The sequence below is a fragment of the Chelonia mydas genome, chromosome 26, assembly GCF_015237465.2.
Source record: "Chelonia mydas isolate rCheMyd1 chromosome 26, rCheMyd1.pri.v2, whole genome shotgun sequence".
NCBI lineage: Eukaryota > Metazoa > Chordata > Testudines > Cheloniidae > Chelonia > Chelonia mydas.
The window spans coordinates 11,593,110-11,736,309 of record NC_057859.1 but is presented as its reverse complement, the minus strand read 5'-3'; the positions used below and the strand labels follow the sequence as shown (position 1 = coordinate 11,736,309).

General features: G+C 47.7%; 2 protein-coding genes across 10 annotated transcripts; both read left to right on the top strand.

Moving 5' to 3' along the window:
- Positions 1–30,177: 30,177 nt before the first annotated feature.
- On the top strand, positions 30,178–80,430 carry FIGLA (folliculogenesis specific bHLH transcription factor). Of its 7 annotated transcripts, none has more exons than XM_037886122.2 (6): positions 30,178–30,320; positions 31,045–31,278; positions 34,113–34,265; positions 37,068–37,304; positions 38,787–38,835; positions 39,475–39,704. In XM_037886122.2, the coding sequence occupies exons 2-5, from the start codon at positions 31,045–31,047 to the stop codon at positions 38,805–38,807; spliced, it is 645 nt and encodes a 214-aa protein (XP_037742050.1). In that variant the 5' UTR covers positions 30,178–30,320; the 3' UTR covers positions 38,808–38,835; positions 39,475–39,704. The 7 variants fall into 7 exon arrangements, with proteins under 7 accessions (XP_037742050.1, XP_043392374.1, XP_043392375.1 ...); XM_043536444.1 differs by having other exon boundaries at positions 30,230–30,320; positions 30,988–31,278; positions 39,534–39,704; XM_043536439.1 differs by lacking the exons at positions 38,787–38,835; positions 39,475–39,704 and adding an exon at positions 59,818–59,919.
- ADD2 (adducin 2) lies at positions 45,805–142,874 on the top strand. 3 transcript variants are annotated; one of them, XM_037886490.2, is made up of 16 exons: positions 45,805–46,145; positions 49,970–50,087; positions 109,128–109,358; positions 110,109–110,244; positions 111,530–111,681; positions 113,651–113,731; positions 114,529–114,678; positions 116,734–116,877; positions 119,343–119,441; positions 123,113–123,289; positions 124,398–124,655; positions 125,935–126,054; positions 126,803–126,892; positions 128,214–128,379; positions 128,770–128,898; positions 135,959–142,874. In XM_037886490.2, exons 3-16 carry the CDS (start codon positions 109,161–109,163, stop codon positions 136,273–136,275), a joined length of 2,217 nt encoding a protein of 738 aa, XP_037742418.1. In that variant the 5' UTR covers positions 45,805–46,145; positions 49,970–50,087; positions 109,128–109,160; the 3' UTR covers positions 136,276–142,874. The 3 variants fall into 3 exon arrangements, with proteins under 3 accessions (XP_037742418.1, XP_037742419.1, XP_043392373.1); XM_043536438.1 differs by lacking the exon at positions 45,805–46,145 and adding an exon at positions 47,597–47,643; XM_037886491.2 differs by lacking the exon at positions 49,970–50,087.
- Positions 142,875–143,200: the final 326 nt, after the last annotated feature.

Sequence of the window (143,200 nt, the reverse complement as noted above, 5' to 3'; positions counted from 1 at the left end):
TAATTGGCTGGACTTGAAAGATGGTGATCCTGAAAGAAGCAAATCTTCCTGGGTCATGCTGGAGCAAGGGAGTCGGAAGTCAGGAATTGTTCAGAGCAACGCTTGCACAATTGTGACACACAATGAAAATGTGTCCTCACCTCTGCTCTGCTCTCAGCCTCAGGTGATGGTCTCCCAAGGTACCTTCCAAGACAGTCCTCCATGTGTCTTTCTGGATGAGCCAGGAGGGCTGCTTTCAGTCCCTCTCTGTAATTTATCAACCACATGGTACCACAAACAAGCCCATTCTCTGTTTTATCCCTCAGCGAGCCAGGCTGTGATCACCATTACATCACTGTAAGTCAGGAGAAACTGGAATGCCGTTTGAGGTTAGACTCTTGAAGACTCCAGCGAGGAAGAATCTCTAGAGGGGATACATGTTTAGGGGTGTGTGTGAAAGGAATGGGATGCAGAAGATCTGGGTTCAGTTCCTAGCTTTGCCGCAGGCTTCTTGTGACCTTGGGCAAGTCATTTATGGCTAGGTTTTAAAGAGTGCTCAGAAAGTGGAGTGCTCAGTGCTTAAAATCTGGCCCCTTTCTCTGCTGCATGGAAAATGAGGGTAACACATGCTTTCTCCCACCCTGTATGTCTCTTGTCTATTTAGATTGTAAGTTCTCTAGGGGAAAAACCAAGAGATCTGTGTGTAGAAAAACACACTGAAAATTTCATCCAATATGAACATTTTCTGCAAAAGCGTTGGAAATATTTGATCAACTCTGCTCTTTAGGAATGGGCCTAGCAGTCGAGGAAGAGGGGACTCGTTACACAGTGGCCTCCTCTTGGTTGTGCTGCTGGGACTTCAAGGAATGCTGGACTTCAAGGAAGGTCGGACTGCCATATAGCCACAGAGGACCATAGTGGTAGCATTGCTGAAAAGGGTCTGGGGGGTGAGAATGGATCACAAATTGAATTTGAGTCAACAATGGGATGCCGTTGTGAAAAAGGCTAATATTCCAGGGTGTATTAGCAGGAGTGGTGTCTGTCAGACACATAAGTAACTGTCCCACTCTACTTGGTACTGGTGAGGCCTCAGCAGGAGTATTGTGTCCAGTTCTGGGCGTCACACTTTAGGAAAGATGTAGACAAACTGGAGGGAGTCCAGAGAAGAGCAACAAAAATGATCAAACCTGACCTTGGAGGAAAGGTTAAAAAAACTGGACGTGTTTAGTCTTGAGAAAAGAAGACTGAAGATGGGAACCTGAGACAGTCTTCAAATATGTTAAGGGCTGTTATAAAGAGGACAGTGATCAATTGTTCTCCATGGGGTAGGACAAGAAGCAATGGGCTTGATCTGCCGCAAGGGCGATTTAGGTTAGATATCAGGAAAAACTTTCTCACTCTGAGGGGAGTTAGGCTCTGGAATAGGCTTCCAGGGAGGTTGTAGAATCCCCTGGTCATTGGAGGTTTTTAAGAACTGGTTGGACAAACCCCTGTCAGGCATGGTCTAGGTTGACCGGGTCCTGCCTCAATGCCGGAGTTGGACTTGATGATCTCGAGGTCGCTTGTAGCCCGACATTTCTATGATTCTATATTTATCCCTGTTATAACCCCACTGTACTCCACTGAATTTGACCTCATGTATTAGCTCACTAGACAACTAGTGAGCCTCCCTAGCTGCCGTCTATCCTTGAAGGTCTGTGTGTAACTCGGAAAACAGGCATATGCTTTGGTGAGCAATTCTCTGTGGCCTTAGATCATCCTGGAAGGGGATGTTATAGAAATGTGAATAACAGTGGTTGTCAAGTGGGCCACTTGGGTGAGAAGGCAGCTCAGAAGAAGCACCACGCTCCCTTTCCACCTCCCTGTTATCCTGCAGTCAGCCGGGGACAGTCTGGCTCCCAGCACAAGCTGTCCCGGTCACGAGGGACATTCTCTTGGCAGGCACCCCTTTGGACTGTTCCGCTGGCTGGCTCTTGCCAGTGTCTCCTCAAAACCCCTGGCCTCCTGCCTCAGTCCCCACCCCTCACTCCACCTGTATGCTACCAACAATTCTCTACGCCTGAGGAATTTCATCTTGCCTTTCAAGGGCAGCATGAAATCTTTGTGCTACTGGAAAGGTGCAAAAAAAAAAAAAGGAAGACCTGTCCCTCAGAATCGGAACCCAGCCTGAAATGTGCAAATTCCCCATACACCTATGTTGAACCAAACCCAAACCTCAGCTCTAGCCATCCCTGGGGCTTTGGGTGTATTCAGTCTGACCCTTCTTCTGCAGCTCTGCCCTCAGTTGGCTCCAAGAAACCACCTAATGCCTTTGCATAGGACCGATCGAAGGACTAGCCTGCCCTCCTCAGCTGTAAAAAGCAGAACTCAGCTTTTTACAGAGCTCCCTCAGAGGATGTAACAGCTGCCCTTCCAGAGTTGAGCTCCCTTCCCTTCCCCCCTCAGTGCTGCCTGCAGCCACACTTCCAATGGGAGAGACCAGTGTCCTCGCATCCCACTCATAGCATAAGTCTAGCCCCGTTGAGTTCAGTGGGACCGCTCGCGTGATTAAGGGCTGCAATGGGGGAAAGCTAGAGTGATTTTGTCTGGGTCTGAGCAAGGGGCCGGGCTTGGCAACCTATCATCAGGACTATCCCTGCTGGGCATGCACAACATGCCAAGCTCCCCGTGGGAGACACAGAACACCCCAAATACCCTGGAAGGCAGAGGGAGACTATGGCCCTCAGCCTCATGCAGGATCAGGCCCCACGTGCACGTCTACTCAAGGCGTTGCCCAAAGCTTCTCCTCTCTAGTCCACGGATACCGTGTCTGGCTTCAGTCCAAGGAAAGACAATTGCAATAGTAATCACGGAGCTACAGGGTATGAATGATCCTGCAGCCCGGGCGCTAGGCACCTCAGCTGACCTTCCCAGAAAAGTCACTGCAATAAAAAATGATGATCCACCCTATCATTTTCCAATCGCAGGCCAAGTGCAAGTGTCACTCAAGCCACAAAACCTTCCAGGGCATCAGCTGGTGCCATTCACAGGCCTACAAGACTAGACACAAGGGAGGACTGAATGTTGGACTGTGCTGAGAGATAGCCCAGCCAGTCCATTGGCACAAGCCAGGTGAACGCTTTGGGATTGCATTAATTACTCGCTACAAAGCCCAGCCTTCAACTGCAAGCGCTACTGAGGCAAACAGCTCAGGGTGGTTCGGACAAAGGGATTAAGCATAGGTATGAATGACAGTAAGGAGGTTAAAATTATAAAGCCTCCATGGACATCCATGCTTCAGGGAATAAGCTGATCCTTTCTGGGGTCAGGAAGAAAACTCTCCAGCATTGTTGTGGAGTGGATTCTGTCTTCCCCTGGTTTCAGAGTAACAGCCGTGTTAGTCTGTATTCGCAAAAAGAAAAGGAGTACTTGTGGCACCTTAGAGACTAACCAATTTATTTGAGCATAAGCTTTCGTGAGCTACACCTCACTTCATCGGATGCATACATCTTCCTCTGGAGGAACTGAGCCAGTGAAGAGAAGCGTCGTGCCCCTGTCCACTTCGTAATTCTAAGCAGAAGCTGACAGATAGATAAGGACCAAAGTCTGTATTTTCACTGGTGTAAATCCAGGACACTGATGATTTCAGGTGGATTTGCTTCAGATTTGCACCAGGACAACAGGACAATCGGTCCCATTTCTCTAGCATGACTGCATTAGTAATCACCACAACGTCCTTCTCATCAGATCTCCCAAGCTCCTGTTTGTCTATGATATGCCTCGCTGGTCACTTGGGCTTCCCACATGACTCACTCCCATGATGATCATCACAAGACACTATCTGTTCTTGCCAGTTGCGCCTCAGTTGACAATAATAATTAGTGACCTTATTGACAAGGAGCTTCACGCTCACCAGCCTTGATTCTGGGCAGACGCCATGTAACACACAGGGCCCTATCTCTGCACCTGATCCTGACCTGGCAGTAGGTTTACACTGATTTGCATCCGATGATGTGAGCTGTAGCTCACGAAAGCTTATGCGCAGATAAATTGGTTAGTCTCTGAGGTGCCACAAGTCCTCCTGTTCTTTTTGCGAATACAGACTAACACGGCTGTTACTCTGAAACTGATTTGAGTGTAATTCCTTCTGTTTTATAGCAGGATGAGCAAGAGCAAGGAAACTGAATTGAGATAAAGTAAATTAAGGCCATTTTAATTCTGAATGAGAGTATCCATCCGTGTGTGTGTGTGTGTGTGTGTGTGTGTGTGTGTGAAGTGGGAGGGGGATTTATGTGGTTTAACTAATCTTCTTTAAATTCAGATTAATTTTTCTGACTGTCTCCATGTAGACAAGCCCTGGGCCTTTATTTAAGTGTTCCATATGATACAAAATAGCACACCACTAAGGGGGCAGAGTTCCATTTCCACTTGAAAGACAGATCAGATAATATCTGCCGTAAATTTGCTGTCCAAACACAGAGCTAGATTCTTAGCCAGTTTACATCAGCTGAGGATGTGGTTCAGAGTGCGAAGAGACAGAATAGTATCTCCCCGCTCCACATATACTTCGAAGCAAAGCCGCCTCTATTTGAAACGTTTCCCTCTGGAAGATAGAGTTGTTTTGTTTCTTAAAACTAGCTGCAATGATGTGATGTGACCACATCAATTCAGTGGCCTTGTACTTTGGCTAGTGGGGAGAGAGTGCATTAACATTTAAGTTGCAGTAGTACATAAACGCCACAACAAGGTTGTGCCCCATTGTGCTAGGTGCTGTACAAACCATGAGTAAATAATATCCATAATATCTCTTTGTGTGTGAATAGACATAAATACTCTCACACAGCATTTTTCATCAGTAGGTCTTGAAGTGCTTTGCAATCAGTATCGTTATCCCCATTTGACAATGGGGAAACTGAGGCAGATCAGTACAGTGACTTGACCAGAGAATGACTGTGCTGCTGTCCCTATTTCTTAACACCAGCTCAGCAGGGACATCTCAGTCTGACTTTTGAATAGGGAGAAGGCACCCAGGTATTGGAGGAAAGGGGTGCTTTGTTGTGTGTCACTGGATAGATACGGTGTTAGGAAAACAGTATGCTGCCCTGACTTGCCAAAGGTCATCCAGCAGGCCAGTGGCAGAGCTAGGAATAGACCCCAGCTTTCAGTCCCAGGCCAGTTCCTTAGTTACTAGGCCAGTCCCTCCCCCAGCCAAGAGGCATGATGCAGCTGGATGAGGCAAATAAGCAGGCTGGGGTGTAATGCAGGGAGATCAGGGAACTGAGATCATTAGGGCCCAGCTGGGAAGAGTGGTTTTACAGTCTTACTCCAACACAGCCAAACCGAAGCTAGCAGAGTGTCCAGTACAGGCATAAATTTAACTTTGCTTAAGTTACTCCGGATTAACATCGACACAACAGAGCAGGATCTGATCCTCCGCCTAAAACTGCTAGACAATGAGGGCCAGACCCTCGGCTGGTGCGAGCAAAGATCCATTGCCAGCTGAGGGTCTGGCCCCAGTTCTATTAACAACAGTGTAACTCTATTCACTTCAGTGGCATGAACCTGTCTTTAAACCAGTGTGACATCATCAGCAGGTCCAATGGCATCAGTCCCTCATACCTAAACATTCCCAGTTATCAAAATAAGGGATCTGTTCTTCTCAGACTAGTTTGACACTGGTGAAACTCTGTTGGCTTTAGGGGTGTTACTCCTCTTTAGCCTGGTATAAGCAAGAGCAGAATCAGGCCCAAGAGTTCCAAGGCTGCATCAGGGCCTGGCCTCCCCCGTCAGTCCATTGCACGCTTATCAAATAACCAGTGCCAGGCTGTGATATATTTAGTAAGGAGTGCAACATTTGTAGTGAGCAAATTTTGCCCTAAATTTTCCATCTGGACAAAGAGTTCATGCCGCTAGCTCTGTTCTATCACAGACGAATCCATTCTACGCTTGCATGCCTTAGGTCCTCCAACCTTTCTAGTGACGTTCCATGAAATGGCGTTCTCCAGGTGGGGCAGCCTTGCATGCAGGGTGCGTGCAAGGTTGCGCCGTGCAGAGGATGCCATTTTGTTCTATAATCTGCGTTTGGGGTCCGGAAGCAGTCCATGGGCCACCGGCTGGACTATGGCTTTTGTGAATTCTGGGGCTTGGGATGCACGCATTGCATATGTAGGTGGCACCTCCCTGCAAATAACCTGCAGGTTTCCGTTCTGAAAGCTGGCTCAAGCGAGCACACAGCTAAGGGGGATAAAAAGGAATCCAATCAACAAGCAAATGACCTACACAAAATGCAGCACGGCAAACTCTCTTACATAAAGGCAATCCTCAGAGTCAATCTGCTTATGTGCAGCCCTGGAAACCTGACAAACCTCATCTGATCATGAACCAGCACTTCAGCAGCTACCGCCGTTAACCCCTCCCTTGCACTGAATTCTGACCAGAATTCCCTAAGTAATGCCAAGGCAAATTAGGAACAGTAAATTCCAAGGCATCCCATTTCCTGCCTCTGGCACTGGCCAAGACCTGTTGCTTCAAGGGAGGGCGATAAGTTGCCGTAAGGCACCTGTCTTCACCAGTGCTGCAGACAGGCCCATTACAGTCAGTGGGATTCCTTCCAGGGCTTTCGGGTCAGGCCCATAAAGTGGAAAATAATTTTGTCCTGGCCCTGCGCGATTCTACACCCTGAAGCTTTAGATTCGGTTACTGCTCAGTGTACCCAGCTGTAGGTCTGGCCTATTTAAAGTTATCCATCTAAGATAGCACAGAGCCAGTGCACCCTTAAACCCACAAATTAGGGCTCAAGTGGTGCAGTGGTCTTGTGCTCGGCCCCTGCATGGGGAACTGTCACCTTGAGCCATGGGTTGTACCTCTGTGGGGTAGGGGCTGTCTTCCTATGGGGTTTGTGTATGCAGCGCTTGCCCTTTGTGGGTCCACCAGGAATACAGTGACGCCATAATAAAAGGCAGGCAGGCCAGGGCTTTAGGGGTTTTTTGTGCAGTGGCAGGAGTGGGATTTTGTGACCCCATTTGGAAGCAAACTTAGAAGGGCTCATGCAACCCTGTTTAGAGAATGATCCGCTGTGGATGAGCTGCCCAAAGCTCTCACTTCCTCTCTGCACAACACCCCCTCCTAGTAGAAGTGATAGTTGCTGAACTCACCCTGCACTGGGAGGGACCCAAGACTGAAATCCATCCAGTAGCCTGGTGTCCCTTGCACTCTTTGCAAAGTGCTGCTGGTATTTCTTTCCTACACAACGCTGCCAGTGCAAGACAGCCCGATGAGCAAGAGTCTCAGATGTATCCTCCTGCGTCATATAATCAAGCACTTTTATCCACCAGGTTGGCCCCATGCCTGTATCTGGTGTTGATAAGCAGCTGTGTACTTACTCAAAGACCCACAGGTGGCATGTGATAAGATATTGTATGCAATGCCACGTGGGGAACCTATCTAAAATGTGAGTTGAATTCAGATTTATTAAGATGCCTTTGTGTGCCAGCAGTAAACTGTACAGAAGGAACGACTGAATTCTATTACATTATACCTGTGGGCAAGAACTAGGACCTTCCGTGGTGATCCCTTTTCAGATCTCTCAGCTCAGTCACAGATGCCCTGTGTGGTCTTAGGCCTGTCACCTACACCCAGATCTAGGTATTTAGGTTCCTAACTCCCATTATTTCAATAGGAATTAAGCACTTAAATACCTTTGCTGATCTGGGCCCTTGTGCCTAATTTTCAGAAGTGCTCCAGTTTCCATTGTAAATTGTGGGTGCTCAGCATCACTAAAGGGTCAGACTCTGAAGCCTCCAGTTTTCCCATCTCTAAAGTGGATTATTTCAACACTCAATTCTTTAGCTTATAAAGCAACCCAAGATCCTTGGATTGAGGGCACTAGAGAAACACCAACATCCCTCTCTGTAGTCCAAAGAGTGCTTTAACATGAAGCGTGCACAAGTGTTGTTTCCCATATACCAATAAGTTCCTCACCCTAAAGACAGAGGTGTCAAATGGGGCCCTCCCCTTTTGGTTATGGCGTGACTCGCTGGTCAACCTCATGCCTCTTTGCCTCAGTTTCCCACTTTGTGAATGAGGGAATAATGAGACCGACCCACGTTCCAAGTGCTAAACAGGGTCACTGTCAAACCTGTATCTCCTGCATGCAGTCCAATGGGACTGAAATGAGCGCTCTTTGAACCTATGCTTTAAAGAGGGAGCCCTTAACCACGCACAGATTTAGCACTGCTCTTTGCCAACGGAGCACAGACTCTCCCCTTGTGACTGAAGACTGGGAAAGAGAACTGTGCAGCCAGTCACATCAGCTGCCTCACGAAATAGGCCATGTCAGATCCCAAGTCACGTGTTTTGGCAGACGACCTTGGGGAAGCTCTGAGCTGGCATGAGAAGCTACAGTAGTAAAACAAAATATTCAGATGCGCCGGTGCCTGTTCTCAGATCTTGAAGGTGGCCCCTTTCCTTTAGCCATCTCAAGTGCCTTTCCGGCCAGCAAACTCCAAGGGAAGGAAATCAGACCTGCGGAAGTTGCAGCAGTATTTAAGGGTGATGGAAATTATGGATTTTTAAAAGAGAGATGAAGAGAGGCCATCCACAGAGACAATAGGTCCTTTAAACAGAACCACTCATTTGCCATTTTTCAATAATTCTGTGCGGGAAGCTTCCTAAATTCCTGTCCTCGAGAGAAATTGTACTGAATACTATGTGCCAAGTTCATGCCTCGTTTAACGAATGACGTCCACACTTGGGATCAGCTGGGGCCCATAGGTCAGCTATGCCAACCCTCCTGGCTTTGGGGAAAGCAAAAAGCTACCACACCATACACACACACACAGCATCAGAATGCAGAGGGCACATTCATAGTCCTTGTCTACGCTGGGAGCCCCATTCCCCACCCACTTTCTCCTTTACACCCATGCAGAATGGGTGTTAAATGCTGTCAGATCACACTGCGAGTGTCATTGTGCCGCCTTCCACAGGCGAAGGCTGCAGGGAGTCAGACCCTTACACTGTGTTTTGCACACACGGACCATCTACTGCCCGGCCTTACATGGGCGCCGGCAGTTGTAATCGGGGCTTTGGAGCGGAGCCCAGAGCTGGAGCGTGGAGCAGCTCCGGAGCAGTGGAGCTGCAGGTTTTTGCCTGGAGCTGGAGCGGAGCCGGAGCACAGCTCCAAAGCCCTGGTTGTCATGTAGCTGGAAGTCGGTCTCAGGTCCTATCAACTCAGAAATCAAAATGCCAGGTTTGCCTTGGGAGCGGTTACAACCCTGGCAGTGTGTTAACGGATTGAAATCCAGAAGCCCCAGGATTCCTGTATTCCTGGGGCTGCTCTTTGCACGGATTTAGCTACACCTATTCTAAACCAATTTTGTTACATTGGTAGAAGGAGTGGGGAGAGACAGACTGTTTAGACAAACCCTTAGAGTCACCTTAGGGTCAGGGTAGCGTAGATGTTTCTGAATTAACTCTTGGGGGCAAGGCTTGGTCTTCACCACCACAGCAAGGGAAGTTTCCTTGGGGAGAAACTGGTGCGATTCTGCTGCTCAAGGGAATTCAAGACTCGGGGTGCCCTCAGATGGGGGATGAAGCATGAAAGGAGTAAGGGTGGGACAAGGGCAAGCCAGAAAAAGCAGGAAGCTGTTCCACCAAATGGGAATGTCGGGGTGTGCCTGCCTGGGCCAGCTGCTCCGGCTGGGTGCTGCAACCAGGATGCATCCCAGAGGGCCAATTTACAGCTGCTGCCAAGAACAGGGGATGGGTACACTTTACACCTCTGCCATGCTTTGGCTGGTTGTGGCTGGGAAGTACAAAGGGGTCCGTGGCAGCGCTGTGGACCTGTGACACGACAGTGGGCTGCGGTGGGGAGACGAGTTACAGAAATAGCAATGTGCCACCATTGAGCATCCCCTGCCCCCCGAGCCACAGGGGGGCTGATCCCGGCTTCTAGCCTCTGCAGGCATAATGCTGCTGGCAATGGAGTACCACCTTCTGTCTCACTGCCTCCTTCCCATTCCTAATGCAGCGGTATCTTAGTGATAAATGATCCCTTACTGCATATCCCTACAAGGTGCCCTATCCAGCCCACACCTGCTGTAGAACCAGGGTATTTTCATACAGGTCAAGAAAAGCAAAACCCCCCTCAGCTTAGAACTGGAGCTGCTTGCTGCCTCTTGCATCTTTAAACACCTTTCACTTCCCCTCTCATCTCTCCCCCTTGGGCTGTAACAGGCGATTGCTATTTATAGTGATTTATTTTGTTGCAAACCAAGATGACTGCATCTTGTGTCAGGCTGGAATAACCAAAGAGCTTTCCCAGGCTTTAGACCATTCAGCTTTTAGCTAGCTCCCAGGGACCGTTCCTTTGTAACCTCCAATAGGCTTCGGCACTTATATTAGCCTTCGTGCTGCACCAAACGGGGAAAAAACTAGAGGTAGTGGACTCCCGCTGCGTCCAAAGGCAGAGAGTTTATCCTTGCATAGAACGTGACAAACTGCACATGGATAACAGACAGCAGTGACCAGAGATATTATCACGGTCTAGTACCCAAAGAGAGCTCACCCCAGCCAGCTTAAACAAACCTACTGGGGAAGCAGGCACAAAGGACCCCCTCGGATATCAAAGTTGTTTAAACATGTAGGACTGTCATTGTCGTGACTTGGGACCATGCGATGGCACGTTACATGCGTGTTCTGTCCATCCCAATGCTAGGTGCTTGTGTTTTTAGTTACGTTCCCTAAATGATTTCTCCAGGCTAGCTAGTGACTGATTCATGCATGTGTGGTTTTGCTGATTGCCTGTCAGCTGATCTCATTCACTTGTCACTGCAAGCACGTTGTGATCTCCTCAGATCAAAGATATGAGGGAGGGAAGCATGACCTACTAACCAGTGGAAATTGGGAGTCAGGTCTAATTCTTGGCCCTGCTTTTAGCTTGCTCTGCGATTCAGGATAAATCCCTTAGGGCTGAGCGGGGTATTTCGATTCCTAACTCCCACGCTAAAGACAGGGGTACCAAATGGGGCCCTCCCCTTTTGTTTATGGCATGACTTAATGTGACCTTTCTCCTCTTTGCCTCAGTTTCCCACCTAAAACTTAGGCTGACTTAGCTACAATGCTCAGGGCTGTGAAAAATGTCATGCCTATAGCTCCAGTTAAGTCAACATAACCCTAGGGCTAGGTGGATGGAAGGATTCTTCCCTTGACCTAGCTACCATCTCTCGGAGAGGTGGATTAAGTACATCAGTGGAAAAAAACCTTCCATTGATGTAGGAAGCGTCTAAGGTACAGAGCACAGACATACGCTTAGGGTCTCTCCCCAGTTTGCAGCAAGCCAGTGACAGATGTGGGAACAGAACTCATCCCACCAACGCCTGCTCTAACTACAGACCATTCTTCTGGTGATTCTTTAGGGATTGTTTCCATCTCAAAGGAACACAGGTGCAAATCATAAGATGAGAGTGGCTCAGTGCTGGGGATAGGCAAGTAACTGAACTTTCCTCTCCCTCTGCCAAGTCAGAGATTAGGAGCATCCAGGAAGCACTACCGGATAGCACGCAGAACCGTTCTGCGCTTTGCCTGTTCTCTGCTGCTCTCGATGACATCCGTCTCCAGAGACACCTCTGAAATTTGCCCCGAGTCTCAGCTTTGTTTGCTGTGCTGCCAGCCATGTGGAAGGCATAGGGGGTGCTGCGCCTGGCGTAGGCACTCTCCATCTTGGAGAAATAAGATCTGGTGCTTGTAATAGAGATGTGATGTGCCACTCAGCCCGTCTGCAACCCCTTCCTTAATTAAGGTAATTGAGCAACCGGTTGCTAGAGCTGGTCCCTCAGCTAGAGAGGAAAGCTGCTAGCTAATTAAGTCTGCAAGATGAGATGTGGCCCCAGTACATCCCTGCCTGCAGGTCTAGTCATTTCTCGTAAGTTACAGCATTTTGCATTAGCATCACTATGCAGTAAAGGGTCTGTCATTGATTCCACTGCTTTGAGGGGTTGAAGAGTTAAGTATGAATGAGCTATGGGTAGGGATGCCAGCTTTGGTTGGATGAATTCCTGGAGGTTTCATCACATGACATAATCTTTAATTAACCTTCCTGGAGACTCCAGGACAGTCCTGGAGGGTGGGCAACCCTAGCTATCGGCCAAGCCGCAGATCTTCAAAGGTATTTAGGCTCCTAACTTCATAAATCCCTTCGTGGATCAGGGCCCAAGACCCTGTATTCAGAGTTTCAGCCCAAGAGCAATGTTTTGGAAAAGTCTATTTCACAGTATGTGATAGAAGCACAAAACCCAGGGCAGTAGTATGCAGTGGTTAGTTCAGGGAGACCCAGTTCTGTGTTAGAGATACTGGCAGGAGAGCAGTGGGGATGAGCACCCTTCAGTGGAAATCCTTTGGGGGGCTAACCTATGTTTCTGCCCCGGCTGGGAACCAACGTTCCCTGTAAACTCATGCATGATTCCGGAACTGGCCCCGAGAGCCAGATAGGAACCACCGGGACTCCTCCTTCTCAGCCTGGAGCTGGCTGCTTCCCCTGCTGAGTCTCATCTCCCATCGCTCCCCATTCCCCCCCATTCCTCCGCCTACCAGTCCCCATTCGCTGCAAGCTTCCGCCACCTCTGGATGCTGGGAGGGACTCACACCCCCGTTCGTCACAGGCATCTGACAAAGCCAAGAAAGAAGCCAGCTGTGATGACTTTGTGTTATGTGGATATTTATCCACTGGGAGGACCCATATTTTCCATGATCGCCGATCCTGCTGGCCTTTGCATGGTGCACGATGGTACCAACGTAAGCAGAGTCAAATACAGCAAAATGGCAAGCATAGGCCTCTTCGCTGAGCAATAGTGAATCACAGGCCACTCACTTGCAAGTGCCCAGGCTGGAGAAGGGGCAGGGCATGGGCATGTCTGAAGAGACGTGAGTTTAAGCAAAACCCTCATGCTGCTACAAGAATTTTGCTGTGCACGCTTGTGCATCTCTTACATCTTGGAAGGAATGACTTGGTAGCCTCACAGCAGTGATCAGCCTCCCTCGTGCGTATGATTGTGAGCTGGGCAACTCCCTATCTGCACTGAAGAAGAATCAGACTTTAAACTGTAACAACTTTTGGTGGCTCCTGACTAGAGCTGGGTGAAAAATGCCAAACCTGAAACAGAAAAATGGCAAATTTCCTGTTTTATGCAGTGGTGTTGTAGCCATGTCGGTCGCAGGATATCAGAAAAATGAGGTGCAGGAGGTAATATCTTTAATGGACCAACTTCTGTTAGTGAGAGGAAAATTAGCAAATGTTTTCAGTGAACTAGAGCAATCTGCCAACCTATATTCCAACCAGTGACCAAGGAGCAAAGGGGTTCATAGGGCATTAATTCCCCAAGGGATCCAGTCCCCCTGGAAAATCTGAGCGCTTCACTTTCCAGTAAGGATGCCTTCCATCGGAGATGGAATTAAAGCCACTTGTCCTCAGTTTAATTTGTAAGATCAATTCTCCAGAATGCCGCCCTGATTAGGTTAGCAATAATGTGATTACACAGATCTGCCTGCTGGATACAGTAGCTCATTACAGTGGATTAAAAAAGGAAATTTAGATTTTCAGGGTCCTGTGGCAAGGTGGTCATAAAAGCCTTGGTGGATAATTTCCCCTCCTCTTCTGCTCTCTTTGCAGCTCATTTGCCATAGTGCTCCTGATACAGACCCTCAGCTGGGCTCTGCCTGTGAGACACATTTCCCCCCAGGGTAGGGGGCCAGAACAAGGCCTGGCAGACTTTAGCCCCATGTTCAGCATTCACACAGGCCTTGCAATAGCCCTCTGCACAGGGGTGAGTTGCCCTCAGAATGAGTGAAAGCAATAAAAGCAGTGCAGCTCCTTCTCCAAGGACAAGAATGGACCAGAGCTGGGAAGCGCGTGGACCTGTGCTGAAGAACCGAAGCGTGGTGAGTGACTGCAGCTCCCAGGGACTTCAGATGAAGTGGGGATTCCTCAGCAAAAAACCAAAGGGCTCAACTTGAAGGGCTCAATCCACAGGAGAATCTAAGCTGGGATAAATCAATGCCTTTTAGCCCCGTAAGTGTGCGGTTATAGCCTGAGTCTCATACCTACTTTGAGTTACATGCACATCATCTGTGAGTCTAACCCAGGGTGAGGACGTTTGAGTCTAAGTTGGTGTTACACATACCCCAAGGGGCTGGAAGGAAAAAGCGACTAGCAGGTGAGTTTAAAAATGTGTAAATTAAGGTGGTCTGCCCTTTCTTCTGAATCCACAGACATGACCCAGCTCTTAGTGAATGCTTTTTATCCATAGAGCTCAAGCCACTTTACAAAGAAAGGTATCGTGCCCATTTTACAGATGTGGAAACTGAGGCATAGAGAAGCAACGTGACCCAGCAACTCAGAGCTGGGAGTAAAACCCAGGCCTCCTGAGTCGCAGCACTGTCCAGCAGGTTGCACTTTCTCACTCAAGTAGAAGAACCTGAACAGAACCCTCAATGGGCCAGGGTTTGAGACCTGCAGGTTTCTGGCCACGAAGATAATGCTTACACTTCGCCATCACTGTGGTAGCCTAGTGGATCGAAAGTAAGATAATGCCTTGCCTGGGGGTTTACACTTTGCATCTCAAGATCTCAAATCACTTTATGAATGTAATTATCCTTACCCTCCTTTACATATAGGGAAACCGAGGCACACAGCATGGATGTGACTTGTCTAAGGGCACCCAGCAGGCCAGTGGCAGAGTTAGGAACAGAGCCAAGATCCAGTCCCTGCTGCAAACACAAGACCATTCTGTCTCCTCTGCATAGTTTTAATCCTCTGACTGACTGTGGTGGTGGTTATAAAAAGTAGACTCAGGGATTCATTTTCCCTCCAAGTAACACTGAGGGGGAACTACTGAGGCATATACAGATATGCACACATGCGAGCTCAGAATAGAGTTTGTACCAAGAAGGATACTGACCATGCTGTACCTACTAACAAATGCCATCAGCTACTGCTCCGTAGAACCGCACCTAGTTCTCATCAAGACAGCCATGCTGAATTTTATTAACATTACTCTGCACCCTGATGTCAGAATTATCCAGACCAGTTTAAATGTTAGATCTGTGCGATGAACAGTCAAGCTCCGTTTTGCAGCTGCATGGCTTTGTAATGTCAAACGTTAACATTTCCCTGAGCAGAGAGAGAGAGAGAACCACTCCATATAAAAGGCAGTCTTTCTATAGTGCACCTTTCTCCAAGCAGCCAGCTCGGTTCTTATTCAATGACCAAGTGTTTCCCAGAAAGTCCACCCAGTGAGCAGAAGGCAGGAACATGTGCACGACTCAGTGACTCTGAGAAAAGCATGTGGAAAGCAGAAGAGAAACTATTCATAAGAAAAGTAACACACACACACCCACTCCAGAGAAAGAAGTAGTATGCTCTATAGGACGTGCAAAGCTGCATGCCTCACAAATTCAGTGAATTGAGAGAATTAAGGAGACAAATCTGGCCCTATTTAGAAACCCCTAATGCCAGCTGAAACAAAAGCAGTTACATAAGATCTTATAAAATTTGAAAGATGCGCTTAAATATTCAAGCAGATCACAGCAGCTTAGCCCGACCATCTGAGCTGCAGCAAGCTAAACCTACAGGATCCGGGTTCAGTTAGGATTCACGCCTCATGGGCTCTTTGTCCAGACTCCTTGCACAGGCACAGAAGTTGCCTGATAAATACAGGTCTCACATGGGCTAAGGATAGAACTGGTAGAAAGCAGTCAAAAACGTAGGGCTGCAGAGATCACGTTTCATGAAGGGGCACAGGATTTATGCCCCCAGGACAGGCAGTGGTTTGGAAGAAATCCATGGGCCTCACTCGTCTTATGTACACAACATAAATCAAGAGTAACTGTTGGAAGTCAGGTTTCAGAGTAGCAGCCGTGTTAGTCTGTATCCGCAAAAAGAACAGGAGGACTTGTGGCATCTTAGAGACTAACCAATTTATTTGAGCATAAGCTTTCGTGAGCTACAGCTCACTTCATCGGATGCATTCAGTGGAAAATACAGTGGGGAGATTTATATACATAGAGAACATGAAACAATGGGTGTTACCATACACACTGTAACCAGAGTGATCACTTAAGGTGAGCTATTACCAGCAGGAGAGCGGGGGGGTGGGGGTGCGGGGGGGAACCTTTTGTAGTGATAATCAAGGTGGGCCATTTCCAGCAATTGACAAGAACATCTGAGGAACAGTGGGGCGGGGGGGGGGGGGAGATAAACATGGGGCAATAGTTTTACTTTGTGTAATGACCCATCCACTCCCAGTCTCTATTCAAGCCTAAGTTAATTGTATCCAGTTTGCAAATTAATTCCAATTCAGCAGTCTCTCCTTGGAGTCTGTTTTTGAAATTTTTTTTTGAAGTATTGCCACTTTTAGGTCTGTAATCGAGTGACCAGAGAGATTGAAGTGTTCTCCAACTGGTTTTTGAATGTTATAATTCTTGACGTCTGATTTGTATCCATTTATTCTTTTACGTAGAGACTGTCCAGTTTGGCCAATGTACATGGCAGAGGGGCATTGCTGGCACATGATGGCATATATCACATTGGTAGATGTGCATGTGAACGAGCCTCTGATAGTGTGGCTGATGTGATTAGCCCTATGATGGTGTCCCCTGAATAGATACGTGGACACAGTTGGCAACGGGCTTTGTTGCAAGGATAGGTTCCTGGGTTAGCGGTTCTGTTGTGTGGTGTGTGGTTGCTGGTGAGTATTTGCTTCAGGCTGGGGGGCTGTCTGTAGGCAAGGACTGACCTGTCTCCCAAGATTTGTGAGTGTTGGGTCATCCTTCAGGATAGGTTGTAGATCCTTAATAATGCGTTGGAGGGGTTTTAGTTGGGGGCTGAAGGTGACGGCTAGTGGTGTTCTGTTATTTTCTTTGTTGGGCCTGTCCTGTAGTAGGTGACTTCTGGGTACTCTTCTGGCTCTGTCAATCTGTTTCTTCACTTCAGCAGGTGGGTATTGTAGTTGTAAGAATGCTTGATAGAGATCTTGTAGGTGTTTGTCTCTGTCTGAGGGGTTGGAGCAAATGCGGTTGTATCGTAGAGCTTGGCTGTAGACAATGGATCGTGTGGTGTGGTCTGGATGAAAGCTGGAGGCATGGAGGTAGGAATAGCGGTCAGTAGGTTTCCGGTATAGGGTGGTGTTTATGTGACCATCGCTTATTAGCACCGTAGTGTCCAGGAAGTGGATCTCTTGTGTGGATTGGTCCAGGCTGAGGCTGATGGTGGGATGGAAATTGTTGAAATCATGGTGGAATTCCTCAAGGGCTTCTTTTCCATGGGTCCAGACGATGAAGATGTCATCAATATAGCGCAAGTAGAGTAGGGGCATTAGGGGACGAGAGCTGAGGAAGCGTTGTTCTAAGTCAGCCATAAAAATGTTGTCATACTGTGGGGCCTTGCGGGTACCCATATCAGTGCCACTGATTTGAAGGTATACATTGTCCCCAAATGTGAAATAGTTATGGGTGAGGACAAAGTCACAAAGTTCAGCCACCATGTTTGCCGTGACATTATCGGGGATAGTGTTCCTGACGGCTTGTAGTCCTTCTTTGTGGGGAATGTTGGTGTAGAGGGCTTCTACATCCATAGTGGCCAGGATGGTGTTTTCAGGAAGATCACCGATGGATTGTAGTTTCCTCAGGAAGTCAGTGGTGTCTCGAAGATAGCTGGGAGTGCTGGTAGCGTAGGGCCTGAGGAGGGAGTCTACATAGCCAGACAATCCTGCTGTCAGGATGCCAATGCCTGAGATGATGGGGCACCCAGGATTTCCAGGTTTATGGATCTTGGGTAGTAGATAGAATACCCCAGGTCGGGGTTTCAAGGGTGTGTCTGTGCGGATTTGTTCTTGTGCTTTTTCAGGCAGTTTCTTGAGCAAATGCTGTAGTTTCTTTTGGTAACCCTCAGTGGGATCAGAGGGTAATGGCTTGTAGAAAGTGGTGTTGGAGAGCTGCCTAACAGCCTCTTGTTCGTATTCCGATCTATTCATGATGACGACAGCACCTCCTTTGTCAGCCTTTTTGATTATGATGTCAGAGTTGTTTCTGAAGCTGTGGATGGCATTGTGTTCTGCACGGCTGAGGTTATGGAGCAAATGATGCCTCTTTTCCACAATTTCAGCCCTTGCACGTTGGCGGAAGCACTCTATGTAGAAGTCCAGTCTGTTGTTTCGACCTTCAGGAGGAGTCCACCCAGAATCCTTCTTTTTGTAGTGTTGGTAGGAAGGTCTCTGTGGGTTAGTATGTTGTTCAGAGGTGTGTTGGAAATATTCCTTGAGTCGGAGGCGTCAAAAATAGGATTCTAGGTCACCACAGAATGTATCATGTTCGTGGGTGTGGAGTGGCAGAAGGAGAGGCCCCGATATAGGACAGATTCTTCTGCCGGGCTAAGAGTATAGTTGGATAGATTAACAATATTGCTGGGTGGGTTAAGGGAACCACTGTTGTGACTCCTTGTGGCATGTAGTAGTTTAGATAGTTTAGTGTCCTTTTTCTTTTGTAGAGAAGCAAAGTGTGTGTTGTAAATGGCTTCTCTAGTTTTTGTAAAGTCCAGCCACGAGGAAGTTTGTGTGGAAGGTTGGCTTTTTATGAGAGTATCCAGTTTTGAGAGCTCATTCTTAATCTTTCCCTGTTTGCTGTAGAGGATGTTGATCAGGTGGTTCCGCAGTTTCTTTGAGAGCGTGTGGCACAAGCTGTCATAGAATCATAGAATATCAGGGTTGGAAGGGACCTCAGGAGGTCATCTAGTCCAACCCCCTGCTCAAAGCAGGATCGATCCCCAATTAAATCATCCCAGCCAGGGCTTTGTCAAGCCTGACCTTAAAAACTTCTAAGGAAGGAGATTCCACCACCTCCCTAGGTAACGCATTCCAGTGTTTCACCACCCTCCTAGTGAAAAAGTTTTTCCTAATATCCAACCTAAATCTCCCCCACTGCAACTTGAGACCATTACTCTTTGTTCTGTCATCTGCTACCACTGAGAACAGTCTAGAGCCATCCTCTTTGGAACCCCCTTTCAGGTAGTTGAAAGCAGCTATCAAATCCCCCCTCATTCTTCTCTTCCGTAGAATAAACATCCCCAGTTCCCTCAGCCTCTCCTCATAACTCATATGTTCCAGACCCCTAATCATTTTTGTTGCCCTCTGCTGGACGCTTTCCAATTTTTCCACATCCTTCTTGTAGTGTGGGGCCCAAAACTGGACGCAGTACTCCAGATGAGGCCTCACCAGTGTCAATAGAGGGGAACGATCACGTCCCTCGATCTGCTGGCAATGCCCCTACTTATACATCCCAAAATGCCATTGGCCTTCTTGGCAACAAGGGCATACTGTTGACTCATATCCAGCTTCTCGTTCACTGTAATCCCTAGGTCCTTTTCTGCAGAACTGCTGCCGAGCCATTCGGTCCCTAGTCTGTAGCGGTGCATTGGATTCTTCTGTCCTAAGTGCAGGATTCTGCACTTGTCCTTGTTGAACCTCATCAGATTTCTTTTGGCCCAATCCTCCAATTTGTCTAGGTCCCTCTGTATCCTATCCCTACCCTCCAGCGTACCTACCTCTGCTCCCAGTTTAGTGTCCTCTGCAAACTTGCTGAGGGTGCAATCCACACCATCCTCCAGATCATTTATGAAGATATTGAACAAAACCGGCCCCAGGACTGACCCTTGGAGCACTCCACAGCATAGTCTGTGTGGTATGTAGATTGTAATGGATTTTTTACCTTCAGTCCTTTTGGTATGATGTCCATCTGTTTGTATTTGGAAAATCATCATGTGCCAGCAATGCCTCTCTGCCATGTACATTGGTCAAACTGGACAGTCTCTACGTAAAAGAATAAATGGACACAAATCAGATGTCAAGAATTATAACATTCAAAAACCAGTTGGAGAACACTTCAATCTCTTTGGTCACTCGATTACAGACCTAAAAGTGGCAATTCTTCAACAAAAAAACATCAAAAACAGACTCCAAGGAGAGACTGCTGAATTGGAATTAATTTGCAAACTGGATACAATTAACTTAGGCTTGAATAGAGACTGGGAGTGGATGGGTCATTACACAAAGTAAAACTATTTCTCCATGTTTATCCTCCCCGCCCCCACTGTTCCTCAGATGTTCTTGTCAACTGCTGGAAATGGCCCACCTTGATTATCACTACAAAAGGTTTCTCCCTCTCCCCCTCCCCCCCGCTCTCCTGCTGGTAATAGCTCACCTTAAGTGATCACTCTGGTTACAGTGTGTATAGTAACACCCATTGTTTCATGTTCTCTATGTATATAAATCTCCCCACTGTATTTTCCACTGAATGCATCCAATGAAGTGAGCTGTAGCTCACAAAAGCTTATGCTCAAATAAATTGGTTAGTCTCTAAGGTGCCACAAGTCCTCCTTTTCTTGTTGGAAGTCAGGGGAGTTAATCTGGTATGAAACTACCAAGGGCAATCAGAATCTGGCCAAGTGTGTGAGGCAGCCGCTGTTCGGAAAGAGTGTTTCAGGAGGCAACGTTCTGTATTGAGTGGTACATTCAGTCATGCTTAACTTGGTCCCTGGTGTCCAGATATGAGTCTCAGAGCTACTCAAATAATAGTTTTTGCTCTTTAATGATCTCAGTACATGGAACCTGGGTAAAGGGCATACAGGGGCCTTGACTAGCACTGGCAGTTCGAACAATGGAAAAGGTTTTGGTTCATGAACATCCACCACCTGGTGAATCACTAGCATAGGGCAGACCTAACCATTTAAGACGGGAAGTAAGACCATCGCAGAATCCATCTGAAACAAACTGGTGGGACATAGGCAGTGTTCAGCTTTGGTGATTACACTGGGTTCATACCCCTCTTCACACGAATAGAGGTTTGGGGTTGCTAGTTAACAGATAGCCTTGGCCCTAGTTTTGTATCTCAGCCAAAATAAACCACCAGCATTTGCACTCTCTTGTGCGAGGGTGGGACACTGGCTCTAACTTGACTCATGGAAGACTGCCACCTGCTGAGTCACGAGCATCATTTCCAGCAACGCAGAGATGTTCCTTGGGGAATGTCTGCACTGCAAAAACATCCCCACAGCAGTGACTCTCAGAGCCCGGGTGAGCTGATGCAGGCTTATGCTAAGGGGCTAAAAATAGCAGTGGAGACATTCGGGCTCAGACTAGGGCCTGGGCTCTGAAATCTTGCAGGGGGGGCAGGATCTCAGAGCCCAGGCTCCTGACGGAGCAGGAACATCTGTGCCGCTATATTTAGCCCCACAGCCTGAACCCTGTGAGCTGGCGTCAGTTCGCCTGGGTTCTGAGACTCGGTTCCGCAGGTCTTTTTTTTGCAGTGCGGACGTATCCTTAGAGGCTCCCTTAAAAGTGCTCATCCCTTTTGATTTGGTAGGATCTGATAGGCTCACAGCATAAATCTATTATAAGTTATTTGATTGTGATTGTATCTCCACAGAGCTAAATGCAAACACTTCTTCCTAGGGAGAACAGTTCACCCTTCTTTAGTTGGAGGTGGCACGGCTAACATTGAGGTATCTCAATATTAATACTCTTCCTGAATAGAGCTGGGATAAAGTTTTGCTGGGATAAAGTTTTGCATCAGAACAGTTTTCTGTCCAAAAACTGTTGATCTGACCTAGTCAAAGTGTTCCCAGAAACATGTTGCCATTGATTAAAATTTGTTTTCAAAAATATCTAAATGAAGTGTTTCCAGTATGCTCAAAGTGTTCTAATTTGACGCTGTTGAATTGTTAGATTTTATTTCCAAACCGTGCTTTCACTTCAAAATCTATAAGAAGTTGCAATCAAAACAAACTGTTTTTTATCTTCTTGTCCACCCAAAATGAAGTTTGGGTGAAATTTTGAAGTGACCTTTTGGAACAAAAACCTGTTTCACAATCACGGAATTTCCCATCAGATGGAAATTCCAGTTCCAGCACCGCTCTAGCCCTAAATAGCACTCAAGGGGATTCTCCTTCATGCTTTCATTAGGAGCAGACATCAAGTCGATTGAAGCCAATGGAGACACACCCATTGACTTCAGTGGGTGTGGAAGCCAGATCTTAGCAGTCTGAGACTTGTTTTCACTTATAGTGCTGCAGCTGTGCCTCTGTGGTTCTTTGTGAAGACACTACCTACGCCAATGGAGAACTTCACCTCTCAGCGTAGTTAATTCACCTCCCCCGGTACCTATGTCAATGGGAAATGTCTATACCAGGAGTTCAGTCGTGTCACTCAGGGGTTTGTAGTGTAGACCAGGGCTTTGCATGTGGGAAGCTTCGCCAACCATGAGGGGAAGTTACAGAGGGATGCGTGGGGTGGAACGCTGATAATTGAGCAACTCCTTTGAAATAAAACTATTTCCCCATGCTAATTTTCCCCCTGCTGTTACTCACACCTTCTTGTCAACTGTTTGAAATAGGCCACCCTGATTATCACTACAAAAGTTTTTTTTCTCCTGCTGATAATAGCCCATCTTAATTGATTAGTCTTGTTAGAGTTGGTATGGCAACCCCCATTGTTTCATGTTCTCTGGGTATATATATCTTCCTACTGTATTTTCCACTGCATGCATCTGATGAAGTGGGCTTTAGCCCACGAAAGCTTATGCTCAAATAAATGTGTTAGTCTCTAAGGTGCCACAAGGACTCCTCGTTCTTTTTGCTGATACAGTCTAACACTCTGAATCCTTTGAAATACACTCCCACCTGTCATCAGTGGGGTGAGGAAAGATGGCTTTCATTAGCCTTTTGGAAGCCTTCCCATTATAATCCTCGCTAAATAGAGTAGAAAGGGCCTTGCGTTCTTTGATCTAACTTTGAGAGAAAATGCAAATCCAGTTTGTATTCTATATGCAATCATATCTGAGCACATGAGTTGGCTAAATACACCTATGACCCATTCCTTCCAGTAATCCCTTAATTTGAAACAAAATCTGGCTCCATTAAGTTTCTTTAGTGTTTTTTATCTTCAGTGATTCCTGTGCTAGTGAAGCCCTTGGTTTAACTTCCCTGGAGTGTGAAGCCTCTTATTAAATCACAGAACATGCCCAGCAGGGCAAGAGTTCCACAATGCCCTGGGAATGCTCCTTAACCATCACCTGCAGGGACATTCTGTAGGAGCTAGAGGAGAGTTCAGTCTTTGGCTTCTCTGTGGTAGCTGCTAGTTTGGGATAAGCAGTGGTTATGATTTTTGTTGTTATGATATGGACACGTATCCACTGAGAGTTGGTCTCTGAGTCACTCTCCATTCAGAGGACACTTGACAACAATCAGATGGGTCATATGACCTTATGCTGCTCCTCTGCACACAGGGATGAATTTCACCCTCAACAAATTCTCTATGAAGCCTTCATTGCTCTAACAAGAAGAAGCCTGTTTCCTATGACATCTACGGTACTATTTGTATTTCCATCACATCAGTGAGATCATGTACTATGGGAATCAATATCCATCTTCTATCCCACCCTGAGCACAGGTTTCAGTGAACATAAGAACATAAGAATGGCCATAGTGGATCAGTCTAATGGCCCATCTAGCCCAGTATCCTGTCTTCCAATAATGGCCAGAGGGAATGACCAGTATAGGGCAATTTTCAAGAGATCCATCTCCTGTAGCCAAGTTTCAGCTTCTGGCAGTCAGGAGTTTAGGGACACCCGGAGCATGGGGTTGTGTCCCTGACCACCTTGGCTATTAGCCATCAATGGACCTGTCCTCCAAGAACTTAGCTAATTCTTTTATGAACCCAGTTATACTTTTGGCCTTCACAACATTCCCTCAGCAATGAGTTCCACAGGTTGACTGTGCGCGATGTGAAGAAATATTTCCTTCTGTTTGTTTTAAACCTGCTGCCTATTAATGTCATCATGTGACCCCTGGTTCTCCTGTTATGTGGAGGGATAAATAATACTTCCCTATTCACTTTCCCCACACCAGTCATGGTGTTATAGACCTCTGTCATATCCCCTGCTGATGTCTCTTTCCTAAAATGAACAGTCCCAACCCTTTTAATCTCTCCTCGTACAGAAGCTCTTCCGCTCCCCTAATAATTTTTGTTGCCCTTCTCAGTACCTTTTCCAATTCTAATAGATCCTTTTTGCGATGAGGCGACCAGAACTGCAGGCAGTATTCAAGGTGTGGGTGTACCATGGATTTATATAGAGGCACTATGATACTTTCTGTTTTCAAATCGCTCTCTTTCCCAATGGTTCCTGCCCTAATAACTGTGCCAGCACCATGAAAGGCTTTTGCATCTCCAAGGGCAAACAGAACAGCTAAAGCTTCCACATGATGCCCACTGCCAGCTAACACTCCCTCAGGGGACTCTATCTTAATCTTTTATTAGCAGGCTATAAGGCGGATGGTGTGGATCTCTGCCAAGCCAGGATCATTGAGGGCAGGCCGCCAAGTCCTCTCAGTAACCCATATCGGACTGAACTGCTAACAACATACGGCCTGCCCGTGCATGCAGGGTTACCAAACAAGTTTCCAAAAGTGCTTAGCAATCTACAGCACTTACTGAAGTGTGTGTCCTCGGTAGGGGCTGCGGGATGCTGAGCCCGTTGGAAAATCGAGCCACCGCATGTAGGTGCCTAAATGGGAGCTGTTGGGTGCTGTGCTGCCATCATTTGAAAATCGGTCCCCACGCTGGGTAGCTAAAGATGATTTCCACTGAAGAGTGAAAATGAGTCAACATTAGTCTCTGCCACTCATCGGGTCACTCCTTTCACTGCAGCACACTATTAATATAACATAGAAGATGATTCATATCAAGAGCTACATTCAGGACAGAATTAACAGCCCATTTACACAGGAGCCTTCTGTGTTTGTCAGAAGTACAGCTCATGTGATTCAGTGATTAAAAGACACACAACTGGGGCAGATCCTAATTTTTCAGTCCTCACGCAGGCAAAATTCACTTTCAAGAGTAAAGAGTAGAGGGCCTGGCTCTTGACTTTCAAATAAATGAACCCCCTCGCTGTCATGTAGAAGTCACCCAACTTCCAGTTATGAACAGACTATATTAATAGGATATTCTAGTATCTTGTAAAATACTTTACATCCTTTTACTATCAGCTATAGAAGGGGCGATATTATTAATCTCTAGACCATAGGACCTGGAGTAGACTCCTGGATTCTATTCTCAAATCTGCCACTGACCCATGTGACCTTATGTGAGGGCTAGTAAGTGCCTCAGTTTTGGTACATGAGGATTTCAGCCTAGTGTTACAACAGAGCAGCTTCCAAAAATTAGTTCAGCCGGTAGAGCATGTTTGTTACCTTTTATGTTATCCTTAATGTCAAACACCGGCATCTGTGAATGACCAGGGTAGTAGCAAAGGAGTAAGTGTGGCACGACTCAAACAGAGAGCAACTGAAGAAGCTTCATGCAAATATTTGCAGACCCTGAGTTTTCATTGCTTCCCTTCTCCACAAGTTGGCTGTTATTTGCAAATAATTTAAGGACCAGTATACGATCATGTATTTTCTCCAAGCTACAGCACTTTTGAATTGTAACAGCATGATTGCAACACAGTGATGGGAAATATCTTTTAAATCCTGACTGATGGTGGTGATATTTTTGTCATTTTGTGGGAAGAAGAGAGGGAATTATATGGTAAGAGTAGAAAATAGGTAAAATAGTGACATCTAGTGTTACATTGCAGCTGTTGGCAAAAAATCCCTCTCATCACTAATAATCAGATTCGCAAAATAGCAAAATCTGTCCCTAAGTTCGGTATTTAGGAGATGAACACCTTTTCATGCAGGTTATGATCCACACCAATCTTACACTCAAGTCAACCGGCCGATCACAGCGAACTCTGAGTAACAAAATTGAGGATGAACCTGCTGAAAAGCCTATAACAAATTGCCATGTTGCCAAAGTGTGTGTGTGTGTGTGTGTGTGTGTGTGTGTGAGTGAGTGAGTGAGTGAGTGAGTGAGTGAGTGAGTGAGATGAATGTCAACTAGAGACTAGATCAAAACAGCCAAAATCCTTTTAACTGAAACTTTAGATACATCTGAACCCAGGTTTCCTGCAATGAATATTTTCTTACTCAATGAAGGAATTGAAATCAATTTCTGATCTGTTAGACTGTTATAAATGTGTAGTAACTCTGTTGAACTGCAGATTTACACCAGTGTTAATGAGATCAGGATCTGGCCTTAATCAATACTGGACAGCGTAAAACCTTGGCCAGGTAATACATTGTTAGAGCAACCCTAAAGAGTGTGGGGAAGAAAGGAAGTATTGTATTAACATGGGTCAGGACCCCACTGTGCTAGGGACACAACAAAGAGACAGTCCCTACCCCAGATATGAAAGGTATTTGGAAAGGTTTCTAGAGCAACAGAGGCAGCGTGCTGTTCTGTCCACAAAGACAAGGATGTAAGTACACAAAGGATGGGAGCAAACCCATGTAAGAATTAGCAAGAAAGTGTGCATGGTGCTGATTGTAAGGGGGCTGAGAAAATCAGCCCCGCACTAGCGTCAATGCATTGAGCAGGAGGTTGTTGGATATGATGGGGGTCTTGTTTAGATACTTGTTATGCCATTAAGGAGAAGGAGAAAGTTTGCTACCTAAGTGGAGATGGGATCATGCCACAAAGTTTGGACTTAGATCTCAACCTCCGTAAAACCTGAGGAGTGTTGTTTGGATCCCGAGTTTAGGTCCAGGTGCAAGGTTTGAACAGATGTTTGTTCGGGTGTAAAAACAGGGGATCTCTGGTGTACTGGCCTAGGAAGCATGGAGTGGAATAATGCCTTATTAGGACATATCATCTGTGAACAATAAAAAAGAACAGCACGAGAGAATCTGCCACACACATGCTGTAGCTATTCTGGGGTGAACCAGAGGACTTTGGTCTTCTGGGCTATCAATATGGGAGCTCACAAGAGCATTACATTTAGTGGAGATGTAAATATTAATATTTTGTTCTTTCATGGCACTTTTCATCTGAAAATCCACAAGTCTTACCATAATCCTGTAGTGGTATTTTACATATGGGGAAACTGAGGCACAGAGAAGTTAAATGACTTGCCAAAAGTCAGAGGTGGAACCAGGAACACCACCCAGATCTGTATCGCTTGGTGCTGTGCTTTAATTACTAGATAATTCTGCCTCCCATAATTAAATAGAACACAGCAGATTTGATAAATGAGTGACAAAGAGAGACTCTGCCTTTAATTTCTTGGCTCCAGGTCTAGCCACTGTAGTGAAAGTGAATGTTCCCAGCTCACGTGTGCCTTGGTATATGCTCTAGTTCAACCACAAAAGATATGGGTTTAATGCAAGAATTATGGGGTGAGATTCTATGGCCTGTCGCACTAGGTGATCATAACAGTCTCATAGGCTCATAGACTTTAAAGCCAGAAGGGACCATTCTGATCATCCAGTCTGACTTCCTGCATATTCCAGGCCACAGAACCTCACCCACCTGCTTCTGCAAAGGCCCATAACCTCTGGCTGAGTTACTGGAGTCCTCAAATTTTGGTCAAAAGACTTCAAGTGACAGAGAATCCACCATGTACTCTAGTTCAAACCAACAAGTTACCCATGCCCCATGCTGTAGAGGAAGGCGAAAACCCTCCGGGTTGTCTGCCAATCTGATCTGGGGGGAAATTCTTCTGCAGCACCAAATGTGGTGATCAGTTAGATGCTGAGCATGTGGGGGAGACCCACCAGCCAGACCCAGTCCCTTCCAGCCAATGAATATATGGTACAATAGGTGGTTAATGAACATATTAAGTTTAGAATCACACTTGCAAAGTGTGCACATTTATTATAAAAAGAACAGGAGGACTTGTGGCACCTTAGAGACTAACCAATTTATTTAAGCATAAGCTTTCGTGAGCTACAGCTCACTTCATCGGAAGCCTATGCTCAAATAAATTGGTTAGTCTCTAAGGTGCCACAAATACTCCTGTTCTTTTTGCAAATACAGACTAACACAGCTGCTACTCTGAAACCTGACATTTATTATAGAATCATAGAATATCAGGGTTGGAAGGGCCCTCAGGAGGTCATCTAGTCCAACCCCCTGCTCAAAGCAGGACCAACCCCAGCTAAATCATCCCAGCCAGGGCTTTGTCAAGCCTGACCTTAAAAACCTCAAAGGAAGGAGATTCCACCACCTCCCTAGGTAACCCATTCCAGTGCTTCACCACCCTCCTGGTGAAAAAGTTTTTCCTAATATCCAACCTAAACCTCCTCCACTGCCATTTCAGACCATTACTCCTTGTTCTGTCATCTGCCACTACTGAGAACAGTCTAGAGCCATCCTCTTTGGAACCCCCTTTCAGGTAGTTGAAGGCTGCTGTCAAATCCCCCCTCACTCTTCTCTTCCACAGTCTAAATAATCCCAGTCCCCTCAGCCTCTCCTCATAAATCATGTGCTCCAGTCCCCTAATCATTTGCATTGCTCTCCGCTGGATGCTTTCCAATTTTTCCACATCCTTCTTGTAGTGTGGGGCCCAAAACTGGACACGGTACTCCAGATGAGGCCTCACCAATGCCGAATAGAGGGAAACGATCACATCCCTCTATCTGCTGGCAATGCCCCTATTTATACAGCCCAAAAAGCTGTTAGCCTTCTTGGCAACAAGGGCACACTGTTGACTCATATCCAGCTTCTCATCCACTGGAACCCCTAGGTCCTTTTCTGCAGAACTGCTGCCTAGCCACTTGGTCCCTAGTCTGTATTTCTACAGACCCTTTAAGGCCGCAGAGCTGCAGCAGATGGATGGTTATTTCCTGAGCTGTTTCAGCCACATTATAGTGCACTGACAGTTTCATACATCCTTTATTTCCTGTTGCTCTAATCCCAGTAATCCAAAACAGACTGTGCTTTCCTGTTTGACCTGATGCAACTCCTTGGAGCGCTCGGCATCTCATAATTTGAGAGCATTTGCCTTTCTCTGTAACTGAATTATTCCAATTTACCCAGGGCTTTGGAGCTGTGCTCCGGCTCCACTCCAGCTCCAGGCAAAAACCTGCAACCCCACTGCTCCGAAGCTGCTCCACGCTCCAGCTCCGGGCTCCGCTCCAAAGCCCTGAATTTACCTCTAGCTTAATGAGCTCTCTGGGAAAGCCAACCTGCAATGCTATTTTTGCTGATATATTAGGTCCAGCTCCTCAAAAGTATTTAGGCACCTAATTTCCATTGATGTCAATAGGCATGAAGTGATGGGCCTGAGTGAATATGGATCCAATCTTGCAAACCTCTCTACACGAGTGACATTACACATGTGATTACTCCCAGTGATTTCTATCTAAGGTCAGTATCAGGCCCTCTCCACCATAGTATCTGAGTGCTTCACAATCTTTAAGGTAAAGGAAGACTTGTGGCACCTTAGAGAGAGATTAACAAATTTATTTGAGCATAAGCTTTCGTGAGCTACAGCTCACTTCATCAGATGTGTCCTCCAGACACCCCTGGGAAGAGTATTATTTGTCCTCTATATCACCTGGGGAACTGAGGCACTCAGGCAAGTTACTGGGTGTTAGGTACCCAAATACCTAAGGATCTGGGCCAAAGTGACTTGCCCGGAGCTGACAGGAAGCCTGTCGCAGAGCATGGGTTCCCTCAACATTGGTTACCTGGCTCTCTCTATGGAGCATGGAAAGAAAACCGAGGAGGGGAAGGTGCCCCAGTACCTGGCCTCAGCCCCCCATTATGCACTGGGAAGGGGAAGGTACCCTCAATGCTGGGCTGCAGCCCCACATCATGCATGGGGGGGAGGGGAAGGGGCCCCCAATGCAGGGCTGCAGCCCCCCATTATGCACTGGGGAAGGGGTCCCCAATGCAGGGCTTCAGCCCCCCATCATGCACGGGGGGGAGGGGAAGGGGCTCCCAAAGCAGGGCTGCAGCCCCCCATTATGCACTGGGGGAGGGGAAGGGGCCCCCAATGCAGGGCTGCAGCCCCCCCATTGTGCACTGGGGGAGGGGAAGGCGCCCCCAATGCAGGGCTGCAGCCCCCCCATTATGCACTGGGGGAGGGGAAGGCGCCCCCAGTGCAGGGCTGCAGCCCCCCCATTATGCCCAGAGCCGGGCAGATCCCCCCCGACCCACGACTAACCCCCTTTCCAGCAAGCGGTGAGAGGACCCTGTCTCCTGTGCTGTCCGGGGGCTACCCCAGCCCGGCCGCGGCCAGCGCCCCCCGGCGGAGAGCGGGGCCGGGGGCGCCCTGCGGCAGCCCCAGGTGCGGCTCCTTAGGGACGCAGCGTGCGAGCTGCTTAGCGCCGGCTGCGGGCCAGCGACTTACCCCCGCGGGCTCCAGCGCAGCGTCTCCAGGGGGGAGCGAGACACCTGTCCTAGGGCTCCCTGCTGCCCCGCCCCCAGCTGAGCCAGGTAAACCCCCCTTGCTCCCCCCTCCACACACAGAGGGGGTGAGCAGGCCCCCACTTCTTCTATCCCCCCTCTCCTGGGGGGGCGCCTATTGTATTCTCTATTGACTCCTGCACCCCCTCATCACAGGGGAGTCATGCACATTTGGGGGGGGATGCTAGGGCACCCCCATTGCACCTCTGTGGAGTCCTACACTGCCAGAGTCATAAGTGGGCAAGGGACACCCTGGAAGGACTGCTACTGCCCCTTCTGGTGTTTTCTGGGGGCTCCCAGAGCGGCTGACCCTCACCCCCCACCCTGGTGAGCAGTGCATTCCTCCACTGTGTTTTCTGGGAGCTCCCAGAGTGGCTCACACCCCCCGCCCCCGTGAGAAGTGCACCCCTCCATTGTATCCTCTGGGAGGGGTTCCACTGTGGCCACCCCCAAAAATAGAGCTGGTGAGCTCTGTGTTACCCGGGAGGAGGTATTTAGTGCCCTCTGCTCCCTGGGGCTGTCAGAGCAGCTAGCCACTGTCACCAAAATACCCCACAGGTGAGTAGTGCCCCCCGTTATCCCTGCTAGGTCCCCCTCCCCAGACTCCCATGTTCCTCCCCAAAGGAATAGCCAGCCCCATTACCTGGGGCCGTGAGCAGAACAAGGAACGCGCGCTCTCTCTCTCCCCCTACCTGAGGTGCTCCCGTGCCTTCTTGGACCTGAGGGGCAACTGATTTGCTTTGAGACCTCACAGATGGCGGAGCAAGCGTCCGAGGAAGAGGAGCCGCAGCAGCAACGGGTGCCTCTGTTGGTGACCCCCGTGCCTGAGGTGCTGGGAGATGTCCTGAGCGAGCAGTTTGGCCCCCTCCCTTTCATGGCAGCCATCACCAGGATGAAGAGGCAGCCCTCCGGGCACTACCTCTCCACCGAGAACCTGGAGGAGGTCTTGGAGAGGAGACAGGCGGCTAATGCCAAGGAGAGAGAGAGGGTAAGGGGCCTCTTGTTCCCCCTCAAAAATAAACTGCTGCTTTTTGTTTTTAAAGCTTCAGTGGGGCCAATAAACTGTTGGTGAACCGGCTGGAGAATTGGGCAGTGGGAGGAAATGAGTTTGAACTTCTACATTTTGTTTCTGTGACGTTCCAGCAGGATCCAGTGAGCAGGGTAGGAACCTGGGGGGAACAAGGTTCATGGTGGGAAGGAGGAGATCCTGATCCATGATTACAGTAATACAGAGAATAAGGGGAGCATTTTTCTGCCTGCAGTGGATGGGGGTGTGAAATTCTCACCTCAGTCTGGGCTTCAAACACTTCAAATCGTGGAGGGATGTCGATACAAAATTTCAGTTCCTGCTCAACTCTTCACTAAAGGGTGCAATTAATTTGGCTCCTACGGAGATCTCTAAATTATTATTCAATGCTTCTGTTGGGGTGATGCCGTAAAGGTGCAGTCAGCTCTGGCCCCCCTTGTGCAAGGTCAGGGGTGGGCAAACTTTTTGGCCTGAGGGCCACATCTGGGTAGGGAAATTGTATGGGGGGGCCATGAATACTAACGAAACTGGGGGTTGGGGTGCAGGAGGGGGTGAGGGCTGGGGTTATGGGCTCTGGGGTGGGGCCAGAAATGTGGAGTTCAGGGTGCGGGAAGGGGCTCTGGGCTGGGGCAGGGTGTATGTGTGTTTGGGCTCCACCTGGGGGTGTGGGCTCTGGGGTGGGGATGAGGGTCTGGGGATGCAGGAGGTTGCTCCAGGCTGGGACAGAAGGGTTCAGAGGGTGGGGGGGGGGATCAGGTTTGGGGCAGGGGGTTGGGGTGCGGGAGGGGTCGGGGAGAAGGCTCTGGGTGGCGCTTACCTCAAGCAGCTCCCGGAAGCAGTGCCATGTCCCTCCTCTGGCTCCTATGTGGAGGCGCAGCCAGGCGGCTCTGCATGCTGCCCCATCCTCAGGTGCCACCCCTGCAGCTCCCATTGGCTGTGGTTTCCTGCTTCCTGGCAGGAGCTCGAGGGATGGATTAAAACCTCTAAAGGGCCGGATGCAGCCCTGGGCTGAAGTCTGCGGACCCCTGTGCTAGATGCTGCCGGACATAATAACAGTCTCCGGGTCTCTAATGAACTTAGAATGTAAGAGTGAGGTTTTTTTACCCTTCCTTTTGGAATGACTTCACCCCCCCTCCCAACCGATGCAGCTCCCCAACTTTCCCTGTGCGGCCTTCTTCAAATTAATCAGATTTGATACTGTTAGCCTTGCTACAGTAGCAGCTCCATGCGCAGAGCTACTCCTCAAATCAATGGGAGCTTTACACCTGGGGCAGCTACAGAAGAGGGCCCATGACATGTGCCCGGTCGCTTGGTTCAGCAATAGGCATGCTTTGAATGCTTGTGAAAGTGATTCTTATCTGCAAATGAGGAGTGTGTACTATGTATTCTAGATAACCTATCCAAATAGAGAGATGCCTGGGTGATCGGCACTTGCCAAACATATGTGCAAGCTTGCTTGTTGCTGCAAAAAACTGTTTTTGGAAGACCTAGGTGTACAAGCAACACTAGAGATTTCTATTTGGCTTGTCACCTACTCCATCAACATTCGCTCAGTGTAAATAATGTTATGGTCTCCGTGCAAAAGACTCTGATGCAACAAAATAACCAAGTTGTTATGAACAAAACGTTAAGAAATTCAAAATTCACAGCACCTCTGGGCTGGCACCGTAGACCGAGGGGAGAGAGAGAACTAAAAGGATGCACGGTGTCAATGCAAAACCCATTTGGCAGGTGAGTTTCAAAGAATGGCATGCTGGTGGAAGTGCAGCCTATCAGAATGCTGTGAAGCATCTGGACGGTTAGAGTGGTCAGTAAACACGGCTGCAACATGTGCAGTACGTAGTTATTTTCAAACACTGTCAGGTAACTAATTGCGAACACAACTTGGTCCAATATGCCGAAGGTCCTTGCCCGCAGCTGGAGTCAGATCCTGCGCGCACATCTGCACCAGTAGTCCTGTTGGATTCGGTGGAACTACTCACGAGTTCCTTGCTTGTGTGTAAAGTTGTCTATAGCGTTGTGGCCTAAGGCCCAGATTTTTAGAGGTGTTTCTGTGCAGTCAGTGTTGCCACGCTAAACCGATTTAGGAGCCTCAGTCTCATTCTCAAAAAGGAGCCAGGCACTAAAAGGAGTTGGCCATTAATGGGATTTGGGCTCTAAGTATCTTAAGTCCTTTTGAAAATGAGATGGGGGCTTCTAAATCGGTTTAGCATTGCAAGGCTGAACGCAGCAACACCTAAGTACCTGGTGAGCTTAAAGCTTTCACATCAGAATTGCTGTAATTGGAGCAGTGATCGTCTTAGGCATTCTGTTCCTAATAGACCTTCTTGTTTAATACTGCAGCACCCCTAGTTCCAGCACCTATGACCTCAGCTTTGCTATTTGATCATAACTGTGTGGTTACCTTCATTTTCCCCAGGACACGCAGGTGATGGATTATCCCACATATCGTTACTAATTCAGTTGCACTTTATATTAAGGTTCCATTTATAAAGAGTTAATCAATGACTGATGCATGCGGTAGATGGCACATCAGTGGAAGGTATTACAGATGGTTACAAGCCACCTATCCGTGTGTTAGACTCTACAACCATCGATTAAGCATTTATTGAAACTGCATTTATTCTTTTCATAAAAGGCCACCAATTATTCTTAATGCAGAATGTAACGGATCTATCCAGTTTAAAATGAGCTGCCTTTAAAAGTTTCCCCTTTTCCCCTTTTCACCACTGGGTGGAGTTCTGCAGCTACCGGGCTGAATTTTGTTTAATTTCCTCCTTCCATATCTTTGATAGATAAAAAACTTGAACAGTGGCTTTTCGAAGCTGAAGACCATCGTGCCTTTGATACCTAAAGACCGGAAGCCTAGTAAGGTCGACACGCTTAAAGCAGCCACTGAATATATACGCCTGCTCCACTTGATTTTGGAAGAAACTGGAGGCTTTGAGGTACACAAGAACCTTTCCCTCTCTCTGAAATACATCTGTAATTCTCTCAAGGGGTCGTGGTACCAGCATGTATGTGAATGCAACTTAATGACTCTTAATGTCATCACTAACATCCAACCAGAATTTGAGCTTAATTCATGCGTATCTTGCATTCAGTATTTAATATAATACATGTTAAAACATCATACCCCCTTTCTACCTGTCCCTTCTACTTCGCAGATGTTTAATTGCAAAATAGAGCAGCACTTTAGCAATTGAAAAGCTGCCATTTTTAATGTTAAATGTACTGTATTTGGTCAGCTTTCTCTGCCATAAATGCTTCCTGTCAGTTACTGATTCGTAGGAATACAAAAGTAGCTGGGTTATGAAACAAACCTTTTGTCATAAATATAAAGGGAAGGATAACCACCTTTCTGTATACAGTGCTATAAAATCCCTCCTGGCCAGAGGCAACATCCTGTTACCTGTGAAGGGTTAAGAAGCTCAGCTAACCTGGCTGGCACCTGACCCAAAGGACCAATAAGGGGACCAGATACTTTCAAATCTGGGGAGGGGGAGAGGCTTTTGTTTGTGCTATTTGTTTACTGTGGTGGTTCTCTCTTGGGACTGAAATCCATCTTCTGCAACCCATCCTAATCCAAGTCTCCAATATTGCAACCAGTATAGGTAAACTAATCCGCCTTGCCTGGCTTATCTTTTTATGTGAATTTTCCTGTGTTAAGAGGGAGGTTTATTCCTGTTTTCTGTAACTTTAAGGTCTTGCCCAGAGGGGGATCCTCTGTGTTTTGAATCTGAATACCCTGTAAAGTATTTTCCATCCTGATTTTAGAGAGAGGATTTTTACCTTTTTTATTTAAAAAAAAAAAAAAAAGCAAAAAAACCCCCCTTCTTTTAAGAACCTGACTGATTTTTCCATTGTTCCAAGATCCAGGGGTTTGGGTCTTTGATGATTTTGTAACCAATTGGTCAGGATATTATTCTCAAGCCTCCCTAGGAAAGGGGGTATGTAGGGCTTGGGGGGATATTTGGAGGGGAAGACGTCTCCGAGTGGTCTCTTTCCCTGTTCTTTGTTTAAAACCCTTGGTGGTGGCAGCATACTGTTCAAGGACAAGGGAAAGTTTGTGCCTTGGGGAAGTTTTTAACCTAAGCTGGTAAGAGTAAGCTTAGGGGGTCTTCATGTGGGTCCCCACATCTGTATCCTAGAGTTCAGAGTGGGGAAGGAACCCTAACACCTTTCTTATGAGCTAAGTAATGATTCTACGGCTATAACCCTTGGGAGCTGCTTGAAAGCTCTCAGATGAACTTTTTTTGTTGGAAAATGCAAGTTTTTATTAAATAACTTTTGGGGGGGGGCAAGCAGAGAATTTTTGTTTTTTGGCTTCTGGAAACTGAAGAATGTGTTTGGTTTTTAACCCTTTCTCTCTGTCCCACTCCCCCCCCATTTTGGCGGGGGGTGGGGTGGGGGGATTGGTTGACTAGATAGCAAGTGTAAAATATTGGGATGGGGTTGGGGGTAATAGGAGCCTCTACAACACTGAGCTCCAAATATCCGGACCCTCCCTATAAAATCAGGGTGTCTGGTCACCCTAGGTGGGAGGGGGAGGTAGAAAACTGAATGTGAAGAAAAACCCACTGGAACTATTTATGTGGGGGGGAGGGAAGTCAGCTAAAGTCACTTTTTTTTCCCAACTTCATTTTCTCTTACTTTGCCTCCACTTTTGAAAAGGGAGGATGGGTTTTCCCCCCACTTTCAGTTTACCTTTATCCAGTGGCAAAAAAGAGGAGGCAGCAAAATTCCAGTGCCCAAACTTTTTTATCCCCCCCCCCCCCCCCCCAAAAAAAAAAAAAACCCTTGAAAGGGTAAAAATTTTTATTTGAAATAAAAACTGGAGTTTTGAAACTTTCTATTTTTTCTATTTCCCGCCCCACCCCAGGGAGGGGAAGGGAAATGGAGGGGATCCCAATTCCCCCCTCCCCCCCGGCTTTAGTCCTTCAGCCTTTTAGATTTGGAGGTAGCTTCCACATTGGCTAGATCTAAAAATACTTCACTGAAGCTTTCGGGAAGGTAAGTGAACCCGGTGAGGGTTTGTATGAAGAAGCCTGCAAAATGGAGCAGAAACCTGGAGACGCACTGAGCCTTCATGCTAGGGTTGGCCCTCCAGTGTTTTTTATCGCACTGCAGCATTTTGTCATGAGCTGCAAGTATCTTTGAGGGAAGTCATAAAACTCTGCATGTGCAAAGAAGTTTAAGCTGGCATAATTTACATACTAAGCATCTGGAAGAAGGTCTACGTTGAAGCAGGGGGGTAGTCTACTTTCAGTTCCATATTCTTGCTCTCTCCTGGCCTCTTGGTAATTGAGTTGCACAAACTTAGACGCCTGTATGCCCAATTTGACACTGAGCCCAACCCAGAGGTGATATGCACTGAGGAGTGGGAATTTGATGTCCATATCTGCATAACCTGTATGCTGTGGGGGCTAGAATATGGTACAACTTACGCCCTGGGATCCTTCTAGAATTTCTAAGACTCCTGTTCTACGAAGACACCTTCAGCTCTCATCTCTCATATTTAAGGTTATAGAGATTATTCTTTGTTACCACTTACTCTCTGTTTTAGTCCTTCCTTGGCTCCTGTGTAGCAGCTGCCATCCTCTCTCTTTTTAAGGAGGCCAGTTGGGTTGGCTTCTTAGTACTGGTTTCTATATGTAATGGCTTACTGCAGTAGTGACATCTGCAATACCTTGTTTGGGGGATGGTTACCTAAGCTGTCCTGTCTTTACGCTGCCTTCTATTGCTTCTAGAAATTGGAAGACCCTGTTGATCAGGAGTTAGCCAGCAGCGTTTCCATGCCAGTCTCCTTAGAGGAAGGTTTTGGGGGAAATGCCTTGCCACAGAGCGCCAGCTGTTATATCAGGACTGAAAACGACATGAGCGTACCTTGGACAAGCAATGCAGTGGAGAGCCCTGTGTATGTGTGGGGCCGGAGCATCCTTCCTTCTTACTTGGGGATCGTACAAATCCAGAAAAATGGAAGGCTGGTAAGAGCGAATGTCTGAGTTTTATAGAAGTGGGGCGTGGGGGTGTATGTTCCACTTGCTCTGTAGGTGAATAGATCATAGAATTGTAGAAATGTAGAGCTGGAAGGGACTTCAAGAGGTCATCTAATCCATACCCCTGTACTGAGGCAGGATAACCCATACCTACACCATCCCTAGATGTACTATTATAACCTTATTTTTTGACCTCTAGAGTCCTAAATGACCTGCAATCTTCCGACATGGGGGATTGCTCTCCTTGTGTGACGCTGCCATAGCTGTGATCAGCAAAGGTGCTTGAGTGGAAAGGAAGTAGGTGTGGCTCTACTGAAATGTCCTTAAGTTGCATCTTTCTCCCTTGCCTGTTGGTCCACAATTGCTTGAATCTGTTGAGCTCTAGGGCATGTTGCAAGGTCCACCTCTTCTCACAGGCATCCAGAGAAGGCTTGGGTTTGGGCAGTTAGAGGGTGGGGGATTTTTGTTGAATTTAATTCCCTTGGCAGGCTGGCTTTATGTGGACCACGTTTTTAGCTTTGGTTTTTTGGTACACTTTTATGAATTCTCGTAGTTCAAATTTTGCGAGTATGTTTAGATCTCATGTTAGGTATCTAAAAAGTGAAACCAACATTATGAACTTGCCTGCCTAAATTAGGCACCTAAATAAGTGGGTTCCCCCAGAGGTGCAGTGCACATGTGCTTCCCCATGACTTTAACAAACTGGATGCTCAGTAATTCTGAAAATCCAGCTATTCAATGAAGGACCCTTCCTTTAGAGCATAAGGGGTTTTAAAAATTGTACATCCTTGTTTAACATCAGGCTTCTGAGTTGCTCCATCCCAAGACCCTTATTGTAAAATTCACCTTGTGGGAAAAAGATCCTTTTTTTAAAGTGCTGTAATCATTAAAATAACAGGAGGAGGAGGGCATTGTGCATTGGCCAGGCCTCTGAGAAAGCTGCAAAGCTGGTTTCCAATCTTGTAATTTAGAGTTCTACAAAGTAGACAGTAGTTCACACAAACAAGTACTTGGCTGCAGGCAACTCTGTTTTATCTGCAATTGTAACAGACGAGAGCATGAGAGGAAGTTTCAGATATTGATTCAGAATACGACTTGCTTCTGTTAGCTGAGGCTTTATTATCATTATTACAGGTTTCAGAGTAACAACCGTATTAGTCTGTATTTGCAAAAAGAAAAGGAGTACTTGTGGCACCTTAGAGACTAACCAATTTATTTGAGCATTTATTTGAGCTACAGCTTACGATAATTTATTTGAGCATAAGCGTTCATTATTGTTTACGAAAGCACGTGCCTAACTGCAAACCCTGTAGCTTTTCTAGTATTCATTGAGCTCAGGTCTATTCAGCTTGTGCACGTCTCTTTAAGAACTGTCCTGCCGCATTTGCTTTCAAATTTGATTTAATGCAATCCTCAGAAGCAACTTCATGAATATCTTTGAATAAAGTGTCCGAATTTCTTTTTTTAAAGGTGTATCAAACAAATCACTAAAATGGCCAGCTCTCCTGACTAGGCTGAAGTAAGTTGTCTGTACTATCTAATAACCTGGTGCAGGGCATTTTTAGTTTATTTGCCGTCCGATTACAGTGCACGGAGCTTGATACTACAAATCCTCATGCAGTACTCGGTGGGAAAGCACAGGTGTTTGATCTCCATAGTGAGTGGAGGCTCTGGGCCAGATGCTGGAGCTATTGCTGATTTATGCAGGCTGAGGATTGGGCCCGAGGTATGGCTACAGGAAAGATGGTGTTTCCTCTGCCGTGTGTTGGCATGCCTCCTGCATCTGCTCCTTTGCAATTTGTGAGGGTAAAAATCAAGGGGTGGCATGAAAGTGGAGGGGTGACCAGGAATGAGCCCCATCATAAATAAATCTAGGTAAGCCTCTGAGGGTGTCCACATTCTAGGTATATCTCACTTAATAATTTCAGGGGCACCAGCCTCTGTGCCTCGGTCCCTCCTATTCTCTGCCTGTGTCATTGAACAGTCTAATCTCCTGTGAGCTGTAATCTTTTGGTCGTTGGCTTTCGTGTGCGGGTGCTGGGTGATGCTAGTGGCCTGTAATACACAGGAGGTCAGACTGGATCATCGGGTAGTTCCTTCTGGCCTTAAACTCTGAATCTTGACAAGCCCTGCCACTAGATATTTTTTTCATTTCCAGGTAACTTCACTTCCTAAAACTGCTCCAAGTTATGGTCTCATAACCACACTGTCTTTCAGGTGTCAAACACTATGGATTCGTGGATGATCTTCTTTTCAAGTGAGATTTAATGAAAACTTGAGTTTCCCAGGATGGGTTTTTTTTGCTTTACGAAAACTTTATTTAAAAAAATCAATAAACTACCAGAAGCTGAGTGTTCTCTCTAGCTTGTGGTTTTTTTCACTCTTGAAGCCTGATCTTAGTTTTATTTCGCAAAAGAAACGCTTTTCTTAATGGCTAGCAGGTGCACAGATGTGCACAGAAATAAGTAGAGCTGGTTGGAAATTATTATAATTTTTTTTTACAAAGGTTTTTGTTGTAAAATGCAGATTTATTGAAATGGGGAACAAAAACAAATTATGAAATGAATTTTTTTTCCAGCCAACCCTAGAAATAACAAAAGGGGTGAATGAAAACAGCTCTAGTTATTTTGGTGCAAATCTGTGTGTAGACAAACATTAATATAGTAAACAAATGGACTTGTGTTATAAAAACTTCCTCCTTTATATAAAGTTAGCTTCTGTCCTCCGAATTCCGCAATGAACTTTTCATCTTTAAACTGAGATGCAATTACAAACCAGCATTCAAGCCCAGATTTTCAAAACTGGCCCCTGATTGTTGTGTGCTGTAGTTTTGGGGATCCTGTCTCTTTAAAACACCCTGGACCGTCTTGTCAGAAGAGATGAGGTGCTGAGCACCTTCAGGGCTTATTGATTTCAGCTAAAATCGGTTGCTCGGCACTCCTAAAAATCCCACCCCCAAGCATCCCAAGCTGGGGAAATGATTCTTTGTAGAGCCGGGGCATGGGGTAGGGATATGTGTGTGATCGTCCTTTGAGCAGGGGATTGGACTAGATGACCTTGTGAGGTCTCTTCCAACCCTAATCTTCTATGATTCTGTGGTACATACCACCTGTCTGAAGAGGTAACAAAAGGAAGAACTCTCTTGTAAGGGAGACTGCAAGAAAAGCTATCTATTTGACTGCTGGCGTGTTCTGGTACATAACGCAGAGGACAAGAGTGACCATGTGCAACTTTGTTCCAACCCTGTCTGATACCTTTCTGCAGCTTTGGACAAATGAGTTAATTGTATTTCCATTGCCATATCTATAAAATGCGGATAATTCCTCCCGTATGGGGTGTTAAGGCTTAATTAGCGCCTTACATCTTCAAAGTTTCTTTTTATAAATATTAAGGATTAGTAGTATGTAAAGTGAGTAAGCAGTCTGAATATTACTTGTACTGTAGGGCCATCCTGAGGCCTAATAGGACAGAGGTGCGGCGGTGCTAGGGGCTGTACCTAATCTCACAGTCCCTGCCCCTAAAGAGAAACACGCTCAGCATTGGCCTAGCTCTGCTTGCACGGAAGTCAATGGGAACTCTACCTTTGACGTCCACGTGAGCAGAGTGAGGCCAAAGCAGAGTGCTTTGGAACCCCCCCTCCCACCCCTCACTACAATCGAGTGGTTCGAGCAGGAGCTCCCCGCCTCGGGCTCCTAAAATCCGAGGCTGTGTCTATACTGAACTAGGGGCGCGATTCCCCTGCTCGCATTCAGCTAGTGCAAAGATAGAGTGTAGCATGGCTCTTTAGTATCCTCTGCTGCCAGTACCCATGGCTACGCTGCTGTTTATACTGGCGCTAGTCGTGCCCACAAGCAGGAGACTCACACCGCTAGCTTGTAGTGTAGACGTAGTCCACAGTGATCCAGTGACAGAATTAGGCTAGGGCAAGTAAACATAACTTCTGCAAAGCTGAGAATACCCGACCCCCCTCCCCCCGTGCCCTCATGGGGAGCACTAGAAAAGGGCCAAGTATCTCTCATTACCTTTCATCGCCAAGCATTTTATCCACAGGAGCTGTTTTGTAATGATCTACCAAAGAGAACTTGCATTGCTTTGAGATCGTGAGCTTTGCGTAGATTGACTCAAGCCTTCTTGAGCAGCTCCCAGCAAGCTGATGGAGTGTTTAGTCACACCAGCAGCTTCTGGGCTAGAGCTTGACCGCTGTTTAATCGCGCACAGGAACGCTATGCAACCGTTTAGGAAGAGTGTGAAGAAACAGTCAGGGTTGACTAGAGTGGAGAGAGGAAGGATGATCCTGGCAAGATGGAGCAGCTGCTACAGGACGCAATTAATAAAGAATTAAAAGAGGGGAATATAATTAATGCCAATTAAAATGGGTTTATGGAAAATCCTTTTCTGATGAGATTACAAGTTCAGTTGATAAAGGTAATACCGTTGATGTAGTACTTAGGTTTCTGTAAGGCATTTGACTTGGTGCTGCAAAATGTTGTAGGAGGAGCATTGCCAGCAGATGGAGGGAAGTGATTGTTCCCCTCTATTCGGTGCTGGTGAGGCCACACCTGGAGTACTGCGTCCAGTTTTGGTCCCCCCACTACAGAAGGGATGTGGACAAATGGGAGACAGTCCAGCGGAGAGCAACGAAAATGATCAGGGGACCGGGGCACATGACTTACGAGGAGAGGCTGAGGGAACTGGGCTTGTTTAGTCTGCAGAAGAGAAGAGTGAGGGGGGGATTTGATAGCAGCCTTCAACTACCTGAAGCGGGGTTCCAAAGAGGATGGATCTAGACTGTTCCCAGGGGTGGCAGATGACAGAACAAGGAGCAATGGTCTCAAGTTGCAGTGGGGGAGGTCTAGGTTGGATATTAGGAAACACTATTTCACTAGGAGGGTGGTGAAGCACTGGAATGGGTTCCTAGAATCATAGAATATCGGGGTTGGAAGGGACCTCAGGACGTCATCTAGTCCAACCCCTGCTCAAAGCAGGACCAATCCCCAACTAAATCATCCCAGCCAGGGCTTTGTCAAGCCTGACCTTAAAAACCTCAAAGGAAGGAGATTCTACCACCTCCCTAGGTAATCCATTCCAGTGCTTCACAATCCTCCTAGTGAAATTTTTTTTCCTAATATCCAACCTAAACCTCCCACACTTCAACTTGAGACCATTGCTCCTCGTTCTGTCATATGTCACCACTGAGAACAGTCTAGATCCTTCCTCTTTGGAACCCCCTTTCAGGTAGTTGAAAGCAGCTAGCAAATCCCCCCTCATTCTTCTCTTCCGCAGACTAAACAATCCCAGTTCCCTCAGCCTCTCCTCCTAAGTCGTGCGTTCCAGTCCCCTAATCATTTTTGTTTCCCTCCGCTGGACGCTTTCCAATTTTTCCACATCCTTCATGTAGTGTGGGGCCCAAAACTGGACACAGTACTCCAGATGAGGCCTTACTAGTGTCGAATAGAGGGGAACGATCACGTTCCTCGATCTGCTGGCAATGCCCCTACTTTATACAGCCCAAAATGCCCTTGGCCTTCTTGGCAACAAGGGCACACTGTTCACTCATATATCCAGCTTCTGGTCCACCATAACCCCTAGGTCCTTTTCTGCAGAACTGCTGCCTAGCCATTATGTCCCTACTCTGTAGTGGCACATGGGATTCTTCCGTCCTAAGGGCAGGACTCTGCACTTGTCCTTGTTGAGTCTCATCAGATTTCTTTTGGCCCAATCCTCTAATTTGTCTAGGTCCCTCTGTATTCTAGGGAGGTGGTGGAATCTCTGTCCTTAGAGGTTTTTAAGGCCTGGCTTCACAAAACCCTGGCTGGGATAATTTAGTTGGTGTTGGTCCCGTTTTGAGTAGGGGGTTGGACTAGATGACCTCCTGAGGTGTCTTCCAACCCTAATCTTCTATGATTCTATTTTTTGATTTAAAAAAATCTAGAATGATATAAAATCAACATAGTGTGCATTAAACAGTGGTGGAGAGATCTCACTGTAATAGTTAATGGTGAACCATATCTGAGCAGGTGTGTTTCTAGTGGGATCCCACAGGGATTGGTTCTTGACCCCATGCTATTTAACACCTTTATTAATGACCTGGAAGAAAATATAATCACTGATCAAGTTTGCAGATAACACACAGATTGGGGGAGTGGTAAATAATGAAGAGGACAGGTCACAGCTACCAAGCAGTTTGGATTGCCTGGTAAGTTGGCTGTAAACAATGTGTTTTTAAAATGGCTAAATGTATACATCTCGGAACAAAGACTATAGGCCATACTCCATGGAGGACTCTGTCCTGGGAAGCAGTCTCTCTGACAAAGATTTAGGGATCATGATAGATAATCAGCAGAACATGAGCTCCCAGTGTAATTCTGTGCGATAAGGGCTAATGCAATTTTTGGATGCATAAACAGGAATCTCAAGTTGGGTTCCAGAGGTTATTTGACTCTGGTGTAACCGTGGCTGGAACACTGTGTCCAGCTCCCATGCCCACGGTTCAAGAAGGATGTTGTTAAATGGAAGAGGGTCCATAGCAGAGCCACAAGAATGATTAAAGGACTAGCAAACATGCTTCATAGTGAGAGACGTACAGAGCTTCATTTATTGAGCTTAACAAAGAGAAAGTTAAGAGGCGACTTGATCGCAGTTTAGAAGTAGCCGTTGAGGGAGCAAATGTTTGAAAATGGGCTCTTCAATCTAGCAGACAGATATAAAATGATCCAGTGGCTGGAAGCTGAAGCTGGACAAATTCAAAGTGGAAACAGGGTGTACGTTTCTAACAGGAATTATTTTGGGCTGGCTCTGTGGGCTGGCCTGAGTCATGCAAGAGGTCAGACTAGAAGATCACAATGGTCCCTTCTGGCCTTGGAATCTATGGTTGGGGCACTGGTCTATGACTTGAGAGACATGGGGTGGGGGGGGGGGGTCAATTACCTTCGCCACAGACTTTGTGTGTGACCTTGGGCAAGTCACTAACCTCTCTGTGCCTTTGTCCCCTATCTGTAAAATGGGGATAACAGCACTGCCCTACCTCACAGCAGTATTGAGGGAAAATACATTGAAGATTGGGCAGAGCTCAGATACTACGGTGTGACTGGTGACATATGAGTACCTTAAATAGAATGGAGAAGCACCATCTACTACAGTACACAAATGTGCTCTGCTGGCCTGATTTCTCTCCCCCTCCCCCCCCACTTAATACAGACAAAATGTCCATTAACTCTAGAGAGAGCGTGGCTGGCCCGTCCCATGGTAGCCCAGTTCCTCTTTGGAAATAGAACTGACCAGTCTAAAACCCTGACCACCTCTTCCCTGGGAGGTACATAGAACACCAGTGGTAAAATGCAGCGCCAGTTGGCTTAGTCTCCAACCAAAATTAACAGCCATTTTCACTGTACTAGACACAAAGCCCAAATCCTAGCTTTAGCTGCTGGATCTGAACTTGCTCATCACACAGGGTTGCTTGCGTGGGCATTATGGCTTAACTCCCTGTCTATCTTAAGCTTTTATACTGCTACATGTCCCCATAGTATCTTACCCTGAGTTGCTGGAGCCTAATGGTGATATACGTATGTCCTTCCAAGCCATAACTCCTGCTCTCAGGTGCACATGGCTATGCATCTTCTGCAACAGACCATCCAGCATGGAGCTGGTTTGCTCATCATCAGCCATACATGGCCTTGTAGCAGAGGTCACAACGTTCTCCGCTACCTTAAACGCCAACACGTTGCCACTCCCAGCCAGCGTGCAACTTGCGTTAGCCACTTCTTGTGTGCTTTCCAGAGTAACATCATCTCAGTGACACTGCAGTCAACTTGCGAGTGTCGCTTCACGGGAAAGATCTTATTGCCATATTTGTTTCCCAATGGCTCTTCTCCAGAGAAGCTACAGGCTCTGAGATCTTCCGAGTATACGTTCTCTTCTTGATCTTGGGCAGGATTTGAGGCTTTGATGTTGAAAAACAATAGCTGAGTTTAAAAAAAAAATTAGGGTGTGTGTGTGTGTGTGTGTGTGTGTGTGTGTGTAAATAAGAGAGGGCCATGCTAATTTGAAACCTTGTGGTATGTTATTAATGGAATAATTCTCACCCACTCAGCACCTTCCCTCTGCTAGTGCAGAATTGTTCCATAAACTGATATTCCTACTGCCCTTACATCATGTCCCTTGGGAGACTATTCCACAATCTAACTCAGTGACAGGATTGTTTTTATTCAACGCCAAAATAAAAAACCCAGTCGACAAAACTCCTGGCTCTCAATAGCTTTCGTTAATCTATGGTGGAGGAATTAGTTGGATGGCTGCATCTATATAAAAAACATGGTCATAAAAATGCCTCATTGCATCATGTTTTCCACACTGCAGCAAGAGAGAGTCAGTAAAGGATGGCAGTCCCTAGCCTGTGCCCTGCTGTTGGAGACATGTGCCACTAGAGGGTGCCCGGAATGCGTAGGGAGTTGGCCTTTTGTCATCAAAGGTATTGTCAAATAGACGCCTTCCCCTCCAACATCATGTGAGCCCTGGATTTAATTTTGATGCCAACGTAAGGAGGGTGGGAGGAAGTGAAGCCTCCCTTCTGCATTCTCCCCCGCCCCCTGGTCTGTGCGGGAGCCCTAATTCTCTTCCAACTCTATGTCTGGGTGATATTGGCTGGAAAGTAGACTAGCGGGCAGGCGTGGTAAGGAAGCTGTTGCAGCTGACCTGTCAAATCAGAGAGCCTGCAGGATGGATGGAACAAGCTCATCTGCTTAGCTGTTTCGATTGGGAAGGCACAGGAGAAGAGATTAATCACTGCAGATATCAGGGCTGGGAAACAGATGCTAGAAGATGCTTAAAGAGGTAAGCAATTTTGGAGTAATGCAACCCCTCACTCCTTTGGCTGTTCTGTTTGTGTATCTACTATATATTTGTAAATTCAAGCCAAGGTTCCCTGCTCCTTGCTAAACCCACGCAGGTCTCTGAATGCCAGTGTGGCTGGGAGACTTTGGGCATAGTGATGTTGATGTGTTTGAATTTAATTCCTGCAAGTCTAACATGGTGCATTGTCTGCTGCCTCAGGTGGAGTCTCTCAAGGGCTAATAAGTGCATTCTTCAGGGCAAGTAAGATGGGAGTCAGTGCCTTTCTTGAAATGGAATGCTCCAAAAGCATAATTTGCAAGAGATAATCCCCCCTCCAACCCCCATCTGACTGTATTCCAAATGTCTGCAATAGAAGATCTTGTTGCACATTTTAATGGGGATACAGGAGAGATCATACACCTCAGACAGCTGAGCCCCCCCCCATCGCTTTTATTTAGGGACAAAAAATGTTTTTTGTCTGGTGAGACTGCTGTATGGCTTCCGCATCGTTTGATCTCAGGGAATCCCTCTTGTTTCCTAGGCAGCAATTCCTGCAGGGACACTTGGCTGCAGAGGGGCTGGTCTGGGTCTTGTGGAGTGGCTGAAATGTTAAACCTTTTGATGCTGAGACTAATATGAATGACTCACTGTACTATTTATTTTGCATGTGCTGGTTCTCTAACCTTTTCCAGGGCAGTTAAGAGAGCAACTTTAAAATCACTGATTTTAGTGTCCCTCCTGCATAATTTTTTTGGACTATCTGGGTTTGGCCTTCCCCACTGAATGCAAACCACTTTCTTTTGTCCTCCCCATCTGAAGCTTGATACATTTATTTCTGTGACACAGGGTCGCTGCACATCTGCTCGCTTCTCTTCCCCACCCCCGCTTCTTCACAGTTCTCTAAAGTACCGTCAGATCAGCTGTTCCCCACTGAGCTGAACCCAAGATGTATAATGTGCGTGAATCTGGCACTTCATAGCGTCCAAGTCTGTGGACAACAACCCTTTCTGAGAGTGGCCAGCACTCTGAGACATTATGACTATGGTCGGAATTTAAATGAAGCTATGTCTGCCCATTTATATCAATCCTTAATTATAGGTTTTTGTAAATACTCAGCGATATGAAGTCACTTGGAGGGATATTTGGGGGTTCTCTGAATATCTATAAACTGGGGATATCTCTTCTTCTCCTGCTGCCTCTCCCATGCAGCTTGATTTTTTGGTTAATTCGTGGAAAACCATACCACAAAGTAGAATTGGAATCTCTGGTGCTCCCAGGTGCTGAATGTGGGGACCTTGAGGATGGAAACTAAAGTTTCTAGGCACTGAAATACTGTATTTCTGACAGATCTGGGTTACAAAGCCTGTGTCTGCGCAGTTAGCACCTGCCACTCACCCCGATACAGCTTTGCTGGGTGTGTCAAAGGTGCAGGCTGGTGTGTAGATTCAGGGGCTTTTACTACCATATCTTCTATTCTGAGGAAGATTAGGGGACACAGGTAAGATTCTGGCATTTCATCAATGTGCAGGCCTGCGGAGAGAAATTTTCATCCCTGGTACATCATGTTTGCTACATTTCACTTGCTATAGATATTTGGTGGGGGGCCCTGAGCCAAGTACAATTGTCCCCCCCACTTTTCCCCACTCTCATCAGCCTTATCTACATGTCCTGTTCCACTGAGCGGCACAAATTACAGGTCCTAATTTTCCTAGCATAGTCAGTGCCACGGAGACTGGGTGTGTCGACAAGACGTCATGGGAAAGGAATGTCTTCTGTCAATGCAGGGGACATGACCATGATAATAGTCTAAAGATGCATGTGCAGGCTTTGGGGAACATTTATTTTCAGCAGAACCTGAAGGACTTAGACAATGGAAGTTCAATCCCCTTGAAAGTAATGGGATTGAGGTGCCAAGATCTCAAATACTTCTGAACATTTTGCCCTTCGTCTTTCTGTATCAAAACCCTTTATCCCAGATTAAAAAGTGAGTGGCAACTAAATTTAACCCTCTTCTATTCCAGTGCCCCGTAATTCATAACTTATGACAAAACTCACTTTCTCCGTGTCAGTTCTTTGATCAGGCTTGTTGATGTTACCTATTCACTTCTCAGTTTAGAAATAACTCGTTCACACCTGTCAAAAGGCCTGTTCCGCAGCAACGTAAACTCTCTCCAACGCCTTCTGATTTAACAACGGGCAGGGTGGGGCAAGGGGATGAAAAATTTTGTAAATTAGTGTCAAATGAGCTTGTGGCATCAAAATGCTCCAGAGGCTAAATTCAGCCAGACACAGGTGTTTCTCCCTAATGCATGACATGTGGGAAGAGGTCGTTTGTGATAACCTGTCAAATGTGAACTGGTGGGCTGGAGTTTGGTCTGGATCTCCATCGTCAGACCCGCATTAGTACGTGAACCATCTCTTAGGAAGTAACTTGGACAGTAGGGTTTTTACTGCAGAACAAGAGAGCATGACTAATCAAAATGTCGGGGCATTTGGGGCTTTCTCCTGAATTCTAATCGCATACAGTTGAAGTCAGGGGAGTAGTTGCATCTCCAGAGCTACAAAAACATAACTCATCCGGTTATTCGGAGGGCCAGAGGTGAACATAGGTGTATGACCTTTAGGACAGCAAATCACGGGGAGGAAAGTGTGTGTGTGTAGAGAACCACTGATCTGCTGCTATATCCTGGATGTTGACTGTAGCCGACAATCGAGAGATGTGGTTTACATCTAGGTGATCAATATGCAAAACAAGAGGTCACTGATTCTGGGTTTGTTACCAGGCTCCCTTGTTTCTCTGACTCCACGTGGATTGTTGCTGAATGGGTTTACAAAGGCCTGTTCCACACACCACCTCCCCTGCTGATAAATATGGGGTGAGAAGCTAATACACAGTAAGCTCAGAAACCATAAACATGGTCACTATTCTTTATTTCTATTACACTAGTTCCTAGAGATCCCGCCCCCAACTGAGACCCCAGTGTGTCTGGACAGCACATACCACAGGAGCTCTAAAATGCAATTAAGCATAAAGTAACACATTTCAGGTGCTTGTGTATCCTCTGAATAAACTGAAGGTGCAATTTACCTTGGCCTGGCTAGTTCCATTTACCCCTTTTATGTGACTTCTTGGTCACTGCATTTGCACACAGACGTGGACGGTGGGTGATAGACAGTGACACCAAATAGCCGGTGACTAAGTTGGTTTCTCATCAGTACTCTCAGAATGTCTGAGCTCTTGAAACTTAAACATGAATGAGTCTCTCAGGGTACTCTTGTTCTTCTAGGTTTTACTGCAGATGTATGGCTTTAAGGTCAGGGCCAGACTTAAGGGGAATTCAGTTCTTTGAGGCTACTCCTTAGCCACAGTGCTTCATAGCTGGAGTCCCTCATCTACCAACAGGAGTAGAGGAGGTGAACCTGGCTTTACCCTAGAGTTCTTGCTTGAAGTGCTACCAATCATAGGCCCAGACCAGTATGCATTTGTAACTTGCCCCAGTCTCTGAGGTGTCTAAGATTGGGATTAATTTTCCAACCTCTAATGTATTGTGGTGTTGCAGCTAGGGTATGTTTCCCAGGCAAAAAAGATGTGAACAGGCTTTGCGGAGACCTGCTCTATTGAAGAGCTGCCATCTTGGATTTTTGTGTCAAGATGGAGTCCGCAACTCCCCACCTGCCAAGGCCCAAATGTAGCACGGCATGTGTGAGAGACTCAGAATGAGCGTTGCCCTGACTATCGATGCAGGACAATCAAAAGGTTGCATGGCATTCCTTCCTTTGGTATAAATGACTTAGCCTTCCTTTCCTGATTCTTTATTTCTGAGGTAAATCTTCAGCAGTAACAGTGAGGAGATACCAGGTCTATGTGGAACTTTTGGACTAAAGTGACGTCCTTCAAAACGAGGGACACTTGAGCAGCAGGACTGAAGGAATGTCAAGTTGGTGAGTAGCCCTGAGTGAGCAGAGGGGGCATCATTTCTTCTCTTAAACCTTGTGCATCACGATGCTTCCTCTCCGTCTGCTGTTCAGAATTCCTTCTACCGATGTGACCTCACAGCCGCTCATTTTGTTTCAGTGACATTTATCTTAAATCAGGGTTTCCTTTACCTTGTTCTTGGAATTTAACAATGAGCACTAAAATATGTATGAGATTTATACTTTTGAGATATATACTCTGATGCAGTTCACTGGGATATTTCAAAAGGACCAAACAGTCCTGCTTGGATAGCGTTTATATTTAGTAGAGAATGGAGCAGGGGCTCCCAAACCAAAAGGGCCCTGATCTTGACAGGGGCTTCTGATTACTACACTAATTGTTCTCCATGTGCAGGAGAGTGGATTCTCCATTTTTCTCAGTGGGTGCTGGGCTCTTATGGAAAATTTGGCCACTTTCATTTAGGTGCTTAAATGAATGCTGGGTTCTTTTTAAAATTTGACCCTAATTGTGGGTACTGTGCACTTCTGGAAAATCTGGCTGGCCAAGAATAAGTGTCTGAATCTTGCACTGCAGCTTACACATCAGTTCTTCCCCCAGTATATCAGTGGAATTTGTAGCCATTATGATTGGTCTTCAAAAAGAACAGGAGGATTTGTTTGGGTGCAGTAATCTGAATGTAGAGTGTTTTGTATATTTTAGGACACTGGTCACCCAATCAGTTTTTTATTTTAGATGGTCAGATTTGGCTGTAGTGAGATCCTTAATATATATGTGGTGACTTTGGAAAGACCTGATTAATTCTGACTACTAACTGAGTCATAAATAAAATGGACTGGAGTAACTGGCACCATACACAAGACATGTATTAGCTCCTCTGCCTATATTGTGTTCCCCACTCTTGACATGCTCTGGTGATGAGTGGTAAGACTGGTCATTAAAAGCAATCTAGGAAATAAAGTCTAGTTGCTTTTGTGGATCTTCATCAGGCTATGGGTCTCATCCTCAAAGACCTCCACAGGCTCCCTGTCTACTGCAGAATTACTCTCCTGATTTCCAAAACCCTGCATAGCTCTGCTTCATTTTACTGGGTTTGCAAATGCAGCTCAAAGCCTGTCGTGTACCTGCTGCCTGAGCTCTGGAATCAGGACACCAGCCTCCCATGGTGACTTGTTCCCTTTCGCGTCCCCTGCTCCAGTTATAGAATCCTAGAATATCAGGGTTGGAAGGGACCTCAGGAGATCATCTAGTCCAACCCCCTGCTCACAGCAGGACCAATCCCCAACTAAATCATCCCAGCCAGGGCTTTGTCAAGCGTGACTTTAAAAACCTCAAAGAAAGGAGATTCCACCACCTCCCTAGGTAACCCATTCCAGTGCTTCCCCACCCTCCTGGTGAAAAAGTTTTTCCTAATATCCAACCTAAACCTCCCCCACTTCAACTTGAGACCATCGCTCCTTGTTCTGTCATCTGCTACCACTGAGAACAGTCTAGATCCATCCCCTTTAGAACCTCCTTTCAGGTAGTTGAAAGCAGATGCAAAGTAATTACAATCTCTCATCTTTGGAGATGCTCCTGTCTTTAAGAGGGTTAACTTTTCCCTCCTACTGCCTGCTCTAGCATTTAAAGGCACATGTATTTTTGGGTTTCAGAGTAGCAGCCGTGTTAGTCTGTATTCGCAAAAAGAAAAAGAATGCATCCAATGAAGTGAGCTGTAGCTAATGAAAGCTTATGCTCAAATAAATCTGTTAGTCTCTAAGGTGCCACAAATACTCCTTTTCTTTTCATGTATTTTTAGGTACTGGAACAAGCACTTTCCCCTTTTGGGGTGTGTTCTTGCATGGTTTATTCAGTGTTTCATCTGTCCAGACCTCCACTTGCAGCTTGTAGAGTCTTTCGTTTTTAGCCTCAGTGCTGTCACGTAACTCATTTGCCTCCCCCCTTGTTCCAATTTGTCTCTATGTAATTAATCTCAGCTGTCACTTCCTCTGCCTCCCCACCTTGTTCTCTCATCCCACGCAGATCCCTGAGCCTCATTCTCCCACTCTGTTCTGCACGCCATCCTCTGTGCCCCTCCGTGAAACACCTCCCACTCCTTCAAATGCCTCCTTTAAAATTCCCGTGGCCCTCTGTCAATCATCTTCACTCGCTGCTGTATTCTCAAGAGGACGGTTGCATGTGCGTTTATTGACTTGTGCGTGCAAGTGGCTAGATGCATTTTCCCACTCACCAGATTTGTGTGCAGTCACAGCATTGTGCACGCAATCTAGATGCATAACAGCATACCTAAATTGCCTACAGATGGTGCCTTCTGTGTATTTTCATGGGCTTTTAGCTAATGTAGGCATACAATTGTGTAGCTAGACAGTGTGTATGTAGTTTAGGGTTCTTGAACACTCAGACATAAACAAAAAAGACGATCAGGCTTCAGAATTTTTAGTCATCAATAGCTTGTTGAAATCCATAAAAATGTTTTCTAGTCTTCATGTCGCATTCCCTTACGGGCACAATCATTTACCTCTTAATTCTGCAATGCGCATAGTAGACTGCGTAAACACTCTTTACTAACCACTCCCATCTAACCCCTCCATTCTTGTACCCTGAATAAACTATTGCTTTACTTGGAAATTCTGTCTTTCTGATTGCAACGCATCCTCCTACAACTATAGGCTCCATGTTCTGATACCCTAGTTGGCTAAATGAGGAAGATAGTCTTCATTTCCATGGTTATTTTATATTCAGCTGAAATCCTTTAGCTGCTCTCTGAACAGAGCATATGTTGAGTAAAGCAGGAATTGTCCATTCTCATGTGGATCCTACATTAAAATCTAATGGATACATTTTAAGAGGATGTGATTCTGGATAGGCAAGGTACGAAAGTACTGCTTCCTGGAATTTACCAAGATGGTCTGTGACTGCCCTTTTTGGGGGCAAACCTTAACCCCCGACCCCAATTACATCATTGTCGAATACCAAACGTGAGGCCCCATCCTAGAAACCGTTACTCGTGTGATTAGTTCTTGATAGCAGTTCTGTTCTAAACAGGTGGGGGTTGCTCTTATGAGTCCAGGTTTGAAATGAGTGAAATTTAGTTGGGGATTGGTCCTGCTTTGAGCAGGGGGTTGGACTAGATGACCTCCTGAGGTCCCTTCCAACTCTGATATTCTATGAGTGGACCTTTGCTGGAAGCTCTTTAGTGCAATGGCATTGGGTAAGTCCTCTCTTCAAGAGAGGCTAAAGCACTTAGCCTGAATCCCATTGACTTTCATTAAAACTAAGGCTCTTGAGTGCTAAGTCACTTTGGAAATGGGACTTAAGTGCTTTTGAAAAATTTATTACTTGTCCTTTGTTTGCAAATTGCCATGTACACTTAGACACCATATAAATAATAATGTGTTTACTGTTTGTATCCAACTATGACAACTCCTATTTCTGTAATGGTCTGACCCCCCCTGCTCTCCATGTCCTTCAGCTTCTCCAAACAACTCGACTCCAACTTAGCAGCTCAAGCCCATGTGTATTTGAAACAGCAACTTATTTCCTTCTTGAATACTTTCCCCCATCACTCTTTTCTTTTTGGGGGGAGGTGGGCAGCTAACAAACCCCTTTGGGCAATGGAGGAAGAGAGATTCATGAAGGAAATGATCTAGGTTTTAAGCATCCCAGGTGGCCATGTTAAACATTGGGTTGAATTTTGTTTTTTTGTTTTAAATGGTGGGAAAATGCCTTGAAGGCTGTAAAGCCTTTGCTGGTCAGTCTCATTTTTCTCTGCAAATGAACAGGAGACAGATCAATCTTGGAAAGCTTCCTAGAAAGACATTTCACCCGGCAAGATGAAAAAGTGGGTTGGCTGGGAAGAACACACTATGGTGCAGATATTAGGACACTTTCTGCCTTTTGGTTTACATCCATCTAACCCTATTGAAACCAACAACTTAATAGTATGGTTTCCACTTATTCCACTTTATCGCTAGGTTATAATGACCCGTGGCTCCGGAAAAACAGATGGGTTCTGATCTACCATTCCTTATGCACTTAAAGAAGTCAAAATTTTTGGTACGCAAAGAATTTCATTGCATTATCCCCTATTCCAGTGCGGGATCCGAAAGGACCTAGCCACTGCTTGGACAAATCTATATTTGACTTTTTCAGCGGTGTTAACACATGGTAACTAACATGACTGTATATTCTAGCATCACCACCTTACAAATGTATGTTCCTGAGTATGTAGCTACGGTTAAACACAAATAAGGACTAATATTTGTGTAGTATGCACACTGGAATCAGTTCATTTCCGTAGGTTAGTTACATATGCTAACGTGACTGAAAAGTCAAGTGTAGACGTACCCTTTCAGGGCAAATGGGGTGTCCTTGAAACCAGCTATGCAGGTGCTGTTTCAGATTCTTGGGCCCCTTATTGGAGCTATGTTCTACACCACCGCCGATGCATGACACAGAGCCCTTTGGATCCTGGATATGTCAACACGCACGAAACATACAACCTGGGCCCCACCATGACTTAAAGTGAACCCCCTGAGACTTCAATGCCGTGGAGCAGATGCTTGGGCTGGATGAATAATTGATGCTTCTGCCTGCAGCCAGAAAGCACTCTGGGAAATGGCATTAGAAATGCATCTTTAATCAATGATGCGTTTGAATTAACCTGGGAGGTGGGGAAAGGAGACGGAATGCCTGCTGGTCTGGGAAATCCCTGTGTGAATTCAGTGCTCCTGACGAGTGCCAGATAGACGGCTCTGGAGATGGATGTGTTTCAGGTACTGTGTAAGTCTCCTTCACACTTCCATGGTCACTGTGCCTCACCTCTACCAAGAGGCATCATCTCGAGAGCCAGGGGGGACACATTCAGGTGTTGGGGCTTCTGCTGAGGCTATGAAACAATGCTGCCAATGCAGTGTTGAGCTTTATGATGTGGACACATAAACACCGGGATCTGAATGGATGTTGCTACTTAAATAATAACGTCCACTGCTTTTATTAGCGTGTTCTTCACTTTCAGTATTTTGCAAAACAATCCTCCCAGCCATTGTTGGAGTGAATACAATGGCCCTTTATCAGTGTTCTTTCAGGCCACCTGTCTTTCTGATTTATCTGCCTTGCTTTGCAACTTATGACCCCTTGTTTACGAGTTGTAAAAATAAGTTTTGGAGGACGCATTGAAAAAAAAACTTCCATTGCAGCAGTAGTTTGATCGAACATGGAGAGGAGACTTACACGCTTTCTGTTGCTCTGTTTCTAAAGACCACTGCGGATGCGCCTATCTCCAGTAAAGCCCTATATTACAATGTTCCCTTTAACAGCATGATAGAACCTCAGCCAGCTTCTGAAAAACTCTGAATAACATTCAGCACAATGTTCACAGGGTGGGCATGGGGCCCATCTTCTGAATGAGCCCTAACGGGGCACTACCACTAGGAAAGATTGCGTTTCCATCCATCGCCAGTCACACCTGAAGGAATTTTAAGGCCTGGCTTGACAAAGCTCTGGCTGGGATGATTTAGTGGGTGTTGGTCCTGCTTTGAGCAGGGGGTTGGACTAGATGACCTCCTGAGGTCCTTCCAACCCTCATCTTCTATGATTCTAAAGAGGTTAGAGAGACAAAACACATTCCATTTCACTTACTGTGAGGTTTTCTTCCCTCCCTTTGTTGCTCCGTGGCTGACGTACAAACACGCTGCCCTTCTGTTAGGGCAGACCGTGTAGCCACAAACTAGCCCGTGACAACGGATTTCCAAAGACCACATCCTCCCCTTTCCTCACAGGTGGCTCTGAAAATGGATTTTCTAAAACTGGTGCCAGTGAGAAGGGGCTTATTTCCATAGAGACTGTCTGCCCCAGATTATTTTCTCCCTGATGCAGGAGTAATTCCGCTGAAGTGAGTGGATTTCCACCAGTGTGAAGAGAATCAGGCCCTATCCCTCTGGTGTCTAAATCACAGCACTTGGTGCATCTGCCTGGTACAGAGCCATATTGCAAATTCCACTGCTGTACATTATTAATACACTTATAAAACGAAGCTGTGTGAGTGAGCATCTCTGAAAGATTAATCAGGCACTGAACAGCATGCAGGTGCTTCCACTCTGGGCTGCGATACTGTCCACTCTCACATGCTGGGTGTGGTCTGTACAAGGAGCAGAGTCCGCCACGTAAGCCCAGCAGGCTGCAGAAAGTGACGGCTTATTTGGCAACACTCTTGCCTCGAGCTAAGTTCTGCATTAAAGCCTCAGCACAGGGGTCAGATAGCGAACGACGTTCGAAGGGGCCCCTCTGTCATAAATTAGCTGAAAGACTGTACGTGGCTTTAAGAGCCCACTGCAATCTTAGCAGAAGTTGAGCTGCTTGCCTGGCATCCTAGACGAATTCCAGTAGGGGTTATTCTGCTCTCTGGGGACCTTATTTGCAGCCTTCTGTTTGCTCCATCTCCTGTCTTTCCATGGTGTTGTCCTGTATTGCTGAAAAGCCTCTGTGTTCCACCTCACATGTGGCTGTATGTCAGTGATGGGTAAAATCATCCCACTGTGTTTAATATAGGTCTATATGAATACTGCTGCACTCTGCCGGTCAATAAGTGGGCATAATTTACACACTGAACTCGCAGAAGTGTGAGGCTGAAGCAGAAAAAAAGATAGTGGGAGAGTAAAACGCCATCTTGGTTTTATCTGACACCTCTTTAAACCCTCTACTTGGTGGATTTTCCTGCCATGTTCCCTTTCTCCCTCTCGACACGGACATTGTATTCACTGATCACAATAGCAGATGCCTATTTACTGCGGTGCTGTTTACATGGGTGTTTATGCCACCTCTGAATCGGGCCTTTAAACACAGTTGCTAGCAGCCTGGTAACACTGTTTCCCTAATTAGTGCAGATGGAGATGAGCCCTTTTACCAATGCACGCCGTTCTGCTGTATCCATACCTGCAGCCACAGATGTAAAATATTTAAATAGCTCTTGCTAACATAGCTCTAGAGTGAGCAGAGGCTGGGCCATGCTGAATGGCTTTGGGGCGGGGACTCGCTAGGGACAGATCTGCAGGACTGACTTCCTGGTTGAGCAGAAGGAGATCAGGACCTTGGACAAGGCACTGTCCCTGCTAGGGTATTTACTGTATATGTTCAGAGTAACCCAAACAGTGATGCCCCAAGACAACAAAACAATCAGACACAATCCCTGGGAGTGTTGTTCTGCCCACTCGCCCCTCTCCCTTTCCTGGTTTTTCTGTTCAGCAAATATACTCTGAACTAACCAGCACCTCTGACAGCAATAAATAAATAAATCCTGGAACAAACATCATGTTTGCTGTTGTCACATAGATCTTTCTGTCTCTGTGTGTTCTATTCCTTTCCCCGCACCCTTTGTCTGTGTGAAATGTAACTTCTTCAGAGCAGGGAACTATCTGCTCTTGGGTTTGTACAGCCCCTAGCACAATGGAGCTCTGCTCTTAAATGGTCCATAGGCACCACCAAAATAAACATTAGTAAGAAACTCAGGATCCGTGTCAAAATCCAAATCAAGCCTGAAAGGAGGTAACTATAGGCCCTTGATGGGCCCTGATTTGCTAGGTTCCAAAAAGACAGGTAACATCTGATTCTGTCTTTTGTCTTCGGCCAAGGCAAAGTGGCCTTATTTGTTGTTTCTTTACATGAATGTCATATTCAGTTCTGCACATAAGCGGCTGTTGTTTTAGCAAGGGGCTTTCCCAGAAGTATTCCTCCTTAGCCTTGATAAACCCAGTGTCTCTGGAGTGTGAGGAAGTGTCAAAGCTATTGGCTTATTTTGCCGATTAAAGAAACACTTCTCATCATAACCACAGCAGTACCGTTTGGCAAGCAAATGTAGTGCGTTCTGCTTTGCTAGAAGGGCTTATGCTTTGCATCACAGAAACTATGCTGAGAATCTTGGGTGAAATTCTGTGGTCAGACTCAGTATGAGCCTTTCTGGGATAAAAATCGATATCTTTAATAATATAGCACAGTGTTTTGCAAACCACCATGCTGAACCTCTTCAGACACATTGGCTAGTTTTTATTTATTAATAATATTATGTCTCAGAGCTTTGGTGCTTGTAAGCATCGCTTCATAAGGAGGACCATGTTCAGTAACCCATTATCAAATTGCTATATATTATTTAGGTGCTTTTACTATGCTTGGCTACCCTATGGATTCCCATGCAATCTTGTTTTCACACATTCTTGTTGAGCCCCATTTCTGCCTTTGGTCACATCAACACCAACAAAGAGACACAAAGTCAATTTTCCTTTTGTTAGCAATTGATTCCTTAGGGGTTTTTTTATTAGTGGCTGTCGATAAATAGACAATCTGGGCTGCATTTCAGTTTCCAGCAGGGTTGACTTTTATAGAAAGGCCCTGCTCCAAAGAGCTTCCAGTCTACATCAAATGTACAAGGAATGAGGAGATAAGAAAGGAGGGGATAGAGAAAGGGGGGACCATGGTTAGACAGTTAAATTGGACTATATGCTTGGGCGTGGGAATAAGGACCCACCCCTTTCTGCCTCTGCCTGGGGTACCTGGATTTTGGGTCAGGCGTGCAGGATTAGAAGAGGAGGAGAATGAACCGAACCTCTCCCTCTCCAATGCACTGGCCAATGCAACTAAGCTGATGCCGGGAGATTGTAACTTTCTCCTGGCATAGGCTAGCAGAAAACTATTCCTCACCAGAGCCATGGGGAAACAAGGAGGGGATTGTTACTGAGTCACAATGCCTTCCAGAGTTGTTAAAGGACTGGTGCAGCATACACCCCGTTCCTTGCTCAGAGCTGGGCTCACCGGTGAAATCTGCCCTTTTGATGTTTGTCTTGGGCTCCTATCCACAAGGGAGAGAGGCAGCAATAGAAAGCATGTGAATCCTATCAACAGCTGGCTGAATTTTATCAATTTTGGAATGAAAAATGGCTCTTTGACCCAAATGAAGAGTTTTTGTGGAAAATCTTCACTGGAGTTGAAATTTTCTAAGTTTTTATGAAAAACTGAAAGCTTTGCCTATTTTTGGCTTCCTTTTTTTTTCCTTCTGCAAAACGTGCCTTTTTGGAAAATTTAAACAGTACATAACGCCCTGTGAGAAGTAATTGGCATCTTTCAATCAGCTCTTGTCACATCCTATTGTGAACAAACTTTTCAGGAATGTCTTAAGGATGGGAAATTTACTCAGCCAGGGGAGGTGAGCAGGGGGTTGGACTAGATGACCTCCTGAGATCCCTTCCAACCCTGATATTCTATGATATGTAACCAGTTACTGAGGGACCGAGTATCTCAAGCTGCCGATTGTCTCGAATAATGATTGCGAGGTCCTCAGCTCCCATTGACTTCATGGAATGTTGCAGATGCTCCATGCCTCAGAAGTCTCTTGGCCCTAAATAACAGGCCTGATTCTGCAATGTCTTTCTAACACAGCAAGGCAGGGTATAAATCTATAGTATGTCCGTTTGCCATGTAGCAACCTCCTATGTGGATGCAACAACAACGACCTGAAAGTGCTGGAGTGTGGCTTAGCATACTAGACTTGGCTACTTAGCTTTCAAGCAGTATTACGGCAGACTGCACTCCAGGACTTTCACTGCCTCATAGCGGTGTCTACTCAGGAGAAGGGGCGCTGTAGATTCAGGGGCACTGTAGATTCACACCCTGACTTGCCACATAGTAATGCACCATAAAGACAAGCCCTAAGAGCTGCTAAATACCTTCAACAACTTTTGAATTCTGTAGGAGTTCTGGGTGCTGAGCGCCCCTCAGAATGCTCAGGACCCTGTAAGACTGGGCCCTGTGTTCTTGAGACCCCGTGCTACTTGCTAAGAGGACGAGAGGCTTGATTTGTGGGAGGAGGATACTCTTTCAACGTGATGAAAAATTGAGTACGTCACCAGACTGCTGGGAACAGATTCTGCGCTCGGTTACATCAATGTAAATGTGACCTCGTAAATTACTCGATTGCAGCTACTCTGCATTTACAGCACTGTGTATACAAATGGCTACATTCTGCTTGCATTTCCCCTTTAAAATAGGTGTTGAATTTACCCTTCATTTTCAGGCTCTTTTCTGCGCAACGTGCTTCCTAAATTTGTCAATTTATTAAAAAATACAAACAATAGACAGAATTATATTATGTTCTTTTTATATGGTACCTTTGCTCTCAAAATACTTCATTTATGAAGTCCTCCTTCAAATTTCTACCTTGTGATTGTTCTCAGATAAATCAGGGGTAACATTAATGAAACAATCTTGTACTTAATTAACATCTTCATTTTATCTATCTGGGGAAAATACCTGTGTTTATATAAACAGGCTGCTAGATATTACCATTTTATGGTTGAGATTTTAAAAGCTGACTAGGGGCAATTACAAATAATGGGAATTGTGTCCCTAAATTCCATAGCTAGATTTGAAAATACCAACCTCTGTTACTACCTAAATTGCAGTACAGTACCTCCATTTTCCTTTTTTATCATTTCCATTTTTTTCCATTGAGCTTTGGCAAAAACAGGACTACACTTCGTTCTGTCATGAGTAGCTAAAGCAAATTTTGCACGGCAATCATGCTAGCTAAAGGGAAGTGCAATAGTGTATATTTTGGTTACTGTGTACAAAATGTTTGTAAGTATACAATAGTGAACAGCCAGAGCCAATCCCAAAGCAGATCTGACAGGTTCATTATTCATGGGATATAACCTCTTGAGAATATGCTCAGAGGCTGTTGTCTAGCTGCCATCTTTAAAGAGGGGGATCATCACCCGAACAGATTTCATTTTGCTTTGCTTTGGTAATGCTTCCTGTGTAGCACACTCTCAAACCTAGTTTCTAAAGTAATGTGTTTTGCAATAAAATCAAAATCCAGGTTAGCATATTTTAAAACTCGACATCAACACTTCTTTCAATCTGAGCATTTTGGTACTTCACCTAGGCTGGACTTTCAGGAAAATACAGCAGAGAGCATCTTGCAAAATGCATCTAAGAAAAGATCATGTTCACCCTATCATCTGCACTGCACAGGGAAGTAAGATTTGACCAGGTGGAAAGACAAATTGTTTGTCATTTTTAAAAGACGCCCCGCCCAGAAGAGCATCAATCACTGTGGCCCCAATTCAGCAGAGCAGCTCTGTTTAGCAAAGCACTCAAACACGTGCTTACAGCCCAGTGAAGTCAACAGAACTTCAGGATGTGCTTTGCTGGATATGGATGGGTGCATGGGGGTAAGTGCTTCAAAGCAGGGCTGCAATGGAGCCTGAGCGGGGGATCTCATGGAAAACCCTGTGAATCCTTAATGTGGGGCGGGGGAGGGAGAAAGACCAAATTTTAAAAAAACCAACCAGTTCCTCAAGTTAGCAGAGCTACTAAGATTTACCCCAGCTCAGGATCTGCCACTTTGCCTGTTACCCTCTTTATTGCACCGAGGATTTATTTTTAAGGTAGACTTGAAGCAGAAGGTACTTTTGTGCCTAGAAGATGGAACTGTGAGTGACGAGACGCTCATTCGCCCAAGTCTTGTAGGGTCCGATTATTCCAAATACCTTTGGAAGCTGCTTGGATACCATAGTGACGGGCTTGGGAGGAGAACCGGATGCTCCATTCGAACCTAGCAGAATCAGGCCGAGTGGCAGGCCCAGTATTAGATAGCATAGAGCGGTTCTTGTGCCATACAGAGCCTGCACCTAGTATAATTCACTGGAGTCTTGCCCTGGACTTCATTGCAAGCAGGAGAAAATTCTAGCGGTACCTGAGGGCACTTGCACATCTCAGGATCATGCCTGATTTCTAAGCTGGTTGTGACTTACCTCGTTTGCAGGCCACCCCACCATATGCATTCCCTGCTGTCACCCCCATCATCCCATCTCTGCAGTCTCGGTCCTGGGTTGGCATCGACAGCCTGGCTTGCAAATCAGTGACACAATGGTAGCACCCACTCAAAAGGGAAGAGACACAGCAAATGACCTATCAGGATGCTTAGGCTAGGGACCACCCCACTTTGAACCAAAGAACGATCCCCGGCCTGTGTGCTGCAGCCATGGAATGTAGCAAAATCTTCTTAGCAGACTTAATCATAGAAGATTAGGGTTGGAAGAGACCTCAGGAGGTCATCTAGTCCAATTCCCTGCCCAAAGCAGGACCAACCCCAACTAAATCATCCCAGCCAGGGCTTCGTCAAGCCGGGCCCTAAAAACCTCAAAGGATGAAGATTCCACCACTTCCCTAGGTAACCCATTCCAGTGCTTCACCACCCTCCTAGTGAAATAGTGTTTCCTAATATCCAACCTAGATCTCTCCCACTGCAACTTGAGATCTTGCCATCAGGCCTTAAGCAGAACCCCTGAGGCCAGTGGAGAGTCCTGCTATCGGAGGGCCAGATCTTTGAAGTCATTAGAGTTACTGATACACCAGCTCCCAATAGTACAATATGACCCACGGGTTGACCTACTTTGGTGGAAGGACAATATAAGCTTTCAGGATTCTTGGCCTGCATGTGAAGGCCTTGGTGTGACATGAGCCTATTTAGGGTTTTCTGTAGCTGGTGGGTATTTTCTGATTTCCCCCACCTCCCCCCCACCCAGTGTTTAATAAGTAGGTAAACTAAAGTTGACTCTTTTTCTTGGAGTCTGAAGCAGGGTTTTTAATGACTTCAAGTATTTTTCTCTTGAATTGTACACAAAATTGGGCTCCCTCTGAAATGAGGGACGTTGGTGAGCAACGGTAAAATGTAGGTTCTCACCGTACTTATTTTCAACAGTGCAAAAACTGTAAAAGTCAGGGATTTTCTGTGTGTATTTAATACAAAGCGGTTTATTTTGCTTCTGTTGGATTTTATTGGGTTTTAACCCACAGCAGAAGGGCTCATGTGTATTATAACAGCTTATGGGTTTGAGTCAACTGATGTCAATTGGGAGCAACTCCATGGGCCAGATTCTCAGCTAGTGTAAATCACAGAATATCACGGTTGGAAGGGACCTCAGGAGATCATCTAGTCCAACCCTCTGCTCAAAGCAGGACCACTCCCCAATTTTTGCCCCAGATCCCTAAATGGCCCCCTCAAGAATTGAACTCGTAACCCTGGGTTTAGCAGGCCAACACTCAAACCACTGAGCTATCCCTCCAACACACTCAAACCACTGAGCTATCCCTCCAACATAGCCTCAGGGACTTCCACCGAGGGACAACTTACACTGGCTGAAGGTCTGGCCCAATGGAGTGAGGAGAATTGGGTGTTGTGTACTTCCCATGCTGATTTTTCTGAGCACTTTAAATGATGTCATCCAAACGAGAAGTAATTCTACAGCAGGTGAAAATGGATCTGGGGCTTCTCTCGCCCCAGCATGACACGGGTGTAACACCACTAAATTAAGTGGAGTCACTCTTTACGCCACTACAAGTCTGGGGAGCTGAATTCAGCCTACCGGCGTGAGAATTGTAGTTATTTAGTCAAGGCTTTCGCCTTTGCCTTATCAGAATCTCCATGTCCCTTGCCATCTCTTTGTACTGAAAGGAGGTTCAGCTTGCTGTATGCTCAGATTTGCATTAAGAGACAGCGTGGGGCATTTGAGGGAGGAGCAGAGAGTGGGCTTTTCATCGCCCAGGGGAGAAATGGAAGAGGGAAATGAGATGCAGTATGTAAATCTAGGAATACATACATAAACATAATGCTCTGTGAAAGCACAGACAAATAACCTATGTGCTCTGCAATCTTTAATACTAAACACCAGCATAAAACACACTGTTTTCATTAGATTTCCTGCTGTCTTTATTAGATTTGCAGGACAATGGTTCTTACGATTGTATTTCTTTCCGTAGGGTTCTGCTACTTTTTTTAAAGGTTGGGTACGGCAAGAAATGGAACACACACACACACACACACACCCCATAAATGATGCATGCTGCAGGCGCTGTTATTGCATCTGGTTCAAACCCCAGCTCTGCCCAGTTAAGGGCTTCATTAGCAACTTGCCATGGGCCTGCAGCTCTCTTCTGATTTGCATGAAATGGAGCAGATTGCAGCTGCCCTGGTCCTCCTTTAGTCTTGGCGTTCACGGAAACGAGGTTTACACCAGCATGGTCAACTTCGGTGGAGCGGCTCTTGATTTGTATCCGGGCATGAGGAAATCAGAATCAGGCCTGGTTTTGTTCAGTGTGATCAGCTTCCCAGAAGGTTAGGAGACTTGATTGGCCAGTTCCCGATTCCCATTACATTTTCCTGGGAATTGGATGTCCAAATCTCTTCTGTGTCAGACTTTTAAAGCTGCATATGTATTTTTGGGCCTGATCCTGTTAGGTGCGCTGAGAACCTCCAGAGACCACAGGGGAGATGAGGGTGCACAGCAATTTGTACAATTGGACCTTAGGAACCCCAGCCACGGACCAGGACCTCCCTGCTGACTCCGAAGCTGGAGCACCCATGGGGGAAAAGTAGTGGGTGCTCAGCACCCACGGGCAGCCCCGAGGATCAGCACCTCTCCTCCCTCCCAGCACCTCCTGCCTGCCGTAATCAGCTGTTCAGCGGCATGCAGGAGGCACTGTGCAGGAGGGGGAAGAGCGGGAGGGGGAAGAGGCAGGACAGAGGTGGAGCGGGGGTGGGAAGAGGCCGGGTGGAGACTTGGGGGAAGAGGTGGAGTGGGGTCAGGGCCTGGGGCGGAGCGGCGGTCGAGCACCCCCCAGGAACAGAGGAAGTCGGCACCTATGCCCCACTGGGCAAGGTGCTGTACAAACACAGAACCAAAAGATGGTCTCTGCCCCAGAGAGCTCACAATCTATGTATAAGACAAGAGGTGTCGCAAAACACAAGACTTCTTCTTTAGTTCCTCTAAGCAGGACTTAAATAGAATCATAGAATATCAGAGTTGGAAGGGACCTCTGGAGGTCATCTAGTCCAACCCCCTGCCCAGAGCAGGACCAATCTCAACTTTGTCAAGCTTGAGACGTCACCTTGTCTTTGCCCGCTCTGTAAAAGGGAACGTCACCCAACCCAAGGAAAATAAAACGTCAAACCTGCCTCGAAATATGGGAATAATCTTCCTATTAATAGAGAATAGTATTAAGGGACATGCTGTTAAATAGCTGCTCGGTGGATAATTCAGGCACTAAAAGCTGTCGGGTGCATTTGCAGCAGAAATCGTCCTGACTAGCTATAGGGGAGGGACTTTGGTGACCATTTTGGCCCGTTTTTTTTAAAAATTGTATGTGTGCTTAATGGCCTGTCCTGGAACATCAGGCAGACCTTGCCATACACTTGAAGGAATGAATAAATTACTGGTTATCCTCAATGGCAGCGATCGATGACCATCATGCTAATCGTGGGGCCCGATCCTGCATCGCTTGCCCACCCAAACGATCACTGACTCCTGTAAAAGCCAGGATTGTGCAAAGAAGGCCGGAGCAGACACAGTGGAGCTGTGATGGTAATGGAAGAGAAGGCAGGCCAACAAGAGGCAAGTAGAAATACCAGATACAAGAAATGTCTTTCCCAGGCTACACGAAAGTAAACTGTTGCATAGGGCAAAGCAGAATTTATCCCTATTTTTTTAAAATGGAGATACCCAGGTTTTCCGGCCAGGGGCCCATGGTGTCTGTTCACTCTGACCACCTGCTTAATGCAGACCACAGAACTTCATGGCTCGTTCTGACGCCCAACACGGTAATTACAGTGGAACTAGAGTACGTTTTCTAGAAAGACATCAGGTTTTGATTTAAAGGTTGCGGGAGATGCAGCCTACCACTCGGTCAGCTGTACCAATGGTGAACTCCTTCGCTGTTAAATAGATTGCCCCTTATTTCCACTTTGATTCTGTCTCGCTTCAACTTCTGGCTCTTGTATCTTGTTATGCCGTTTTTTGGCTATGTCTACACTACCCGAGTAAGTTGACCTAAGCTACGTCAACTCCAGCTGCATGAATAGGAGCTTAGGTCGACTTACTGCTGTGTCTACACCTGAGTTGCAACGTGCACGTTGCAAAGCGTTGAAACAATCAAAGGCTTTCACACTACTCCACTATACATGGAGTTCCCTTTCTATGAATCTACTCTGCCCCAAATCCTCTTTCCGGCTCTCGTAGTGCCATGAAAACAACAAGGAGTCCGGTGGCACCTTAAAGACTAACAGATTTATTTGGGCATAAGCTTTCGTGGGTAAAAAAACACTTCTTCAGATGTTTACCCATGAAAGCTTATGCCCAAATAAATCTGTTAGTCTTTAAGGTGCCACCAGACTCCTTGTTTGTTTTGTGGGTACAGACTAACACGGCTACCCCCTGATACTTGTAGTGCCATGAGTTTCTCATTTTTGTATTTCTGCATATTGTTCCCATCAGTTGGTGTCAGTTTTTTTCCCATTAGTTCCATGTTTTTTCTTAAATATGGCCTGTGTTTGGATGTTTCGACTTACAAGTATTGGATCCAATCCAGACACTTTAACACTGAATACAATAGGGCCGCTTGTGTGCTCAAAATCAACCAGACGCTTAAATACTTTGCTGGGTTAGAGCCATGGTTAGTTATATTTTTCAGCATCTGGGTTTTCCCCTTTAACTGCCCGGTGTGGTGGTTGGGAAACAATCAGGTGCACCTCTATGATTTCCATAAGTTAATGGATTTTCTGGTGTATTTCTTTGCGCCGCTACCAGTTTGCAGATTCCAAAGGCGCGTGATTGCATTTGCACCCTAGGGTACGTCTGCCCTACAAATGGAGGTGTGACTGCATTCCATGTAAGCATACCTGAGTTCGCTTTGATCTAGCTAGCTTAAATAATAGCAGTGAAGACACAGCAGGACGGACTGGCCACTTGCGTGCACACCCAGGCTCCTGGGTGGACTTGTACAGCCCATGCTGCCACGGCTTCACTGGTGTTGCTGTTCTTGGAGCTAGCTAGATCAAAGCTAGTTCAAGTCTGTCTACACATGCTGCAGTCACACCACTGATTGCAGTGTAGACCGACTCCTGGCATGAAATTGTCAAGGGATTGGGCTAAACGGATGACCGAGGGCCAGAATTTGGGAAGGTGTAAAGGGGCAGAGGCAATAATTATGTTCAGCTGGAACATATTTCAGTTATTCCTCCATCTTGAAAAACAAACAGCAAGGAAGAAGGAACAGGCTAAGCCTATTAAACTGGAGTAAATCCGGTGGAATTACTTTGGCATTGAGCCAGCGTGAAGGAGTAGAAAGTAAATCCTAGTTGCCTGAACTGAACACTGGGGGTCAGTTACTCGCCTGGTGAAAATGGGTGTGACTCTGTTGTCTCTGAGGATCTGGCACGTGGAAGTACAGAGGGCAAATCAATTTCTAGTCCTCATGGCAGTATTCTTAAGGGAATAACAAATCTGAAGCTTGGCTCTCGTCCTTCTTGGTATGTGTGCCGTGCTGAGGGCACTTCCTGGCTTTCACCGATCCAAATAGCTCTGTTAAATATTCAGATCAAATGGCACAGGGAAGGCAATTAGAGCAGGCTGTTATCAAAAGGTAATCATGTCTCCGGAGGAGCAGAACCAAGGAGTCTCCTTTGTACTTTGGTATATCTCAGCCCTATGATTATCTCTCCTCTTAATCTTGCCCTCCGCACTGCCCCATCATTACGGTGCTGGCGCTTGTGCTGTTCAGAGGCGATCAAGGTCTATCTTTATTCTCGACCCACGTAGAAAGTGCTCCAGCTGCTGTGGCCCTGCTTTGGTAAAGAGATTACATCAGTTTCCTTATGCACACAACTCTCAAGAAGTTGCACCAGCTGGATGTGCATGCCATGTTTGCTACATGGCAACTTAAAGAAAGAGCTCCGGATTTACTGAGTTTGTGCCTCTCATTTTCATGGGGTCAGGGCTTACCAGGGGGAACTGGCTTACTTGCCCAAGGGATCGGTGCATGCTAACCTGACACCTCCACAGACCTGAGATCAAATGTGTCTTCGGTCAGCGGTTCTCAAACTCGTAGACCATGGATCAGCAGTGATCCACGGTTGGCCTGTTAAATTAACCCCTTTGAGAACCAAGGAAGAGAGGTGGTCCCTGAAATGCGCTCTCAATGATGAAAGTGCAACGTGCAATTAAGTTACAGAACCGCTGACTGATGTCCCACACGCAATGAGTTAGACGGAGCCCTCTTCCCTAGAGGACAGCATGCTGGTTCTGCCACCCGCTCTTTTTCAGCACCGACCTGTTGTGTGATTTGGCCACCCCAGGTAGCCCAACATCACAACCCTCCCATCGGACACGAGTCTAGACCCATAGACCTGAGTTCACTAGGTGTTTGCGAGTGGGACAGGCAGCTGGGTGTATTTTGCAGTACTTGCCATATCGAAAACTGGCAATGAGGGACCCATCAGCTGCATATAGACTAGGAGAAGAGATATTGCTTTTCCCTTTCATTCTTGTTGTTGGTTGCTCTTACTTTCAGCTCTGCGCTCGGAGGAAGAGCAGACTTCTAGCTGATCAAAAATCACACATCAGTTCTTAATTTCCCGGTTGTTTTGCACACTAGAAAGAAACACTCCGCTCCCAGCTACTACTGGGCAGGGGAAATTCATGCCCTTTCAGCGGGAGCTTTAAAGCACTTTCTCTGCCTCTGGAATACCTCCGGTTCTTCACTTGTGTGAAACTGGCAGCTCTCTGTCACTGTCCACAGCTGGTTGCCACCTCTCTGAGTCCCACTTACCAGCTGCTACTCTAAAACCTTCCCATAATCCTTTGCATCATCCTAAAGCCTCTTGTCCCCTCCCATTTGACGCCCTGTTCATTGCAACACTGGCTGATGAGCAATAGAGTGTGGAGCTTGACAGGACCAGGTGCCTGTAGCCACGAGTCTTCTCCCTTGCGGTTTCTCCCTTGTTTCTTACGTTGGAGACTGACACCGAGCGTTGCTACAGACTAGTAGCTTATATCAGTGACAGACTCTGTGCTCCAGCCTCGTGGCTTGCATCAGCCGGCCCAAGAGTCAGGAGTTCCCCGGGAGACAAAGAATGTGACAAAGGGGAAGGATCAGGGGATGCTGGAAACTTGCTGCCAAGGTAACGTCATCTAATGACAACTGCCCCCAGCACTGATGAGCAGCATGTTGCAGACAGGCTTCGGGTCAGCAGCATTCAGCTTCCAGTGGGAGACACACCGCTCAGATGTTGTTGCAGGCCTTGTCTTTTATTCGTATTGCAGTGCCCAGGAGCCCCAGTTATGGACCACCACCCCAGGGTGTGAGGTGCTGTACAAACACAGAACAAAAGGATGGTTCCTGCCCGCAGAGAGATTACAATCCAAGTACTTGGGGATTTTTTTTATCCAGCCGCCGTTCTACCACGGATGCTGCATCACCAGAGAGTCTTATGGAAGAACGAACACAGGATGCCGCTGGTATTTTAACCACTGTGTTGTCTTGAGTTAAAGATTTTGTGGTTACAGTGCCAGCGATTGGTCTGTGCCAGCAATCCTGAAGTTACTACGTGCGTGCGTGTAAGGAAATTATAAAGCTAATTTTCACACAGCCTAAGAAATCAACAAAAGAATTCAACCTATTTAGACTGCAGGTACATCTACATTTGAGCTGGGAGCAATGATTCCCAGCGCTTGCAGACATACCTGTGCAAGCAGTGTGTCTGTAGCAGCACGGGTGGCCGCTCAGGGGAGCCACCCTGAGTACCCCGCACCTGACCCCCGTGCCACAGATATACTGCTCCTTTTTGGTGCTAGCTCAAGCAGAGCTAGTGTGGGCATATCTACATGAGTTGGCTCAAATGTAGATGTGCCCATCGCAGTTTCAGGGTAACTGCACCTGCATTCCCTCCTCCATGGTTCACTCCCTGAGTGCCCAGACAGGTCTCAGGTCTCCAGCCATCACCTGGAAGGCAGGGCAGGGACCCTGTCCCACTGGCTTCTGACTGGGAAATTTAAGGCCTTATCCTGTGATATCAACAGTCAGCCAGACTATGTAAAGGCCAGCACCCGTGCTTTGCTTTCGCTAGGGCTATGAACGTTGTGTTGCCAGCAATTACAAGTTACTACCCAGCTCTTTCTCAGTAAGCACCTTTATTCTCAAGGTAAAAGCACCCCAGAGAAAACATGTTTCAAACGATGAAAGTTCTTCTGTGCATGTTAAAAGCTCACCAGAGGTCACCTATCAGTCTTAGGGGGCCTAGTAGACCAAAGTGTTTCCAATACTTCTACAGGGGTTGGGACCCTTGGACAGAAGGTCCATGTCTGAGTCAGTTCAAAATCATCCCTTTGTACCAAAAGCCGTTTCTTTGTCTCGGCAAAACCCAACCCAAAGCAAAATATGGAAACCACTCTGGGGATGGTACCTCTCTACAGTTGTTTAATCTCAGTAATTCACCTTAATAAAATAGGATCCCCGAAGATACTGCAGGGGTGGCGATATCTGTCACTGTACCCTGTGGGCCATGGAGGGGTCACAAGTTTGCACTAGTCACTGTTCCGGCATATGGGTTAGAGCTGTGACAGAAGCGGCCTGCCAGTGGAGTGGAGTGTGAATTCAGGGTTTGTGCTGGAGTTGTTTAAGCTTTATAACACCCCGTGTGATGTAACAGCTGCGTTCCCATTTTGCAGACAGGGACAAGTTGGAGCAGAGACAGGTGTCTTTCCCACCATCACACATCCCATCAGTGACAGAACTGGGAATAGAAACTCAGGAGTTGGAGCTGGGCTAAACTATTTTCACCAAAAGAAAAAATGTAGTTTCAGGTCAGGCTGAAACATTTTGTGGATTTGGGTCAAATTATTTTGGCCGTAAACAAAAAACACAGATTTTTTTTTATTGGCCTCTTCTAAACTAAGGGTTTCAATTGTTTTTATTTGAAATGCCATCTCCTTTGGAATTTCACTGCAATATTCTTTTTAAAAAAATACCTCTCCCCCCAAACACAATTCATTTCGTGTCAATTGAAACGATTGCTTCAAACTGAAGTGAAACTTTTTTTCTCTTTTTTGGTTCAGCTGCAAAACTCATTATTCCCCCAATTCCACCCAGGAGTCCTCACTCCCCGTTCTTTGCTCTAACCAACCAGGAGCCCACGCTGCTCGCTCCCTTATGATGAAACGCCAGCTACCTATGGATCTGGCCATGTGCTTGGGGGAAACGTTACTGGATGTAAAGATGGCACAGAAAAGCAATGTGTGGACTCTCTGCCATGTTTTGCCCAAATTGCTAAAAGGGTTTGTCTAAAAGATGCACGAAGGCTGAGGACTAATTTAAGATGGCAGTTAGCAGTGCTATCTCTGGGTAGCTAGTTGGCTTTTTCCAGCTGTGTTGTACTTACTGGAGGACAGATGGAGGGCGGTGACCTACTGTATCAGAGAGCTTATCTGTCAGTGAGCTTGTTTCCTAGTTCTGCAAGCTTCATGATGCTGTTCAGCATCATTGTTCTGTAACACACGTGGACACTGTTAGAAAGATTTATTCTGAATTTATTCTGAATTTCTTAGAGGAGTTACCACTGGGATCAGATCAGACTGAGGTCCCATTTACTACAATTCTTTTGCACTAGAAATCTCTGTTTCGGTGGCACAGATGGTTCTGATCGTGTGACCCACATAATGTCTTTGTTTTGTTCATTTGCAGTGCTAGTTATACCTTATCTGGGGTGGAAATACTAAGGGATCAGAGAATGTGACATTTCCCTCCTCCTAGAGCTAGAAGAGTGAATAATAAGCTGCATAGTCTCTCAGAATTTCTTGTTGTGCAAAAACACAGATGGTGGGGGTGCACTTCCACATAGAGATTAGAAAAATGCAATGCAATGTAGATTCTTTCTAATTGGTTTGGTGACATTTATACTTGAATCTGGTGCATTCAAAATGATGACGGCAAGATGCGATTTTTTCCTTTTTTGTTTTTGTTCATTTCTGAGCTCCTGGGTAAAATTTTCAGAAGTGCTTATGGGACCCTAAGTTACATTTTCAAAGGTTACTTAGGTTCTTAGGAGCTTAAGTTCCGTCATGGCACCTAAATGCCTGTATCCAAATCAGAATTTAGGTTCTTAAGTCTCTTATGGGCTTGAAAAACTTTATCTACCACTTTCACATCTCAGCAACTTGCTCATTTATACAAATCCGTTCTTATGCCAGAATTGTCAGCTGGTCCATTTACATGAGGGATCTGCACAGAGTCTACTGTTTTGGATTTGTGTTTCAAGCAGCATCGGGGAGTTGGATTTTTGCTGCTGTTCTCTTACAAGCCTGAAACACAGGCCAGGCTCACGGTAAGCGACTTGCATTTCTTCGATATCTGAACACATTTGGCTTTGGGCCCTGTGATCACGGCCTGATGTCAAAGATTTCCGACTGGTGTGGGGTTCTTCAGTTCTTAGGTGCCCAGCTTGAAACACCTTGTGCCTAATTTCTCAGAAGATCTGAGCACCTACTGCTCCATGCAATGTCGGTGGGAGCTGGGGTGACCAGAGAGCAAGTGTGAAAAATTAGGACACTTTTTTTGAGCGGGGGGGGGGGAGGCGTAGGCGTAAAGATGTGTATATAATTCAAAGCCACTAATATCAGCACGGTCCCAATAATATCAGGACATCTGGTCACTCTAACGGGAGCCCCGGATGTTTGTCACTTGTGGAAATCAGGCTCTAAGTGTCTCCAGTCGGGCATTGAAATCTGAGAACTTGGCTGCACGCCTGTACGTATCCAGTCTAGCCACTCATCTTGTGTGTCCCATATTGCACTGGAGAAGCTTTTTTTCCCTGAACCCATCTGCCTTCACGCCTCCTTCAAATCCCTTTTCAGAAACTTCATCAAGGAGGCTTATAAACTGTGGCATTTTAAACACTTAATTTTTTTTTAAAAAATGTTTCCTCTGCATCATATCACACTCTCCCTCACTCTTCTGGTTTCCTACCCTGTCTCCTAGTTTGTCCTTGTTTGTATTCAGGCCCTGAGTTTGCCGGGACAGCCACAAGTGTGAACTCATCTTCCCCCAAGGAATCCCCTTGTTGAAAATCTATTGAACTCCATATCTGCACCTGTGGATTCTTTTGCAAGACCAGGCCCTTGGACTCTAATTCTGTGATTGCATCCACATTGACTCTAATGGGAATCTGATGAGGCATAAAGAGCTGCGTGTGTGGGGGGAGGGATAGTTCAGTGGTTTGAGCATTGGCCTGCTAAACCCAGGGTTGTGAGTTCAATCCTTGAGGGGGCCATTTAGGGATCTGGGGCAAAAATTGGGGATTGGTCCTGCTTTGAGCAGGGGGTTGGACTAGATGACCTCCTGAGGTCCCTTCCAACCCTGATATTCTATGGTTCTAGGATTGGCGCTTTAGAGCATAAGCCCTATAGGGTAGGGAACCCATCCTGGCTTAAGTGTCCACTTCACATCTATAAGAAACAATAACGGAGCACTTTAAACCAGACCTGCATTTGCGGTGTCACAGATTTACTCTCTCCTGTGAATATTTTTCTGATGGCTGTTGGGAGCTGCTTAAAATGATACCTCACAACACAACTCTCCAGAAATAGCTGCTGTGAGATTAGTGGAAGCTTTATGCACTGAAAGTACATGGCATATTTAAACAGACTTTAGCCCAGTTTTACAGAGTCCAGAGCCCATTTGCTGTAACGTTAAACAGTCAGACAGCTGAGGCTTTTTCAGAATTTAATTTTCTCAGAGAAAATCAGTGAGGGGTTTCTCTTTAGTGGCTTTTACCAGGGACTTTTCTGTAAAGGTGTGCAACGTTCAGAGATGCTGTGGTCCTGATTCTCTTCAGTTTCACAAATTTTACTGCCAGAGTAACTCTGTTAATTTCAAGGGAGATACAGTGGTATAGGACAGGGTGCAAGTGAGCCGAGAATTGGGCTCTTTAGAACACACAATGTCCCCCAAAATTGTCCCCATTCTACATGCTTTGTTTAAAACATACTCCAAACACATCTTTTACCAGAGCAGTAAATATTGCAATCTGTGTTTTAGATTGCATCTCAGAATACCAGGTATAAACTACCAAACCTGGGTTTATGGAAAATAGATCCCATCAAACTAACTTGATATCTTTTTTTGATGAGATAACACATTTGGTTGATAAAGATAATAGTGCTATTTTAATAGACTTCTGTAAGACATTTGACTTGGTACCACACAATATTTTGATTAAAAAACTAGAACAATATAAAATGAACATGGCACACATTAAAGGAATTAAAAACTGGCTAACTGATAGGTCTCCAAATGTAGCTGTAAATGGGAATCGTCATCGAGTGGGTGTTTCCAGTGGTTTGGTTCATGGCCCCACACTATTTAACATCTTTATCAATAACCTGGAAGAAAACATAAAATCATTGCTGATTAAGTTTCTAAATGACATAAAAATTGGGGAAGTGGTAAATAATAAGAGGACAGGTTACAGATTCAGGGTGATCTAGGTCACTAGATAAAGGGGGCACTAGCAAACACTAGGCATTTTAATAAGGCTAAATGTAAACGTATACTTCTGGGAACAAAGAATGCAAGCCATATTTGCAGGTCAGGGGATTCTGTCCTGGGAATCTGGGACTCTGAAAAATATTTAGGGTTGTGTGTGGATAATCAGCTGAACTTGATGTCCCAGTTGCAATGCTGTGGTCAAAAGAGCTAAAGTGACCCTGGGGTGCATAAACAGGGGAATCTCACATAGGAATAGAGAGGTTATTTTTCCCTGTATTTGGCACTGGTGCGACCACCACTGGGGTACTGTGTCCAGTTCTGGTGCCCACAGTTCAAGAAGGATGTTGATTAAATTGGAGATGGTTCAGCGAATAGCCAAGAGATTGGTTAAAACTGCTTTATAGAAATAGACTCAAGGAGATCAGCCTATTTATCTTAACAAAGAGAAGGTTAAGGGGTGACTTGATACAGGCTATAAGCACCTCCATGGAGAACAAGTATTTATTAATGGGCTCTTCTGTCTAGCAGAGAAAAGTCTAACACGAGCCAGTAACTGGAACATGAAGCTAGACAAATTCAGAGTGGAAATCAGGCGTAAAATTTTTAACAGTGAGGGTAATTAACCATTGGAACAATTTACCAAGGACTGTGGTGGATTTTCCATTGCTGATAATATTTAAATCAAGATGCGATGTTGTTCTAAGAGATCTTCCCGATTAAGATCATATCAATATCCTCATTATACAAGATGGGGAAACTGAGGCACAGAGGGAAAGTGACTTGCCCAGCATTATACAGAGAGTCTATGGCAGAGCCAAGACCTGAAACCAAATCTCCTGAGTCCCAGTCCAGTGCCTTAACTGCAAGACCATGACACACAAGCTGGGTTGCATCCCATGCAACTCCAGTGAAGTCAGCAGGATTGCTTGGGGAAGATGGCAGGTCAATGCAGAGTGTGGCCCACCATGTTTGATTGGGAGTTATATGGCGAGAGATGGGCAAGCAGGTCCCCTTCTCTATCCCCACTGTTGATCACTTGTTTAGCACTCTGGAATTATAACGTGTGTATATTATAATTGTAACGTGCGTATTCATGGTAGCATTAGAAAGTGGTGGCAGAATTGAGGCACTGATGAAGTAAACTGCGAGCAGAAGGTGACTGAAGGAGTTAAAAGGATTAAGAGTGAAAGTGAAGAGAAATAACAATTGGGGGGTGTCTGCCTAGAAAGAAATCTGAAGCTGCTCAGTATGGTTCCCCCACCCCCACCGCCACCGCTGCTCGTGCGTTAATGACCTGAACAGAAATATCTCTTTGGAGACCTTTTATTCTAGCATCTGAAAAATAATCCCTGCGTGCATTGCCGCTGAGCTGTCATCTGTGGGGTGAGCCATGCCAGAGTAACCAGAGATGGCTGGTAGAAGCTGTCAGGTGAGAGCGTGATGCAGAAGAAGAAGAGCTTTTCTGTTTAACTCTGTAGAAAAGCTTTGGAAATATATAGCCATCTTTTCTGCTGGTGCCAGTGGGCACAGCTCCACCGACGTCAACCAGAGCAGTGCTGGGAGTTAACACCACACGGTGAGGGCCCAGTTCGGAGCTGATGTAAATGAGGGCAGCTTCGTTTGGAATTAGTGAGTTTTGCCATTTATTTTCTTACACGGGGGTAGGATTGGAGCCTTATTTCGTACAGCAGCTTTGTATGAAAGTGCAGACCTGACTCCAGTCTCACCTGGGCTAACTCTACCCCCTGACGGGACTCCATTAAACCAGTCTGATCTTGGGCCCAGGCATGGAGTCACGTAAGAGCAGAGGGAGTGAGAAGGTAAAGTGGAATGGGCCAGGGAAGAGAGACAGTCTTCACTGACGCCTGCCTTGCGATGGAGAACCCAGTTGTGTGGAAATGATGAAACGTAATAAAACTTGTATTTGGCTGCTGTTTCCATTAGATGAAAAGGCCCTTGGATTAGGAGATCAGATCATCTCTGGGTCATTTCATTTAGCAAAGCACTAGTGTTCTCTAGCAATGCACTGAACTGAGGACTACACAGAATACTAAGTATCAGAGGCGTAGCCATGTTAGTCGGTATCCACAAAAACAACGAGGAGTCCGGGGCCCCTTAAAGACTAACATTTATCTGGGCATAAGCTTTCGTGGGTAAAAAAACCACTTCTTCAGATTCCATGCACCTGAAGAAGTGGGTTTTTGTTTTTTTCCCCACGAAAGCTTATGCCCAAATAAATCTGTTAGTCTTTAAGGTGCCCAGGACTCTTCATTGTTTTTACAGAATACTAAGACCTGCTGCTAATGTGAATGGACCTATCTACCTAACATTTGAGGCCAACTTTTTGAAACCTAAAGTTAGGCTGCTAAATCCATATCTATGCCCATCCGTAGAAGGATTTTTCAGAAGATACCATTCTCCCCCTGTATGCCCATTGAAGTCATGGGAGCTATAGGTGCTCAGCACCTTTGGAAATCATGCTCCTTCTACTGACAGGCTCCATATTTATACCCATCTTCATGCACCCCTGTTTGAAAGTGTTGGCTCAAGTCTTCAGTGGTTTCTGAGCATAAATCAGCTTAGTTTCATCAAGTCTCCAAACTTTGCCCCAACCGGGTATGTTTTTCTATCCAGGCCACATGAAGATGACATCAGACACCCTTTTGTTCATGTGTATTAACTTTTGTTGGTCTTCCTAAAGCGATCACTTCTGTTGGGCTTAATACAATTAAATTAAACGGTGTTCTATCCAGAGGGGCTTGTAAGTGGGTCCCAGCCTCCTCCCGACAAGTCAATGGAATTCTGACCTTATCCCATTAAGTATGGGGGGAAATAAGAGGAAAACCTGTGTGTTACATAGTGATCCTCTTTGTGTCGGATGACATGCCAGGCACAATGTGTTAGAAGGGAAATATATTGCATACAGGACATCTTATAAATAGAGAGAATTTATTTATAGAGTTTCCAAACCCCCCGCCCCCCGCGATGCCCGGGTGTACCCTTATTTAAAATTTAAATCTGTTGCCTAGGGCTACCCACAGGCATCCCAAGTTTTTATGCTTCCTCTGAGGATGGCTGCTGCAAATTAGCCAAAGAAGATGAGCCAATTAAAAAAACCTTCACAGATGTGGCTCTCAGTTAGCTAATTCTGCCCTTTAATACATCTTGTGCCCTTGGCATGGGATGAGAGACAGCTCCTCCATATGTCCAGGAGGAAGGCAAGTTCCCAGAGCAGTGCATTTGGGAGAGGGGTAGGGGGCAAATTACCCTCATGCTTTCGTAATATATCAGACGGGAAATATCTTCAGGCATTGACTATTCATATCTTACACAGTCGCTCTCCAAAGCCCCGGCCAAAATAAAAGACTGTTGTTCTAGGTGCTAGAGGGGCACACGATAAGAAATTTCTCCCTTCCCCCAAAAGAGCTGACTGGAGGGGAAACCGAGCAGTGACTTGCCCATAGTCAAACAGGAGGTCAGCCGCTGAGCTAGAAACAGAACCCAGCTCTCCTGACACCTAGACCAGTGCTCTGTCCGCTAGACCAGCGTGGCCCCTTCAAAACATGCCGTGTTTATGTTTATACGTGCTTAGATTTATAGGCCATCGTTCGCCGCAAGGGAGCCTAAGACACTTCCCAAACTGTGGGCCAAATCCTGGTACAGTGAAAGCTAATCTGAAATATTGTTCAGCTGACATCTGCTGGCTGTGGCCACCATTTGCTCCAGCAGGGCAATGAGGGAGAACTGCAGCTGTTCCAAACAAGAGCAGCATACATCTTCTACTAGCACGGGCTGCAGCCTAACGTGCCAGCATGGGCTAGCACAGGGGTGGGCAAACTTTTTGGCCCGAGGGCCACATATGGGTATGGAAATTGTATGGTGGGGCCATGAGTGCTCATGAAATTGGGGGCTGGGGTGCAGGAAGGCAGGAGGGCTCCGGGGTGGGGCTGGGGATGAAGAGTTGGGAGTTCAGGAGGGTGCTCCAGGCTGGGACTGAGGGGTTCAGAGGGCCGGAGGGGGAGCAGGGCTGGGGTAGGGGGTTGGCAGCGTGGGAGGGGACCAGGGGGGCAGGTTCCGGGTGGTGCTTACCTCAAGCAGCTCCCGGAAACAGCGGCATGCCCCCCCTCCAGCTCCTACACAGAGGTGCAGCCAAGTGGCTCTGCACCCTGCCCTGTCCACAGGCGCTGCCCCTGCAGCTCCCATTGGCTGTGGTTCCCGGCCAATGGGAGCTGCGGGGGTGGCGCTTGGGGCGGGGGCAGTGTGCAGAGCCCCCTGGCTGCCCCTACGTGTAGGAGCTAGAGGGGGCACATTCCGCTGCTTCTGGGAGCCGTGCGGAGTGGGGCAAGACCCTGACCCTGCTCCCCGTCTGGAGTGTCAGAGCGGGGCAAGCCCCGGACTTCACTTCCCGGCAGGAGTTCGAGGGCCGGATGTGGACCCTGGGCCGCAGTTTGCCCACCTCTGGGCTAGCATCAGCCCAAACCCTTTGGGAACTGTGGTGTGTGAACCATTGCACATCTTGACTTCTCTCCGGGTGCTTTTATGGCTTTCTATTCCCAGTGCTCTGCTGTTGGTGTGTACAATCAAGGTAACTGATCTCTGGATGTTGGAACAAACAACATTCACAGGTGACTCCAAGCTGCTCCATGGAACATGCAACATGGCATTTCCATGAGCTGTCATTTATTCTTATAAGTATCATCGCTTAGACTGGGATATTTAAAGCCAGACTGGGAGCACTAGAAGAATACTCTGCAAGGAACCAGCTCTGCACTGGTAGAGGGAGAATGGATTGGAGAAGAAGACTGGCTTTGTGGTTGGATGGTGGAGCAGCCACTAGAGGAAGTCACTCTGCATAAGGGGTTATACAAGGCAATGGAGAATCAGGCCAATTCATTAGGATTCTTTTTGTTTTAATGGTATTTGTATTTCGGAATTTTAATTGCCCCAAGTACCGTACCAATTGGCAGCCATAAGTCAGCATGAGCGGTGGTCTCAGATAGGGGTTCTCTCCGAGCTAGGTTAAGATGATCGGGTTATTTATTAGAGCTGTTAAAAAAAAAAATTTCAACACAACAGGTTTCCATCGGAAAATTCAGTGCGATCAAAATCAAAATGTTCTGTGGGCATGTGTCCGCTTTGACAAAATTTGGTGGGGAAAAAGTCAAAACAACTCATTTTGACTTTCTAGTTTTGATCGTGGTGAAGCGTTTCGATTCATTTTGGTTTTGATGCTTATATAATATTACATTATTCATTCGAATATATATTTTATATCAGAATGTTTCAACATTATCTAAGCGAAGTGTTTTTGTGTTATCGAAATGGACCGTTTCAACATTATCAAAGCGAAACTATTTGATAGTCCCAAATTGATTATTTTTTTTTTTTGGAACTTTTTGTCCACGGGAAATTTTGATATTTTGGCTTTTTGCTTCAGTTTGGTGGTGGGGAGGACTGTTGGAATTTTCTAACCAGTTCTATATAATTTTACAAGCAGTTCTATATAATTTATATTTCCTGCATTATGGTCCTGAAAATCAATCCCCTGTGCTGTTGGCATAATCCGAACAATATACTGAGCCACTTTTTCAGCTGGTATAAATTGGTTTAGCGTCACTGATCTGGTCCATTATTACTGCAATTGAACTGTGAGTTTTACTAAATTCTCAGGAGTCCTCCGCTCCTTACATTATTTTAATTTTCATGAGTCATGTTAGCCCTTGCTTAACTCCAACCTTTTACAGGCTTCGGTCTTCACTCCTTCCTGGCATGACTGCGTCTCATCCCCACAAGCCGTCTTTCTGTTCTCAATGAAATTTTCTGCTGTGGGACTTGTCATCCTTTTAACTTTTCTTCAGCAAAATAAGGTTGTGTTTTTTTTTTCTCCATGCAGCTTCAGTGAAAGCAACTTCATTAAGGCCTCAGCCATCTAAGAAGAAAAGCGAGGAAGGAGAATTAAAGACTTTTCTCCCCAAATCCTGTAATGGCTTCTGGCAGCCTGGTTTTGATGATAGCTTATTAAACACTGCCGTGTCAATGCAATGCCGGCTCTGGTTAGATTCTTAAGTTGCATTCGAAGTGCGGTGAGATCAGAAGTCCTAGGGAACAGTGTGCTGTGTGAGTTGTGCTACGTGTTGTGTTGATTTTAGGAAACTTTGTAGACACCCAGAAATCTTAAATAGACAAATCTCTGCGTTTCCCGTGGGTGAGGAAGAAGGATGCAGTAGGTGGGGTCAGTAGAAATGTTTTGAATTTCAGTGTGTGGGGAGGAATAGATGGGGGTATTAGAGGAAATTATCTTGATTTTCCTCTCACACACACACACACTCTGAAGCTGGTTGAATTTTTTTTAGCTGGAAATTTAGGTGAAAAATCACTAAACCCCCCCTCCCCCCCCCACACAAAATCTTTTCACTCAGTTGTCTTTGGAAGAGTTTGTGCTTTACCAGAGGGAGACAAGTTTTACTGCCACTCTGCACAAGCGTAAGTATTTACACAAGGTGCAAGCCAGTGGAGAATCAGGCCTATTGTATTTGTACATACAGCAGAGGAAAGAGATGTCATGGAAATCTTCAGACTTTAGCCATATAATATGGCTCCAGAGTGCCGGGACGCTGTCTAAATGGAAATTTCCTCTACATGCATCCAATGAAGTGGGTATTCAACCACGAAAGCTTATGCTCCAATGCGTCTGTTAGTCTATAAGGTGCCACAGGACTCTTTGCCGCTTTGTCTAAATGCTGTGACCACGCATGCTAGCAAATGGCCCACTAAAATGGAAAATAAAATGCAATTCCTTATCTCAGCCTTCCCAGTTATGCACAAAATAATGGCCTTGTTACGTGAGCTAATGGTCTGAATCTGCTTTCACTTTGCTGTGAATCAGGGGCAGCTCTGCTGATGTCAGTGAAGTTATACGGGGGAAAGCTGGAGCATCAGGCCTTTTTGTAGTCGCTAGACAGGAGCACAGGTTTGCTGCTTAAACTTTTGTGCTTTAAGACATTTACCATGTCTGAGCTATTTTGCTCCGACTCTTTGCTGCACCACGGCACTGACAATATAAATCAGATACAATCCCTCATGTGGCTTTCTGGTGTACTCATTTATTGATCTATGCAACATCAAGCTCTCCAAGGCAGGGGCTGTCTGGATTGTCTGGGTTTAGCAAACATTGTTGGCACTTAGCAAACAAGAGATGCGCCAGGTGCTTGACAGAATTACTGCGCCCACCTCTGAAATGCAGCCACCTCTGGGGTGGGATATGGCAGTATTTAACAGCACATAACAATGTCATTTATTATTATTATTATTTATACTTTATTTTTGGTGTGGCCACGCCCAAACTGTGTGAGGTGCTTTCAAAAGAGAGGATAACACAGCTTCTGCCGCAAGGAAGCCTCATTGTTAAAAGGCAAGCTGCTCTGGACATTCAGTGATGCAGAATGCTTTGTACAGTTGAAACAAGCTGGTCAACGTATGCAGGTCAAATGTAATTACTGGAAAGGGCAAGTTGCAGAATTTTCATGCAGATTTTAAACCCCATGGTGCTTAGGGATGTATGGAGTTGAGGGGCATGGGAGAAGGTTGATTTAATCCATTTAGAAATGGGGCAGGCTCCCCTGATCACCAAACTCAGTTGGAATTTGGCCAGGGCACTTGTTCTAGGATCATCCCCTCTGGCAAAAAAAAAAGTTCCTGGGCTGAGTCAGGGCCTGAGTTTTGCATCTTGCTTGAAAGAACATAAGAACATTCACACTGGGTCAGACCAAGGGTCCGTCTAGCCCAGTGTCCTGTCTTCCGACAGTGGCCAGTGCCAGGTGCCAGGCTAGGGACACCATCCCTGCCCATCCTAGCTAATAACCATTGATGGACCTATCCGCCATGAATTTATGTAGTTCTTTTTTGAACCCTGTTATAGTCTTGGCCGTCACAACGTCCTCTGCCAAGGAGTTCCACAGGTTGACTGTGCGTTGCGTGAAGAAATATTTCCTTTTATTTGTTTGAAACCTGCTGCCTATTAATTTCATTGGGTGACCCCTAGTTCTTGTGTTACGAGCAAGAGTGAATAACACTTCATTTACTTTCTCCACATCAGTCATGATTTTATAGACCTCTATCATATCCCCCCTTATTTGTCTCTTTTCCAAGCTGAAAAGTCCCAGTCTTATTAATCTCTCCTCATACGGCAGCCGTTCCATACTCCTAATAATTTTTGTTGATGGATGGGGCAATCTGCCAGGCTGCTTGGGGATTCATATCCTTCATTGAGAGCCTTTAATTAATACCTTAAGATTCAGTATTAACAAGCAGGTTCATTGGATACAACTAGCATGGGCAAGAGTCCGCTAACAAAGATCCCAGAGTGACCTGTCTTAGACTGCAGCGTGCACTAGATCTTATGAAAACCCTGGAGTTGGATACAGTGAGGGCTGTTTCTTTGTTGTGCCAATGAGCTGGCCTGGAACGCAGGGAAGATCATTCTACAGCATTAGATTTCTTGAGCTTTCCATTCGGTATCAATAGGGGCTGGGCCACACTTTGCATCTCTGAATTACAGTATTGTCAGCCTCAGGCATTCAAGAAATCAGGCTTATAAAATCGTGATTTATTTAAAGCAATAAACCTGGGCTTTTTTAATTTGCTTTCTGGTTTCAGAGCCTTTAAGTTGCACTCACTTAAAATTTGCCTTTCTCTGCAACAAGGAGCCCTAGAAACTTATTTTTAAAATGAAAACTTGAGATTCTCATGTGATCCCTTGCTTCCAGGAGCTGGGGCTTTAAGAAACATGTCATGAGAGTTGGCAACACTCGAACTAGCCGTTGTTAGTTTACGCGTAAGCCTGGCAGAATTCAATTTTTTTATTTTTTATAATTTTGGCAGATAATATCAAAGTTTAATTGGAAGCATTTTTTCCCTATTTTTATTTATTTAAGTTTTCACAGTTGTGGTAAATTACGGGGAGGTCAGGCAATAATTATTTAATGACAACAGACATTGAGTTTCAAAAAAGTTAAAGCTTTACCAGTATTTAAACACAAATGGTCACTATCGCATGTCAAAATATATACGGTAAACGTCCTTTCCAACTCGCAGTTCTCGAGCAGCATCCTTCTTACTTTTTGCCGATCTGTAAATTTTGATTACGATGGAAATAGTTTTTGTGTGCATCTGGTGAAATCTACGTGTACCGACATTTTCCAATGAGAATTGAATCCTTCCAACGTTATTTATGCTCTTATTTGGTCAACAGGCACATTTGACTGCCGGAAAGCGGCGTGGAAAGACAGAAGCCCCCACCAAGCCTTGGTGGTGGCACTGACACAGGTTCAGGGGGAAGCATCTGGTTCAGGTTGGGTCAGTTCTGAAAACAACTCAACGCTCTCGGGTCGGATCGGCTGTGCTCAGTTTGGGTTTGGGTCGGCCTTTAAAATTCGGCCCGAGCAGAGGGCTAGTTTGCTCCGGCGTAACTAGATCAACTTTGAAATGCATTCGGTTACGTTGGCACAACTTCGGAGCAGGCCATGGCCTGAGAACTTTCAAGTTAAAGTCCAATGAAAAAGTAAACAGGTAAAGGCTGACTTCTTCCCAAGGATTGTTGGGAGCTATTTAACTCATTGGATGGATAGAGATAGCGTATGCCAGGATTTCTGCCAGTTTCCCATGTAACTGCACGAAGGTTTCCATAGTTAGTGAAAAAATGAGACAAGTGAAACAAGAGCAGTTTGGATGCAGGCCGGCCTGCTCAGAGCAGAGGGACATTGAGAATGCAGTGTGATTGATGTTCTGCTGAATTGTATTTATTGGTTCCCCTCTCCGATTTGGGCATGCAGTTAATCCACTTTGAAACCTGGCTGTGTTAGCAGCAGCCGCTTCAGAATCGCCCGATGGTTCGTGCCAGAACCGCGATTTCCCTAGGGAGGTCAAGCAGAGGGCTGAAGCTCAGGGTATTGTTAAGGTGATAGAGAAAGGAGTATAGACTGAATTATGGAGTCAGCTGCTGGACTGAGAGACCATGGGACACAGGTCAAATAGTGTGGGCCAAATTCTCTGCCCTGGTTACAGCGACTTCAAAGGCATCTGCTGGAGTCTAACAAAGGCAGCATCTGGCGATGGGTGTTTACAAAAAGTCACACCACCCTTTTTCAGTCCATGGAGCCATTCAGTGCCTCCTGATTTGTTCGCCCCCATGTTATGTTTCAAAATCACTGCTGTAAAAACAGTGTTGAATATGCATTTGGGAGGTGCGTGTGGGCATTTCTGAATCTGCCTCTGCATTCAGTGAGGATTTGACACAGGTAACCCCCATATCCCAGAAGGTTACCATCCACGAATCCGTCCCAATCCAGTGAAATATGGCACGGATCAGGTTTGCATGACTGAACCTACTCACACGGTCTGACATGCTGTTTAGAGGGAGGAATTGCCGTCACTGTGCGAAGCAGCCTGGTTTAGCGGTGACAGCCGTGTGACTCATGCTTCCAGCCTTTTGTGGGAACAGCCTTCATGAGCTTCTCCAGCAGTAGAGGATATCATGCGGCATCTAATCCCATATTCACACCCTTACGCTATCTTCCCTGACCTGTGTCTAGATGATACACTCTCTGCAGGTGGGACTGTTTACTGGTCTCAAAGAACCATGCATAGCTAATAGCTCTAGAAATATTATTAACAACAGCAGTGCTTGGGGAAACTCAGTCAAATCAGGGATGGAATTCAATTCTCTAAGATAGCATTCAACTGCTTTACCCAGGAGACCCTCCTGTCTCTTCCTGGCGTTCTCTGCATCATACACCACAGACCTTCCAACTTCTGCAGTATTTGAGACAGGGGTCTTACAGGCAAAAACATCTTTTGCTAGGCAGCCCTGATTCATCCCCAGAGCAGATCTCTCCTGTGCACTGAATGAGGTAGGGATCCCGTGGGGAAAAGGGATGTGATCATATCATTAAAAACTGCATCATAATGCATACACGCAAGCAGCCATTTTCTAACTTATGAGAGCCGATGATTGCAAAATCAATGGTCTTTTAACATTGTGTTGTTTGTTATATAGTCTTGCTGAGTGTGCATGTGACACAAAGACCCAGCAAAGGATACAGCCATTTAATTCATTCTTGGGGAAATTGATCTTCACTCGTCAGACAAGCGCTGATGACAAAGAAGTCTAGGATTGTCAAGGATGTCAAACGGTGCTGTTTTGAATAATAACACTTAGGTCCTATATGGTGCTTTCCATCAGTAGGTCTCAAAGTGCTTTACAAAGGGAGGTAAGCAACACAAGCTGGTAGGAGCTAGTGAATTTTCTTCAATGTGACATACGCCACTTTCCCTGCAGAGGGCACTGAGGAGCCCAGAGTCAACCCCCCAGCAAACTGTGAGTTTGCCACTGCTGGAGAATATTGCAGTGCTTTATAATAAGGGGTGTGGCATATCCTGCTGGGTCTTCCTTCATTGCCTCTGTGCTGAAACCTCTGTAAGTTCTGCAAAGTGCATTTTTCCTGGGAGACTCAAGGTATGTCTACAGTGCAATTAAAACCCCTCAGCAGGCCGCGGCTCAGCTGACTCTGGCCTGCAGGGCTTGGGCTAAGGGGCTGTTTAATTAAGGTGGAGCCATTTGGGCTTGGGCTAGAGCCCAGGCTTTGAAAGCCAGGAAGGAGGGAGGGTCTCAGAGCCCAGGCTAGGGCCCAAGCCTGAACATTACACTGCTATTTTTACCCTGCAACGCGAGTCTCAGTCAGTTGAGCTGGGCTCTGAGACTCGCGGTTGTGGGTTTTTTTTTGCTGTGTAGACCCATCCGGAGTGAGCGGTGCTGCCCCTTTAAGAGAGCTCCCCTTTTCTCATGGGAGGAGTAGCTCTTTACTCCAGCACGGTCTGTATTCCACCTGCCCCCATCCTTAGATCACTCTTCTTCTCTGTGTGTCCGTAAAAAAACGTGACACTTCCCCATCAGGCAGCTCTGCTCTCTCGAATGAGACACTCAGTATGATGTCTGCCTGCCAGCATTATTATTTTCCAAAGGACCATATGCCAGAGCAGTTTCCTGCACAAAGGCATCCTTGCAAAAGCAGACCGCTCCCGATAGGCAGTTTTTAATGCACTGCCCATAGACTTCCATGCAGCATCCAACGATTTCATTGTCTGACTGATGATTTGCCCTGCCTCCTGTATATTCATTTTAATTGAGCATGCATGGCAGCCTATTGATTTGCGAGGCTTGACCCTGAACAGGCTGTGACCATGGCCTCTTTGTGCGTTCTGTTTTCTCCCTGCAATGCGCACGTGCTTCCCAGCCGCAAAACTTTGCTGTTGCTAATTTTGGGGGGCGAATGTGGTAGACGTTGAGGGCTTGTGCAAGCAAGAAATGCGGCGTGGACAACTTAGCTGCAGCGTGGGAAGAGCTTACGGTGTTCAGATACCAAGGTGATGGGGGCTCTAAAGGTAGCTGAACTGCACAGACTCCTATTCGAACCGCCCAGCAGACTTCTAGCAAGGCACTGTAATCCTAACCTGCAAGCAGCCCTGCGGCTCTGACCTTGCACAGAGACACAGTTTCCAAGGAGTGTTCGCAATGCCCTTTGTGACATTTTTGCATGTGTCGTACTGATTGGTGTGTGATTATGTCTCCCTCTAGAGGTTCCCCGTGACTGTAGTAGCCTGCTACGAACACAGAGCTCAGAGCTGCTCTTTCTGTTCAAAGGGCATAGGTGCTGGAACTCAGGGTTCGGCAGCTTGAAGCGATTTCCATCATACCCAGGGTTTACAATGTGGTTCAACGCCTCTCAGAACCCCCACTGTACAAATTGTTCCAGACCCCCCTGTCACATGGCAGGGCCTTGTGCTTTAGTTGTGGAAGATCTCAGAGCTGAGTTAAAGGAACAATTCCATTAGATGGTAGCAGTAGTAGATCCTTATCCTCTTTTGTGGACAAGGCACATAAAACACCCCAGGATTCCCCTAAGCCTTTTGCTGCCTTAAATTACATGGCGGGGGAGGGGAGGGGGGGTGAGAGATCATGTTGCTACCCCAGCGAAAGGGGAGACCACTCTTGCTCAAGCTGGATCTGCATGCTTTTAGCAGAAGGTTTCTCTTCTGCAATGCCAGTACTGCAGCCCCAATACCTGAGGCAGCTGGTACCCAGGGCCTGGGATTCTTTGACCCCAGAATGGCTTTTTGAATGATTTGATACCTTTTTTGTCATTCAAAATGTCTTGTTTTTTCATCAAACCCCCCCACCCCAATAATATTTTTTGGGGGGAGGGAGGGGGAGTCCTTCCCTTTTCTGATGTGAGGGAAGCCGAAAAATTGAGATAAAGCAGCTGGGGATAGACCAACCAAAAAAACCCGTGAATTTAATTTTTTGTCAAAATGACGTGGGGGGACGGGGTAGAAATCCGTGCAAATTTTGGGGGAAATTCATTAAAAACATTCTTTTGAAATATTTTATGGAAAATACCACTTTTCGACCAGCCCTGAGACACACGCAGCACAGACATGCAAATGCTGCTCTGCGTGGTTCACGCCCTATGGGATTAAACACCCCTTCTGTCAACTGACCCTTGGCGGGGTCCCCCCCAGAAAGATTCCTGTGCTGTTGATTGCAAAGGGCACCCGTTTCAATGGCAAACGGCAGGGTTAACATGGTGGGAGCATACCACAAGGCGGGTGTGTGCAGCGAGCCGTACTTTATGATACACACTTTGTCCTGTTAAATCCAGTATTTATCAAGTACACAACCCCTTGCAGGAGAAGACTATGTGGATAAGTGTAATCCTGCACCGATGGCTTTTCCGCATTAAAATTGGATTGGAAAATAATTGCTGGATTGTGCTCTCGGTTGGAATCTGTTTGCTTGTGGAAAATGTTACCTGAGCTCATATGCCGGGGACGATTTAATGGAATAAACATACAAGTTCAGATCCTTGGCTGTGGAGTGCAAAGCCCAGCTCAGGAAGGGTGTACGACTATGCTTCCCCAATCCCGGGGTGGCCACTCCCTGCTCCACTCCCTGGGTGTAAATTAGAGCAGCCTTCAGTCTTCTCTAAAATATGCCAAGTGCTTTTTGGTCCCAATGGGCTGGAACATCGGCAGTGTATATGGAACACCTCTCCCCGCTCCCCCAGCTGCAGCATTGATAGTTGTGTCGTTTTAGTCACTAAGCTGGTTTCATGCCATCAGAAGATTCCCCGATGGAGGGGACGTCATCCTGTGGCTGGCCATGCCCAATTTAGGGATGCTTGGCACTGGGGGGGCCACGCCATCGGGCAGGATCCGGGCCAAGCCCTCAATACAGGTAGGCCCAGACTCAGAAAAGTGGCCAGCTAAATGTGCCAGGACAACGTGCCAACGCAGCTCTTTCACACACACAGCTTAGAGTAATTGCACGCACAGTTCTGCACCCCAATATCTGTTATGCCTGGGCACAATACTCTGTTCTGCTTGCACAGATTCAGATGTGCGCAATCATTGGAAGCACCCATTAGGCCTCCATGACTAAGGTGGCTTCAGTAGACAGCTGAGCCACCCAGGCTGCAGGAGAGGGGAGTGAAATCTCCATTGTGATACATTGCCTCTGGTGCAGGTGTCCCACCACAAGCCATCACCTCCTTAGTGGTAGTTGTGGACACCTGCCCTACTGTGGCTGACGTGGCGTGGAGAGACGGGCGCCATGGAATCTGCCTCGACAGCTCCCCAGTTATGCCCCTATTAACACGCGGAATGAAGCCTTCCCTTTCCTCCGCTCATCAGTTTAACCGCAGTCTTCACGGTCTGCGGTGGCCAAAGAGTGGAGCAAAATGCTGCTCAGGGCGATGTCAAGCTTCCTCTTAGGTTATTTGGGTTCAGCTGAACAGCCCAAGGTGGCGGCTGTGAAGCGAGCTGCCTTCCTTGTAATGAAACCGGAAACACCGCCAGCCACTCCGTCTTCCTTGAGCCCAAGTATATGTACCTGTTTCTGGAAACAGGGCATTGCATGGTGGCCTCTTGTATCTGGATTTCCGACGTACTCTCCAATCCATTTTTGGAATAACCTTGTAGCAGCTGCATGTGTTCATAAGAACCCCAAATAGCCTCCACTAGGGCTGGTGCGTGCAAAGCAGCCAGTAGAGGAAAATTGGAGAAAGAAGAAAACGTCTAGGTTCATAAGAAAACGTGTCTCTTCAAACTAATATCCTTGATCCAAACACTCCTGCACGTTGGGGTGCACTGATTTAGTTGGAGCCAGTCTCTAATCCAAACACAACTGGCAAACAGCTTTCTGTCGCTCCTTTTCAATTATTTCTAGACGAAACAGCCTTTCTTCTCACAAACCCATTGCAACATCTGCGTAACCCTATCAGGAACCAGTGGAACCAGGCGATCTTGGTTTGCGTGCAGAAATGGAAAAGATGCAATTTTCAAGGCGCATTTTCCTGGGAGCAAAATTTGGGACTGGCATGAGGCCACCGTGACTCCATGCAGGTGATCTGGTAACATGAGTGAGCCCCTCAAGCATGTTGTCATCTCAAGCCCTCCAGCGGATTACAACCTTTCATTCCTCCCGAATAACGGGAATAGTGTTACGAACATTGGTGCCTTGTGTTAAAAACCTGTTCCCCGCAGTAGCAGCCTCTGAAAGCTCCTGGTTCTGCTAGAACCATCTAGGATCCAGAAAGGTCCAACCCATTTGTTTTCCTGCTGTGGAAATCCTGTCCCTATTTAATACCAACCATCTAGCCGCCAGTGAGCAAATATTCCTCGGCAGTGTATTGGATGGACTGAGGATACAATATCAGATTGACTGCTATGCTGAAGTCCTTCGGTACGGTTAGCCACAGAATATGCATGGCTTGAGCCCCACGGCACTGCAAGCTTCTCCCATGCTACCCTGCCCCTATTCCCGACTTCTGACCCCTGCAAGGGGCAGTCCATTCTGCATGGCTCAACCCCCCCCTCGGACTGCCTACAAGGGGAGCAAGTGCAATCCTGGGGACAGGATCACTTATCCACTGGCAGCCGCCCTGAAAGGAACCCAAATCACCTCCAATGAGCCACCGAAACAGGAATTGGATGGCAGTGCCTCTCAGCCGCTCCCCACCAGGGCCAAATTCTTTATGCCGCTTGCATTTCACGTACTGGGTTAAACGCAGAGCAGGCTGCTAGCAGGTGCAGCTGCAGTGGCTTGAGTGGATTTTACTCCACGTCTGAATTTGCACCACCGACTTCATGCACCAAGCTACTTAAAATGTAAGGCAGCTCCTCGGGCTTGCCCACAAAGTGTCTGACTGGCTGATGAGATGCAGTTGAACTGCGTAGTTTTAGGTCTAGACGCGGTTGTACTCGGCCTCCTTTTAAGAGGTGACTTTTCTTTTTAAAATATACATGCCCTGGCATGAATAATTGATCCAAATAATGAAAGATATTGGCTGAGACAAATAGGCAGCAATTACTTTATCCACCGAAGAGGCCAGGACCTATGGGATGAAGTGGGTAAGAGGCAAAGCTGTGGGCACTGCAAACCCTGCTATGTCTGCCTGCTATGCAACAGCATGTGCCAGGGAACTCTTAAGCAGAGGGGTAGAAGTTCTTGTCCTGAACGTGGCTCCTCTCAAAACCCATGGAGTAGAGACACAACGGGAGCCACAGAGGGATGGGACCCAGAGGTTGGCAGGTGTGTATAGGTGGTGGGTAAGTGTGCCATGGCAATTGGGCACCTCTTGTTTATGTTCCTGGCAGTAATGCTGCGTTTACAGTGTGTAATGTGCTCTTTGGGGAAGGGATTGCCTCTCACTGTGTCTAGACCAGGGGTGGGCAAACTACGGCCCAGGGGTCACATCCTGCCCTTCGGACGTTTTAATCCAGCCCTCGAGCTCCTGCCGGGGAGCGGGGTCTGGGGCTTGCCCCGCTTCGGTGCTCCAGCCGGGGAGCAGTGTTGAGGGCTTGCCCCACTCTACGTGGCTCCTGCAAGCAGCAGCATGTCCCTTCTCCAGCTCCTACGCATAGGGGCAGCCAGGGGGCTCTGCACGCTGCCCCTACCCCAAGCACTGCCCCCGCAGCTCCCATTGGCCAGGAACCATGGCCAATGGGAGTTGTAGGGGCGGCGCCTATGGATGGGGCTGGAGGAGGGACATACTGCTGCTTCCGGGAGCTGCTTGAGGTAAGCGCTGCCTGGAGCCTACACCCTGACCCCCTCCTGTGCCCCAAACACCTGCCCCAGCCCTGATCCCCCTCCTGCCCGCCATACCCCTCGGTCCCAACCTGAAGCATCCTCCTGCATCCCCAACCCCTCATGTCCAGCCCCACCCCAGAGCCCGCACTGCCAGCTGGAGTCTTCACCCCCCTCCTGCACCCCAATCTCCAATTTTGTGAGCATTCATGGCCCGCCATACAATTTCCATACCCAGATGTGGCCCTCAGGCCAAAAAGTTTGCCCACCCCGGGTCTATACAGTACCTAGAACAATGGGGCCCTGATGGGACCTTTTGGTGCTACTTTTCAGAGCAGCAGCCATGTTAGTCTATCTCCACAAAAAGAAAAGGAGTATTTGTGGCACCTTAGAGACTAACAAATGTATTTGAGCATAAGCTTTCGTGAGCTACAGCTCACTTCATCTACTGTAATACAAGTAAAAAATAATAAAAGGGAAGAACTATCAGAGCCTGCCCCTGTTGCTGAATAAACTCGAGCAATTTAAGAATATGGCAGGCCCCCAAATTAATGTGAAAATCAGGGCTGTCAAGCGATTAAAAAATTAATCATGATTATTCACACTGTTAATAATAAAATAGCATTTATTTAAATATTTTGGATGTTTTCTACATTTTCAAATATACTGATTTCAATTACAACCCAGAATACAAAGTGTACAGTGCTCACTTTATATTTATTTTTGATTACAAGTATTTGCACTGTAAAAAAAAACACAATAGAATTTTTCAATTCACCTAATACGAGTGCTGCCATGCAATCTCTTTATCATGAAAGTTGAACTTACAAATGTAGACTTATGGACAGAAAATAACTGCATTCAAAAATAAAACAATGTAAAACTTTAGAGCCTGCAAGTCCACTCAGTTTTACTTCTTGTTCAGCCAATCGCTCAGACAAATAAATTTGTTTACATTTGCAGGAGATAATGCTGCTCGCTTCTTGTTTACCTGTCACCTGAAAATGAGAACAGGCATTCGTATGGCACTGATGTATCCGGCGTCACAAGATATTTATATGCCACGTGCGCTAAAGATTCATATGTCCCTTCATGCTTCAACCACCATTCCAGAGGACATGCGTCCATGCTGATGACAGGTTCTGATCGATAACAATCCAAAGCAGTGCGGGCTGACGCATGTTCATTTTCATTAGCTGAGTCAGATGCCACCAGCGGAAGGTTGATTTTCTTTTTTTGGTGGTTCAGGTTCTGTGGTTTCCTTATCGGAGCGTTGCTCTTTTAAGACTTTTGAAAGCACGCTCCACACCTCGTCCCTCTCAGATTTTGGAAGGCACTTCGGATACTTAAACCTTGGGTCGAGTGCTCTAGCTATCTTTTGAAATCTCACATTGGTACCTTCTTTGTGTTTTGTCTAATCCGCAGTGAAAGTGTTCTTAAAATGAACAACATGTGCTGGGTCATCATCTGAGACTGCTATAACATGAAATATATGGGAGAATGCGGGTAAAGCAGAGCAGGGGACGTACAATTCTCCCCCAAGGAGTTCAGTCACAAACGTAATTAATGCATTATTTTTTTAACCAGCGTCATGAGCATGGAAGCATGTCCTCTGGAACGGTGGCCAAAGCATGAAGGGGCATACGAATGTTTAGCATATCTGGTATGTAAATACCTTGCAATGCCGGCTACAAATGTGCCCTGCAAATGCCTGTTCTCGCTTTCTGTTGACATTGTAAACAAGATGTGGGCAGCATTATCTCCTGCAAATGTAAACAAACTTGTTTGCCTGAGCAATTGGCCGAACAAGAAGTCGGACTGAGTGGACTTGTAGGCTCTGAAGTTTTTACATTGTTTTGGTTTTGAGTGCAGTTATGTAACAAACAAAAGCCTACATTTGTAAGTTGCACTTTCACCATGCAGAGGAGGGGTAGGAGGTGAATTGAATTGAATACTATTTCTTTTGTTTATCTTTCACAGTGCAAATATTTGTAATCGAGTAATATACACTTTGATTTCAATTACAACACAGAATAAAATATATATAAAAATGTAGAAAAACATCCAAAATATTTAATACATTTCAATTGGTATATTCTATTGGTTAACAGTGCGATTAATTGGGATTAATTTTTTGAGTTAATGGTGTGAGTTAACTGCGATTAATCGACAGCCCTAGTGAAAAGCACCTGTAACTCCCATTTGGACCATCCCAGCTTAGATCAATTAATGCGTTCCTCTATCTTTTTGTGTGTTGATGGCACACTGAAAGGCTACGCTATGTAGGACAAACAGATTGTGTTTATTGCAAACTTCTCTCTAAGAGCCGAGTGACTTGCTGGGTCACTGTTCTTGGTTAATGACAGTTTGGGGGTGGGGGGTTCGCCTGAGACTTGGCCGTGAATGCTGAAAAATGTTTGGGTCTGGCAGTGTGGCTTGCTCTGTAGCGTGTGACAGTTCCTAGGTGGCTCTTAACCAAGTGCTTTCTAAGGGACAGAAGCATTGGAAGCTCTGGCATGGTCAGAACATTATGCTCCGGTGTCTTAAGAACAGGGGGAGGCTGGCGGGTAAGCAATGTATGCCGCTGCTGTTTGCCTTCCATTTAAAAAATGCGCTATGTAACTATAACGTGCTTTACTGATGGGACTGTTAACCCTAGGCTGCTGGGCTGTTGGCTTGCTTACAAAGGGCAAACAATCCAAGACTTAAAAGACACGGTCACAGCATTGCTACTAGCTGAAAAGAAAACCAGTGATTAGATCTGCTTCACAGCCAGGATAGTGAGTGTTGCTGCGTATTGTTAACGACCTCTTGTTGGGAGCTTAGTTAGTGTTTCTAACGAATTCTGAGACCCTCTGAGATGAAAGGACTGTCCTTACTTCACAGGCCTGTGTGCAGTCAGCGTGTTTGTAACTTGCTTAAACTCAGCTGGAGTCTCGCGTTCTGTGTTCAGTCTCTTTCAGCCTTAATAGGGATCTTTCAGAAGTCTTATGATAGAACCAAGCAATGTGTTTAACCCTCTGCTGTGTAGGGCAACGTTCCTGCAGCCAGTGGGTTCTTGGATTTGATCCTGCGAGATACCGAGCCTCGGAGGGGGCTGAGTGACCCCCAGCTCCTGTTGAAATTAGAAGAGGCTGAGTGTGCCCAGCACGCTGCAGAACTGGATCTGCCACAAAGGAGCTTTGAGCCTGGAAATTCAGGTCCAAAATCGGCTCAGAATCTGTTCAGAGTTGGGAGTTCTGATTCAGGCCTATCTAGATCACAGCTGATTCCTTCCAGCTTCTTGGGGAGGGGAAAAAAGAAGAGGTGGGGGGCAGGTTTAAGATCCAGGGGTCATCTCTAATTGAGACACTGGAAATAGCTCAATGTGCAGCTAATAGTGCAGTGGCTTCCTTCCCGCCCTGCAGATAAGAAGAATTAATGCAATTAAATGAACTCAGTGTTTGCATACTGCTATCACTAATGCAAGTTTTGAACATCTATTTCAGCGAACATCTGACTTTTGAACCTTGAATCCCCTCCCGTGTCCAACCTGTCCTGCTTGAGGTTAGGATGGAGCATCACAAAGTTTATGGGTTTGGATCAGAACAAGTAAAGAGCCCCCTGCCTCAGAGCCAGATGGCTTAGAAAGGTTGGACCTAGTTTTCCTCTGCCCGGCACCTCTGTCTCTTCTCTCCACATTACAATTCTGATTGGGGAATCATAGAAGATTAGGGTTGGAAGAGACCTCAGGAGGTCATCTAGTCCAATCCCCTGCTCAAAGCAGGACCAACCCCAACTAAATCATCCCAGCCAGGGCTTTGTCAAGCCTGACCTTAAAAACCTCTAAGGATGGAGATTCCACCACCTCCCTAGGTAACCCATTCCAGTGCTTCACCGCCCTCCTAGTGAAACAGTGTTTCCTAATATCCAGCCTTGCAGTGGGGGAGGTTTAGGTTGGATATTAGGAAAAACTTTTTCACTAGGAGGGTGGTGAAACACTGGAATGCGTTACCTAGGGAGGTGGTGGAATCTCCTTCCTTAGAAGTTTTTAAGGCCCGGCTTGACAAAGCCCTGGCTGGGATGATTTAGTTGGGGATCGGTCGTGCTTTGAGCAGGGGGTTGGACTAGATGACCTCCTGAGGTCCTTTCCATCCCTGATATTCTATGATTCTATGAACCTAGACCTCCCCTACTGCAATTTGAGACCATTGCTCCTTGTTCTGTCATCTGCCACCACTGAGAACAGCTGAGCTCCAACCCCTTTGGGGAACCCCCTTCAGGTAGTTGAAGGCTACTATAATGTTTTGCCCCCACTTCACACAGATGTCAAGGGGGGAGAATGAGTCCTTAGAATCCCCCACTCTCCATGACTCTTCCAAGTGTCTTCAGCACGGTTTATCTGCTCAGTCCCTAGTAAAGTCAATGGATTATGCAGCCCTATCTGTCAAGACTCAGCAAAAACATATTCCTTGGGATTCTTCCATGTGATTAACAGTTGCTGGGGAGCTGCCTGCCCCTGTCCCCCCGTTTAAGAGCATTGTATCAGGAATATAATGAAAATACCTTTATATTGACCGTTACATTAGCCACTGTGGTGTTTTTTATGGCCTCAGGTAGCCAGCAGTGTCCTAGCTTTGGAGCCTGGTGGTTAGCTTTTGGTGCATATGTCAATACGACAGACAAGCATGAACCGAAAGCGTATTTTAAACAGGCAGCAGATGAGTGAGGTTGCCGTACTGCAATGTGCCACCCAGGTACCTGATCCTGTGAGCTGCTGAGCCAGTCTGGAAAGGTGCCACTGAGCTGAGGGTGCTCAGCACCCTGGGGATGCACTTAGCACCTCTTCAGCTGAGGTGCTAGCTGCCCGTGCGTGGCAGATGACTGAATTCCTAAGACTTAGGGTTTTGCGTCAGAAGACTCCAGGGGATCTCTCCCAAGGTACATTCCCAAAGATGGGTAGAGATCAGTCTGCTATTTATCTGATCAGAGCAGCAGTTCCCCCAACGTAGCTCCCCACAGGGCTTGATTTGCAGGCCGTAGTGAGCACGTCTGCTATAAGGGGTTCCTTACACCTCCTCCTTTGACTGGATCAGATATAGTACGTCTCTGTGCTGGCGTAGATCCTACCTGTCTTGAACTAGCGGGTCCATTGGAAGGCAGCGACCAACGGATGGACGCAGTTGCTTTGTGCACCGGCTGGGTGCCCTGGGGGCGAGGAGGGGAAGTGGGCGCTCCGATGGCCCTGTGGGGGGAGGGGAAGTAGGGTCTCTGATGGCCCTGCGGGGGGAGGGGAAGTGGGGGCTCTGATGGCCCTGGGGGCAAGGAGGGGAAGTGGGGGTTCCTCACAGCCCTGGCTTTCTCAGGGGGTTGAGATTTGCCTCTCCGTTGTCTCCGGGAAACTGATGTTTGTCTTAATGTGACCGCACGTGTTGCAAACCCAGCATGTGAGAGGCTAATGCCGGGGCTGATAGTCTAGTGCATTGGCAATGCCTGTGCAGGAAAATACAAATTGTGGGTAAAATTGACCCTGCTTCAAAAAATATCCCCTTTGTTTCTGTTTCTGAAAGCACATCGGGTGGCTGCTTTTCATCTTGAGCCCACGCGCTCCGGGACACGCATCAAGCAGAACTCCAGAGCGAGCTGCTAATCCCAAAGGGCAGCTTCACACAGCTCATGTCTGGGAAATGCCGGGATGGAATAGGAGCTTGCCAGAGGCCAAGCTGGCCTGCAGGTCGGGGAGGGCATACCCCGGTGGGTCCCAGGGGACCTACGCAAAGACACTAGGGTTGAAATGATCAAAGATGCCATGCAGTGAGTTTGACACAAGATGCGTGGTCCTGATTGGGCTGTGAGCAGGGGGACCCCCCGAGTCTCTCCCACTTGAGCTAAGGGGCAGCTACGCGCAGGTGTTGAGGCCCCACGCTCTCCTTGCATCACTTGGAGACGCATGGGCTTTGGCCTGTATTTATATCTGATGGGCCCAGTTCACTACCCTGCACAGACAAAGGGGGTTGGCATTTGCACTCCCAGGCAGTGAATCTGTGTCCCATCCAGATGCACGAGAAACACTGCCAGGCCCTTGGCTACAGTAATCCGTACCGCACGGTACTAGAACGTGGCTCTTGCTAAATATTTGGGCTACGTTCTCTTCTTACGTACACTGGAACAAGCCAATTGACTTCAGTGCCTTTGCTCCTCCGCATCCAGGTGGAGAATTGGGTCTGTATTTATTTTGTCATACAGGGTACGTCTACACTGCAGTGTAAGCCCAGGGTTCGAACTCAGGCTCAAGCCTAACCCCCTTTCTGTCCACATACAAATCAGGCTAACCCAGGCCTTGGACCCATGGTCCCGGGACCCCACGGGGGTTGAAGGATACAAACCTGAGTCAAGCCAGGACCCAGGGCTCAAACCCTGTTGCTTTGCAGTGTAGACGCAGCCCCACTGGATTTACGCTCTGGGAATCCACCAAAAGTATCCCACAATCCCACAGGCCGATTTTCTTTGTCCTCTGGACAGTCAAGTTTGGTGGGCGGTCCCGGAGTGTTCGCTGCTCCATGAACAAACGGCTAGAGTGGTCACATTTGGGGAGGGTGCTAGGAAGTCTGGGATGTGGGTGGTTGGACCCGGGCCTACATAATGCAGCATAGGCTGGAACCCAGGGTTCAACAAATCCTAACCTGGGATTACAATTTAGTGTAGATGCTGAAGCCTTAGGTTAACAAACCCAGAGTCTGCTAACTTGTGTTCTATCCACCCTGGGTTTACATTGCAGTGTAGATGGGCCCTTCCATGCTAACTTAGGGGCCTTCTCTGCATGTGGCCGAATCCTGTGGCATTTGAGGAGGATTCCTTTCAAGCAGGGATCAAGGTTGTATGGTGGAAGAAGTGCACCCCCATCCCTTCTTCTCTAATGCTGCGATCCTTCATCTCCTCCTTGCGCTGCTGGCAAACGTTGCATAGATCAACTGAGTGAAAGCCAATGCACCCGGTTCACATGGGTATGAACTGCTAATGGCCAGCAGAGACTTTGTGAAGTTCATGCTTTTAACCTGCTTGTGTGTCAAGGTAGAAAATGAATTTTTGAACATTAATCCCAACTCCCTTCTCCTCGAGCGCTCAGTTTGTCTGTCTGTCTATGCTGGGGTGACCACATATTCCGATTTTATAGGGACAGTCCCGATATTTGGGACTTTTTCGAATATAGGCACCTATTACCCCCCACCCTCTGTCCCGATTTTTCACATTTGCTATCTGGTCACCCTAGTCTATGTATATATCTCTGTAGCATCGGAGTGTCTTATTGTGTGCTGAGGTGGGAGGGCTTTTTCAAGCAAGACCATTACCTGTGCCATTCCAGATTGCACCACCGGCCAGTCTAGCTGGATCACTGCTAAGGGCAGAATGCCCCTGCCTCACGTTTCTCAGTGGGCAGGGAAAACCTTCAGCAGTCACCATGGTGCAGTTCTGTACAGGGGGTGGAAGGAGAGGAGCGAGTTCATTCCTGACCACTACCGTGAGCATTGTTTAAGCCCTGAAGCATGAGATTTCAAGTATCCTTACCTTAGCCAACGAAAGTGCAGATGTTAATAGAAATTGGCCCCTGTAAGAACTCTGATGCAAGCCTTCCTTCCAAAGCCAGTATTGCCAAACACTCCCCTCCTCCCCTGCTTTAAGCAATTCACCATAGGCCCCTAAAGTTCATGGATTTAACATCCCCACTTCTCAAATTTACTATTTTTAAAAATCAAATTATTTTCAGTTCGCTTCCTGGGTTTTGAGCCTGTGGGGTTTATCTTTCTCTGCAATCACAAAGTCTAGAAACTTTAAGTGAGAATTTCAGAGCTCTTTTATTTTTTTAATCACATGCTTCCAGGAACTGCGACTTAGAGCACCAAATACCGTGAGTCTCAATGATTAGTCACAAAAGGTGGCAACACTGGGAAACGCTGAGGAAGTTTGGATCTAAAAGCTGTACAATGGAACCCAGCTGCCCCCCACCACCCTAGAAGGTTCGATTCAGCTCAGAGTGCAGATTTAACCATCTCTGATTATTATTGGCCCCTGAGTGCTCCATCCGCTTCTTAAATCGGGCTGCAGGACCTCTGGGTGCAAAGAGGGCACCGCCTCTCAGCGGTGCAGCCCGCAAAGCCGTGCACAGCCAGTGACTCGGGCCCGTTGCATTTGGGGCTGCAATGGTGGGAGCATTTCGCAGTGCTACCCAGGCACGCTCCTTGCTCGCCAGTGAGCCGCAGCACAGAGTCTGCCACCGGCAGACGGCAGTGGGCTAGCTTGGTGCTGCAAAGCCACTCAGTGTGCTTGCTCTGTGCTCTAAGCAATGGCCCCACCCCAGCCTGCTTTCCTGATTAGCCTCGTCTTCCCAATCAGTCTGTGCACAGCCATCCACTTGGCTTGCGAGGCATAAAGAGTCCAGCAGCATCCAGCCGGCTTTATCACCCCGGATGTCTGTATTTAGGCAGCAGGCAGCTGCACCGTGGTGCTGCGGTACCTTAAGACCCTGGGTAACTAGGCAACAGGTCTGATGCTTCTTTCACCGGAGCGGAGGCGAAGGGAAGCGACTCCGTTCTGCAGATGCTGGGGGAAAGACTTAGAGAAAGGGGGAGACTGACCTCCCCAAAATCAGGACTTTGGAGAGGAGGGTCGTGGGCCCATAGTTGGTCAGGAGTCTGTAGGATGTACCCAATGCTAGCCCAGCCTTGCGTTTCCCTTGCTCGGTGAATAGAAAGTACTTGCTGGGGTGCAAACTAAAAGGAGAGGCTGCAGTGCTCCCCGCGCTCCTCCATATCCTGCCACCTGTGTCCTCATGCTGCAGCGATAGGGTGCCAGCGTGTAGCAGCCTCGGGCAACGCCCTACGCATTAGGGAAGGACCATCAGGCTCCGCCATGGAGCCTTCCTGACCCCGGTTGTGATCCGCTGACACCCTGATGCATGAGGTTGCTTTACCCTAATCCAGTGCGGCAAATATGATTGGTCAGGAAATGATCCAACCACAGCTTGTTTCTAGGATGGATAAGATACGGCTTCAAGCTGGATCAGATCCGTGGTCCATCCAATCCAATATGCTGGGGCTTTAGAGGAAGGTGTCAGAACCCCGCAGTAGCAGAAATGGGATAATCTGTCCACCCACATACATTGGGTCTCATCTTTCTCTGACCATTAATGCTGACAAGTTTTTGGCAGCTTAGTAAACCTTATGCTTCCGGACGTAAGCCAGCCTCGAGCCATTAGAATTCTGGATAGCCTTGCTATCCGTATAAACGTGTACTCCCTTCCTCAGTCTTGCCGAGCTCGTGGTCTCCATGACTGCATGTGGTAGTGAGTTCCACAGGCTAGTTACAGGTTGTGTGGGAACAAGTTTCCGTTGTATCCGTTTTGAATTTGCTACCTCCAGGCCCATCAGGAGAAATTTGGGGGTTGAGGCCCCACACCCGTTCATATCACTTTGTTTACATGGATGTTTGGGAGGGGGGACCCTGATCTTGGAGCCCTGGTACGTTTGCCCCTCCCCACCTCTTTGAACTCATTGATGATGACCTGTTCTGTTCATTCCCTCTGGGGCACCTGGCGTTGGCCACTGTCAGAAGACCGGATACTGGGCTAGATGGACCCTTGTTCTGACCCAGTATGAACGTTCTTACATTATGTTCTTACTGAATAGGCTTTTCCTCTTGTGTTAGGAGACGGGGATAACAGTAAAAAGAAAAGGAGTACTTGTGGCACCTTAGAGACTAACCAATTTATTTGAGCATAAGCTTTCGTGAGCTACAGCTCACTTCATTGGATGCATTCGATACATCCGATGAAGTGAGCTGTAGCTCACAAAAGCTTATGCTCAGATAAATTTGTTCATTTCTAAGGTGCCACAAGTCCTCCTTTTCTTTTTGCGGATACAGACTAACACGGCTGCTACTCTGAAACCGGGAATAACAGTAGTTTCCCCTCTCCCTTCTCTAAACTACTCTTTATTTTATGTATTTCTATCATGTCCTCTCTCATTAGTCTCCTTTCTAAGGGAAACAATCCCATTGTTTTCAATCTCTCTTCATAATGGTTTCCATGCCCCATACCGTTCTTATTGTCCTTCTCTGAACGTCCCCTAATTCTGCAGTAACAAGTGTGCTCTGAATGAGTCACATACACATGGGCCAGGTCCTGGGGCCAGGCTCTCTGCCAAGCTGCAGTAGCCAAGCTCTCTACAGGGTGGGGCTCTCTGGAGAGGGGGGAGGAATAACTTTACCCGCCAGCTCAAGGGTACTGTAGTAGCCCCCAGTCATTCCGCCCGTGCCCTTTGGGGAGCAGCGTATGTTGTGTCAGTAGCTGGAGGATCCACATAGCAGTTGGTCAACCTCTCCTATCCCAGCTCCTCCCTCGAGCCCGGTGAGGGATGCAGAGCTGTGAGCTGGGCTTCGTGGAGCAGCAGGTGGAGCCTCTGCAAAAGGCTCCCTGAGTTCCTACCCACCCCTGTTGAACATCAGGACCACACCACTTCCGATGCTTTTGTGGGAGGCGGTGCAGTAGCAGAGGGGGTCAGGAGTCGCCTCCGTGCATGCAAACGCTGACCAGTGTCTTGATCCGCTTCTGAAAACACGGGCATGTGGTTTGCTCTTTCACAGCCGATGGGGGAGAGGAAAAAAATGTAACCAACGCTGAGAAGAGCTGGGGAGAATCCGTGGCTCATGTGTGCAGCAGCGGAAGCAAAAAGGTGGGGAAACATTCCTCGGCGGGCACTTTGATTTACAGCCTGGACCTCGAGCCCCGCCGGCAAAGACAGACCCTGGGTTGTGACCGTAATGTGCAGAAAGATGTGCAGCATATATTTGACTAGACTGTGTGAGAGCTTTCCCCAGAGGACATCATGAAAAATTTGGCAGAGAAGGGGGAAAAAACAATATTTTTTTTCTTGCACGTTTCCCCCCGCCCCCGCCCTCCAGCTTTTTTTGGCTACTTCTTTGTATGCAGGAATCTCATCCTAGCAACTAGATGTGACTAAGGCTTCTCGAGCCGTTTTAGTCCTCTAAACGAAGGGTTGATCCCTGCAACATATATTTCTGGAGCAGCTTTCACCATGGAAACCAGAGAGCTGTTTTACTTTCGCAAAAGAAGCAGAGAAGCATGGGGAAGAAATGATCAGAGTTCAAATCCTTCGTAGCCTGGTAATCCCCAGCATTCCCCATTGCTGCTGGAGAGAGCTTCAAAAGACAGGGAAGGCACACAGACTGCAAGTGTCTCCGAGGCAGGGGAAAACAGATCGGAACAAAACAGCCACCAAAAAGTGCTTGGAAGACAAGACGTTTCCTGGCGCAGGTGATCAAGGGACGGTAAAAAGGAGGAGTTTGGCGAAAGCAGAATGGGCATTTTATTGCAAGTATCAAAATAATGCATCATGCCAATATCTTAAATCCTTGGCCTGGCTCCTTAGCTGGTGTGAATGGCCATAGCCCCACTGACTTCCCTGGAGCTGTACTGATTTACACCAGTCTCTGATATCCAATCATAGAATATCAGAGTTGGAAGGGACCTCATCTAGTCCAACCCCCTGCTCAAAGCAGGACTAATCCCCAATTTTTTTTTGCTCCAAATCCCTAAATGGCCCCCTCAGGGATTGAACTCACAACTCTGGGTTTAGCAGACCAATGCTCAAACCACTAAGATATAGCAGCGGCACCAGCCGAATAGGCTCACAAATCTACTGCTTTGCGTGCATGTCAGCGAAGCAGGGTGCAGGTGGGTTAGCCCGTGGAGGGGAACGCACCAAGGAGAAGGCCAGGATTCCTAAGGGAGAGCAGAGTAGGTGGCTCTCCTCCCACGGAGTCAGCCTTCTGTTCTATTCAGGTTCTTGTACTGCGCCCGTCACCTTGGTATCTGATAGCCTTGCTGAGGGTGCAGGGTGAGTGGCAGAGGCCGCGTCCCCCAAACAGGCATGGCAGTCGCACTGGGTATGGTAAGTCCATAGAGAACTTCACAAAGTAGGGATATTCTCAGCCTCCCAGCCCCCAGCCTGCACTGTCCTGTTAATTAACTACACACCTGAACTCCTTACCCTAGTCGGTCTGGAATCAGTTGCCCTTCAGCTCCCCCATAAAGGGATGTAGGGAAGCAGGCACTGCGTTGCTGGACATCATGATCTCTGGGGATCATTAAACATCCCCTGGCATTCATCATAAGAGCAGGAAGGTCTGCCTCAGTGTTCTGTAGTTATTTGTATTGTGCAGCCACTTCGGAGCCTTGTTTCCTGGCACTTCCCCATCTGTCTGTATCCCTCTGTTCTCATCCTGAGATTGCCATCTCTGTGGGGCAGGGACTGTCTTTTTGTGCTGGGTTTGTACAGCGCCTGGCACACGGGGATCCTGCTCTGTGACTGGCCTCTGGGCGCTACAGCAATTCAAATCTTAAATAATCATAAGCGGAGCCCGGTAATGACTTCCTGCCAATCTGATCACCTTACAAAGATGCAGTTGCTTATGACAGTCTTCTTCGCCTCCTGCCCTAACCTGTTGTGTAGCATGGCTATGTGCTGCCTCACTCCGCCCCAGAAGTGGCCGCATTTGCATGCGGAATGAAAGGACCCTATATAGTCTTTCGAGCTCTGTAAATGTGAACGGCTGCTGCCGTAGCTTCAGCAGCATCCGCTTGGAGGAAACCGATGTGCACGCAGCAAAGCCAGGCACTGGCAGAGGCAGAAATGTCAGCAGCAGAGAGAGCTGTGCTGTGGCAGATAGGCTGCTGGCAGGGAACAGCCTCGCTTCTCGCCCACGCAGGCGAGCTGCCAGCACATGTGGGCTTTCCGGCGTGGCTCCAGCAAGCCACTCTGGCTCCAGCGTTCCGCCCGAGCTGGGTGCCACCTCGGCGGATGGTACGAGCCCACGGGGGCAGATCGCTCGGGTGCACAGATCCTTCCCTGATGCATTCTGCGAGGGCCGGGGGGAAATCAGACTGCTCCCTCCTCGGGGAAGGGAGGAAGTTTGCGCCGCCTTCTCTCAGCTCTGCATCCTCCCCTTGTCCAGGCGGTGACAAAATGCCGTGAGCGCTCCGAAAGGGTCTGCCAGCATCACATTTTCCATCCGCCGTGCGTTGCCCCGAGCCGTGGGGGTGCTGTGTGCCCGTCCGGCCTGTGCGGCCTGGCTTTAGTCTAGCCTGTTAATGCAGGGCGACCTGTGTATTGTTTCAGTGGGAGTGGATCCGTCTCTGAGAGCTCACCTGAAGGGCCGGGGCGCAGCGGAGGCTGGCAGTGTCGATCACGGCTTGTGCTTAGTTCAGGACAGGCAGGCACGTGTTGCCCGCACAGTTGTGCTAGGGAGGGAGTAGTCAGGGGTGCAGATGGGTCTTCCGCAACCTGCCCGGTTTCTCTCGCTGTCCGTTTCTCATTCTCTTTCTAGCTGCAAAGTCTGCGCCCGGCGAAGGGGGCGGGCGGGCAGGCAGCGGGACAAGCTCAGCCGTCAGCACCAGGGGAGCGGAGCCCGGTGGCAACAAAACACTTCAGTAAGCTGGATTTTCCCTGAGAACAGCTCCAGCCCCCTCGGGAGAAGTCGTCAACATCTCGGGGATTTGTTTAGGGGCCGACATGAGGCTTTGCTCTTCCAAGCGGCACCAAAAGCTTTGATTTGAAGCAGAACTTTGGATCTGAATCGAAACCCTCTGACCCGTTTTTTCCCTATAGTTTGTGTCTCAGCGACGTCTGAGGCAAATCCCGCAGTATAATTTCACTCTAGCCTGGGCCATGCATATCCCTAGCTCTAGAATGTAGTTTGGGAGCAGAATGCGATCCCTGACTTCACTGGGGGCATTCCCTGTTCCCACCGTTCTCTGCAGTCTCTGTTAACATTGCACTGGCTAGAAGCCTGCAGGCTTCACGATTGCTGCAATGAACCGGTCAAACACCCGGTAGCACTGAGCTAAGGCACACAGCCCTGCGATGCCCCCCCGCCCCTTGCAAGATGAATGCTGTTCAGTCTCATTGAGCTCCTGTGAAAGGCCCTCCCTGGAGGGCAGGTGCGGGTTTAAGTCTCCGATGCTGCGTGCCTCCTTCTCCACGCTATAAAGCCTGCCTTGCAGACTGCACGGTTCCAGCTTGCTGGCGGCTTGCAAAGAGCAGATCGCGCCCTGGCTGAATGCTGCCGGCAGTGGCTCGGCCATGGCCTCGCTGCCAGGCGCAAGCTTCCTGTGTGCCCTCTAGGGGCTAATCACCATTGCCATCCCAAAGCTCTGCCCCCAAGGGGTGTAGGTGCTGGACAGACTTAGCCCTCTGTACTCAGCAATGTGAGCTGCTTCCCTAGCTGAGAAGAGGAAAGATTAACCCTTAAAAGACTGGTGCTTGGAAGGAAGCGTCCAAGTCTCCCGGCCCCCAGGCTCCAAAGAGTTAAGGTGCTGATGCGTGTCTTCCTTTCTCTCCCTCTGGATTGTAGCTGAGAGATGTTCTGTGCATCCAGCCCCTGATGGGACCAGCAATCCCCCCGCCACCCCCCCCGGTCAGGGTTATCGCCCTCAGCAACGCCTGCATAACACCCCCCGCAGGTGCTGCAGAAACCAGATCAACACCAGCGCCAAGAGCAAAGCATGGAAATGGGTCTCTCTGACGCAGAGCCACGGCTGGCTGCGAAGACACTGCCCTGTTCCCTGGGCGAGATGCCCACAGCGAATCTTATTGCCGTGGCCCCAGCTTGGCTCCGTTCCGAGCGCTGAGGCCAAGGATGCTGCAGAAAGTCCTCTCCTAGGAGCCAGGCCGAGGAGGGGGCACTCTGTGCAGGCCGTGTCCTGCCACTTGTTAAACTCACAGGCCTGAAAATGATCAGGAAGCCGAAAGGGGACTCTGCACTCTGAGCGCGAACTCTAAAATCCCAGCCTTAATCCCGGCCTGCTGCTCCGGTGTTCGGAATTGGTCCTTACTAGCTGATTCCCGAGCACACCTGGAGGACGCAGGGAAACGGTACCGATTTGAGGGCATAAAGGCAGTTCAGCACATGAGGGCATTAAGGTTTTGCTTCTGGAGGCATAGGTTTAAGTGCTGGTTTAGATCACAAGGGAATTGAGTTTGGTGGCATCTCATCTTCGTCCATGTCTGTCTTCATCACAGAACCGCTGCGCGGAAGGATAGGGGAGCCCATTTCTGTTTGAAAGGCTCAGAAGTGGAGCAGCTGGGTGTGCCGAAGGACGGGACGGAGGGGCATCGGGGAGCAGGAATGGGACTGCAGGGGGCGCCGCAGGACGGGACGGAGGTGCATCGGGGAGCAGGAATGGGACTGCAGGGGGTGCCGTAGGACGGGACGGAGGTGCATCGGGGAGCAGGAATGGGACTGCAGGGGGCGCCGCAGGACGGGACGGAGGTGCATTGGGGAGCAGGAATGGGACTGCAGGGGGCGCCGCAGGATGGGACGGAGGGGCATCGGGGAGCAGGAATGGCACTGCAGGGGGCGCCGCAGGACGGGATGGAGGGGCATCGGGGAGCAGGAATGGCACTGCTGGGGGTGCCGCAGGACGGGACGGAGGTGCATCGGGGAGCAGGAATGGGACTGCAGGGGGCGCCGCGGGACGGGACGGAGGTGCATCGGGGAGCAGGAATGGGACTGCAGGGGGCGCCGTAGGACGGGACGGAGGGGCATCGGGGAGCAGGAATGGGACTGCAGGGGGCGCCGCAGGACGGGACGGAGGTGCATCGGGGAGCAGGAATGGGACTGCAGGGGGCGCCGCAGGACGGGACGGAGGGGCATCGGGGAGCAGGAATGGGACTGCAGGGGGCGCCGCAGGATGGGACGGAGGGGCATCGGGGAGCAGGAATGGCACTGCTGGGGGTGCCGCAGGACGGGACGGAGGTGCATCGGGGAGCAGGAATGGGACTGCAGGGGGCGCCGTAGGACGGGACGGAGGTGCATCGGGGAGCAGGAATGGGACTGCAGGGGGCGCCGCAGGATGGGACGGAGAGGCATCGGGGAGCAGGAATGGCACTGCTGGGGGTGCCGCAGGACGGGACGGAGGTGCATCGGGGAGCAGGAATGGGACTGCAGGGGGCGCCGTAGGACGGGACGGAGGGGCATCGGGGAGCAGGAATGGGACTGCAGGGGGTGCCGCAGGACGGGACGGAGGTGCATCGGGGAGCAGGAATGGGACTGCAGGGGGCGCCGCAGGACGGGACGGAGGGGCATCGGGGAGCGGGAATGGCACTGCTGGGGGTGCCGCAGGACGGGACGGAGGTGCATCGGGGAGCAGGAATGGGACTGCAGGGGGCGCCGCAGGACGGGACGGAGGTGCATCGGGGAGCAGGAATGGGACTGTAGGGGGTGCCGCAGGACGGGACGGAGGTGCATCGGGGAGCAGGAATGGGACTGCAGGGGGAGCCGTAGGACGGGACGGAGGGGCATCGGGGAGCAGGAATGGGACTGCAGGGGGCGCCGCAGGACGGGACGGAGGGGCATCGGGGAGCAGGAATGGGACTGCAGGGGGCGCCGCAGGATGGGACGGAGGGGCATCGGGGAGCAGGAATGGGACTGCAGGGGGCGCCGCAGGACGGGATGGAGTGGCATCGGAGAGCAGGAATGGGACTGCAGGGGGTGCCGCAGGACGGGACGGAGGTGCATTGGGGAGCAGGAATGGCACTGCAGGGGGTGCCGCAGGACGGGATGGAGGTGCATCGGGGAGCAGGAATGGGACTGCAGGGGGTGCCGCAGGACGGGATGGAGGTGCCATTGCGTCACAGACGGGCTAGTGACTTGCCCAAGTATAGCAGGGCAGGGAATTGCATCCAGGTCTCCCAGCCACCTTCCTCTTTGTGGCTGGTTTGAATAACTCAGATAATATGAAACTCTAGTATTCAATATTAGAGAAACCATAGGGTATGTTATCCTAGGATGTCCAGGTGTCCGGTTTTCCACCACAAAGTCTGGTCGAAAAGGGGACCTGATGGTGTCCGGTCAGATCTACTGACTGGACACCCAAAGTCCAGTTATCACCCGCGCCAGCCCCTGCTCAGCCAAGGGCACCTCCTACCTGCATCGGGTGGCTGCAGCTCCCAGCCCCGGCTGTGCAGGCAAGTCCCTCCCGATCCACACAGGGAGGAGGGGAGAGGGGGAAAAGCAATGAGCGATGGGGTGGGGGGGGAAAGAGGAGAGGGCGGGGCGGGTCCTCGGGGGGGCAGGGCGGGTCCTCGGGGAAAGCGATGGGGAAGGGGAGGTCCCAGCAGTCCTGCTAGAGTGTCCATTTTTTAAATAACAAGGAGTCCGGTGGCACCTTAAAGACTAACAGATTTATTTGGCCATAAGCTTTCATGGGTAAAAAAACCACTTCTTCAGATGCATGGAGTGAAAATGTACAGATGCAAATTAAGTTTTTTAAATATTACCAAGTTGGCTACCCTTTGTTATCAATATAAGGGATACGTGCCATGCACCCACCCCAACCCCCTGCCTCCCGTTATTGTTAACTGAGTTGTACATCATCCACTATCCCCCCAGGCAACATCCAGAATGTGTTTTTATGTTGCTGTCAGAAGTGCAGAAAAACCCACATCCAGTCCTGCTGGCGGGCTCTTGACTCTTCCGTCTCTCCGCACAGGTACCAAGAAGTAAACTCTAGACAGCCGTGAAGATGAGCAACGAAACCACCCCAGAGGCGGTCTCTTCCCCCCCGGTCTCCTCCCCGCCTCCCCACGGGCAGCGTTACTTCGATCGGTTCTCCGAAGATGACCCGGAATATCTGCGCATCCGGAACATGGCGGCCGATCTCCGGCAGGACTTCAACATGATGGAGCAGAAGAAGCGAGTCACCATGATCCTACAGAGCCCAGTGCGTAGAGAGTGCCTGGCAAATGGCCAAAGCGAGGGAGTGGGAGTCAGGGGTTTTTATCCCCCGTTCTGTCTCTGTATCCTAAGACCTAGCTTCTCCACTAGCGGGCTCTTTGTTACAGGTGCCTCTATTTATTTGTTTGGAAAGCCCAGCTCTAGAAACCAGCTGAAGTCACTAGGAGCTGTGGGTGCTCAGCACCTCTGCAGAGCAGACCCACGGAGCCGCCAAAATGAGTGGCCAGATTCTTAAAACCTCTCAGCACGTTGGGTGCTGAGCACTTCTAAAATCTGGCCCCGGTTTTGGGTGATGAGCCCTTGAAAATGTGGCCGGGAGCTCTTCTAAAATCTGGCCCTAGGTGTCTTAAAGTTGGACATCCAGAAATTGAGACTTCTCCCCCCACCCCCAGTTATTAAAAGCTCGTTCTGCAAGCATGAAGCGTTCTCCTCTTGGAGTGGTCACTGGGGCTTGCTCTGTGCTTAAGGGACGGAGCACAGAGAGAGCAACTGATGCCCAGTGTCCTCCTTTAGGTGTTGCTCGTTCCCCTGTACCAGCAGGGCTGTGAGTGCCAACCGTGTTTAATGTGTGATGCCGGGGAGCCTGTTTCCCATGAAGCGCCTTGCCTTGGCAAGGAGCGCTGCCGGCTTTGTCAGGAAGATGCTGGCTCTGTAAAGTTCACGGCGTGGCTGTAAGGCAGCGTGGGCGCCGATCTGTGAAATCGCTGACGATTCACTGTCTGCCATGCTGTTTCAGTCTTTCAGAGAGGAGCTGGAGAGCCTTATCCAAGAACAAATGAAGAAAGGGAACAACTCCAACATCTGGGCCCTGCGACAGATCGCGGATTTCATGGCCAGCACTGCTCCCTCCGTCTTCCCCACCTCTCCCATCAGTATGTTGGTGGATAATTCTTCTCAGGGGCTGGGGGGGAGGCCTGCCTTGTTGCCAAGTTACCAAACCAGGGTGGGACAGGCATTGCAGGATTCGGAAAGACAATCAAAGGCACCTATGGTGCCCATCTCATGAATGTCAGTTGGACTGAGGTGCCTAATTCCCCTAGGCTAACAAGAAAGTCTCAGCTATATCTCTGCCTTCTCTGAATGGGGTTGTTCGAAGCGCTCATGGTTTCCAGTGAAATATTATCTGGTTGCACTGATTTCACATACACCCATACAGTGGTCAGCTTTAATGGCAACCAGCATGGGGATAAATAACATTGGGTTTCCTCCCCTCTTTGCTTCTTTATAATGCACAAAACAGGCCTTGAAGACTGTGTTTTGCTGACTGTGTTTTAAAGGGTTTCCCCTCTTTATATTTCACCTTAAAAATTCCAGGATTATCAACTCATTCCCTGTTTTTCCTGGATGTCTCCTTGGAAGACCAGAGAACTGTAGTGGGAGCTTTTCTGGCCCTTAACTAAAGAAATGGGTGGCTGTCTCTTTAACAAAGAGAAGTTTCCTCCCAAGTGGTTTTCATACACTTGCGTTGAATAAGTGATAACAAAAGAGGTATTTTAAAATACCCTGAACATTATTGCCTAAAAAAGGTGAACATTAGGGTTGTCTGAAATTTTTTGTTCAACTGCTTTTTGATGAAAACCGTCTGGTATTTTTTAAATGGAATGTTTTGCAAACAATTGGTTGTGGTTTTTTTTGAATTTTCCAGGTTACTGATCAAGCAAAATGTTGCTCTTTCGTTCCCCATTTTTCCTCCCCGCCCTGATTTTTTTAATGGCAACGTGTAAAAAAAAAAAAAAAAAAGAGAGTTAGAGTAAAGGGGGGGGGGGAGAATTAAGGAGGGGAGATCCTACAAATAAAATCAACCCTAACCCATTGCATTTAAAAAAGGGGCTGGGGAGGGTGCTCCCCTTGTGTTTTTTCTCCAGCGATCCCCATCCCCAGTCTAAGACTGGCAGTGATGTGTTCGGGAGTCCCACAGATCCTTCCACGGCCCTCGTGGGCTGAGAGGTAAGGTGTGAAGGTTCAGGGAAGGGAATCCACCATGGGAGTCAACAGATATGGACTGAAGAGCTTGGGGAAGTATCCTGCCTCTCATCTAGGGGAACAGATAGAGATTGGATGGGCCAGATCCAATGGCCTCGAAGCCTCCTTGCTTCTCAAAGCACCTCCTTGCCAGGAGCCCCTCAAACCGGCTAACCGATCTCCGCTTCTCCTCAGGTCTCTCCATGGTGACGCCCATCAACGACCTCCACAGCACCGAGTCCCTGTCCCTAGCGAAAGGGGAGCGGCTCATGCGTTGCAAGGTTGGCAGCATCTACCGACTGCTGGACCTGTACGGCTGGGCGCAGCTCAGCAACACCTACGTCACGGTGAGGGGGGAACCCCAGTGGTAACATGGACATGGGGCCATCTCCGTAGTGAGGATGGAACACGACTAGGGCCCTACCAAACTCAGGGTCCATTTTGGTCAATTTCACAGCCATAGGATTTAAAAATTGTAAATTTCATGGTTTCAGCTATTTAAATCTGAAATGTCACAGTGTTGCAACTGTGGGGGTCCTAACCCAAAAAAGGGATTGTGGAGGGGGGTCGCAAGGTTATTGTAGGGGGGTTACAGGTTTTGCCACTCTTGCTGCTTGGGGTGCCCCTACCTTCACCCTTACTTCTATGCTGCTGCTGGCGGGGCAATGCCTTCGGAGCTGGGAGTCTGGCTAGCAGCTGCCACTCTCCGGCCGCCCAGCTCTGAAGGCAGCGCAGAAGTAAGGATGGCTATACCACAACTCCCCTACAATAACCTTGCGACCCCCACCCCACGACTCCTTTTTGGGTCAGGACCCCCAGTTTGAGAAACACTGGTCTCCTCCTGTGGAATCGGTATAGTACAGAGTAAAAGCTCACAAAAGACCAGATTTCACAGGGGGAGGCCAGATTTCACGATCCGTGATGCATTTTTCACAGCCATGAATTTGGTAGGGCCCTACAGATGACCGCACACTGCCGTCCTCCTGCCTTTGCCACCCACATCCTTGTGTGGAGCTGAGATGGAAGCGTAGAGTTCTTGATCCTCCAGTTATCGGAGTGGACCAGACTTGTAGGGGGAAGGATATAAAGAGAGGGAGTTCCGACTGGGAGACTGGTCTCATCTTTTCTACTAACCTCTGGCATCCCGCAGCAAACACTACACCATGTAGCCAGTGCAGGAATGTAACATTTGGCACAGGCTGTCTGTGCTGGTATCTTGCAGAAGTCAATGCGTGATCCTTCAGAGGAAGGGGAAAGAAAAACTCTCTCCAACCTACAGTGCTTAAGCACCGGCTCAGTGGTTTAATACTATAGGTGGGAGTTGGGGATTCAAAGTGAATTATCTCTTGACGTCTGCTCAGCTGTGCCCTGCATCAGATGACCCTGATCTTAGCTCACGTACATGCCCATGTGCAGGGTCAGAGGGCATCCAGCTGTGACTTCCACAGGCTGACTTTACAGTCGTAGCTTGGGAACTGCTCCTCAGCTGGTGAGATAAGAATTCCCTTTCAGGCCATTCCATTGCTCACTACGCAAAGTGGGCCAGATCCTCAGTGGAGCTATACTGAGCATCTGGACCAGAGACAACTCGTCAACACAGCAAAAAACCGTGTAGTGAGTGGCATAGACGCTACCGAGAAATGCCACATCCCTTTATCTTTGTGATCAAAGGCTAGGAAATCTAGCAGCTCCAGCGCAGCAGCATGATATGTGATCACGGAACATACGGCACTGTACTCTTTGAATTTTTCTCTGTCACTGACTTCCTTTTTTCTTCAGCCCCAATTTCCAGCTGTTAAAGTTCTTGCCCATTGTGTGACCCAAGTGGTACAGTATTGAGACCACGCTTGGTCAGTCACGTTTGACTTTCCCGGAGATCTGAAACCAAAATGAAACACAGTGGAATCTCAGAGATTGGAGGCTTGACTGGAAAATGCAGATGAAAGGAATTGTGTTTGGTTTCTTAGCATTATAGGTGGGCTTGGAAGGATCTAGGATTCCATCCCAGCCCAAACATCCACACTGCAATTAAACAGCCCCTTAGCCCAAGTCAGCTGTCACGGGCCAGCTGCGGGTTTTTAATTGCGGTGTGGACCTATCCTTAGTTCTGGCCAGGAGTATGCAGTCATGGAATGGACCCTTGACTAAACAACATAGTTTGGAATGGACATGGCTATAGAAAAGACAGATACTCTTAGTAATATGAAGGACTCAGAACGCCCCACCAGGAAAGTAAGAATGCACATGCTACTGAAAATTGTCCAGTTAATCTTAACTCGCCTCTTTCCCCCCACTCTTGTGCATTTCTTTTGGTAGATGCGTGTCAGCAAAGAACAGGATCACTTCTTGATCTGCCCTACAGGTCTTTCGTGTAATGAAGTCACTGCTTCTAGTCTGGTGAGTGTGCTAAATAACACCCTCTCCCTTCATAATGAACCCTCCACTTTCTCTCTCTTTCTCGATGGTAAATTAAATCCATGCTGGTAATCTGGGACCGCTTTGGGAGACATTGACGGCAAAGAATTCTTTATGAGAGATGGTTTAAAAAAAGACCAAAAATTATGATTTTTTTTAACAAATTCCACCTCCACTCCCACCGTTTTTTCTCAAAATTTTGAAATTTGAAATGCTCCAGAGTGGTTTGAAAACTGCAGTGTGAGGGGGAGAGAAATACGTGTGGCAATCTCACCATTTTTTTCACCCGTTTTTGGTCAAAATTCAAAGTTTCATGGTTTTTATCACCATTTTGAAAAAGATAGACAGTGAACATTCAATAGCCACCCGATGGAAGTTCTCTTCACGCATGCATGGCACACAGTAGATTGTGATCCCAGCAGATGTCACAGGCCGTATGGGAACGGGCTGAGTTGCTGTAGAATTGACGGACCTGAGTCTGTATCCCATACCTACCTCGCAGGCTTAATTAATAGATTCCAAGGCCAGAATGGACCATTGTGATCATCTAATTTGAACACCTGTAAAGCGCAGGCCAGAGAACTCCCTCAAAATACTTCCAAGAGCAGATCTTTTAGAAGGGAGCACATTCTTTGAATGCAGAGCCACCTGGAAAGTGGATCCAACGGGTTGATGAGGGAGCGCAGTGATGTTCTGCAGATCTGGGGTGAGCCATGGGGAGTGTGAATTCCTCCCCTCCCCGGTAAATCTCCTGCGGCCTCGTTTCTTTCCTGCTGCAGATTAAAGTGAACATCCTGGGTGAAGTGGTGGAGCAGGGCAGCACCAGTTTTTCCGTGGACACGAGAGGATTCAGCCTGCACTCAGCCATCTACGCAGCCAGACCCGACATCAGGTGCATTATCCACTTGCACACGCCTGACACTGCTGCGGTAAGGAGCCCAATCAGTCATGCTGACGGGTTTGCCAGGGTCAGCCGCTGTACGGTTTGCCCCGCAGCCGTAGAGAGCTGCAGAGTTCAGCTCCAGCTCTGAACATCCTGAGTGAGGATGGGAGGGTGGGGAATCCAGGGCTTCGTTCAGGCTCATTGCTGATAACACCCTGCTCGCCTCTGTGGCTTTGAGATCCGTGTGTGGCATCCCCACTCCACGCGTCTCTCAAACACATCGCTCCCTCAGAGGCCGATCCACATCCCGTTAAAATCAGTGGAATTAACGGGGCCTCTGGCACAGTGGTATTAAGAAAAGGAGGACTTGTGGCACCTTAGAGACTAACCAATTTATTTGAGCATAAGCTTTCGTGAGTTACAGCTCACTTCATCGGATGCATACTGTGGAAAGTGTAGAAGATCTTTTTATACACACAAAGCATGACAAAATACCTCCCCCCACCCCACTCTCCTGCTGGTAATAGCTTATCTAAAGTGATCACTCTCCTTACAATGTGTATGATAATCAAGTTGGGCCATTTCCAGCACAAATCCAGGTTTTCTCACCCCCCCGCCCCCCCCACACAAACCCACTCTCCTGCTGGTAATAGCTTATCTAAAGTGACCACTCTCCTTACAATGGGTATGATAATCAAGGTGGGCCATTTCCAGCACAAATCCAGGGTTTAACAAGAACGTCTGGGGGGGGGGGGGTAGGAAAAAACAAGGGGAATTAAGTTTCATTTCCCTTTAGAAACCCTGTGATGCTTTGTAAATAGGATAGGTATTTGCATCCAGTACGGCTGTTACTTTAGCAGCTAATAAAAACAGCAGAACATCTGCTCAGGAGAATGGCCTCTTGTTTCCGGACAGCCACAGCATTTGTTGATCCTGGGACAAAACTCAAGGGCAGTGACTTCGTTAGTCTGAATGTCTAGAACAAGCCCATCTCTGCTAAGTAGCATCATTCCTAATGGGTTATGAGAGACCAGTCCTTACTGAGGCTTATTTTCCAATGGGTTTCAACCTCGACTTTAGAACTGTACCCGGGACTTTATAACACCTCCCCGCAACCCCCTGAGCATGCAAATGGTCTTTGCTCATGCGAAGATGAGAGGGATGAAATTCACCCCAGTGCAACGGACTTGCACCAGACCGTGTGCACCGCTTTGAACGCCATGTAACCTTTTGAGGGGCCAGGACTCAGGCGTTCGGAGTTCTCTTGCCACCTCGGTCACAGACAGTGTGACCGTGGGCAAGTCGCTGAACGGCTCTGTGCCTCAGTTTCCCCACCTGTTCTGTGGGGATAATACTTGACTTACAGGAGGGGCGCTGGGAGACGACCTGCCCTCTCTTGCCCCTGGCATGCTACTGCTCAGGGGGATTACACTAGAACTGGGCAAGGTCTGTGCTCATTCAGTCCTTTCTGCATAGTGTGACTGTGCTCTGTCTGCCGCACTGGGATGCTGCAGGGCCCCGAGAAGGGGGCTCCGTTTGCCCCTCACTTGAGCACTTCTCGGACATGTGCGTGTTCCGTCATTTAAGGAATGAACATTTTTTTATCCCCAAACTTCATGTGACTCACCTTCGGTCAGTTGCTTTATGCTTCTAATGTGAGGCCGAAGCTGTGGGTGGGATGCATAGAAGTAAGGGAAAAATGCAGCCCCTGGAAGGAGACAGGCCAAAATATGTGACTGCTACAAAACTGCTGCTTTCCTGGGTTCCTTTTGTTGGCGCTGATGGCAGAGGCTCATTGTTCACACTGGTCTGCCGCTGCTGAACCTTCATGGCTTCATATGCCTGCAAACTGGTGCAGCCGCTGGTCTGAGGGGCCAGTCCTGGGAGATGCTGGGCAACGTCCGCGCCCGTTGATTCCACTGAGAGAGAGGGAGAAGGATGCTCAGGATATTGCAGGATCAGGGCCCTAAAAGCGCAACAACAGGCCACAGGTTGCCGGTTTGAAAGCTGAGCGTAGACTCGACAGGTGCGTTGGTGTAAACGTGAGGGAACCAAAATGCTGATCTTCCCCGTGGCTTCCTGCGTTCTCTCTGTTTGCCAGGTGTCTGCCATGAAATGTGGCATCCTGCCTGTATCCCACGATGCCCTGCTGCTAGGCAACATTGTGTACTTCGATTTCAATGGAGAGATGGAGGAAGAGGCAGACAGGATTGAACTTCAGAAGTGCCTTGGACCAACCTGCAAGGTTAGGAGAAAAGACACACTCCTCCGACTGAAAGATATTGTGTCTGATCAGCCGTCGGGCTAATACAGCTCAGCAGGGTCAACAAACATGTGGACAAGGGGGATCCAGTGGACATAGTGTACTTAGATTTCCAGAAAGCCTTTGACAGGGTCCCTCACTTGTGGAAAAATTGGAGAGAGTCCAGCGGAGGGCAACAAAAATGATTAGGGGACTGGAACACATGACTTATGAGGAGAGGCTGAGGGAACTGGGATTGTTTAGTCTGCGGAAGAGAAGAATGAGGGGGGATTTGATAGCTGCTTTCAACTACCTGAAAGGGGGTTCCAAAGAGGATGGATCTAGACTGTTCTCAGTGGTAGCAGGTGACAGAACAAGGAGTAATGGTCTCAAGTTGCAGTGGGGGAAATTTAGGTTGGATATTAGGAAAAACTTTTTCACTAGGAGGGTAGTGAAACACTGGAATGCGTTACCTAGGGAGGTGTTGGAATCTCCTTCCTTAGAAGTTTTTAAGGTCAGGCTTGACAAAGCCCTGGCTGGGATGATTTAGTCGGGGATCGGTCCTGCTTTGAGCAGGGGATTGGACTAGATGACCTCCTGAGGTCCCTTCCAACCCTGATATTCTATGATTCTATGAAATTAAGTTGTCATGAGATAAGAGGGAAGATCCTTTCATGGATTGAGAACTGGCTAAAAGACAGGGAACAAAGGGTAGGAATAAATGGTAAATTTTCAGAATGGAGAGGGGTAACTAGTGGTGTTCCCCAAGGGACAGTCCTAGGACCAATCCTATTCAGCCTATTCATAATTGATCTGGAGAAAGGGGTAAACAGTGAGGTGGCAAAGTTTGCAGATGATACTAAACTGCTCAAGATAGTTAAGACCAAAGCAGACTGTGAAGAACTTCCAAAAGATCTCACAAAACTAAGTGACTGGGCAACAGAATGGCAAATGACATTTAATGCGGATAAATGTAAAGTAATGCACGTTGGAAAAAATAACCCCAATTATACATACAATATGATAGGGGCTAATTTAGCTACAACTAATCGGGAGAAAGATGTTGGAGTCATCGTGGATAGTTCTCTGAAGACGTCCACGCAGTGTGCAGCAGCAGTTGAAAAAGCAAATGGGATGTTAGGAATCATTAAAAAAGGGATAGAGAATAAGACGGAGAATATCTTATTGCCCTTATATAAATCCAAGTTGAATACTGCATGCAGATGTGGTCCCCTCATCTCAAAAAAGATATACTGGCATTCGAAAAGGTTCAGAAAAGGGCAACTAAACTGATTAGGGGGTTGGAACGGGTCCCATATGAGGAGAGATTAAAGAGGCAAGGACTTTTCAGTTTGGAAAAGAGGAGATAAAGAGGGGATATGATGGAGGTATATAAAATCGTGAGTGGTGTGGAGAAAGTGAATAAGGAAAAGTTATTTACTTCTTCACATAATATAAGAACTAGGGGCCACCAAGTGAAATTAATGGGCAGCGGGTTTAAAGCAAATAAAAGGAAGTTCTTCTTCACGCAGCACACAGTCAACCTGTGGAACTCCTTGCCTGAGGAGGTTGTGAAGGCTAGGACTATAACAGGGTTTAAAAGAGAACTGGATAAACTCATGGAGGTTAAATCCATTAATGGCTATTAGCCAGGATGGGTAAGGAATGGTGTCCCTCGCCGCTGTTTGTCAGAGGGTGGAGATGGATGGCAGGAGAGAGATCACTAGATCATCACCTGCTAGGTTCACTCCCTCTGGGGCACCTGGCATTGGCCACTGTGGGCAGACAGGATACTGGGCTGGATGGACCTTTGGTCTGACCCAGTATGGCCGTTCTTATGTTCTTATGAGTTGCTCCAGGAATGGGTTTGATCCAGTAATATTTTCACTGGAGATGGGCCGAAGAGGTGGCGTTCGGATCTGGGTCCTGTGCTGGGGTTTGGGTTCTGGTTTGCGGTCCTGTCAGGGCTTCACATTCTGACGTGTTGTGAGGTTTGGGCCCGTCATGTGGCGAAAGCACCAGGCTGAGAAGGCTGGGTTCTACAGCTGGCTGGGCGATTGCCCTGCTGTTTGAGTTTGGGCCTCCCGATTGCTTTGTGCCTCAGTTTACCCACCTGGGTCCTGAAATACCCGGGGTTTGATTCATAAATGTTTGTAAAGCTTTTCCGAGACCAGACACAGCAAGAGGAGTGCCACATAGATTGGATTAGAAGGAAATGGCCAATAAACCAGGTGAAGTATCAGAACTACTCAACATCTGGGAAGTTACAAAGGGGTTAAATTGCGGTCACTTTTTACAGAACCTGTCATTCCGAATGTGAGCTGAAATAGCCTGCAAGTCATTCGAGGGACCTTCGGGTGCTGGGCAAAAACCCAGACTTGTCGATGGACTGTATCTCTGAGCCTCTTTAGAAAGAAATGAATTGACTGGCAAGGACCGTGTTAGCTAGTGTTTCATTTTCCCCGCAGATCCTGGTGCTGCGAAACCACGGCGTGATCACTCTGGGCGACACGGTGGAGGAAGCTTTCTATAAAACCTTTCACTTGCAGGCTGCTTGTGAGATCCAGGTGAGCGGCTCCACCGGGGCAGCACGTTGGAATGAGCATCCGCCCTCGTCGATGTGTTTCCAAGGTCGCGTCTCATTACAATGCTTTGTTACTCTGCTTGCTATGTAATCTAGATGAATATTCCATCTAACCAGCCACCTAGGTACTTATGATTCTTGTCACTGTAGAGTTGGAGTGTCTCCCATAAGCTAAAGACAAAACGACTTGCTCTCTTTCCCTTCCCTACCGCCAGTATAGACTGGCAGACAGACTCACAGTGATAACTTGCTAAGACAGGACTGCATTGTGTCTGGTATGCCTAATATGGGGAGAGACCCAGGATCATTACAAACCCCCCTGTACCAGACTCAATGAGTCCTGTGTTTGCAATTTATCACTGTGGTATAAACTCCAGCCTTCTAAAGCCTCCATTCCAAATACTACATCTTGCAGGATTTCCAGCCACAACTGTGAAATACTCAACTGCTTGGTGTAGATGGTGGGCTGCAGGATGGCAACTTCTTGTTTTGACCCTGGGGAGATGTCCCCCAAGGAGCAGATTAGGGTTTGTAGGAGAGTGCTGCCAGGAATACACCAATTCAATCTAGCTGCATTGCACTGATCATTTATCTCCCTCTACTGGGCAATCCCTGGAACAGACTTCAGGACAGAAACCAACTTCCAGTGTTTTGGTTTTTTTTTTTTTTACATCTTTATTTACGGTCGTGGCTTTCAGTCACTCTCAGGTTAGCCTTGAGTTTCAGCTGCTGCCCTGTTATTTGCTCAATAACTTGAACTGGGCCTTTGCTTTCTCCTCCGCTGTTGACTGTTGGTTTGGGGTGGGATTTTCAGAAGTGTTTGGCACTAGCCTAAATGATTTCCCACTGACTTCAGTGAGAGCAGAGATTAGCAAATGCTGATTTGGAAACCTCGCCCTCTAAGCCTTCAGAGCTCAGCGAGAGCTCAAACGGGGATGCAAAAGTAGCGATTGCGGTTGTTGTTCATTATTTATACGGTTCCATAAACGTGAGTGGTGCTTTCCTGATGAATAAAAGACAATGGCCCTGATTTGGATCTTGCATTCACCAGCATAAATCAGGAATAATGCCACCAAAGTCAATGGCATTACACCCATGTAAAAACCAATGTGCGATGTGGATCGGGCCCAAAGAGCTCACAGTAGAAGAGAGGGTGTAACATGGCAAGGGACGGTATTTCAGGCGTAGTGTGTGTTCGCTGGGCTAGTTTTGGGAGCATTTGCCTTCAGTACACCACCTAGGTGCACCTGTACAAACGCTTTGAGACCATGGTGTTGCCAGTTTCAACCTGAGCCATATCCAGAAAAAGTCTTTGGCGTCAAACCCCTCACTCCATTGGCACTGCCGTTATTGTAGTTAAAATGATTATTATTTATTATCAAGCACCATCAGTTCTACCAATGCCACGGATTCATTTCTAGGCGTAGATCAGAGCAGAGAGCTTTGCCGGCACACTGGAGGCTTTTGACAAATGTTAAAAACATCCAAGGGCACCAGTGCTTTACTCCACACCTGCCACTTTTACCCTCTTCCCTCCTGCCCTGTCCCCCTCACTCTCCTTCCTTTAAATGCTCCCTCTCCCTTCTCTTTTCGTTCCGTTTAGCTGATCCCCTCCTAACTAAACCCAAAATTGGAACATGACATTGGCTGCCACCACATTGTTCACTTTGCTTGTGTGTTATGGCCTTTCCCCCACCCTGTATTTGTCTTGGTGTTTCCCTTGTAAGCACTTCAGGGCAGGGAATGGGGAATACTACAGTGGAGACCATCTCTTGGTTGATCCTTAGGGGCATGACCGTCATAAACGTGATTCTATCTGATAATGATATCCATCAGCACATCTAGAAACCTAACCTCCCTCGGGTAATCAACGTTAGTCACCCAGAATCTTAACAGGCAAACGCCCTCAGTTCTGTCACCAACTCAAACCCTCACCAGGCTTCCCAAATCCCTATAAACATAGCACGCAAAACAATACAGCATCTGTCTCGATCTGAACAAACCAGCCAGAGTCAGCAGGAGGCACTGGGAAGAACAGAAAAGGGAATAAACGGGGGTTGGACTGTTCATAGCTTCTTGTTGGCCACATGGAGTAAACCGGTCTGTAGGAAGGGTTTGCATTAAGAACGGACAGTCGTCCAGCTGCTCAGGTATTCCATGCACGGAAGGGGTGATATGGCCATGTCTGGGATGATGCCACAATCCTCAGAGGTTGGCACTGTTATCGGCACTGGAATCGCTGAAGACACCAGTGCTCAAATCTCTGCCCGGGCTCCGTGCCTACAGCCAAACCTCTTGCGGCCTCACCTACAGCTAGTGTCGCTTTCCTTTGTGGGTTGGTTTTCGATTTTTGATTTTTTAAACGGTGGCTTGTCAGCCAAGCCTGAATATGCAACATGATGATAACTTTCTCCTGCTCGGCTCTGCTCTTCCCACGCGGTGCTGGCACGGCTGTAACGACTCGGCGGGTTTGGTTGCGCTGGTTAGGCAGCTCGCTTGCCATCAGTGATGCTTATTATAAATGCCGCTGTCCTCCTCTCTGCACATCGACCTACTTTAGCTGGGGAAACGAGGTCAGCAGCGCTTGCTGAGGCCTGGCCCAGGAGCCACCTGCAGGTGAAGGGCTGGGAATACAGGCCCTCTGCGGACTGCCTCCTTCCCACGCGCAGCCTTGTTGACAAAGGGCTTTGGGATATTCCTGCTACTCATGGGCCCCGCTGCCTGTTCCCTGTCTCTCCTCTCCGCCCCCACTCATTACTCTCTCCTCATTAACTCCCCAGCACAATAGCCACATTTGAATGCCTAGTGACTCCCGAGGCTGCTTGGCTTTGTTTCCAGACTGCCATGCGCTCTGCCTCTGTGGCTGGCAGGCGGGGAGCGCTCTGGGGTTGGGGGCTGTTACATGTGTACCTAGGCAAGCGCCACGCTGCTCTTTCGGTGCCGTCAGCTGAGGAGAGGAAAAGGTCGTCGGTAAATACATGGATTGGGACCGACGCTGCAAACCATCCGGGCGCATGAGTAACATGCATGTTGGCAGGATTAGGGTCTCACATGGCAAACCCTTCAGGGCAGGGGACATTGTTTCCATTCGGGGCCCGGGCCAGACCCCATGGGGGGGCCGGAAGGGAGTGCCACCCTGCTCCGCTCCTGGTCCCAGCTGCCAGCCCCGTGCCCAAGGCTCCACTCCTGGTGAGGTGCTGCACTGGGGGCTCTGCTCTTGGCCCCCACTGCTGGCCCCGCGCCCGGGGCTCTGCTCCCAGCCCTGCGCCTGCCCCCAGCTGTGGCCCCAGCCTTATCCCCCTTACCCCTGTCTGTGTCCCCCCTCTCCCAGAGCTGCACCTCTGGCTCCAGAGGGCGGGAGGGGGGCACGGACAGGGGCAAGGGGGGTGCAAGGTAAAAAGTTTGGGGACCAGTGGTGTAGGGTAACTCTGGCACGCCACCAAGGCTGGGCTGGCAAGTAGCTGCTGCAGGAGTCCACTGTAGAGGCTTTATTCCATTCCGGAGCTCCCTTCCACCAAGGGAATGCTCTGCTGGCCAGAATCCTTCCCCTTTCTGCAGAGCAAACGGGGGTGGCGCGTAACCAAGAACCTGGCCCTTTCTCAGCGGCTTCTCCAGCGGCTCCTGTGTTGCTGTAATCTCTGTGCTTTGCTCTAGGTCTCTGCCTTGTCTAGCGCTGGGGGAGTGGAGAATCTGATTGTGCTGGAGCGGGAGAAGTACAGGCCCCACGACGTTGGGTCAGTCCGATGGGCCGGGAGCACGTTCGGACCCATGCAGAAGAGCCGCCTGGGAGAGCATGAGTTTGAGGCCCTCATGAGAATGCTGGACAACCTGGTAGGTCTCCAGCCGATTTAGCTGTGACCCGTTACTCGCTCTCCACACTCCCCTTCCGCCCGCCTGGAGCCAGTGCAGGCAGGTTTACACAAGCTGCAGATCACGTCTCCAGCTGCAGTGTGCATCTCACGGGATGCGTCCCAGGCCAAACAAGCAATTTGCTTTCCTGCTAAGGATTCTGCCTCGAAACATCAGGCATGCCAGCTGAAGAGACTACAGATCCAGTTCGGGGCATCATGAGTGTTCTCTTCCTGCCTCTGGGGGAGCGAGTTTACAGCAGTCTTGGGAGGGAAGAGGCAAAGATCTAGGTTGTAGATAGCCCTTGTTTGACCACAGGGAGATGGGCAGATAGCACCGCTGGCCAAAAATGCTTGAATGAGGAACTGTTTCAAAACAAAATGGCCTTTTTTCAAAACCATTAAATGCGACAATCTTAAATTTTATACTGGGGTGGGTTTGTTTGTTTGTTGCAAAGCTTTTAAAATTTTCTTGTATCAGAAATGTTGTTGCAGACATCATCAAAACTTTCATTCACTGAAACCGTTCCTAAAAACCAGGATTTGGGGAGACAAATGTTAATAACAATTTCAGTGGTTTTGCAAAAAGGGGAAAAAGCAGAATCAAATCAAGCACTAGATCTGGTTTGAACCCCGTAGCATTTTTCTCTAACCTTTTCCCCCCCTATTTTTTGCCCAGTCCTAATAGCTAGAGCAGTGGTCCCCAAACTTTTAACCTCGCATTCCCCCAACCCCTGTCTGTACCCCCCTCCTGGAGTCAGGGACGTGGCTCAGGGAGGGGACGCTGACCTGGGTAAGGGGACTGGTGACTGGGGCCACAGCTGGCGCCCGGGACCCTGGGCGTGGGGCCAGCAGCCAGGACCCTGGGTGCGCTGCCGGCAGCTGGAGTCGGAGCTGGGGCCAGGAGTCGGAGCTGGGGCCAGGAGTCGGAGCTGGGGCCAGGAGTGGAACTGGGTGGCACTCCCTCCTGGGCCCCAGCCACGCCCCCTGAACGTCCCTCCGCCCCCACCTAAGGGGGCGCATGCCACAGTTTGGGGACCTCTGCCCTAGAGTTTTCCAAGTAAAGAAGCATTCTGTCTGTGTCCTTCCAGGGTTACCGAACAGGCTACAAGTATCGGCACCCCTTTGTGCAGGAGAAAACCAAGCATAAAAGTGATGTGCTGATCCCTGCCACCGTCACAGCATTCGTCTTTGAGGAGGAGGGTGCTCCCATCGCCACCCTCCGACAGCATGCCCAGAAGCAGCAGAAGGAGAAGACCCGCTGGCTAAACACGCCCAACACCTACCTACGGGTGAACGTAGCTGAGGAGAACCAGAGAAGCGCGGGCAGCCAACGGACTAAGACCACGGTAAGGGGAATGCGCTTTGTGTGCTGGGTTTGAGGCACCGTCATGAAGGAACATGGCCAACTTCCTCCACAACAGCGGAGCGCAGCGGGTAAGGAGTTGAAAGGCCCAATAGATGCTTGGAGCCAATCTAGACGTTCTCATGATATTTCTGGTTGGACTCGGTATACCCCAAGCACGGCCTCTCCCAGAGTAACTGGGGCTCAGGCCAGGCCCAGAGTAGGACAGCCTGTAAATCGTTACCTTCAGGTTTTAGGGGAAGGTTTTGGGGGGAAGGGGCAGTTTGTATTCAAACCAGTTCACACATCGCTGAAAACAACCCCTTGGCTTTCAGGCATCAAAGCTGCTTTCCAGCAGCAACAGGTACCCCGGGGAGCCCTCCCAAAATTGGCGACTGGTCTGTATAAAAATCATAGAATATTAGGGTTGGAAGGGACCTCAGGAGGTCATCTAGTCCAACCCCCTGCTCAAAGCAGGACCAATCCCCAATTTTTGCCCCAGATCCCAAATCGCCCCCTTAAGGATTGAACTCACAACCCTGGGTTTAGCAAGCCAATGCTCAAACCACTGAGGTATCCCTCCCGCCGTCTCCCCCAATGTTCACCTTCCTTTTCTGTTGGAAGATGCGCTAACCAGCTAGGGTTTCCAACAGAGTGGAGTCACCTGGGGCACAGACAGGAAGAGTGGGCCAGTGGTGAGGGTGCTCGCTTGGGGCTCTGGAGACACCCGGTCAATTCCTTACTTTGCCATTGACTTCCTGTGTGACCTTGGGCGAGTCATTAGCCTCAGTTCTCCATCTGTACAATGGGATAATAGCCCTGCCCTGCCTCACAGGAGCGTGGAGGAGAAATACATTAAAGGTGGGGAGATGCTATGGTACTGGGGGCCCTACAAGTTCCTAAGCTAGATAGACATTTGGATAGGGATTTAACAATTGCTTAGTAGAGACAAGTCAAGGCAAAACCCTGAAGTGGCACACACCAGAATCCAGATGTGTGGAATTGAACCCGAATGGGCTGAACCAAAACCTTGAACATCAGGGAAGGGGGTGGGTTAGATCTGAATCTAAATTCAGATTCCTGAATTTTGCAGCTGGCTCCTTTCTCTGTAAGGGATTCTGCCCAGCTCTGAATGTCTACAAAATTTGGAACATCTGAAATTCTGTGGTGGGTCAGAAACCCATAGGCTGGGCCCATGTTTCTCCTGGATCTTAATGATAGTGCAGTTCCGGGCTTGATGCATTTTCTTTGCTCTTTCCCTACCTATCCTTGGTACGGGCCAGTGGATGAAGGCCGATGAGGTGGAAAAAACCAGCAGCGGGACCCCGATCCGAATCGAAAACCCCAACCAATTTGTGCCTCTCTATACAGACCCACAGGAAGTGCTGGAAATGAGGAACAAGGTGTGTCAGCTCTCAGATGTCTCTCTTGTCACCCCATGCTCTACGGCAGGTCTTAGTTTCCAGGTGGCCAAGAATCAGTAGATTCCTTGGAGACTCCAGTGACCTGACTTTCCTGCAGCTGGTGGGGGAACAGATGACCCACTTCCTTTTCACTTTTTCTCTTCATTTTATGTAAACAAGTTTAGTGCTGGTGGTGAGGTCCAGACTTGCAACTTTGAAATCCTCTGTTCACCACCAGAGCAGGCACGTAGTTTGCCATATACCCTTTCCCCAGCGCTGCCTTGTAAACACGATTCAGCCCTGTTCGGAATGAACCACCCTTAGGTCAGAGGGAAATTCACTTGGTGACCCAGTCGGTACTTGGCCTCCTGGCTGAGGCGGAAGTTCCAGATAGTGCCAGTGTCACGCTCAACTTCCCTGTCCTCTAGGAACGGGGCTGAGACATGCTGACTCGTTTCACGTAGGCTAAGGACCGGGCGTTGGATGGCAAGAGCATTCAGTCGCTACTGAGCTAAACTGGATTCAGATGGGCAGCCAAGGAGAGAGAGGTTCTGTGCTTGACTCTCTGATTCCTTGATACTGGTGCAAAGAGCTTTTTACGCTACCTTAGCCCAAGTGTAAATGTCTCTCCGAGGTGCAAAGCAGTGGCAATTCAAGGCCCGCTCTATCTATTACCGTGCCCCTAAGCCAGCTAGGCTAGACTTTTATTTCAGCTCTTTTTATTTATTGGCTGATTTTTCTCCCACAGATTCGGGAGCAAAACCGCCAGGATGTGAAATCGGCAGGACCCCAGTCCCAGCTCTTAGCCAGTGTGATAGCAGAGAAGAGCAGGAGTCCGGTACTCTTATTAACGAAGGGGCTAGCTTCACAGGGAATGTTACAGAGCAGTAAACATCTCTGCTCTCTGCCGATTGAGGCAGAAGTCATGTGTGGGTTAAGGGTGAATAAAATCATAGAAGATTAGGGTTGGAAGAGACCTCAGGAGGTCATCTAGTCCAACCCCCTGCTCAAAGCAGGACCAATCCCCAACTAAATCATCCCAGCCCGGGCTTCGTCAAGCCGGGCCTTAAAAACCTCTAAGGATGGAGATTCCACCACCTCCCTAGGTAACGCATTCCAGTGCTTCACCACCCTCCTAGTGAAATAGTGTTTCCTAATATCCAACCTAGACCTCCCCCACTGCAACTTGAGACCATTGCTCCTTGTTCTGTCATCTGCCACCACTGAGAACAGCCGAGCTCCATCCTCTTTGGAACCCCCCTTCAGGTAGTTGAAGGCTGCTATCAAATCCCCCCTCACTCTCCTCTTCTGCAGACTAAATCACCCCAGTTCCCTCAGCCTCTCCTCGTAAGTCATGTGCCCCAGCCCCCTGATCATTTTCGTTGCCCTCTGCTGGACTCTCTCCAATTTGTCCACATCCTTCCTGTAGTGAGGGGCCCAAAACTGGACACAATACTCCAGGTATGGCCTCACCAGTGCCGAATAGAGGGGAACAATCACTTCCCACGATCTGCTGGCAATGCTCCTACTAATACAGCCCAATGTGCCGTTGGCCTTCTTGGCAACGAGGGCACACTGCTGACTCATATCCAGCTTCTCATCCACCATAACCCCCAGGTCCTTTTCTGCAGAATAAGCATGTGAGCTCCAGCTCTGGAGCTCGGATCAGGGGAATCCTGATGGCGATGTGTTGGTGTTGAAGTGGGGCGCTTCTCTCCCAGCTCAGAGTTGGAGTGGAGCTGCCCCCACCCTGTTAAAGCTGCACTGTGCCCGAACTCCATGGCTGGCAGTATCAAGTGGAGACACAGAGTAATGGATCCACTAGCCCAACCCCCCACAGCAGCCCCCTAAGGTATTCCTCCCACCCTGGAGCTGAGTTCATGTCACGCAGGGGTTATGTGCCTTCCCCATAACCCGCTCCCCTTGTGCATGGTGGAATTGCATCAGTTCTGCTGGACGTGGGGCTGTGCTCCCTGCAGATCAGGATCAACATCTGTGAGAACAAACACTTAAGCCATGGGCTGGGCTCCTAGAATACTGAGCCTCGGTCCGTGACGAAAGAGGATCGCTAGCTTAAGTTAGATGGCCCATAAACCCACTACATCGTATCCCCAGCCCTCGTGCTGATGGTGCAATGTCGTGTCTGCGGTTGGTTTCAGTCTGCGGAGAGTAACCTGGCTTCCAAAGCAGACACGGAGACAAAAGAAGTATCCCAGGAGGAGATACCGACCGAGCCAGAGCCTCCCAACCCGTTCAGCCAGCTAACCGACCAAGAGCTGGAGGAGTACAAGAAAGAGGTGGAAAGAAAGAAACTGGGATTAGATGGTAAATAACCGGAGGGAGCGGCTATGGCTTTGTTTGGTCACGTGAAGTGTGTGTATGTTGAGGGGGGGGCGGGGTTTAGCTAGGGCACTGGCCAGGGAATCCAGGTTCTTGTCCTTGCTCTGCCTGGTTCAGAGCAGAGTTTTTTCTCCCAGATTGAATCAAGCAGAATAGGGACTTGCTTCTGGCTCTCCCACATCCCTGGCCAGTGCCCTGTGTATGTACAGTGCTCTGAGAAAACCCTTCCTATGGAAACCGATACGTCTTCAAAACATTCATGCTTGGAGGAAATATTTCCAATTAGCCGTACCCAGAAGACAGGCAAGGAGTGTGCCTTTTGGGATCCCATCCCCCATTTTTTACATAGCACTTGGATGTCTTCTCTGCTCCTAGGTGAGAGAGACGCGAGCGTGGAGGAATCTCAGGCACCTCCGGTGAAGTCCCCCTCCGCTTCCCCGGAGCAAAGCCCCACAAAGTCGCCACCAAAGAGCCCATCCGTGTCCCCCGCCAAGTCTTCAGATGGTAAGTTGAGCCTCCGTGCCAGGCGGTGGTTATGCTGCATGGCAGGAATTGAAGCATTTGGGGGTAGTGCCTAGGGTGGATGCAGCAGTGTTCCTGCAGTCGCATCCTGGGATAAACCTGAGCCCTGTCACATGGGCAGCAAGGCCTGGGCATACTGTAGGCTTGGAGGGGCATCTTCCACCAGTGGAAAGGCCTCCTTTTCTTTGTTAAAAGGAGGGTGGGTTATTATGGCCACAAGTTCTGCGCCACCTTTGTCCCAACAAATCACACAAGAGGCCTTTGGAACGAAGATGTGTCTATTTCTTTATTATTTGCACGGCAGCCATGCCCAAAGCCCTCACCCGGAATAAGCTCTCCATTGTGTTAGGCGCTGCACAAACCCATAGAAAGACACAGCCCCCGCCCCAAAGAGTTGGCAGTCCAACTTGAAACGAGGCGCAACCAGTGAGCAGAACAATACGTGTCGTAAGAAACTGCTGGCTATGGACCTGATCCAAACCCCATTGAAATCAATGGGAGTCTTTCTACTAACTCCAGTGGGCTTTGGGTCAGTCAGATGTGTGTGAGTTGGTCCCAAAGATTCCAGAACATTATACATACATATATATATATGAGGGTATTATGTTGCCTCTGCTCTTACATTGAAATCCAAGGTAGGATATATATATATATCCTAACATATTCTAACATATATATGAAATCCAATTAGGATATATATATAACACCAACAGTGGCCATCTGAATGGCTATGAGTTCAAATGGCCAGCATCAAAACTGGCCAGCAAAGCTACTTACGCTTGCTATAAACAACTTTTCTTGCCGTTCTTCTGTGTGTGTGTGTGTGTGTGTGTATATATATATCCTGCCTTGGATTTCAGTGTAAGATCAGAGGCAACGTAATACCATCAGAGGGTATCAGATAGATGAAATCAAAACACGTCAGCATTGTGTTAATCAGTAGCTGGGCATAATGTGGGGAGAGAAATAGTGTGAGTTATTAGCATGCTCCTCAGATCAGATGCGCAGATCACTGGAGACAATGAAGATCTGGCTGTCCTAGGCAAAGACATGACCTGGTCCATGAAGGTCAATGTGGTGGCGTTACGTTTTTTATTGTTCTCATTGTGTCGCATTGTGTCTCATTGTGTTGGTGTATGTCTGTCCCCACAATTTCTTCCTTTCTCTTTCCATGTGTTGCTTTCATCAAAGGACTTACCTCTGATTCTGAATACTTGTCACTGTAGTAAGTATAGAGAGGCTGTTTTCTAAGCTCACATACCATCACCTTGCGGGAGGTGGGATGCTTCTCACAGGGGAGATAGAGGGTGGGTGGGGAAAATCTTCCAATACGTTCACAGCAGGGATGCAGCTCCATGGAGAAGCATCCAAGTGTGCTAGCTTTCAGTTCGCCTAGTATCCGTCTTTCGTTGTATGGGAGACCAATAGGAACCAGTTTTCAGATGTTGGGCACCTTAATAGAACCTGCACGTTCTGCATTTGGCTGTTCCAGTCAGCGCTTAGGCTCAGAGGCAGGGTGGCCTACTGGACGGTGCACCAGAGCAGCACTTAGAAGACCTGGGTTCTATTCCTGGCTCAGCCCGTAGCCTGTTGGGTGACCTAGGGCAACTCACTTCCCCCCTCTATGCCTCAATTTCCCCACTTTACAAATGGAGATCATGCTACTGACCTGCTTTGTAAAGCACTTTGAGATCTACTGTGGGAAAGTATTATACGAGAGCAAAACATTATTATTATCCTCATCAATTCTGTCTGTCATTTCTCTAGAAACTTTCACCATTGTATGTAAGCACTGATACTCGAAAGTTCCCACTTCACCTGCCTGTGTGCTGATTTGACCATCCAACTGTGTGATTTAGACCTCTATTAAGATGCTGATGCTTCTCACTTCAGAGGGATTAAGAAAGGCTCCTTTCTTATATGCTGTTTCAGAAGAGTTGCCCTGACTTTTTCCTTGCTCAAGATTTTGAGAAGGATTTATTTTTATGCCCCATTTTTATCTCCTATCTCTCTTCCACCTAAAGATAGTCCTGAATGCTGTAAAAAGGAGCCAGCTGTAGCCTCAGGTCTTTGTAGAAGGAATCTCCCACCCTCAAGAGCACCGCACCAAGATCACAAAATCTGCTTAATGGACAAAATTCTACCCAGGAGGGCTTGAGCGTTTTCTTCTTGCCCTGTTCACAGAACTTCCGCTGAGCTCAGTGGGTAGCCTGACCAGACAGCAAGTGTGAAAAATCGGGACAGGGGTGAGGGGTAATAGGTGCCTATGTAAGAACAAAGCCCCAAATATCGGGACTGTCCCTGTACAATCGGGACATCTGGTCACTCTATCAGTGGGGATCTGTGCATGGGGGAGGAATGGAATATAGGATTCAAGATCTGCCAGGCAGATCTGAGAGCAGAGCTTTGTCCTAGCTTACTGATTTCAAAACACCAACAATGGCCATCTGAATGACTATGAGTTCAAATGACCCGCATCAAAACTGGCCAGCAAAGCAATTTACGTTTGCTATAAGCCGCTTTTCTTGCCGTTCTTCTGTCTTTTCCCCATCGCTTCCCATTGTGCATATCACTTTCTGCTGTTGCATACACAATTTGTGCCTTTAGTGTCCTAAAGGACAGCATGGAAAAAGGAAAGCTCTAAAATTTGATGAGGTTTCTGATGGAAAGTCATTACTTGGGTCAGGGGTGGTAAAATGAAAAAAATCGATGTTATAGATACTTCTAGGGACCGTTTCACCTAGCAGCTCCCTCTCTGCCATGCAGGAGACCAGAGTCTGGGCAGGTTTCAAGCCGTGTATGTTTAAGGATATTGCAGAGCGCAGGGTCTGGGGGTGATGCAGTGTTGCGTTCCTCACGCCGCCTAATGTGAGAGCATCTTACAGAGGCAAAGATTTTTTTCAGAATATTTTTCACTTGTTTTTTTCCCCTACCAAACCAATTTGGTGAAACTGACATCTCGTGAAATGTCTTAGTGTCGCCAAATCTGCATTTTGTTGGGGGGGGGGGGGGTTAAATTTGAGCTGAAAAATTTCACCCATGTACTGAATACGCAGCCTGTCTGAGAGCTGAAGCTACTTCCATTCTTCAGTCCTAGCCAGCTTACTACCCCTTTGCAGTATTTCTTTACTTGGAAATGTGTGGCTGAATTCTTACACGAGTACGTTCTCACGACGCGGCACTGGGCTTCTCTAGCCAAAGTACTTCTCACTCCAGCCACTGACTGGCATACCTTTGCGTAGTGATGGGTGTTACTCTTTTAAGTAGGCTACAATCTTAGGGCTTGATTCAGTCAAAATTGCAGATGGACTCCGGTCTGCTTCAGATTTTGGCGCTTTCTCGGCTCTGACCAATCTCCTGGGATGGGAGGGACGGAAGTAAGGGCTTGTCTACGCAGAGGCAAGCCAGGGTATGAACGTAGAGTGTGCTCGCCCACTAAGTTGTGATGTGGAGTCTACTATCGTGGGCTAAAAGTTCTGTGGTGCGCTTTGGGGCACTCTGGAACTTGGCATGCATGGTAGTTGGGTCCATGTGGTGACTTAGTCCACGGCAGGCTAGTGCACGGTACCTTCAGACCCTGGCTTGCCAGGCACAAAGGATATGTCTACACTTTGACCTGGGAGTTTGAGGAGACATACTCGCCTCACCTCTCATCAAGCTAACACAGCAGCGTGGGTGGAGGGGCGTCCTCGTGTCTCGGACAGTGTCAGGGGCTGTGGAAGACCATGCTAGTGGCTGGGACGTGGGCAGTCTGGCTGGTAGGTAGCACGGTGTTCAGGAACCGGAGATCAATGGGCAAGTCTGAAGTCAGGAGCCAGGTGTCAGAGCCGAAAGTCAGACAGGAAACAGGAGCTAAAGCCACGGATCAGCGCTCTGTCAGAAACAAAGAGCCGTTGCCTAGGGTTGGAGCCAGAGCAGTCGGAAACCGGAGCAACGAGGTTCAGGGACTGGAATAAGACTGAGCGCCGGAGCCGGGAACAGAGCGGGATCAAAGTCAGGAACCGAGGACGAGACCAGGAGCCAAGTAGCGGACAGCAGGGGCTGTGGCAGCAGCAAGCCAGGATCCACCTTGTCGCACAGACCGCTTCTCGTGTCTCTTCCTGGCTTCAATAGCGTACCCGGCCCAGTCAGGGACTCCAGAGCGTCTCCAGTCGGGTCCCTGTGGCTGGTGCACTGAGTGGAGTGTTACACCTTCGGGCTCCCAATTCCTCAGTCACGAGTTGTCAGGTGGTGGTGTGGATGCGGCAGTGGCTGAGAGCCCATCGGTTCAAGATCCCGGGATCCTCTCAGACAGATACATACTCAGGGTGCCTCGTTTCAGCTGCAATCTATTTTTAGCGCACAGGCTTGCTCAGAGCTAGCACAGGTATGTCTCTTTGAGCTGGGATCCGCACCCCAGCTTGAAGGGTAGACATACCCTTGGTCGCTGCATAGACAAGCCCCAGGGTTTTCTAAACTGTATTACGTCTTGAGGGTCAGATTCTGTCACCTTCATTCATTGCAATTAGTCACAGGAACAACCCCAGCAGAGACAGCGCTACGCATTGAGTAAGTACCTCGCTGTGCCCGCCAGGATCGGGCTCTAAGTCAAGGAGCGCTGGGTGGGGGTGCAGGCAGGCTTGGAGTCAAGCGAAGAGCCAGGCCTTACAAATGAGAGCAGCCAAGATTAGGGGTTGACTGCTTGATTCCAAATGTTCTCTGCTCTGCAGGCCCTGGAAAGAAAGCTTCCTCCTCCATGCCGTTTGCGCTCTATCCCAAACCCTTATGGAATCACGGCGGGGATGCCTGCACAAACTGTATTCACTGTCTGAATTAGCAAGGTTAATGTGTCCTTACAGCCAGCCTCTGCGGGGCAGGGGGGTTGGAGAGGGGAGATCCAGCTTTCACCATACCAAATGTTATCCATATTTCGATGCTAGCTCTATCCCAGTGACAAACCAGCAGCCCGGCAAATACCCAAGCAGTTGTATCACCGTTTTAAACGTGTCCCATATTTGCCTACGCAGAAGGGGTGAAAGGTAGTTTGTTGGCAAAACAGCCAGGGAGCAATATATTCATGATGAATATGTACAAAGGGAACCGCTGCTCTGCTACGTATATTGCAAGAGTGCGGTCTAGCAATTACAGCAGGGGATCCATGGGTTCTATTCCTCACACTGTGTGACCTTAGGCAAGTTGCCGAAATGATCCGTGCCTCAGTTTCCCCATCTGTAAAAGGGAAATCATACTGTGTGCCTCACAAGGGCGTTGGGTGGCTCAGCACCTCTTTGTATAGCCCTTTGGGATCCTTAGTTGAAAGGTGCTATGGAAGTCTGGTGTGTTAATTATAGTTCTCTTGGTAAATCCAATAAAGAAATCTAACGGGACAAGGGGAAAAAAAGAGAGAGGGAGAGGAGAAGGAAGAGGAAAAGAGAAGAGAGGCATGCATGCAATTGTTTAATTGCTTCTTCCCAGAACACAGCTTCCCGAGTTCATTGTCAAAGAGGATCGTTCATTAACACTAGTTGCAAAAGAAGCCCTTTGCAAAACACACACCCCTGTCTGTGTTTGTGGGCTCAGAAGAAAAAACAGCATGTGTGAGCAAATGGAAAACCCAAGTGCCTAGATACCCTTAGCACTGTTTAAATGTACATGTCATTTAGCAGACAGGCTTCCAGGAGTTCTGACCATCCTCGGCCAATCTGCTGCTGTTGGGCATTGTGTTCGGTTAGCAATAACCCCTTCTTCTCCGGATTGCTGTAGATGGAATTTGCAACCTCTTTTTCCCAGGGAGGAAGTTGAGAGACTTCTGGTTTTAAATCTAGGCCAGATTTACACGTAAAACATAGTCTGACCTAGCTACCTTGCTCAGTGGCTCTGAACAATTTTGCACCCTGAACACTGTAATTAGATCAACCTAACCCCTGGTGTAGACATGGCTAGGTCGACGGAAGGATTCTTCCGTCAGCCTCTTGGAGAGAGAACCCTTCCATTGCTATAGGAACTGTCTACACCACGGTGCTACATATGCTTTATGTTACATATGCTTTAGCAGCAGAGCTCCGCCACTGCGGTGGCTATCGTGTAGACGTATCTTTAGTTCCGAATTCTAGCTCTGCCTGCATTCAAGGAGGGAAAATGAAACCAAGGAGGCAACGTGAAGCACAAGCGCTTTCCCCAGCTCTAGGAGATGTGAAATCAATCTGGGTCAGAGGATCCTTGGGGGGAGGGATAGCTCAGTGGTTTGAGCTTTGGCCTGCTAAACCCAGGATTGTGAGTTCAATCCTTGAGGGGGCCATTTGGGGATCTGGGGCAAAAAAAATTGGGGATTGTGCCTGCTTTGAGCAGGGGGTTGGACTAGATGATCTCCTGAGGTCCCTTCCAACCCTGATAGTCTATGATCCTTCCCGGCCATATTGTCTCAACCCATCAGTGTCCTGTTTTCTCCCCATCACAGCGAAACTGCTCTGGCTTCTTTTGAAATCAAGGGCCAAATTCCTATTCAATGGGAGCATGATATGGTCTAGTCTGTGTAAATACCATAGGCCTGATTCCCCACTGCTCTGCAGCTCCTGTGCAAAGTGGATGAAACACACCACCAACTTCAGATCACACCCACTTTGCAGAGATGTATAAATACCCAAGGTGCACGGCATAGGAGAGCCAGGCCCAGTGGACTTACAATGGTGTCAGAGAGAAGGGAATCAGGCCACGACAATTTCCTTACAGCGTGGGCCAGATTCTGCTTCTATTTAAACTAATGTCAATTTAGAGTATCCTCACTGAAGTCTCTGGTGGAATGATTATAGTAAGGCCGCAGGGCTAGCTCTAGGCAAGCTGGAAAATGCCCACCCCTTATTAGCCTGCAGTCTCCCAGTTGAAACCACTTCTTCGATATTCTGCTGACCCTTATCTTTAGCAACCCTAAAGCAATCAGCTGTTCCGTCTGTATGGCAAAGCCAGGCGATCCGGTCCTGTAGCCACACAAAGTAGTAGCCCTTCTAGTGAGACTGGGGACCCTGCCTCCATAAATCCTCATGCCTTGTGTCTTTCTTTTGTGAAGGTGCTAAAAAGACGGACGCCAGCCCAGCCCTTGCTGATCCCACTGCTGCTGGAGAGATGGCGCAGCCGGCAGCAGTGATTGTGAATGGGAAAGATGATGACCAAACTGCAGAAGACACCCTAAGCAAAGGAATGAGCCAGATGACCACAACCACAGATGCTGACCCTGATGCCCCTAAGGACAAAACCGAGTCAATTACCAGTGGGCCTGTGTCCCCAGAAGGCTCGCCATCCAAATCTCCCTCCAAGAAGAAGAAGAAATTCCGGACCCCATCCTTCCTGAAAAAAGGCAAAAAGAAGGAGAAGGCTGAATCTTGATTCCTCTCCAGGCCTTCTCCTCCTGCTGCCTCCTTCCTTCTCCCCCACCCACCAAGGTCACCAGAGCAGCAGAGGAAGCTGATAGCCAATAGCTGCCTCTCCTAGAATGGTTTGTGCTGAGATAGAACCAGAGGTTGAGGGTCCCGGAATGACTCCTGTGTAATACGTGTGGCTGAGACAACACCTAGACTTTGGGGGAAATGAGGCAAATTTTAGGGGTACCCATGGCGTGAGACGTATCGTTCCCCGTTAAACCGGTTTTTGAAGAAGTAAGTGAGTTTAGGAATGATTGTGGTCCTTATTTTCTGCTCAAGGGAGCTAGTCACTAATTTCACAAGCTGTAAAACTGGTTCTCTGTACCAGTTCCTCCTCATCACAGCGCTAATGCTCCAAACCATTTATCTCCCATGGGCTGAGGTCTTTCCACGTGCTGCTACCTTTACAGCCCACGTGGCTACCTTTTAGAAATAATTTGGCGCAAGAACAGACCCTCACGAAACAGGAGGGGACATTGACAATACTTGATTCCTTTTTTCCAGTTCTGCAGTGGAATCCTGGCTAACTACTTTGTTGCAATTCACTGTATAATCTCAAATGGAGACCATCCAATTTATCAAAACCCAAAGGTGAAGGATTGCTCTCCTAGAAGGAAGGGTCAGGCTGTGGACCCATGACCTTTTGCTTCCTGGGTGACTACCTTGCACCTAGGCTAACAAGCCATCTTCAAGTTCCTTTCTAGCAAGAATGGTGACACCAAGTTATCTAATGATCCATTTGCTGCGGTAGTGAAGCCTCTTGGAAATGACTATTGTGTCTCAGTCGGTGGGGAAGTACACAAATCCCTCCCCCAGAATAACACACAAGATAACGTGTCCCACTATAAATATAGTGGTAAGAGCGGGGAAGGAAAAAAAGCCTCCAGGAACTCTCTGTGTTAAGTTTAAGAAGCAAGGAAATTTCAGTCACTAAGTGCTACTTTGTTAGTTTGGAATAACTGCATGCTGACGATATCACTCCTGTAATAATCACTGCAGAATGAAAAGCCTATAGAAAATGCGACTTCACCCCCACTTGCTGCGCTACTAATTAATTACACTTAGACGAGGCTGTGATGCAGATATGAGACCTGTTAGCGCTTTTCATTGCATTCAGCTTCCGCTGGCTCGGCAGATGTCATTCCGGACTGGCAGCGAAGAGGGGTTGTGAGTACATTCCCCCTTCCCCACCCGCCCCCTCCCGCCAACCCCCAACTCCAGAGTGAAAATGAAACATGAGTTCACCCCGGTGACATGTTATTGCCAACCGGCTTAACCTGCCCCTCCCATCTCTAATCTTCACCCTCTCTTCAAAATAAGACAAAGTTACCAACAGTTGAGGATTATTACAATTTCCAGTTGAGAGAATCTTAGAAATATAGGGCTAGAAGGGTCCTCGAGAGATCATCTAATTCATCCCCCCATGCTAAGGTAGGATTAAGTCAACCTAGACCATCCTTGACAGGTGTTTGTCCAACCTGTTCTTAGAAACTTCCAGTGATGTGGATTCCACAACCTCTCTCGGTAACCTGTTCCAGTGTTTAACCATCCGTATAGTTAGAAAGGTTGAGCTAATATCTAACCTGTCATGCCACAGTTAAAGGAGATAAACAGGCCAATGTTCCTCTGTCACTTTTAGGACTCTGGCATTAAGGGTGCTAACCAAATGAGATCTTGATCTTGCCCCATTGAAACAGAGGTTTTCCATTGGCTTAAATGGGAGCTGGCTCAGACCCTGAAGGCTTAGGGTGGCCGTTCTCAAACTATGGGCTATTGTTAGTCCACAGAATGGCACCTGGAGAACCATGCAAGGGAGTGGGGGGTGGGTTTGAGAAGCTGGGAAAGAGGTGTTCCCTGGAGAAATCTTTCTCTGTCATCAGGTCCACAGAACGGAAGGCTTGAGAACAACTGGCTTAGGAGGATATTGTAGTCTGTATACTGATGCGGTGTTCTGGTTCAGGTTCATCTCTAACGCCTACCCGTAGATCTATAAAATCAGGAAGCTAGGCCTCTTTCTGTAGTGGCCTGGACTTGAAACCGTGAAACCGAACTCCAGTGAAGTTTGGATTTGGATGTGATTCCGGATCCTTAATTTGTGAGCCGGATCCATCTCTGAGTGTATGAAGCCAACTGGCTGGAAAAATTCTGATAAAAAAAGCAACAACTTTCATTGTTTTGTTTTTTTTAAATGTTCCAGCCCTGTGGTTTTCAGAGTCTCATCTTTGTTGGAATGAGGCTATGGGGTCTAGTGGTTAAAGCACATGACTGTCTCTTAGGAGACCAGGGTTCTATTCCCAGCTCTGGCCTGGTGGGTGGCCTTGGATTAGTCTCTGCACCTCAGTTTCGCCTATGTGGTTTGAGCTCTGCTGTTGAAAAGTGCTCTATGTGAATGCTAGGTATGGTTATTTATTATTCCCTTTCATAGTAACAGCATCTGCTCAGGCAAAATGTCCTTGAAATAATCTTTTTTTAATAAGGCTCTTGTGGTGGGGAATCCAAGAACGTGCATTCTAGCAAGATCCACACTGAGAAAGTAGCTGATGCATTTTCGTCATAGGGTAAGGAATCAGCTCCCCAATCTTGCATCACGATTTGCCTTAATACAGAACTATGGGGTGATTCGCAATTTTTAATAAGCACCAAAATCTTGCTTTGCTTTTTTTTTTTTTTAGAGGGGGCGGGGATAGGCTGGAGGGGAAGATATTTTGAAAACACAAGGTCTTTTTGTTTTAAAGAGCAAGTTACTAGGTGTGCTTGGCAAATGTGGAACGTGAAAAAAAATCAACAAAAAAACCTCAACAGCAAAAATGCCGGACCTTTTAGATATGTACTCTTGGTGTTCATGTATGCTAGATAAATTAAATCCAGGTTCTTGAGGATAGCCGTGGCTTAAGTTTCTGTTGCCTAAATCCATTGTATGCACGATGGGCAGATTTTGACAAATTAAAGGCCCAAACCTATAAACATTTACTGTTGGATATTGTGCTTATTACCGTTAGATTTTAAGGCCAAAAAGGCTCATTATGACCATCTAGTCTGAATTCCTGAATAACACAGGCCAGAGAATTTCACCCCGAGTGATCCCGCTGAGTCAATGGTTATTATTGACCATGATGTCTTATTGTTATTTAATATCTGAATGACAACTCTGCCCAGAGGCCCATGATCCGGATTGGGGCCCCATTGAACTAAGTGCTGTATAAACATAGATGAAAGCATGGTCCCTGCCTCCAAAGAGCTTGAAAACTTGGGTCCTTCTTCTGCAACAGATTCCACAGACACATGTGAAGGGGTCCGTCTATGTGGTGTCAGTCACAGTAATGGGCCTATGACCTCGGTCCTGCAGTCAGATCATCTGGGGTCCCACAAACTCCAGTGGGGCTTCACATGAATGCGCACACGCCATGTGGATCAGATTGCAGGACTGGGGACTAGAGTGGTGACTGAGTCTTATGCTGAGGTGAATTCCACCCTTAGTACAATTAATACATGGGGCGAAATTCAGACTTCATATAGCTAATAAGTTCCATTGACTTCCTTATTTGCTACTTGAACTGGAGTTGCACCTGTTTACACCAGCTCTGATTTTTGCCCTGTAGTGTGTGTCCAGTTTTAAGGTATGGTGCTGGGTGTTGGGCACCAAAGAAGAAAAACATGAGCAAATGGTCTGCTCCACAGAAAGCAAAATGTTGAGATGGGTGACTGGGGTAAGCCAAGAAGGGCCATGTGAGGAACATGTAGGTTAGAGACATGTTCAAAGTAACAGCCATAAACTAAAGAACGAGGGAGTGCAGGCTCAGACGGTTTGGTGATGTAAAGTGCAGTCTAGACAATTGTGCGGGTAAGAGAGTCCACGAGATCAAGACTGAAGGGAAAAGACAGAGAGGCTGACCCAAGAAGAAATGGTGGGATGTCATAAGGGAAGACATGTTAGTTTGTGGTGTGATAGAAGCTATGGCATTGAGCAAAGTGATTTGGAGAGAGAGAGGACACGTAGAGCGGACCCCATATGATGGGATTAACGCCAGGAAAAAGAGGAGGTGTGTGCGTGTGTGTCTAAGTCAAAAAAATAGGTGCACAGAGCTAGGCTTAATGCCTGAAAATATCATGGGGAGCAGAGGCAAAAGTAATATGGCTCCCCACAGTGTATTTCGAAGAAAATAAAGAAAGGCTCAAAGCTAAGTTCTTGGAATGTCTCAAGTCACCATTCCCCCAGATGCCTAAGAGGTTCACAGCTTGGTCCTAAGGCTTTTTACTTTCCTTTTTTTTCCTCTTTCCTATTGCTCTTTTGCGTCTCCTCTCACCCCTTCTGTACTCCTGCTTTCCTCCACTCTTGTTTTCTATCTACCATCTTGGATATGTTTGTTGATGGCACCATGGCCGATTGCCACTTCCTTCCCCCTCCTTCTGATGCAAGGTTGGTGTCAGCTTGACATGCGCCCAATCCAGAGCTGTATTTTGGGTATAGACGCCGGTACCACCAAAGTTAAGGGATGTTTAGATCCAGTGTTCTTGCTGGACCTGTCCCTGGCAGAGATGAGACCATTTCAAAACCCCTGATCCAAATACCCCCAAATTTTGCAGTCTGGGGCTGGGGATCATCTTTAATCTTACCAGTCTACTAAATTGCAGGCTGCCTGGCTTTTATCACACTAGGCAGTAAAGGCCACAACCCAACATGCACGATCAAGTACGATGAGATTCTGAACCATGAAACGCAGCAAGAAATCAATATAAATCTCCATTCCTTCTGCTTCTGCCTTTTCGTTCTTCAGTGAAATGTCACACTCAATATTGGTTCTAATGCCTCTCTTTGCAGCCCTTACACATCTGGACTCCCATTCAATTAGGGGGAATCTCGCTTGGGTGAAGCATGCAGCGCTGGGGTCTAATAGACTGTCTTTCAAAACAGCATTAGTTATAAGCATTCATTTTAAAGTATAGGAATTAAAAAGGGATAAGCCATTCACCAACTGGGATCAGAAAGAAACTGCTACTGTCCTTGTATGGGGAAGTATTGCATTATTAGATACAATTACAAGGTATTGATCCCTTCTTCTCAAGCACTGTCCAATGTGAGAGACAGACCCTTGGACTAGATAGACCATTGATCTGTTATGGCCACATTCCTATGAAATGCCATGATTTCCTATGTTTAAGACTGAATGTCTAGCAGTGGTTACATATGAGTTTGCATGTAAAAACAAAACAAGCCCTGAATGCCAGAACCTGAACTGCCAAAAGAGGCCTGGCAAAGTGACTGGGAGTCAAGCCAAGCCCCAGACATGTTTAGAAGTGTCAGATAAAATAGCCTGAAAGGGACCTGAACCAAAACCCCAGGTCTGATCATTCCTGAACTGTGGTGAAGCTTGGATCTGAATCCAGTTCTTGCAGCTTAAGGCCATCTCCTCTATAATAGCCCTTGGATTTGACCCTAATTTGGAGCTGAAACCATATTGGTAGATATTACTCACTTTACTGAATATGTAAACATTCCTCACAAGTGATTCATTGAATAGTTGTGCTGGTGCCATTCAGGATCAGACTCTGAGCTTCCATTAAGACCCACTGAAGTCCAGATTCTAATCTCGCTTCCCGTGGTTTCACACCAGCACAGCACCATTGACTTTAGTGGAGTCAGTCGTGATTTGAGGCCTGATCCAGAGCCTGCGCAAATCTATGGAAGTGTTTCCATTGACGTGTAGGGGCTTTGGATCGGTCCTTTCCATCAGTATAAAGGAGAGCCGAATCAGGTGTGGACATCAGGGGGCATTGTGGGCGCTCAGAATCAGGCCCATGAAGAGTCAGTGAGAGGCTTTCACACATAAGGCACAGAACTGCAAAAGCCTAACGCACCAATTCCCTCAGAATAACCAGATCCACATAATTTAGGAATCTCCAGGGCTGCTGTTGTCTTTTTTTTGTTGAGCTGTTCTGAAGAGAAGCACTTGAGTTAATAAGGAACAATGACCATAGACTAGCTCTGTAATTACATGATATTTACTTACTGGTTATTCATTTATAAGTTTACATCTGTTCATGGTAACACTTGTGCCATGTAATCGTCAAGGCATAAATAACCATGTAATTATTCTGAAATTACCCCCTAATTATCCCTGCCATTATGGATCTGATTTATGGTTATTTGTTCCCTGGAAAGGGGAGTAGGGGGAGAAGAGGAAGAGCTCCGTGTGAAGCAATGGCAGAAATGTACGGGATCTAATTCTGTCTTCTCCACCCTTCCTGAATGCTCCCAATGCTTGGCTGGATTCTTGGAGAAGGCTTCATGCAGAAGTGTTTTGTGATTCACAGAGGGCTGGACTGGCACCTTGCAGTCCAGCCACATTAAGGGCAGCATGGAACTGCAGTGCCCCAGGGAAAGCGCGCAGTCTCCATTGTGACTGTGAGAATCACAACTGGATCCCTGCTTCCTCTTCTTTCCACAGGGGAAATAATCTTCCCCAGCCCTTTTATTGGCACACATCACTTCCCTCTCCAGCTGGCTCAGTTACATTGGCTGGCATGTTCGGGGAGGAGCCAATGCCCACCTCTCCCTGCCCACCTGCATCAGAGGGGGTTTGGCAGTCGCTTTCCCTGCTGTACAGGGGCTGGTGCTGCAGGTATCTAATCCAGGTGAACATAGGAGCTTACACCTATATGCAGCTGGGCTGCTGACTGATCCTGGAGATGCTTGATCAAGGTTATAGCCGTACGGTTTGGAGACTGGGCGGAGAGGAGGGAGAGGGCTTTTTAAAATAACACACACAGCCTGTAGCTCTTTTCTTGCAGTCACACATACACTGGGTTTTGAGCACCTACCCAGAGAAACAGGCTGCTTGAAATATGAGTTAGAGGGAGGTTGTGACTATCCATTATCCTGTGTCTGAGTA

What these genes read in the sequence shown, in the direction of transcription:
- FIGLA (XM_043536439.1), top strand. Translation starts at nt 31,045, where the DNA reads ATGGCGGAGCAAGCGTCCGAGGAAGAGGAGCCGCAGCAGCAACGGGTG. An exon ending in AAGAAACTGGAGGCTTTGAG is followed by an intron (nt 34,266 to 37,067) that starts GTACACAAGAAC and finishes TATTGCTTCTAG; the next exon opens with AAATTGGAAGACCCTGTTGA. An exon ending in TCCAGAAAAATGGAAGGCTG is followed by an intron (nt 37,305 to 59,817) that starts GTAAGAGCGAAT and finishes TGAATTCTGTAG; the next exon opens with GAGTTCTGGGTGCTGAGCGC.
- ADD2 (XM_037886491.2), top strand. Translation starts at nt 109,161, where the DNA reads ATGAGCAACGAAACCACCCCAGAGGCGGTCTCTTCCCCCCCGGTCTCC. An exon ending in ACACGCCTGACACTGCTGCG is followed by an intron (nt 114,679 to 116,733) that starts GTAAGGAGCCCA and finishes TCTGTTTGCCAG; the next exon opens with GTGTCTGCCATGAAATGTGG. An exon ending in CCCCGCCAAGTCTTCAGATG is followed by an intron (nt 128,899 to 135,958) that starts GTAAGTTGAGCC and finishes TCTTTTGTGAAG; the next exon opens with GTGCTAAAAAGACGGACGCC.